Source organism: Cetorhinus maximus, chromosome 16, assembly GCF_964194155.1.
Source record: "Cetorhinus maximus chromosome 16, sCetMax3.hap1.1, whole genome shotgun sequence".
Taxonomy (NCBI): domain Eukaryota; kingdom Metazoa; phylum Chordata; class Chondrichthyes; order Lamniformes; family Cetorhinidae; genus Cetorhinus; species Cetorhinus maximus.
In genome coordinates this window covers 92,619,910-92,745,198 of record NC_135894.1, presented here as the reverse complement: position 1 = coordinate 92,745,198, position 125,289 = coordinate 92,619,910, and the positions used below count along the sequence as shown (strand labels likewise).

The following is a 125,289-nucleotide window of genomic DNA, read 5'->3' as shown; positions in this document are numbered from 1 at the left end:
GATTTCAATGTGGGCAAATGTGAGGTAATCTACTTTGGACCTAAAGAGGATAGAACAGAGTACTTACTAAATGGTGAAAAGCTAAAAATAGTGGAGATCCAAAGAAACTTAGGGAACCAGTTATATCTGGGAGAATTTATAATAGAGGACAAGGAAATGGCAGGGCATTTAAACAACTTTTTTTATTATTCATTCAAGGGATGTGGGCTTCGCTGGCTAGGCTAGCATTTACAGTCCATCCCTAATTGCCCTTGAGAAGGTGGTGGTGAGCTGCCTTCTTGAACTGCTGCAGTCCATGTGATGTATATACACCGACAGTGCTGTTAGGGAGGGGGTTCCAGGGCTTTGACCCAGTGACAATGAAAGAACAGCGATATATTTCCAAGTCAGGATGGTGAGTGACTTGGAGGGGAACTTCCAGGTGGTGGTGTTCCCATGTATCTGCTGCCCTTGTCCTTCTAGATGGCAGCAGTTGTGGGTTTGGAAAGTGTTGTCTAAGGAGCCTTGGGGAGTTTCTGCAGTGCATCTTGTAAATGGCATACACTGCTGCTACTGTGTGTCACTGGTGGAGAGAGTGAATATTTGTGGCTGGGGTGCCAACCAAGCAGGCTGCTTTGTCCTGGATGGTGTCAAGCTTTTTGAGTGTTGTTGGAGCTGCACTCATCCAGGCAAGTGGTAAGTATTCCATCACACTCCTGACTTATACCTTGTAGATTGTAGACAGGCTTTGAGAGTGAGGAGGTGAGTTACTCACCACAAGATTCCTAGCCTCTGACCTGCCCTTGTAGCTACAGTATTTGTATGGCTAGTCCGGTTCAGTTTCTGGTCAATGGTGACCCTCAGGGTGTTGATAGTGGGGGATTCAGTGATGGTAATGCCATTGTATGTCAAGGGGTGATGGTTCCATTCTCTCTTGTTGGAGATGATCATTGCCTAGCACTTGTGTGGTGAATGTTAGTGGCCACCTTTCAGCCCAAGCCTGGATGTTGTCTAGGTTTTGCTGCATTTGGGCATGGACTACTTCAGTATCTGAGGGGTCGTGAATGGTGCTGAACATTGTGCAATCATCAGTGAACATCCCCACTTCTGACTTTACTACTTTAGTTCTGTCTTCACAGAGGAAGATGCAAATAACTTCCCAGAAATGCTAGGGAACCATGGGTCTAGTGAGAAGGAGGAATTGAAGGAAATTAGTATTACTAAAAAAATAGTGCTAGAGAAATTAATGGGCCTGAGAGCCGATAAATCCCCAGGGCCTGATAATCTACATCCCAGGGTACTAAAGGAGTTGGCCATGGAAATAGTGGATGCGTTGGTTCTCAACTTTCAAAATTCTATGAATTCTGGAACAGTCCCAGCAGATAGGGGAGGGGGGGCAAATGGACCAGTTAGCCTAACATCAGTAGAAGGAAAAATGCTAGAATCTATTATAAAGGATGTAATAACAGGACACTTGGAAAATATCAACGGGATTAGTTAAAGTCAACATGGATTTATGAAAGAGAAATGGTGTTTGACAAACCTACTGGAGTTTTTTTGAGGATGTAACTAGTAGAATAGATAAGGAAAACCAGTGGACGTGGTGTATTTGGATTTTCAGAAAGCTTTTGATAAAGTCCCATACAAGAAGTTAGTGTGTAAAATTAAAGCACATGGAATTAGGTATAGTTTATTGGGATGGATTGAGAATTGGTTAACGGACAAGAAACAGTGAGTAGGAATAAATGGGTCTTTTTTGGAGTGGTAGGCGGTGACTAGTGGGGCACTGCAGGGATCAGTGCTTGGGCCCCAGCTATTCACAATATATATCAATGATTTGGTTGAGGGAACCAAATGTAATATTTCCAAGTTTGTTGAAGACACAAACCTAGGTGGGAATGTGAGTTGTGAGGAGGATGCACAGAGGCTTCAAGGTGATTTGGACAAGTTGATAAGTAGGCAAATACATGGCTGATGCAGTACAATGTGGATAAGTGTGAAGTTACCCACTTCAGTATGGAAAACATAATGGCAGAGTATTAATTAAATGGTGATAGACTGGGAAATGTAAGGGACCTGGGTGTCCTTGTACATCAGTAACTGAAAGCAAACATGCAGGTGCAGCAAGTAGTTAAGGCGGCAAATGGTATGTTGGCCTTCATTGCAAGAGGATCTGAGTACAGAAGCAATGATGTCTTACTGTAGCTGTACAGGATCTTGGTGAGACCACACCTGGAGTTTTGTGTGCAGTTTTTGACTCCTCACCTAAGAAAGGATATACTTGCCTTGGAGGAAGTGCAGTGAAGGTTCAGCAGACTGATTCATTGCATGGCAGGATTGTACGAGGAGAGTTTGGGTTGACAAGGTATGTATTCATTGGAGTTTAGAAGAATGAGAGGGGATCTCATTGAAATATATGAAATTCTGATAGGGCACGACAGAATGGATGCAAGCATGATGTTTCCTCTGGCTGGGGGTCTAGAACAAGGGGTCACAGTCTCAGAATACAGGGAAAGCCATTTAGGACTAGATAAGGAGAATTTTTTTCACTCAGAGGGAGGTGGAATTTTCTACCACAGAGGCTGTGAAGGCCAAGTCACTGAATTTATTTAAAAAGAAATAAATAGATTTCTAGACATTAAAGGTGTCAAGGGGTATGGGGAGAAAGCGGGAGTATAGCATGATCATATTGAATGGTGGAGCAGGCTTGAAGGGCCGAATGACCTAGTTCTGCTCCTATTTTCTTTGCTTCAATGTTTCTAATATATCATTGAAATGTCATGAACAGGTACAGAAGAGAATCAAAAAAAATAATGGAACAGAAGCTTTTTTTAATATGAAAATACAACGCTTAAAGGTCCTGTTTCAGCTGTACAAAGCCCTGAAGTTAATGGGAATCAGAGAGAACACTCTTCATTGGCTGGAGTCAAACCTAGCACAAGAAAAGATAGTTGTTGGAGGCTAATTATCTCAGCTCCTGGCTACCAATGCTCGAACATCAAAAACTGCTTCATCAATGACCTTCTCTCTGTCATAAAGTCAGACATGGGAATGTTTGCTGAAAGTTGTACAGTGTTCAGTTCCATTCGCAACTCCTCTGATAATGAAGCTGTCCATGCCTCCATGCAGCAAGATCTGGACAACATTCAGGCTTGGACTAATGAGTGGCAGATAACATTTCTGCCACATAAGTGCCAGGCAATGACCACCTCCAATGAGAGAAAGTCTAATCATCAGATTGAATGACATTACCAACACTCAATCCCTCACCATTAACATCCTGGAGATCACCAATGACCAGAAACTTAACTGGATTAACCATAAATACTATGGCTATAAGAGCAGGTCAGAGACTGAGAATGCTGGAGCGAGTATCTCATTTCCTGATTCCTCAGAGCCTGCCAATCATCTCCAGGTATGTTAGGAGTGTGATGGAATACTTTCCACTTTCTGAGTGAGTGCAGCTCCAATACTGTTAAAGAAGCTCAAGACTATCCAGAATAAAGCAGCCCACTTGACTGGCACCCCTTCACCATCTTAAACATTCACTATCCCCGGCATTGGCACATTAGTAGCAATGTGTCTCATCTGCACGATTCACTGCAGCAACATTCTAAGGCTCCTTGACAGCACCTTCCGAACTCACGAATTCTACAGCATGCAAGAACAAGCACAGCAGGCATATGGGGACACCATCACTTGCAAGTGCCACTCCAAGTCACACAGCATCCTTATTCAGAAATATATTTCATCATTGCCATTTCAAAACCTTGGCACTCCCTCGCTAACAACAGTATGGGTGTATCTATACCATATGGCAATGGTTCAGAAGGCAGCTCACCACTACCTTCTTAAGTGAAATTAAGGATGGGCAATAAATTCTGAGCTTGCTAGCGATGTCGATGTCGCATGAATTAATTTTAAAAATGAAATATTTTCAGATGTCCTCAAATGCTCTATAACTACAAGTTTTCTTTTTCCTTCAGTGGAAAGAAAGGAGAGATAGTGGAAAGAATGGTAACATCCAAGAATGGGTAGTTGTGGTTGGTTGTATAGTTAAATTCAGAGAAATATAAAGCGCAAACATACCCCAGCTCCAACGCTTCTGGGTTTGAATGAGGCACATTTGACTGCTTGCAAGTAACCTACTCACCGGAGTTGATGTAATTATTAGTGCAGGATGGTGGACAATTAAAAAAAACATTTAAGCTGATAGTTGTCTTGAGTACAGGTTTCCTAGGGGTCAGGAAACCTGGCAGCTGAAGGGAAGCCAGAATTGTTGGATTCAACAAGTAAATGCCTTTCCAACACTATTTGTGGACCGGGAGGAGTGGAAATGCTTCTCCCAGTTCCTCAAGCATACCTGTATTCCTTCCAGTGATTGTTTTCCCTCTACCCACAATCTTTCCTCCGACCTTCCATCCTCAACCTCCCCCCACATCCTGATCATCCATCCATGATCTCCCTTACAGCCTTCCATCCTTGAGCCTGACCCATGATCTCCTCCTTCCCCCTCACCGTTCTCTTGCTGTGGCCTCTTGCCTGATAACTAGCCAGCTTCTCTATCCAGCTTGGCTGACTGCCAGCCAGGAAACAAAGGAAACAATTGAAAATGATGCCCTGCTCTTAAATTTACCAGACCTTCCAGGTTGCTTGCATTTTTGTGTTTCCCTGCATCTCTGACGACCTACCATACAACACCCTGACGCCTGCTGCACCACCCCACCACTCCTGCACTCCTTGTCTCCCCATTATTTTGGAGTCAGAGCCTTTATAGATGCAATCAGTGAAATAACCAGGAGAGGGCGCTACTAGATTGAGTCAGTAACTGCAGAGGCATTTGCAGACATTTATTTGAAGTCTCTCTTTACAAAACAGAACATCTCTCTAAGTATTCAGCCCAAATTTTCAGGTTGACTTTGACCCTCCCTACCTTTGATACAATTAGCTTATTTTGCACAGACCAGGTAACTGAACCTTGCAACTTTCTAACCTGTCTCCTTTTGTATTGTGCTACACCGGATGATGCATTTATCCAAAGGCAAGAAAATTTCACACTGCCTGGTTTAAAAGAAAGTGAATAACAAAGCAAACTTAAATTTATAATCGGTCCTATCCCAATTCAGTTTCATACTTGAAAAGGACAGTAGTTCTACTTCATGTGGAAATAATACATTTTAAAAAGCAGAATATTTGAAGGGGACAGCATGGTGGCGCAATGGAAAGCACTGCTGCCTCACAGCTCCAGGGACCTGGGTTGAATCCTGACCTCGTGTCTGCATGGAGTTTGCACATTCTCCCTGTGTCTGCATGGGTTTCCGCCGGGTGCTCTGGTTTCCTCCCACCATCTAAAGACATGCTGGTTAGGTGGATTGGCTATGATAAATTGTCCCCCAGTGTCCATGAGTGTGTGCCCTGTGATGGACTGGCATCCTGTCCTGGGTGTACCCTGCCTAGCGCCCATTGCCTGTCAGGATAGGCTCCGACTCCCTGTGATCCTGAATGGGATGAACTGGTTCTGGAAAAGTGAGTGAGAATATTTGAAGGATTAATCAAAATAATTGGGTAAATTACAATGTTTCTTTCTTTCATTTTGGCCTATCCACTCAGAATGTGCTGACTTATTTTGGGATACAGTCCATGGACATCCAGGATCCCTCAATAATCTTTACAAAAGTCATTTTGTAAACCAAGTAACCAAGTCATTTTTTCCCCCAAGTCAAGTAACAAGTCATCTTCTTAAAGAGAAATCAGTAACATGTCCTCTTACTCTTTTTGCTTTACTTCACCATACTCTGCAAATCTGATAGGGATAAAAATGCAAACATGGAAGTTGAAGAAGCAATTGTTCCATTTGTTGACTGAGCAATAATAATTGTAGATTGTAGGTCTATTCCTGTTGTTAGATGAACTTCTAGCCTAATTTACGGACACAAATTTTCTGACATTAGTGACAGGATAATTGATTGTAAATATAATAGTAACCTAAACGTTACAACGAACTTCTTACAGTCATTCATGATGAAAGATTTTAATGACAATATTACAACTAATATAATATCTGAAATCATTCATAACTATAAGTTTGGAAAAGAGCAGCATTTCTTCAAATGTAGTTGGATGTGAAAATTACATTTAATTTCTGAAAAAAATACTTTTTCAGAATGGCTTTTCAGGATGGCCACTTATCTTACCGACAGTAGTTCCCTTTGTGATTGAACTTTCACAACTTTTAAAACCAAATGACACAACTCTTGGAGACGACATGATTCTTGTATAGCTTGTGAGAGCAGTACATGTGTTATGTGCAAAGCAATTACCAAAATGACCTCAGCATTTCAGCATTCAACGCAGTTAGCACGTGTAAAACATGTAACACTTTCGAGGTTTTGCTTGTGTGCGCTGATGATCTGCTCTCCTGTCCTTCTCCATTGTCCCTCTCTGCAGTTCCTTTCCACTGTCCCTCTCCCCTGTACTTCTCCCCTGTCCCTGTCCTCATCCCTCTCTCCCTTGTTCCTCTTTCCCTTGTCCCTCTCCCTTGTCCCGCTCCCCGTTCCTCTCCCTTGTCCCTCTCCCCGTCCTTCTTCTCTGTCCCTTTCTTGTCCCATTCCCCTGACCCTCTCTCTTGTCTCATTCTCCTGTCCCTCTCACCTTGTACCACTCCCTTGTCCATCTCCCCTTTACCTCTCCTCTGTCCCTCTCTCGTGTCCCATTCCATTGTACCACTCTCCTTTTCAGGCAGGTGGCCATGGAAATCTTGAGTCAGGGGCATGGAAGGGCTAGGGGTAACCATGGAATGGCCAGGGGTTGCCATGGAATAGCCGGGGATGACCTTGGAAAGATCGGGTGCTAGCATAGAAGAGTCAGTGGAGGAAATGGAAGGGCTAGGGGTGGCCATGGAAGAACTGGGGGTGGCCATGGAAGGGTTGGGGACGGGCATGGAAGGGTCAGGCTGGGGTTAGCCATGAGTCCCCCCTCCCTCTCCCCTGTCCATTCCCCTGTCCCTCTCCCCTGTCTTTCTCCCCGTCCCTCTCCCCTGTATGCACGTAGCATTTGAAACAAAACAGATGAACTGATAAGCGCAAATAGAAGTAAATAAGCATGACCTGATAGCTATTACGGAGACATGGCTGCAGGATGACATGGATTGGGACCTGAATGTTGAATTAGTATGTGACATTTAGGAAGGAAAGGAAGCTTGGAAAAGGTGGAGGGTGGCTCTGTTAATTAATGATAGTATTAGCACATTAGAGAGAGATGACCTAAGTTCAGGAAACCAGGATGTAGAAGCAGCTTGGGTTGAGATGAGAAATGATAAAGGCAAAAAGCCACTTATGGGAGTGGTGTACAAGCCCCCTAATTGTAACTACATGGTAGGACAGAGTATAAAGTAAAGGATAATGGGAACTTGTCAGAAAGGCACAGCAATAATCATGGGGGATTTTAATCTACAGATAGACTGGGAAAATCAGATGGGCAAAGGTATCCTAGATGAGGAATTCATAAAATGTTTTTGGGATAGTTTCTTGGAACAACACGTTCTGGAACCCACCAGAGAGCAGGCTATACTAGACCCGGTACTGTGCAACAAGATGGGATTAATTGATAACCTCATAGTGAAGGCACCCATAGGTAGCAGCAATCATAATATGATTGAATTTTATATTCAGTATTTTAGCATTTTAAACTTAAATAGGGGCAATTATGAGGGCATGGAAGCAGATCTAGCTAAAGTGAACTGGCAAATGAGGTTAAGGGATAGGTCCATAGAGATGCAGTGGCTGACTTTTAATGGGATATTTCAGAATACACGGAACAGTTACATTCCAATGGGAAAGAAAACTTCCAAGGGGAAGACCACTATCCGTGGTTAACTAAAAAAGTTAAAGACCGTATCAAACTTAAAGAAAAAGCATATAATTGTGCAAAGGTGGGTGGCAGGACAGAAGATTGGACAGAATATAAAGAACAGCAACGAATGATAAAAAAATTAATAAGACGGGAAAAATTAGAGCATGAGAGGAAGCTAGCTAGAAATATAAAGACAGATAGTAAGAGTTTTGATAGATATTTAAATAAGAATAGAGTTAACAAAGTGAGTGTTGATCCTATAGAAAGTGAGTCTGGGGAATTAATAATGGAAAGCAGGGAGATGGCAGATGAATTGAACAGGTATTTTGCATTGGCCTTCATTATAGAAGATACAGGTAACAGCCCAGAAATAGCTGTAAATCAGGAAATAGAAGGGAGGGAAGAATGCAGGCAAATTACAAATACCAGAGAAGTGGTACTGAGCAAATTGTTGGAGCTGCAGGCTGTGTGTGTGTAGTGTGTGTGTGTGTGTGTACACAAGCTGGGCACAGATTAATAGGAGACAGGTTATCGGGAGGTTGGATTTAACATTTGAATTTTTAGATAAGTGGAGAGTTTGTTTCAATATCAAAGGGAAGTCAGAGGTAACAAGAAACATGTTTGCATCTTGCAGGAGTTCCATAGGTAATATCAAGATATATCAAGAAACAGCTGAAGGCACTGGATAGTGCAAATGGAATGGGCCCTGACAATATTCCCGCAATAGCACTAAAGACTTATGCTCCAGAGCTTGCCGTGCCTCTAGTCAAGCTGTTCCTGTACAGCTACAACATTGGCATCAACCCGGCTATATGGAAAATTGCCCAGGTATGTCCTGTACACAAAAAAGAGGACAAATCCAACCCGACCAATTACCGCCCGTCAGTCAACTCTCAATCATCAGTAAAGTAATGGAAGGGGTCATCAGCAGTGCTATCAAGCAGCATTTGCTTAACAATAACCTGCTGACTGACACGCAGTTTGGGTTCTGCCAGGGCCGCTCAGCTCCTGACCTCATTACAGCCTTGTTTCAAGCATGGGCAAAAGAACTGAACTCCAGAGGTGAAGTGAGAATGACTGCCCTTGACATCAAGGCAGCATTTGACAGAGTGTGGCATCGAGGAGCTCTAGCAAAACTGGAGTCAATGGGAATCAGGGGGAAAACTCTCCAGTGGTTGGAGTCATACCAAGCACAAAGGAAGATGGTTGTGGTTGTTGGAGGTCAGTCATCTCAGCTCCAGGACATCACTGCAGGAGTTCCCCAGGGTAGTGTCCTAGGCCCAACCATCTTCAGCTGTTTCATTAATGACCTTTCTTCCATCATAAGGTCAGAAGTGAGGATATTCACTGGTGATTGCACAATGTTCAGCACCATTTGTGACTCCTCAGATACTAAAGCAGTTCATACCCAAATGGAGCAAGACCTGGACAATATCCAGGCTTGGGCTGACAAGTGGCCAGTAACATTTGCACCACACAAGTGTCAGGCAATGACCATCTAAAGGGACCATAACAAGAGAGAATCTAACCATCACCCCTTGATGTTCAATGGCATTGCTATCACTGAATCCCCCAATATCGACATCCTGGGGGTTACCATTGATCAGAAACTAAACTGGACTAGCCCTATAAATACTGTGGCTACAAGAGCAGGTCAGAGGCTAGGAATCTTGCAACAAGTAACTCACCTCCTGACTCCCCAAAGTCTGTCCACCATCTCCAAGGCACAAGTCAGGAGTGTGATGGAATACTCTCCACTTGCCTGGATGAATGCAGTTCCCACAACACACAAGAAGCTTGACACCGTCCAGGACAAAGCAGCCCACTTGATTGGCACCACATGCACAAACATTCATTCCCTCCACCACCAACGCACAGTAGTAGTAGTGTGTACCATCTTGAAGATGCACTGCAGGAATTTACCAAGGTTCCTTAGACAGCACCTTCCAAACCCATGACCACTACCATCTAAAGGACAAGGGCAACAGATAGATGGGAACACCACCACCTGAAAGTTCCCCTCCAAGTCACTCACTATCCTGACTTGGAAATATTTTGCTGTTTCTTCATTGTCGCTGGGTCTAAATCCTGGAACTCCCTTTCTAACAGCACTGTGGGTGCTCCTACACCACATGGACTACTGCGGTTGAAGAAGGAAGCTCACCACCAACTTCTCAAGAGCAACTAGGGATGGGCTATAAATGTTGGCCCAGCCAGCGAAGCTCACAACCCATGAATGAATAAAAAAAAATAGAAGTGGTGATATTATATTTTATTGACCTGAAAGCAAAGGCAAAATTGTTACGATCCCAGCTGAGATTACCCCTGGACAAACCTGATCCCAGGGCGGAACCCAGCTTGGTAGATCCTAACTTTTATTTGCTTATTTAGATACGTGGAGAGTATCTACTGAACAGAGTCACAGGAGTCCGCTGATGAACTATTAACAAAAGAATGAAACACATATTAAACAAGAAGAGATGAACTATATTACAATATTCCTTCACCCACAGACCTATACCTTTACAGATCTATACAGATTTGTAAGGATAACACAAGTTACAAAAGCTATTTTATACTATAATGTCCATAGTAAGTACATAGCCCATGTACCAATAGTAGGCACCCTGTGGTCAGACACACCACATTCTGAAACCAAGTGACAGATGCCACCTCAACCAGATGCTGTGGATCTCTCCTCAACTCTCCCTAGACAATTGTCACACCGCGAGCCAATCGATCTCACTGAACTCCATCTTTCACATGAGGGTCTTCAATCTCCACTCTCCAAAACCTCACCTTGGAATCATCTCCCAATCCAACTCTTTCTCTCAGAAGCCTTCCGCAAGGGTTCACCTCCAGGGTTTCAAACTCTCCTTCTGACGTTCTTCTTCCCTGGGTCACTACATGCATTTAAGCTGTCTTCCACGCACTCTCTCTCACCGCCTCAGACGACAACAGTACCACTGCATCACATGCCCACAGCAAAGAGCTACAGACCTTCAGTTGTCTCTTTGGGCCTTCTTGCCTCTTCTCAAGCCTTTATCTCTTCAACTTTGAAGCTTTAAACTTTAAACTTGGAGACTTTCTCTGAGCCTCACTCTTAACTTCACTTAACAGGACCTTTTCCAAGTTCCTGCCCTTCCTTTAATTGGGAGGTCTGTTTGGGACTTTCCCCTGTTCCACTCTTTTTGATTTGGGGTCTTTTCTTTAGCTTGGGACTGGCTATCTGTCTCCTTTGCTGCAGTCTCACCTGGCAGCTACTTGCAAAACCAACTTTAGCTTAGACCTGGCTATCTGTCCCTTCTGGGTTGCTTCTGTTTGGCAGCTGTCTTCAAAACCAGCTGAACTTCAACAACTTCCAAAACAAACTGACGTTTCTCTTCTTCTGTGTGTGTCTGGGGGAGGGATCTGCCTCTCTTGACACCTGTTGCTCAGCAACAGCACTGTTTTTCCTCTACTCTTGTTTGCTTAATTTAGCTTAAGTCATAAAACTCTAATTAGAAATGCAGGTACCTTTTTAAAGTGAAACTAAAACTCAATTTGACCTTCCTTAGCACACAGATACAGACATACAAATCAAGCTTAAACTTTAAAGCTAAAACTCATTCCTAACACATACAAGTACCAATATAATTTACTTAAACTATCACTATTTCCTAACAAGGATAGAGACATGAAAGATTTTATATTTGGAAGGATTTAAGTTTCAAAGAGGTGTGAGAACAATGGAATCTGAGATGAAAGGGGAGAAAAGTATTTTAGAATTACTGTATCTGGGAGCTATAGCTGTTTGAGCTGCGGTGGCTGGAGCTAAGCTGTTGAGCTAGAGCTGACTTGGGAGCTGTGGCTCTGGGCTTGGAGAAGATGCAGGTTTGAATCAACCATTCAGTCAAGCCAAAAAAGCCTTGGACTGCAACAAGCAATTTTATTCTGAAGATTGGATTCCACAGCAATGTGGGAGAGATTTACGAGGTCATGTGGTATTCCTCTATTAAAACTACTGCAGTTTGCATTGGGTAATATTACTGGATTTCTCATAGTTAAACATCTATAAGGTAATGTTGCCTGAAAGGTGCTTACTTGTGAGTCTGACCAAGTGGAGGGCTTTTTGGGGGGGAACGTTTTATAAGACTAAGTTTAACTGTGTAGCTATAATTTTGCGTGTTTAAGTTTTCTTTTATTCTTGTTAATAAAACTTTTACTTTTAATTTTTAAAATCCCAAAAATGTTACTGGATCTCTTACTGCTGAGATGGGTACATCTTCTTCTCGTTTTCAGAATACAACAAAAAGGGTATGGCCCGTAAGCCAGGTTTCCCTCTGGGATTTGGTTTGTGCAACAATTCGCAACGGCTGTGGTCATAACTCTCATGAAATAGTTGATGGGTTGGTTTTAATTTTCCAAAATTCCCTAGATTCAGGGAAGATTTCATTAGGTTGAAAAATAGCAAATGTAACTCCTTTAATAAAAAAGGGAGGGAGACAGAAAGCAGGAAACTACAGGCCAGTTAGCTTAACATCTGTCACGTTGGAAGCTATTTTTAAAGATGTTATAGCATGGCACTTAGAAAAATTCAGTGCAATCAGGCAGAGTTGACATGGTTTTGTGAAAGGGAAATCATGTTTAACCAATTTATTGGAACTCTTTGAAGGAGTCACATGTGCTGTCGGTAGAAGGGAACTGGTGTATGTACTGTACTTAGATCTCCAGAAGACATTTGATAAGGTGCCACATCAAAGGTTATTGCGGAAAATAAAAGCTCATGGTGAAGGGGGTAACATATTGGCATGGATAGAAGATTAGTTAGCTAACAGGAAACAGAGGTAAATGGGTCTTTTTCTGGTTGGCGGGATGCAAAGAATGATGTGCCACAGGGATCAGTTCTGGGGCCTCAACTTTTTACAATTTATATAAATTACTTGGATGAAGGGACAGATGGTCTGATTGCTAAATTTTCTGGCAACTCAAAGATAGGTAGGAAAGTAAATTGTGAAGAGGATGAAAAGAAGCTACAAAGGGACATAGATAAGGTAAGTGAGTGGGCAAAGATTTGGCAAATGGAATATAATGTGGGCAAATGTGAAATTGTCCATTTTGGCAGGAAGAATAAAAAAGAAGCATATTATCTAAATGGTGAGAGATTGCAGAGCTCTGAGATGAAGAGGGATCTGGGTGTCCCAGTGCATGAATCACAAAAGGCTAGTATGCAGCTACAGCAAGTGATTAGGAAAGCTATGTTATCATTTATTGTGAGGGGAATTGAATATAAAAATATGGAGGTTATGCTTCAGTTGTACAGGGCGCTGGTGAGACCACATCTGGAGTACTGTGTACAGTATTGGTCTCATTTAAGGAAAGATGTAAATGCATTAGAAGCAGTTCAGAGAAGGTTTACTAGACTAATACCAGGAATAGGCAGGTTGTCTTATGAGGAAAAGTTGGACAGGCTAAGCTTGTATCTGCTGGAGTTTAGAAGAGTAAGAGATGACTTGATTGCAACCTTTAAGATCCTGAGGGGTCTTGACAGAGTGGATGTTGAGAGAATGTTACCTCTTGTGGGACAATTTAGAATGAGGGGGTCACAGTTTAAAAATAAAGGGTTACTCATTTAAGACAGAGATGAGGTGAATTTTTTTTCTCTCAGAGGGTTGTGAGTCTCTGGAACTCTCTTCCTCAAATGGCAGTGGAAGCAGGGTCTTTTAATATTTTTAAGACAGAGCTAGATAGATTCTGGATTAACAAGGGAGTGAAAGGTTATCGGGGGTAGGCAGAAAGTTACAATCAGATCAGCCTTGGAGCAGGCTTGAGGGGCCTAATGGCCTACTCCTGCTCCATGTTCATATGTTTGTATCTCTCCTCTGTCCTTCTCCCCTGTCCCACTTCCTTCTCCCTCTCCCTCTCTCTTGTTCCACTCTCCTGTCCCTCTCTCCTGTCCCACTCCCCTGTCCCTCTTCCCTGCCCCTCTCTCCTGCCCTCTCTGCTATCCCTCTCCCCTGTCACTCTCTCCTTTTCACTCCTCTGTACCTCTCCCTTGTCCCTCTCTCCTATACTTCTCTTCTTTCCCACTCTCCTGTCCCATTTCCCTGTACCTCTGTCCGTTTCAGGCACTCAGCTATGGAAAGCTCAGGTCAGGAGCGGCTGTGGAAGAATATGATTTGGGGCAGCCATGGAAGGGTTGAAGTGGCCATGGAAGGGCCGGTGGTGACTATGGAAAGCTTTGTGTTTGGTCATCAGGTTGGGCTGTGTCAAAACCCTTTATTTAACTCATGAGTTGGAGTTGCGTTCTTCACCTCCAGATGATTCCACTGACACCAATAAACAGACCTCTACTCACATGAGGTCAGTGAGAATGGAAGGAATGGGGAGTCTAGCACTTAGACTGTCCCTAATTATCAAGTTGCTTGACCAATTGCTGCTGTGGGTCTGGCAGTCAGTCTCCAAAGCAGCCAATCAGCAGTGGTGATGGGTGGGATTAGGCAGGAGGCGAATACAACCTGTGTTGGATTTCATACATTATGATTCATGCTGAAACATTGATCAATTGTATTGTGTTGGGCTTTCACAAAAATACTGTTCTTTTTAAGCTGAGGAATGTCGGCATGTAAGTTTGGCCAAGTCAAGTTACAAATCATGTTTCTCCAAGTCAAGTCACAGGTCAAAAAAGGTTTGATTTGAGTCAGACTTGAATCCAAGTCACTGACCCGAGTCAACAAGTCTACAAAATAGTCATCCTTTATATCCAAGTGAATGTTGGAAGCCTATTTCACATGTAAGACATCACAGACAAGCACAATCCAGTTATCACAGAATTCCAAATGGTTATAGTCCAGGAGATCGATCAACCTGCTGTGCCTGTGCTGGCTCTCCATAAACTCATAGACGTTTACAGCACGAAGGAGGCCATTTGGCCCATTGTGTCTGTGCTGGTTAACAAAGATCTGACTACACTAATCCCATTTTCCAGCGCTTGGCCCATAGCCCTGGAGGCTATGGCAATGCAAGCGAATATTTAAATACTTCCTAAATGTTACGAGAGTTTCTGGCTCAACCACACTTTCAGGCAGTGAGTTCCAGATTTCCACCACCCTCTGGGTGAAAATATTTCTCCTCAACTCCCCTCTTAGCCTTCTACCTCTTACCTTAAATCTATGCCCCGTTTATTGACTCCTCTACTAATGGAAAAAGTGCCTTCCTACCCACCCTATCTATGCCCCTCATAATCTTATACACCTCTATCAGGTCCTCTCTCGACCTTTGCTGCTCCAAGGAAAACAACCCCAGCCTATCCAATCTTTCCTCATAGCTCAGGCCCTCCAGTCCAGGCAGCATCCTGGTAAATTTCCTCTGCACCCTCTCCAGTGCAATCACATCCTTCCTATAGTGTGGTGACCAGAATTGCACGTAATACTCCAGTTGTGGCCTAACCAGTGTTTTATACAGTTCCAATATAACCTCCCTGCCCTTGTATGCTACGCCTCAACTAATAAAGGCAAGTATCCCATATGCCTTCTTAACCACCTTATCTACCTGCCCTGCTACTTTCAGGGATCTGTGAATATGCACACCAAGGTCCCTCTGATCTTCAATACTTTCCAGGGTCCTACTATTCATAGTGTAAACCCTTGCCTTGATAGCCCTCCCCAAGCGTATTACCTCACACTTTTCCGGGTTGAATTCCATTTGCCACTGCACTGCCCACCTGACGAGTCCATTGATATCCTCATGCAGTTTACGGCTATCCTCCTCATTATTTACCACGCTACCAATTTTTATGTCATCTGCAAGCTTCTTGATCACATCCCCTACCCCTTAATGTCCCGAATATTCCAGGAAGTCATAGACAACCTGGGTATGACCCAGCTGAAGTCCTCAGCATATCCCCCGCAGTCACAGGGGGCAGTAAAACGGTATCACCAGACCCTAAAAACAATAAGTAGGGTGTATTGCCACGAGTACCCCCATGACTGGAATAAAGGACTAAGTTTTCTTCTGTAGGCTACTAGAGACTCAGCCAATGAGCCCACTGGTTTTACTCTGTTTGAATTGGTTTACAGACACCCAATGAGAGGACCTCTGAAACTAATCAAGGAAAGATTTTTAGAACAGAAGGAGGAGGTCTCCATGTTAGACGACGTAACTGTGTTCCGTGAGCAACTTATGAGAGAGCCTGTGATGTGTCTTGAGAACACTTAAAAATCTTCCAAATAGCGATGAAAAAACAGGTAGACAAACATGCCAGGGCCTGAACCATTCAGCCAGGAGACTATGTGCCAGTGCTCCTACCAATACCAGGTGAACCCTCAAAAGCCCGGTTCAGTGACCCGTACAGAGTAGCAAAGGAGCTTGGGGAAGTAAGTGATCTAACTGACACCACAGACCACAGGAAAAAGCCAAAGCTGTGTTAGGTCAACATGATAAAAACAATATCGCAGCTGAGAAGGGGAAAGGCAGGTAACTGTCCAATAACAGACCTAGAGGTTGAGAGAATCAGCAACAATTAATTGGAGGGAGACATGGACCCCACATTGAACCCCCTACTGTCCAGCTAGTAAACACTGAAATTCTAGTGAAATTAGACACCACATTCACCCACCTAAGTGCAGAACATCGAGGAGACCAGACAAGGCTGCTCACTGCATTTAAAAGCATCCATAGAGACAAAGCAGGCTGCGCCACGTTAGCACTACCTGATGCGGATGTGAGAGAAGCCCCTCCCATAAGGCAACATCCCTACCATCTAGGGCCAGGAAAGCTGGCCCAGGTTCCAGAGATTAACTACATGCTGGAGCACCAACTAATACAGCCTAGTAGCACCAGCTGGAGCTCCCCACTTGTGCTTGTGCCCAAGCCAGATGGCTTCACAACGCACTGCATTGACTACTGAAAGGTTAACGCAGTGACCAGATCTGACTCCTACCCGATACCCTGCCTGGAAGGCTGCATAGATAGGGTAGGTAACACAGCCTACATTACAAAGATAGATTTACTTTAGGGAAACTGGCAAGTTCCCTTGATCGCCTTCACAAAGGAAATCTCCACCTTCATGACTCTGGATAGGTTATACCAGTGTCAAGTCATACCATTTGGACTAAGTAATGCCCAAGCCACTTTTCAAGGGTGATGAACCAGGTGGTAGCAGGCTTATCCAATTGTGTAGGGTACCTAGATAACCTCCTAGTGTATAGTGACACCTGTGAAATTCATTTAGAGCAACGGAAGCTCTCTTCCGGAAATAATAGTCAGCTGACCTAGTGGTGAATCTTGCAAAGAACGAGTTCACTAAGGCTCAGGTGACCTATCCAGGACACATAGTGGGTCCAGGACAAGCACTGCCCAAATCTGCAAAGGTACAAGCACTAGTACAGTTTCTCATCCCCACAATGAAATGGGAAATCATGAGATTTTTAGGGATGTGTGGGTTCTACCGCAAGGTCATCTCAAACTTCAGCATTGTAGCTGCCCCACTGACAGGCAACAGCAAAAGTAGCATGGACCGAAAAATGCCGACAGCTTTCGAGAAGCTGAAAGCAATTTTAATGAACGAACCAGTGCTAGCAGCTTCAGACTTTAACCAAGCATTTAAACTAGCCATCGAAGCAAGTGACCTCGGGGTATGGCTGTCCTCCAGGTGGACGACTCAGGAATAGAGACCAATTGGGTACTTCACCAAAACACTGAACATCAGAAACGGTATTCCACAACAGAAAGTGAAATCCTATGTTCATTTCTGGCATCAAACACTTTGAAATATATGTCCGAAATGGATACAGGGAGACCACAGTTTATACCGACCTTTGTGGAGAAATTCAAAACTCAGAATGCAAGGTTATTCCACTAGAGTTTGTTTCTCCAACCATATCCCTAAAAATCTCACACATTGCAGGGAGATTGAATGTGATTGAACGCAGTCATCCTGTCCAGAGCTTAGAGACCCAGTTAGAACTGATGGGACAATCCAGACCATGGCTAGGGAATAAATGGAAGTGAATGTTGTTTTTGCTTTGTTTTTTTATACTTGCAATGAAATGAGAGTGAATCTCATTTTGCTTTTTTGTGAGGGGTAAGTGTTTGAGACTATGTCCCTCTATTTTTGAAAATATGATTTTTCGGCTTTCAACTGACTGGAAATGTTGAAATTTGAGCTGAGACAAACTGCTAAAAAATGTAAGGCCACATTTCAAGGTGAAGGTGAGAAATAAACAAATCACCCTCAGGGGAGTGTGAAAAGAGAACCATTTCCTATAATCCAGACATTCATCAAAACTCATAACTGTCAAAGTAAGAGACATTAAAAATGCAATGTACTGGATATTGAAACAATGGCTGCCACAGGTAGACATACCCAAAAGCTCTTGGAAATGCACAACAGGTGAAGTATTTCAAGGCCAGGATGCCCAACCACGAGAGATTACAAGTGGCACAGACGGTGTCAAAAAGTCTTCAGCAAACAAAACAGGCTGAAGGCTGCTCTCTCTTTTAGAATAAACATGTCACCCGGTTCAAAAAGCCAACTCTACCAGAAACTTACCATCGAACAAAGATCTCGTAGTAATTGCAAAATTTCTGCATCTGAATGTGTCCAAGAAACCAGCTAACCTAAATCGGCTGCAGTGTTTAAAATCTATGCTTCAAGGGCAATCAAAGGACACTTAACCGTATATTCTTGTACTTTTTAAAAATTGGACTCGAACTCCCCTTTCTTGTGTGCGCGTGGACCTGAATGACTGAATGAGAGCTGAATGCTTGACATCGCACTTTCATTATTTTCCTCTGGTTTAGTGGTTAATAAATTTGCTTTTTCCTTTGACCCAAGACAACCTTGTTTGATTGGCTCCTTATTGCTCACAGCTTAAAGATTTAAATACATTCTGATTTGGAAAAGGAAACTTAAACCTTTGTTGTGACCAACCGAGGAGGTTGAATAGAGGGGAGCCAGTTCACCCCTCCTCACCTGGTCATAACAATATTTATTGGCATGTTTCCCCCGGATTACTTCAATCCCTAGATTGCCGCTGTGAATTCACTTTGTTTTCGGTAGCATATTCACATTGACAACAGTGTTTACTCAGGGATGCCGTGGGTTAAGGGCATGCAGTTAGCAACTATTTCCAGTGCCAGAGTACTTTAAACAGTCAAAGGGGGATGCCAATCAGAAGACAAGACAAATAAAGAAACTCTTGGTGTTTTTAAAAGAAAGTTTTGAAAGAAGGGAGATGATGTAAAGTGGCTATCAGGGCAGATTTTCAAAGAACTGTGGTGAACGTTGTGACTGAAAGATCAGTCTTTGATAGGGAAATGGAACTCATACAAACAAATCACTTTGAAGTTCAGTTACAATTATAAAGGCAAACATGGCAGCCATTTTATATTAGCAACATTCCACAAGTAACAATGACCAGTTAATCTGCTTTTATTTGTGTGAAGAATGTTGGCCAAGACACTGGCAAATCTCCCTACTCCTTTTCAAATAGTGCAATGGGATCTTTATTCCAATAACCAAACTAATAAAGCCAGAAAGCCAAGTATTACCATTGATCTCATCAGATCAGAGTACTTTGCAATATTCTTTGCATCCCCATCAGACGTACATAGCAAACACAAGAAAGACACAAAGATTGAGAATTCAATCATTTTTATTATCTCCTAGTGACACATTATACTGTATAAATAGTCTATTGTTAAATGTTCTTTGTTCCTTTTAAAAAAAGCGATAACTTAATGATTATATTATACAAAGCTTTACAAAAATAAATAAGTTTATTTGAAATCTGTACAAAATGCTAAGTCCTTCACAGAAGGAGTTTAAATACTCTTACTTATAAAGTACACCTCGTTGGCCTTGGTGCTAGTTTAATATTTACATTCTTCATGTAACTGCGGATTTCAAATCTGTAGCTTTGTATTAATAGCAGCCTTTGTATAGCATAGTTTAAGCTGTTTTATTTTCTTTCTTCAACAAAATAAATCTTGCCCTTCATCACTGAGGTAGGTGGGGACTGAATTGGTCAGAAGCTGAAACAACGACCAGTGTCAGGACCTTCGGATGTTATTTGACAATATCTTGAAGCAAGGATATTATAATAAGAAATCCACCCCCCCTCCCCCTCTTCCCAAACCAAGTTCATCCCTCTTTCCAAAGACACCGGCTCCTGTGGGGGCACAGGGTTTTCCATCACTTTGTTGTGGCCATTCTTAATTTTCTGTCTAGGCTCACACATTTCAACAGGCATCTGACTGTGGGAACATCACACTGAGCCTAGTCCTGTCCTCACACTCATGCAATTTGCAGCACAAATCACTGGATAGCAATCACGAGTGGGAATTCTGGATGATTTCCCCTATACCCTGCCCCAGCGTAAGATGTAAGGGCAAATATAGAGCCCTAACAAATGTTCCAGTTGAGATCAGCTAACTCAATACTGAATGGGAATGAAACCAATATTTGCTTTTAATTTTCTGTAAAGCTCTCATTCCAAGGTTCTGGACCCACCTCTTGGTTTTTCAGTATTCTAGCTAATGCCAGTTATATAACCTCGTTACATGCAAAGGCTTAAGGCAGCAGCTGGCAATGTCATGGATAAATCAGAATATGCAAAATAAACTGAATTGGGCTTATGATAATCCTGCAAAACCAAGTGGGAGTCTTGCTCACAGACACAGCAGGTTGACAGGTTCGGGCCAGAGTTTCTCTAACCCATATTCCCTGGCAGCATGAGATTGCAGGCTCTTCAGATTGAAAAAAATGTGGGGCACAGGATGAAGGGCATAATCAATCAGCGCAAAAACGGAATCTTCAGCTTCCAATCTGTGGCACAGCAACTGACTGATGCTTTTTTTCCTCTTAGTACCAAAGTTAGATATTATTCTATAGCGGGAACAATAATTATGACACCCAGGGTGTAAGAATTCAACTCACAATATAATTTGTGAGCTAGCAGAATATTCTAGAAATAATCTAAAACAAAATGTTTCTTGCAATTTCCAGGGATTGCTTCCTCTCAGAGAATAACGGAGTGTCTCATTGCAGAGAGACAGTATTCTTTCACTTGTAACAAAATGTGGTTACATTTTAGCTTGCCAGCAGCACTCATGAATTAGGGTTTTACATGCTTATCGAGGAATGAGAAAAACCTCTGATTTCACTGTCAACAGTGAGAGTTCCTGGTTTTTAAAAATCCACTTTGAGCTACTAACACGACTATTGACTTGAGAGATAAACAATGCTAGCATTGAGTTCCCCAATTAACCCCACTCCTCCTGCCCAAACTTTATCCACCTACAGAGCTGTCATGACTAAATCAAACATTCATGGTCAAAGGGAAAAATGGGTCAGATGACTGTCATGTTTCACATGACAAATGAATTGGGAAACCCTTACTTTCAGTGCATTTAGGTTGAATAAAATATATCTGAATTGTCTTTCATGTATGTTGGTTCCTTAACTACAAGCCCGTATGGTGCAAAGGCCAATCAAATGTTTTGGCTTTTTTGACATGTTGCAGCTCTCCTGCGGCAGCACATGGCCATCACGCATGACACATTTCAAAGACCTTTTCCTAAAGCCCTTCCCGCATGTCTTGGAGCAGACTGACCATTCCCCCAGCAACCACCGTGGGCAGGGGGTGTCTGCACACAATCGGAGGTCATCAGGCTTCAGTTCTTTCACGCAATCAGTAGCTGGACTCCCATAGATGTCCGTACATTCGACTGCCCTGCGCTGCCACCCCAGGCCACATGACTTGGAGCACTCTCCCCATTCGCCAATAACCCACTCAGAGTTTACTGTTTCCCTGATGGCATTAAAAGACTCCTTTTTGGGATAGGGTTTAGCCAGCTGATGCTGCAGACTTTTCTTCACAAAGAATGTAAATTTGATTCTTGGGCGCAATGAATCTCCCACTGTGAGTACCTCAACAATCAGGGGTTCCTTGAGGGCACCAAAGCTACGAATTCTTTCTAGCGACACCGACGAGCCAGTGTATCTTAAGATTGTGCCTTGAAACGAAATGTCCTGTTCGAGGGTTGACAAAGTGTACTCTCCATTGAGTAGGTATGTGCCATCAACTTTCTTCAATGCCATATAGTTCCCATCATGTCTTGCTCCACGGAGACTGCGTTGTTTTATGTCAATGTTGGTTGCCCCAGCTGGAATGGTAACAACCTCTTGGTATCCAGGTCTATAGAAACAGATTGAAAGAAAAAAAATGATCAAATTACTCTGTTGGCTTTCAATTCCAATGTAATGTCAACCGAAGCATGAGCCCTTTTCAGAGAACATCTGTTTTGTGCCTGCCACCAACCGCCCAAATTTTCCACCCTTCCTTCCTTTCCAGAAAGCTACATTGTACAGAATATATTTTTCACAGGTTTTGGTGGTCCTCTAGTACTCTCATGTAATCATTTTTCACCTGTGGCAAGCTGTTCAATCACAGCAGCATCTCAAAGCTGAGTTCAGTCTTGACCTACGTGATACCCACACACACTTTTCAGCAGCTGTCACTGAATGGCAGTAAACTGCAAGAAGTCTGGTAATTTATTTCTCCTTTCCCTTGTCCAGTGATACCAGCGTCACTTTTTCAGTCAAAATGAGCCATGCTTTGAGAGGTTGGGGCAGGTTTGCATAATGATTCACTCACTAAATCACTATTTCCCCTGTCTCTTGCCACCATGAGGTTCTCAACATACATAAAGTATTGGGAACTAGCAACATTCCCCCTAGGTGGCAACTGAGGAAGTCTGAATATCAGACAAGGCCTAGATTTAAATCTGGCTATTTGAGTATGAGTTTAGTGATCCATCATCTGATATGATGGATATTCTTTAGGCAGTCCAACCATAGAACCAGCAGGTAATTTCAAAAGGTGCTCTCCAGCTAGAGTTACTGAACTGTCTGAGCAACAGTTTAATGCTCTACATCCCGAATTAGTGTGGTGTCTGGAATACATTTCTGAAATTATGAAGGATACCAATTTAGCTTGGTGTTTAAAGAGGCATTCAAATTGCTTACTAACATCAAGCATTAAGACTTAAGGTGATACCGTAAAATTAGCTGGGTGTTTTACATTTAACCAATATTGGCAGCATAAGCAAGGAGCTCCTACTTACTTGGAACGGTCAAGAGAACCAGCAATCTTCTTGCAAGTCGTGCCTTTGCCTCTGCACACACCACACTTATCAAACTTCTTGTTCGAACCAATGACTCTATCACAACCGGCCTTTACACACTGTCCTTGAACACAGATAGAAGTGGAGTCTGGGCTACATGGAGTGCCATCAGCAACCTGTGAAGAATAGGTTTATACTTATTACTAATCCAAGGAAGTATCCCAGTGGCAAAACAATCACTGCAGATGAATGGAGCATTAAACAGAAACTGGACTCGTAGCCTATATTAGAATAATTTTGATAAAATATTAATTATCTTGGGCATGGGTAATTTTTCCTTTCCCCTGTTTTTACCAATGCAGATTTCATGGCATTTTTGAGTGCGTCTGTAATGTATCAAATTACTGAAAGCTTTTAAAAAGGGATAATTGATTAGCAGCTTTGGCTGAATAAACTAGTCCATGAGTGAGTGTTCTGCCCCTGTGCTAGCTGGCAATTTTCTACCCATTAAAATGAATGAGCAGAATTTGCAGGCTGGCTGGTGCAAAAGTGGAAATGTCCTGCAAGATGTGGTTTGAAGTAGTCTTTAGATTTTCTGAACTCTTGCCTGTTGTAATAATGACTAGACTTGCTCCTATCCCCCACAAACATCAGAGCTCAAATCACGATCCCAAAGGCCTTTTTGCTTCCTTTCCTTCCCTCAAATCAACCCGGGAGAAGCCCATGGCATTGTTAAGCAATTGGCAAACAAACCTTGGGCTGGAGCACATAGTAGTAGCCTGTGCCTTTTGCTCGGCAAATAAGTTTGCATCGATCTTTAGGAGAGACACCAGCATATTTTGGAATCCATTCGACTGCAGGCATTCCTCCAAAGACAGTAGACTTCGAGAGATCATTGTACACCTCACACTGCTCTTCACGGAATGTTTTGCCTGTAATAGAAACCATCAAAAGATGATCAAATACATTGATGTACTACTTGAATTAGTTCAAAGTCAAACAAAGAATTTGAAAGAAATATTCAATTTGTCAAGTTGTAAGCACCTATAAAAATTGGAAAAGGGATGAATCCCTCTCAGCCAGAATTGCTGACTACAGTAAATTATCTCACCATTGTTAACTGGGCAATCCATGGTGTTGCATGATTTGTATTGCACCCGCTTTCCTTCACAGTACTTCCCACCATTCTGTGGAACTGGGTTGTCGCAGTGCCTGAATGAGTACTGTACTCCTCCACCACATGTCCTTGAACACTCACCCCAGGGTCCCCATGGTCCCCAGCTCCCGTGCACTGGAGTCTGTAAAAATTGGATAAATAATTTAGAGAAATAAAAAAATCAGTAACAACACAGTTAATTATACTATGGTTCTCTCCAAGCAGTCACTGTAATTATTTTTCTGCCATTATTTATTTCCCCTTCTTAATTTGTCCTCCCTCTTGTCCTAAGGGGCAAATCATCAGGCACTATCAGCTCTCTCACAACTTATCATATCAAGGATAACTTAATTTTACTTACAATGAGAATATTAGCGAGCACAAATGCTGAGTGAGTGACAGCGAGAAAGCTTGAGGGTGAACTTTCACATGTTAGCATCTGGACCATATTTAAACCTATGTCTTAAAGGTGAAAATGGATGCCTGCTAAGCCGCTGTGCCATCTAATTGCCCCTTCACTACAGGGTATTTTTAGGCACTAATTAATTGGAAGTGTAAATGAAGCAATCAAGATTAAATATGTAATTTAGGAGTAACCAAAACAAAATACGTTTATGCAATGCTTACATTATAATCCTTCATGCTTGTCTGGTTAACACACTTTCCTTCCATGCACCATTTTCCTTCCCCGCAGCTGGTACCATCGGCCCAAGGGAAGTGCTTAGTTTGGCAGATGAGCATCCCACCAGACATTCCAGTGCACCACAGTAATGAGCAGGTGTTGCCTGCATCAGGACAAAGCCTCGACTCTTCCCCAAAGGTGAACTGGCACTGGCGGTCTGCATTGTAGGTGCTCCCTGGCAGTTCACCAGGAAGCTGTAGTGGCTTCTGGGGCTTGTCCAGCAGACATTCTCCTGAAAACAGAGATGCAAACTGATTGTTAGCTTTTGATAACAATGGCACAATATAAAACAGTACAACCTAATATCTTACTTGTCCGTTTGCATACATTGAAAAAAAAAATTGGACATTCGCAATAAAATAAGAAAAACTCCCAAAGTTATACTTAAATTGATAAAAAATATTATCGTAGCTAATTATAGATACTATCAGATTCCCAGATCTAGAAATATAAAAAAAAATGAAAAAAATTGTTCTAATAATGGTTAAAGTGCAATACAATTTGTAGTCCATTATTAAAACTAGTGGCTGTCTTCTCATTCAAAATGCAATTTCTTATAGTGTATTTATTAATAAATACATTGTCCATAATAGTATGCATTTAATCAAATCTGTTGCCAAGCTTGTACATTAAAAAAAAATGCAGTTTACCAAAAACATAAACTTTATTTGGGGTAGGGGTGTGGTTCTTACCATGCCCATTATCCAGGAAGGAAGTGATCATGTAAGCACTGCAGGCAGACCAAGGCTGGTTCCTATCCAAGTTGGAGAGTGTCGACGCCATCATGTGGGAATTCCCAGTTAGACCAACGGTATGAAGACACTGCCGTGCGTCATCGTGGGGCATGTTAAACACGTGGCCTAGAAGGAAGAAAAGAAAATCACTCAAGTCTCAGATGATGCAAACACTTGAAGTCACCGGTGCTGGTGCTGGACTATTCCACATTCCACATGTGCCTCACTCTCTTGTACTAATGTCAGATGCACCCCAGACAATACTGGACTGTGCTCCCCATCCCTGTACCGTAGAATATATTATTTAGTCATAAATATGTTCACATTTCTCTCAGATTAATAAATCGAATCCATGCCATGCAGCTACTAAAAGTTAGAAACTTACGGCTACACAGATAATATTTAACACAAATGATAGATTACAAAGATGCTTGAATGCACTATCCCCAGGCAGTATCTGTAATGAGCTAAGCAGGAATTACAAAATGAACACGAACTGCAGCAGGAACTCCATCTGCAGCACGTGAATGTTGTTGTAAAGGAAGTTATAAAATGATTACAATGAACAATTATCAAGGGGGGTGGCGGGGGGAGGCACTTACCCAACTCATGAGCTGCAGTGAAGGAGGCTTGTAGACCATCATCCTCAATGACTGAGCAGCTCCGGCTAGGATCACAAATCGTCCCAACATCAGCCATCCCAAGAGTATCACAAGTCTGGGCTCCACACAGATCCTTAATAAGAATAAACAAGGGCAGCATTTAGCAAAATCATAGGGGGAGAAAAAAAGGTTAGCTATAAATGCTGGCATCCTTCTTCACCAAGAACATTTTTTAAAAAAAAAATCATGTGATTCTCAAAAGATGCTTTGTGAAAGAGCCCTCTGCATGCACATTAAACAGATTGGACATGCATACTAATAGACTAGTTTGGACAGGAGCCTTGGCTTACCATTTTGGTGAAGAGTATAGCAGTATCGTAGTGCTCTGCATTACGGTCACTGGCGGGGTTGTGCTGCCTCTGCCAAGTACAGAAGTTCCTTAAGGTCAGGGCGGCGTTCGAAGACACGTCAGGTCCCTTCTCCTTCTCGTAGACAACCAGGATCTTCACCACCACCAGGCTGATAGAGTTTTTGATGCTCGGGTGCTTATACAATTTGGCAGCCACCGACATCAAGGTCAGGAGATAGTGCTTGAGCCCGCTGCCGTGGAACTCTACCATAGATTGGTCTGCTACCAGCAAGGTCTCCACATAGCGAGGGGATGAGACGAATCTCTTGGCTCTTTGGTGCCCGGCGGGTTCTGATGGAGCGTCCTCCGGTGCAGATTGTTGGCTTTGAGTGCTCCCGGTTGTCTGGGGTGTATCTTGATCGTCCACCTAGACAGACATTAAAATTAAAAAAAGTGAATTAAAACCTTTATTTAAAAATCAGTTCGACTCTCAAAAGCTTCCATATCTAACATGGGCTGGCATCTCCTGTCGCGGGGCTGCCTACTATCAGAGCCCCTTGCAGCCAGACAGACTCCTGCACGCTGAGCTCAGCTAGCTGCTGGCTTTCAGTCTGTCTTGGCATCTGCAGTTTGACGGAATCCAGGACTCAAAAAAGAATATAACCTTTTTTTTTAAAAAAAAGCAGCTCCAGCACCTCTCACTGCTGCCAACATTTGCTTTATGTTCACGAATCAACCCTACAAAACATGTATTTTTTTTAAATTAAAAAAAAGAATGACACTGTGGCAAATGAACAAGGGAACAGGAACTGAAGACAACCCCGAACGAGAAGCACTGAAGCCCGAAAGGGGTGGGTGGGTGGGTGGGTGGTGGGTGCAGTACTTACCCCGCACTTGGTACCGCCAGGGCTGCCTGAGGATCTCAGTCTTGTCTTTCGGATCAAGTGAGGCGGGATGCCCCCTGGCCCCGTCAGGTTGCTCGGCTGGATATGGTACTCGGCTCCTCCGATCACGAAAGCGCCCTGGATTCCATGGCAGAGACTGACCGCCGCCAACGTGCCGGGCAGGGAGTTGACGGTGCCGGAGTAGAAGCAGTGGCGGAGGTCGGGGTCCTCCTCCTCTTTCTCCTTCTCCTCCTCCTTCTCCACGGCGTTGCCAGACTTGGGTTGCCCCAGGCGTTGCAAGGTGACAGCCGGGGCCAGGAAACTCTGATCGGGCTCAAGCTCCAAGACGAACCGCTGCCCGAAGGCTTGAAGCCGGTAGAAGACCTTCTTCATCTTCTCCCCTCCCATCTCCGCGGGGCTGCCCCCGGACCGGAGGAGACCCCCGGCTCCTCCTCCTCCTCCCGCCGCCGCCGGCGCCACCACCACCTCCTCCAACTTCTCGTCCAGCCGCACCGGGTAGACCAGACTCTCCTCGGGGCGAGCGCCCAGAGCCTGCCCGGCGGGGGACAGGGCGGTCAGAAGCGGCAGCAAAACCAGCCTGAGCACCGCGTTCATCTTCAGACAAATCCGGGGAGGGGGGTGGGAAAAAAAAAAGGTTTGATCGAGTGGGGAGTCCTCCAGCAGCCGCGAGTCGGTGGCCAAAAACACACACACACAAAAAAACTTCAAAAACTTCCTGACACTTGTTCAAACAAAAAAAAAAAATTTTAGTGTATTAAAATTTCTCCCCTTTTTTTTGGTCCCAGAGATTGAATACGAAATAAATAAGTTTTTTGTTAAAAAATAAAAGTCACAGTCAGAGAGCTCACAGTTCCAATCTCTGCTTTGCCACTTTTGCTGCAACAAGTTTTCCTTTTTAACCTCTCTTCACTTCCACCTGGAGTTGCTGCAGGATTTTGACTATTATTCTTTTATTCCCCTTTCCCAAAGTGCTGCTCTCTCTCTCTCTTATTTTTTTGGATCATCAAACTTTTTCTCCCCCCCTTTGCCTCACGCTTCTTTGGTTTGGGCTGTACTCGGCACTGCTAGCGCTCCTTTTATACAACCCGCCAGCGCTCCTCACACTGGCCTCTTCCTCTCCCCCCCTGATCAAAGGCTGCAGCCTATCCCAGTTCGATGCGTAACTGGGACTTGGATCAGCCAACTGGCCCGCGGCCCGCCGAGCCCATCAGTCCAGGAAAAAGTGCTCCTGATTTCCTCACCCCCCACCCCCCTTCCCCCTCCTCCCTCCCTCGCCCCGGGGCTTTTTTTTTTGAGAGGGGAGGGGGGAAAGGTTACTGAACAAACAATTCTCAATTTTCCTTTGCACCTTTAGGTAGCCCCCATGTAACTCTTATGTAACCTGTTCTGCGAAACACAAAAAGTATCACAGATACAATGTCACATTCGCAGTAGATGTTACAACTGCCTCATTCATTGAAACTTGTTTCAATCCGTGACTCCCCCCCCCCACCCACCCACCAAGTGAAATCCCGGGTAAACCGAACAAGAGGGGGGGAGAAAAATAACCCTTTGTCTCTTTATATCGATTAGGTAGATTACAGTTTCTTATCTGAATTCAATGGGACTCCCGGAGGGGGTGGGGGTGTGGTGGGTGGGGGGAGGGGGCGAATCGTTCATCTCAATTTTATCCAAATGATTCCTTTTCAAACTGCGTGACATTTCTTTATCTTCACCGTCCAGCCGAACGGGTATGAACCGTGTAAAATATTTCTTTTTTTCATATTGAATCAAGAAGAGAGCTCTCCAGAAACTTAAAAAAAATTTTTTTTTTAAAGGACAAGTTTAGTTCTGAGCCTTTGGGTGGATCCCAACTTTTTAAGGTGGACACGACCACTAATTAGGCAAAAGAAAAACCCCCAAATCATTGTCTAGGAAGCTGAAATAACACATTTTAGTTTCTCTTTCTAAAAATAAAACAAAAACTAAATGAAGACGACTTTTTTTTTGGGGGGGGGGTGCGGGGGAGAAAATTGTAAAAAAAAAATCAACTTTCCAGACCCCGTATTATGGAACAACTGCAAGGGGCTGCTTAAATAAACAGGAAACTGTTCTCTTCAGCAGATATTGCCCCCCTTTTTAAAAACATTTTCCTTAACCTTCCAGGGAATATCTCTCCAGGCACAGATGCCACGACTTGATTTGACACGGCTGGAGCGATATTCACTGTTAAAAGTAGTGTCTGCTCTCCCTCTCCACCTTAAGAAAAAAAGGGGGTTTGACAGCCGGCTTGAGTTTTGAAGCAGCCCGAATTAATGTACAGTTATGGCACTTGAGTTTGCAACAGGAGCAATTAAATATCCCAACTCAAACCATCGTGAAATTAGGCGAGTTTTGTGTTCTCGAAGCCCAATTCAATGGAACCCTCCTTTCCTAAAATACGTTTTGACAAAGTTTTATTTAGACAACGTTTTAACCCTTTGTAGTGAGGGGAAACCACTATTAAATTAAAAAAAAAGGGGGGGAACTTTGTTAAGAAATCAATTAATAAAGCCCACACAGTATGGGATGGACACGATAAAACCATGGTTATCTTGGCAAGGCTTCATCACGGTAACCACTTCCCAGTCTGAACTTCACTAGGGTACCGCGTTTGCTAAGAAGCGTGCGTTTCATGTGATTCTCGGAACTGATTTCACAACTTGCTGTATTTTCCTTCAGCATAGACCTGTCGCAGCAAAATGACCTGTTTGATGAACCGCCTGGGGGGCGAGCCCCGATCTCGCAAGTTGTCACCCGATTCTGCTCGGATTGCAACATCCCCGCCTGACCACACCTCAGCTCCCCCACCACCCCCACCCCAACCCTTTATTATTTTTCTCTCTCTCGCATCTGGAGCACGTTCAATAACAAGAGACAGGTTGAAATGAAACAAGTTACAGTTTTGTTCAGTTTCGGATTAGTGATCCCACCCCCAGTTAGTTAATATTTTCTTCCATTTTAAATGCTGGTTGCTGAAGGATTAACATTCGGGTAGTTAATCGAACAACTGCCGTAACGAGATAAGTGAAATACTGAAAAAAAAAGAGAAATCCAACTATAAACTTTTTCCCAGTTAACTTTTTCCCCCTCATTCAGTACGTATTTCTATATATGTCATGTTACGTGGAAGAAGGTAATTAAAGCACATTTTGTATTTTATTTTTTCCCCCCAGTACTCAAACTCACAATGGAACAAAACCAACTGCAGATGGCGACTCTTAACCACACATTTATCCCAACTTGTACCATATTCTTTAACTCACATCAACCTGTGTCATTTTTTGGTCAACCTGCGCTGTTTAAATGAACAGTTATAAATCGATAAACAGAAACCCAAACCATTTGATGTCTCCAGTATAAGCAAGCAGGTTAGATCTGGCAACTGCTTTCATCTGTCATTTGGCAGCCAGAGTTCTCACTTAGTGGCTATATTTACCTAATATAGGGATGTGAGCTGGAGGCTGAAATCTTGGAAGATGCTTATTTTACAGCCTTCAGAGCATTTCGGCATTTTTCTTCTCGCTACTTACAATAAATGATTGTATTTCGTTTATCTGTGCAGCATATCGTTTGTTGGAGATTACTTGGGATTTTCTGAATTCCAAATCTTACTCAAAGACAGCAGGACGAGCTAGTGTGAGAAAGGGAATAAAATGTAACAGGGTTGTAGTAGTTGGGAATCTTCTGTGTCTGGGTGTTAAGGCATATTTTTGGGGGCAGAGTAGAGGCAACTTCATTCTGCATCTACCCATTCTCTCCAGCCTACAAATAGACCTCCAGGTTGGAAAATGTGTCATTAATGCCCAGTACTGGCATCCATCACCTTGAAAACTTCAAAATTTAACTCAAATAAGTTTTACCTACACAACAATTCAGTGCACTTCAAAAGTAGACACTCCTGAGACCTGATTGCACACAACATTTTCAATAGAAAATTCCTTTGCAAATGTATTGAAATTCATTCAATGTACACAATTCACCACTAGATGGCGCCAATTGAGCATCTTTTTTACATGTATAAGTGGAGAAATTCTCTTTTCTACCGACCCCACCTCTGCAACTCCTCCACCAGATCCTATAAATGACCTGCTGCTAGTCCTCTGTCGAAACTTCTACTAGCGAATCACACCCAACATCATAACTCCAGGGCAAGGTTATGAGCAAGTTTGATCCCGCTGATTCTCAATTAGAGGACACAAGTTCTCATAATACAACATGTGGGGTCTAACAAACCCACTCAACATTTTAGTTAAGCATAAAAGCAAAAAAACTGTGGATGCTGGAAATCCAAAACAAAAACAAAAATACCTGGAAAAACTCAGCAGGCCTGACTGCATCTGCGGAGAGGAACACAGTTAACATTTCGAGTCCGTATGACTCTTCAACAGAACTAAGGAAAAATAGAAAAGAGGTGAAATATAAGCTGGTTGGGGGGGGTGGGGGGGGGGGTGGGGGGGGACAGGTAGAGCTGGATAAAGGGCCAGCGATTAAGTATTTGTGCATTTATTAAACCAATAAATCCGGGATTAGATACCTGCCTGTAACTCACTTGCGGGTATCTATTATTTTATACATGAATCATCTGAACGCTTTATTAGATTCCAGCTGTAACTCATTCCCAGGTATCCGTTAATCTATATATAAACCATCTGAACCCTTCAATTAGATTCCAGAATTGAACTCACTCCCGGGCATCCATTATTCTATATGTAAACCATCTGAAACCTTTGATTATATTCCAGCCTGTAACTAATCCTCAGGCATGCATTATTACATATGTAAACCGTTTGAACCCCTCGATTTCAAATTAGCTTGTAACTCATTCCTGGGTATGTATATTATTCAGCGTACCTGCAGTTGAAGAGGTTAAATAAAAGCCTATGTTTATATTTATTGTCCACCAGGTGGCAGTGGGTCACCAGATTCTAGCTCTGAATCACCAAAGCCGAATGACTGGCACCACTACCCCATGAGACTAATAACCAAGAATAGATTTTTCATTGTCTAAAAATTTGGGACTAGTTTTGGTGTTTTAATGATGAATTTACTGGATTATGTATTATTACAACAGGTGCAGGGTCACATTCAGGAATTTTGTCAACATTTTTTGACCAGTAGCAATCCAGAGAACTTGAGGGAACGCCCCACTTGAGAAGTTGAATTTTGGTAAAAATAAAATCTGAAATTAAGAAGCTGCCATCAGTAAAAGTGAGGATGAAGCTGTTGGATTGTCATAAACCCAACTGATGTCCTTTAGGGAAGGAAACCATAAGCCCTTGCTTCTTTTTTAGTTATTCACGGGATTTGTGGGCATCGCTGGCAAGATTGACTTGTATTGCCCATCCCTAATTGCCCTTGAGAGGGTGGTGGTGAGCTGCCTTCTTGAACCTCTGCAATCTTTCTGGTGTAGGTACACCCACAGTGCTGTTAGGGAGGGAGTTCCAGGATTGTGACCTAGCGACAACATCAATATATTTCCAAGTCCGGATGGTGAGTGTCTTGGAGGGGAACTTCCAGGTGGTGGTGCTCCCATGCATCTGCTGCCCTTGTCCTAATAGATGGTGGAGGATGTGGATTTGGAAGGTGCTGTTGAAATAGGTCTTGCTTGCATATGACTCCAGTCTGGAGCAACACGGTTGTCACTTAAGTGCCTGCTACAGTAGCCTAGCAAGGCAACTCAGTTATATCAAACTGCTCAGCAATACCCACGTGCCTAGTAAGAATTGTACAAATGCTAGCCTCAAGAACACATGTTGGGCCAGGAGAGATGGAGGGTGACTATACCAATAGAATGTCATCCCTATTAGTTGTTCCACAAAACACTGTCCTTCTCAGGACCTGTGGGGTAGGTCAATCCATTTCGGTTTAAGGAGGAGAGGACATACACGACTTCCCCTTGAGGCCTTGAGTCCGCCATCACCGAAAGAAAGGCTATTTAGGTGTGGTAACACAGGGCTGCTGGGGGCCTTGAAACTCCCCAGTGAGGTTTAGTGCAATTGGTGGGAAGTGGGGGATTGCTAGAGAAAAAAAATAAACAAGATGATGCATGTTAAAAGGCAGACAAGGGGCTGAGCTTTGAAAATAAAATGAATGGGATAATTGATGGTAAATGTGAGATGAGGGATAATTGATGGTAAATGTGAGATGAATATTGAGAAAAACAATGAAAGAACAACATTGTTAGTCACACAGACAAGCCTCTGCCAGTGAGAGAAGTAGTTATCGGAAAGGTACAGTGTTTTCTTTCTGTTTAATGTCCTGAGTGATTCGATTTTTTCAGCTTCCTGTGCCATTCTATTATGAAATATGTTTTAATTCTAACAATGTTTATGACTCTTCTCCTAATGTTGCTGTAAAGTGATTACGTAAGCCTGTGTTTTGTAACAAACTCCTGCTACCCACAGCCATCAAATTCTTGATAATTTACCACACACACAAGCACACAAACACACACACACGCGCAAGCAAATACACACACACACATACACACACACGCAAATACACACACACAGACACAATCATACACACACGCAAATACACACACACATATTCACACACACACACACAGACATACACAAATACACACAAACACACAGACATACACAAATACACACACACACACACACAGACATACACAAGCACACACACACACATGCGCACACACACACACAGGCATACACAAATACACACACACACAGACATACACAAGCACACACACACATGTGCACACACACAGACATACACAAATACACACACAAATATACACACACACACACACACACTTGCACACACATACACACACAGACATACACAAACACACACATAAAGACACACACACAAACAAACAAACACACACACAGTCATACACAAACACATAGGCATACACAAACACACACACAAGCACACACAAACACGCACACACACACAAACATACACACACAAGCTCAAACACAAGCATATACACACACAAACACACACACAAATACACAAACACACACAGAGACATACACAAACACACACACACACACACAAACACACATTCACACAGATGCACACAAACATACACAAATACACACACACACACACGCACACACAGAGACATACACAAATACACACACACAAAAACACACACACAGACATACACAAATACACACACCCAAATGCTGCCTGCCTTTACATAAGTAGTTTCTAAAATTTTTGAAGCCACTGTTAACTCAAGTTATCCACTAACTTTAAACTTCTGCCGACTCATCGATCACCAGTTTAATTCTCAGCATGTATGCACCACTGGTGACTGTGTCCTCCTACATTAAGCACCCAGAACTCTTGATTGACCAGATTTGATGAACCTTTTATCTGATGGCTAAAGGAATTTAGTAAATACATTGTGGGTTCATTTATTGAGACTAGGTACATGGGAACATTTATACATCAGTGTAAAGCTTGAAGACACCAGAGCTGTGTTTGTGTGCTCTGCTCAAAGCAAAAGTGAAACCAAGACTGGATCAAGTGACACACTTCCTTGCTAGTGATGTCATGCTGCAATCCTTTAAAGGCATATTACAATACCCTTGACACTACAAACCTTCTAAACAAGTTACCACTAATGGTGCCTGCATCTGCAAGTTGACTTTACATTGTAAGATGATGCCAGCTAACCTAGATGTTTAGGCGGCTTTCTCATTATATAATACATGATGTACAAGGTGAGTACCAAGGTTATAGGGGTGGGCAGAAAGATGGCCTGCAAAGTGTGGAGGTGAGGACCATTAATAAGTGATTCCGGACATGCATTTCAAATGGGTGCTGAGCCTTTGGAGTGCTGTTTGGGTGGATTATGAGGCTTTCAACTCATTTTAATTGGAGCGTTCATGAACTTTGTACAAGGTAACACTGGGCTTTGGCGTCTGATGCGCTGCAACAATTTCCATCACGTTATTTGCATCATGGTCTCCCAGCTTCTCAAGTCGCTTGGCTTGTGCTGCAGCTGATTGGTAACCTGTAACTCTGCACTCTAGCAGGGTGCACTGTTGCAGAGTAGAATCACTGTGAGTTTGGTGAGAAGGAAGTGAAAGTTTAAATTTTAAGGGTTAATCGTTTCTAAAATCTAACACAGCTTACTTGCAATTTAGCATTTTACTTAACTTTACTGTTTTAAGTCTCTTAGAGGCTTGGGGGCAGGGCTAATCAAGCAAATCAAGCCTTCTGCTGGAGAGCAGGTGAGATCGGCAAATTAAGGAACTGGCCTAATCTGGCTCTGTAGCTGCCAGATTGGAGAGTCATCTGAATTTCAGTAGTATAAATAAGAGAGGTTAAGTGCCCTGGCACAGAGTGCACAATTGCAGAATTGCAGAATGGAATCACTGTGAGTTTGGTGAGAAGGGAGTTCGGGGAGGAAGGTGCTCTTTTTCTTTCTCTGCCCTCTTCAGTCTCCCAAGAGACCAGGAGCCAGTGCGAGAGGAGCTTCAGCCTTGGTAAGTAGGACCTGGTGAATATTTCTACTGTCCAGTCTTTAAGTAAAAATTGGTCCTTGGTTTAGATTAAGTGGAGTTTAAAGTGTAAGAAGTAAAGTAAGATCCCTGGTATGTATTTAATATTCTCTACACTAGAGGAAGTTAAAGTAAAGGGAGTAATTTAAGGGTAAGCAGGGCAGCTCGGCTAAGTGGAATGCCCCTCTTGTGTGGTGGGAAGTCAGAGACACTTCCAGTGTCCAGGGCGACCACATGTGCAGGAAGTATTTCCAGCTGCAGCTACTTGAAAACTGCATTTTGGAGCTGGAGCTGGAGCTGGAGTCACTGTGGGGCATCAGCCAGGATGAGATCTTCATGGACAACACATGCAGTGAGGTTGTCACACCACAGGTAAAGAGTGCACAGGCGGTAAGAGAATGGATGACAACCAGACAGAGTAAAAGCACTAGGCAGGTAGTGCAGGAGTGCCCTGGGTCCATCTCCCTCTCTAACAGATTTTCCATTTTGGTTTCTTAGGGGAATGCAGCAAGAGCCAAGTCCGTGGCACCACAAACGGGTCAGCTGCACAGGGGAGGAGAAAAAAGAGTGGGAGAGCAATAGTGATAGGGGATCCTATCGTAAGGGGAACAGATCGATGTTTCTGTGGCTGCAGGCATGACACCAGGATAGTGTGTTGTCTGCATGGTGCCAGGATCAAGGATATTACTAAGTGGCTGCAGGACATTCTGAAGGGGGAGGGTGAACAGCCAGAAGTCATGGTCCATATCAGTACCAGTGACATAGGTAAAAAGAGGGATGAGGTCCTGAAAGCAGAATGTAGGGAGCTAGGAAATAAATTAAAAAGCAGAACCTCAAAGGTAGTAATCCCAGGATTACTCCCAGTGCCATGCATTAGTGAGATCAGGAATAGGAGAATAGACCAGATGACTGCATGGTTGGAGAGATGGTGTAGGAAGGAGGGATTTCAATTCCTGAGGCATTGGGACCGATTCTGGGGAAAATGGGACCCATACAAGTTGGACGGGTTGCACCCCAGCAGGACAAAGACCAATATCCTCACAGATAGAAAAGTAAAAAGCAAGAGTGGAAGGCAGAGGAAACAAAGGCTACCAGCAAATAGGGTCATAGTACAAAAAAACGATATGTAAAAATGTTAACAAGACAAATCTAAAGGCACCATATCTGAATGCACGGAGCATTTGCAATAAGGTCGATGAATTAACAACGCAAATAGATGTAAATGGTTACGCTATGAGTGTGACTATGAAGACATGGTTGAAGGGTGACCAAGGCTGGAACTGAAAATCCAAGGGTACTCGATATTTAGGAAGGACAGGCAAAAAGGAAATGGAGGTGGGATGGTGTTAAGGATGACATCGGTGCAATAGTGAGAAGGATATTGGCTCAGAAAATCAAGATATGGGATCAGTCTGGGTGGAGTTGAGGAGGCGGAAATCATTGGTGGGAGTTGTCTATAGGCCCCCAAACTTTAGTGGTAGGTGGGGGAATGACATTAAACAGGAAATTAGAGATTCATGTAACAAGGCACTACAGTAATCATGGACAGCTCCAATCTACATATAGGTGGGGCAAACCAAGTTAGCAGTAATACTGTGGTGGATGAATTCCTGGAGTGTGTACGAGATTTTTTTTTTAGACCAGTATGTCGAGGAACCAACTAGGGAACAGGCTTTCTGAGATTTTGTACTGTGCAATGAGAAGGGATTAATTAATAATTTTGTTATGCAGAGTCCTTTAGGGAAGAGTGACCATAACATAGAATCCTTCATTAGGATGGAAAGTGAAGTAGTCTAATCAGAAACTAGGGCCCTAAATCTAAACCAAGGAAACTACAAATCTGAGGGGTGAGTTGCCTACAATAGATTGGGGAAGTTTATTAAACGGCATGACAGTGGATAGGCAATGGATAATATTTAAGGAATGAATGTATGCATTGCAACAGTTATACATTCCTTTGTAGCACAAAAACACAACAGGAAAAGTGGCTCAACCATGAATAACAAAAGAAATTAAGGATAGTATTAGATCCAAAGAGGAGTCATATAAATTAAAGTTGTTAGAAAAAGTAGCAAGCCTGAGGATTGAGAGCAGTTTAGAATTCAACAAAGGAGGACTGAGAAATTGATCAAGAGGGGAAAAATAAACTCTGAGTAAAGTTGCAAGGGGAGGTGATGGCGTAGTGGAATCCAGAGACCCAGGGCAATTATCTGGGAACCCATGTTCGAATCCTGCCACGGCAGATGGTGGAATTTGAATTCAATAAAAATCGGAATTAAAAGTCCAGCGATGACCATGAAACCATTGCCAATTGTTGTAAAAACCCATCTGGTTCACTAATGCCCTTTAGGGGCGGAAATCTGCTGTGCTTACCTGGCCTGGCCTACACATGACTCCAGACCCACAGCAACATGGTTGGCTCTTCAAAATGCCCATTGAACAAGGGCAATTAGGGATGTGCAATAAATGCTGGCCTAACCAGTGATGCCCACATCCCATGAATAAATAAAGGGAAAAGATAACATAAAAGCAGACTGTGAAAGCTTCTGTAAGTATGTAAAAAGATTAGCGAAGATAAATGTATGTCCCTTACAGTTTGCAAGGGGAGACTTTATAATGGAGAACAAGGAAATGGCAGAGCAACTCAACAACTACTTTAGTTCTGCCTTCACGGAGGAAGCCAAATAACTTCCCAGAAATTCTAGGGGCGGGGTCTAGTGAGAAGGAGGCATTGAAGGAAATTGGTATTAGTAACAAAAAATAATCCTGGAGAAAGCTGATAAATCCCCGGGGCCTGATAATTCACATTCCAAGGCATTAAAGGAGGTGCACATGGAAATCGTGGATGCGTTGGTTGTCATCTTCCAAAAATCTGCTTATTCTGGAACAGTCCCAGCAGATTGGAGGATGGCAAATATAACCCCACTATTTAAAAAACGAAGGAGGGAGAAAACAGGGAATTACAGACCGGTCAGACTAACATCAGCAGTAGGGAAAATGCTGGAGTCTATTATAAAGGATGTGATAACAGGACACTTAGAAAATATCAAAGGGATTAGACAAAGTCAACTTGGATTTATGAAAGGGAAATCATGTTTGACAAACCTACTGGGGTTTTTTGGGGATGTAACTAGCAGGATAGATGAGGGAGAACCAGTGGATGTGGTGTATTTGATTTTCAGAAAGGATTTTGTTAATGTCCCACATTAGAGATTCGTGTGCTAAATTAAAACATATGGGATTGGGGGTAATATATTGGCATGGACTAGCAGACAGAAAACAGAGTGGGAATAATGGGATCTTTTTCAGATTGGCAGGCAGTGACTAGTGGGATGATGCATGGATCAATGCTTGGGGCCCCAGTTATTCACAATACATATCAATGATTTGGATGAGGGAACCAAATGTAATATTTCCAATTTTGCTGGTGACACTAGGCTAGGCAGGAATGTGGGTAGCGAGGAGGATGTAAAGGGGCATCAAGGCAATTTAGACAGGTTGAGTGAGTGGGCAAATACATGGCAGATGCAGTATCACATGGATAAGTGTGAAGTTATCCACTTTGGTCGGAAAAACAGAACGGCAGAGTATAATTTAAATGGTGATAGATTGGGAAATGTTGATGTACGAAGGGACCTGGGAGTCCTTGTACTCCACTCACTTAAAGCAAGCATGCAGGTGCAGCAAGCAGTTAGGAAGGCAAATGGTATGTTGGCCTTCATTGCAAGAGGATTTGAATACAGGAGCAAGGATGTCTTACTGCAGTTGTATAGGGCCTCAGTGAGACCACACCTGGAGCATTGTGTGCAGTTTTGGTCCCCTTACCTAAGAAAGGATATACTTGCGATAGAGTGCAGCGAAGGTTCACCAGACTGATTCCTGGGTTGGCAGGATTGTCATCTGAGGAGAGATTAGGTTGTCTTGGCTTGTATTCACTGGAGTTTAGAAGAATGAGGGAATCTCATTGAAACGTATAAAATTCTGACCGGGCTGGACAGACCGGATGCAGAGATGATGTTTCCTCTGGCTGGAGGGTTTAGAACAAGGGATCACAATCTCAGGTTACGGGGTCGGCCATTTAGGACTGAGATGAAGAGAAACCTCTTCACTCAGAGGGTGGTGAATCTGTGGAATACTCTACCACAGAGGGTTGTGGAAGCCAAGTCACTGAATATATTTAAGAAGGAAATAGATAGGTAGATAGATTTCTAGACAGTAAAGGTGTCAAGGGGTATGGAGAGCGTGCGGGAGTTTGGCTTTGAGATCGAGGATCAGCCATGATCATATTGAATGGCAGAGCAGGCTTGAACGGCTGAATGGCCTACTCAAGCGCCTATTTTCTATGTTTCTATGTTAACTCTTTACCTGTTAACACATGTTTCCCCAGTCCCATTCTATTCCCTTCTGGATTCCTCACCAGCCAAATTCTATTACTTTTTTGTTGGATACCACTCAATATTTATCAATTTTCTTCAAACTATAAACAGTCTCTTGTCCTCTTACAGAGCAATGGTTGAACTAATACAACAACTTGCATGTATATCAAACGCACAACCTCTTCTCGCCTATCACAAAAATGAGCAATGTGGTGTATGAATTTCAGTGTCGGTGTGTTGCCAGGCCATATGCCCCAATGATTGGCAGATTATATCAAACAGCACATCCCTTCAGCTGTTGCAACCGACAAAGTATTGACTGCACCCAACCAGCCTGTGCTTGTAAGACTTAAAACATAGCGTCCAACATTAGAGGTGATTCAGCAATTGGACAACACCTGCTAACCAATCCTGATTGTGCCAGGAATTACACTGAAAACCAAGTTAAGATTGTCAGTCGGGCTCACAGTGGGGCTCACCTACGTATGCTAGAAGCCACATACATTCATACATAGGGCCCTGTCCTTTGCAGACAAAAGGAACATACGCACACTTTTAACCTTTCTCATCTAAACAAAAGTTTAGGGTACAGTCATTCCCTGGATCATTCCCCCCAGGGCAATGTCTTGACCATTCAGAGTTGAGTTGCTCAGTTTGAATTTGAACAAAGCTATGCAGCTAACTGCACCGTGCTGCATTACCCCATGGCAACATCTCCACCAATCAAAGTCCACTTGCCAACAAATTGGCACTCTCTTCTCATGTGGTATGAATTGTTATTTCCCTGTTACATTTTGGTAATTTCTTGCAAGCTATCCTGATGAGTGCAAGGTGAAAAGCTTAGATAGTATGTCTGTTTTCTCAGCAATGCCCAAGATTTAAGGTAATTGGCAAAAGAAGCATTGTCGACATGAAGAAGAACTTTTTGACACAGTGAGGGGTTAGAACCTGGAGTGCACAGCCTAAGAGTGTGGTGAAAGCAGAGTCAATTGAGGCTTTCAAAAGGGAATTGATTCATTGGGCGGAATCGTCCCAGATTTGCACTAAGCTCGGTACCAGGTGAGTAAAATGATGTTTTACTCGCCGGCCACAATGGCGACTTCTCACGCCGCATCATCCCAATCCCGCTGCATTAATTATGCATTCCTGGGAAACACGCCATTTCGATGGCAGGCGGGCTCCGATTCGCCCGCCACGCCGTCATCTCACCGCTTCATCGCGCTGGGTGCCACATTTAAAGTACAGCCCAGGACTGGTGCACAGAAGACATGGCCCCGAAAGGGAAGGAGACTGCAGCCCTCATGTTTAGTGACACAGCCCTTGAGCCCCTTTTGACGCCATGGAGGCCCGCTGTGATGTCCTCTATCCCCGCTCTGGCTGCAGGAGGGGCAGCAACATTATCACTCCGGCTTAGTAGGCGATGGCAGTGGTGATCAGTGCCAATGCTGCACAGAAGAGGTTGGCCATCCAACGTAGATAGAGGATGAATAATCTCATCCATACAGCCAGGGTAAGGCAACCATCTCATCACTCTAAACTCATACACTCAAGCCCATCACACATTCACTGGCATCTCACTCACTGCCAGCTCAAGGGACATCACCAGCTATTCTCACACACATGTCTCCTCACACGTCCATCTGGCCTCATCTCCTCTGGACACTGCCTTTTCAGTGCTCACCATCTTGAGGCCACTTGCACAGATCACCATGTGCCCTCACACACATCCTGGGTTACCCTCCTCCCCCTCATCAGCCTCTTTCCTTGCCTGAGGCCACATCTCCCCCTTTCCCAAGTAAGCCCTAGCCCTGCAGCCATTGAAAAGCCACCCATGTATTATGGCTGGTCTGGTACATAGAGCTGCCTCTGAGGCCCCTAAAAGTGATGTGGTGCTATCCGTGAAGCCTGGCGCTGATGACCTCAAGTGCTGATTGAAGCAAGGTAGGCAAACAAACCTTGAAGTCCCGAGCGAAGTGCAGCCCGCCAAGTGCACATCTTATATAAACAACATAGATGACTATGTGGGGGTAGGATTAGTAAGTTTGTAGATGACACAAAGTTTGGCCGGGTAGTTAACAGTGAGGTTGAGTGTCTTGGGCTACAGGAAGACATAGATGGGATGGTCAAATGGGCAGATAAGTGTCAGATGGAATTTAACCCTGAAAAGTGTGAGGTGATACACTTTGGAAGGAGTAATTTGACAAGGAAGTATTCAATGAACGGCATGGCACTAGGAAGTTCTGAGGAACAAAGGGACCTTGGCATGTGTGTTCATAGATCTCTGAAGGCGGAGGGGCATGTTAATGGGGTGGTGCAAAAGGCATATGGGACACTTGTATAGTTGTATAGAACCTTGGTGAGGCCACAGCTGGAGTACTGTGTGCAGTTCTGGTCACCACATTATAGGAAGGATGTGATTGCACTGGAGGGGGTGCAGAGGAGATTCACCAGGATGTTGCCTGGGATGAAACATTTAAGTTATGAAGAGATGTTGGATAGACTTGGGTTGTTTTCGTTGGAGCAAAGAAGACTGAGGGGCGACCTGATCGAGGTGTACAAGATTATGAGGGGCATGGACAGGGTGGATAGGGAGCTGCTGTTCCCCTTAGTTGAAGGGTCAGTCACGAGGGGACACAAGTTCAAGGTGAGGGGCAGGAGGTTTAGGGGGGATGTGAGGAAAACTTTTTTTACCCAGAGGGTGGTGACGGTCTGGAATGCACTGCCTGGGAGGGTGGTGGAGGCAGGTTGCCTCACACCTTTTAAAAAGTACCTGGATGAGCACTTGGCACATCATAACATTCAAGGCTATGGGCCAAATGCTGGTAAATGGGATTAGGTAGGTAGGTCAGGTGTTTCTCACGTGTCGGTGCAGATTTGATGGGCCAAAGGGCCTCTTCTGCACTGTACGATTCTGTGATATATGCTGTTGGGAAATACATCGATGTGCAATCACGCTGATTTGCTCAGGTGATCCAGCGTGGGGGGGATGATTCTGGCGGACTGGGCTTGTAACGATATGCAGATGTATTACAATTTGTTCATGATGTCCAATGGTGGGACACGCAGCCTGCCATTGCCGGGCAGACCGGACGATTGTAAAGTGGTTTCACAACATCGTGAAACCGATTTTTGGCCTTCTCGCCATATTGTCCACTCACAATGCTGAACACGCCAGACACCAGCGGGAAACAGAAAATTCTGCTCATTATCTGAAAATATGTAGAAAAGGCAAAGGAGTGGCACTAAGTGAATTACCCCTTCAGAGGGCCAGCACAGAGATGACAGGCTGAATAGCCTCCTTCTGTGTCATAACCACTGTATGGTTCTATGATAACGCACTTCTCAGCCAGTTGTGTGCCAGATACATTCTATACCCTTGAACTTTAGGGAGCAAAGGTGGGGATCATATTGGGGAACAGCAGACTGAAGGTTTCTCTTGTGACCAGGGTGGGGATGCAACAGGAAATGAGGTTAGAAGAGGGTAGACTGATATGGATGGCAGGTGATATATTGTGGAAGCTGGGCATAGCTTTTTTTTGTAATTATTGGCACTGCCTTTCCCCTTAGCCACTCTTACCCCAGTCCAAGTCCATCCAAATGTTGAATGCTGCTCCCATATCAGGAGTGACTATCTGAGCAGCTCGCTTGTACTTCTAGAAGAGAGACAAGATAAACGTATTGCCTATTAGTGATCTTTCTCTTACCTCAAGTGTTCACTCTTTTTCCATTGAAACCTCTTGCCTATCTCAGTTTATCAACATTGCTAAATTCTGCACTCCTCTGAATTTCCCTCCCTCGCTCTCTCTAAGTTCCAAATATGTTATACTCTCTGCTTCATTTCAGCCGTGGCTTAGTTGGTAGCATTTCTGTTTCTGAGTCCAGAGGTTGTGGGTTCAAGTTCTACTCCTAAGCAACAGCCTAATACTCCAGAATAGCAGTGTGGGAATTTCTCTTTTGGTTGAGATATTAAATTGCAGCCCTCTCTGTCTTCTTCAGGTGGTTTTAAAAGATGGCATCTTGAACAAGAGTAGATGAGTCATCCCCAGTGTCCTGGCTGATATTTATCCCTCAACAAACACCTTAAAAACATTATCTGGTCATTATCATGTCGATGTTTGTGAGATCTTGCCTTGTGCAAATTGGCTGCTGTGTTTCTTACATTGCAACAGTAACCTCATTTCAAAAGTACTTCGTTGGCTGAAAGGGCTTTGGGATGCCCTGTGATCATGAAAGGTGCTATATAAAGGCAAGTCATTCTTTTTACTTTTTTTCCCCTTCAACAATAACAACAACTTGTAATTACAATATACCTTTAACATTGTAAAACATCCCAGGCAATGTCCCTTCTCAGCTAAGAGGCTGGGCAGCAACCTGAAAGCCCCTGGGCAGACTGCACACAAGTTCGTGCCTTTAAGCAACTTGGTGTGCATGACCGCGAAAAGAAAGGTTAAAGGGCAGTGTACTTAAAAATAATCACCCGCGTGACCCAAAATAAAAATAGAGGGCAGGGCAATCCCAAGGTTGTTCACCACAGTATTACCAGACACCTCATCACAGGAGATATTAGGATGGGTGAATAAAAATTTGGTATGACTTTAGGAGCATCTTAAACCAGGAGGGAGAAGTGGAACTGCTCAGCGAGGATCCTCTATATCCCAATTATACTGAAATCAAAACTTGACACATATTCTGTTAATTGATATACTTTCCCAGGAACTCAAATCTGTATATTCGGTGGGTTGTGGGCGGATTTAAAATGTCAAACCCATCCCCAACTTGCCTCCAGCCTTCCCATTTCCGTTTGAGCATGGAGCTAATTGCTCTCAAATGGCAAGTTGGTCAGTAACCACTTTTAGGGAGAAGGTCCATTTTAATGGGATTTTTATTTTTAACCCATGGAGGTTGGGCTTCCCAGGGCTCGGGAATACTGATTGGTAAGAAGTGAGGAGAGTGGGACTTATTTTTCATTCATTCATGGGATGTGGGCTTCGCTGGCTGGGCCAGCATTTGTTGCCCATCCCTAGTTGCCCCTGAGAAGGTGGTGGTGAGCTGCCTTCTTGAACCGCTGCTGTCCATATGATGTAGGTACATCTACCATGTTGTTAGGGAGGGAGCGCCAGGATTTTGACCCAGCGACAGTGAAGGAACAGCGATATATTTCCAAGTCAGGATGGTGAGTGGCTTGGAGGGGAACATCCAGGTGGTGGTGTTCCCATCTATCTGCTGCCCTTGTCCTTCTAAATAGTAGCAGTTGTGGGTTTGGAAGGTGCTGTCAGTGCCACACACTGTTGCTACTGTGCATCGGTGGTGGAGGGAGTGAATGTTTGTGGATGTGGTGCCAATTAAGCAGACTGCTTTGTCGTGGACGGTGTCTAGCTTCTTGAGTGTTGTGGGAGCTGCACTCACCCAGGCAAGTGGGGAGTATTCCATCACACTCCTGACTTGCGCCCTGTAGACAGTGGACAGGCTTTGGGGAGTCAGGAGGTGAGTTACTTGTCACACTATTCTTAGCCTCTGACCTGTTCATGGAGCCACAGTACTTATATGGCTCGTCCAGTTCAGTTTCTGGTCAATGGTAATCCCCAGGATGTTGATAGAGAGGTAATTGCATTTATAGCATTGCTCGTAGGCTAGGAGGAACTGGTGTGTTTCCCCTCAGCCAAACAAGCTTACCTCTTTACACCTTGCGATTGGCTGATCCACCATCACACCTCTGCGATCTCTCACTCTCCTTTCCCCCACAACCCGCCTATCACCCGCCCACCCCGGGATCTTCAACACTCCACTTCCTCATAATCTCCAATTTCCCCCCTCCTCCATGGTTGCCAGCTTCCCTGAGATGACAGGATTAGCCTTCTGATGCTGGTTGGCAAGGCTCACAACATCGAAAACTGACATCTTAGGTGAGTTACCAGGGCACGATCCACATTCAGGAAAGAACTAGCCTCTTCAGGAAAGGAGACCTGGAAGAGAGAAGCCGATGGCGAAAAGACTGACAGAAAGAAAACGGCATTATTTTTTCAATCCTGATGAAATGTAGGGAAAAGACACTAACCAATAACACCTCTGTACTGTTAGGGAATAGGCATGCACTTCCTCTGCAGGTTGAACCCCTTGACCAAGCATTCGCAATGTGAATTGGTGGGGGGGGACGGGTGGGGAGGGGAAAGTACGGAAAATGAATCCTGACCATGTGGCTGAATATTCTGCTTTCAGAGCCTGTTCACCCCTCCTTCTGCAGAAGTAGAAATGTGCTGTGTGCAAGAAGAACCCAAGAACCCATAGATGGCGCTTCGTGTTAACTGTTATCACACGTGTTTCACTGGTTGGTCTCAATTTTGGGAAAATCCTGAGAATTTGAGTGAAAAAGGAAGGCAACAATTAGTCTCGGCTCCTCTGTTTTAGGGAGAGAAAATAATCACCCGGCAATTCTCTTCCTGATTGCTATTCAGAGTGCCTTCCTGGGCCACAGGATTGAGTTTGGCTTTAATGGCCCTGGACACAAATACTGATACTCATCCATAAAGTGGGTACTTAGACGTGGATTAGAAAGGATTCCAGTGCTTGGTGAACTGTACCCCATTAAAGATTAGCATCCATAGAGAGGAGGAATCCATGTGAAAATATAGGATCACACTCCCGCTGATGAGAACACTATGAAAATTGGAGACTGCAGAACCAGATTAACTCAAATTGATACGGATAGAATGTGGCATTCTCATAACTTTATTAGCAATTCATTAATCGTGTGCTATTGTCCTGGTACCTGCATGGATAAAAGGGAAGGAAATTTTACTCTCTCATACTCTACCTTGATGAACCAAAGATTTTGGAACAGGAATCTGAAGTTGATAAATTAATAACAATCGCATTTGTTGCCACCACCGAAGACCACAGAATTATAGACTGCTCACAGTTTAGAAAGAGGCCATTGAGCCTGTTCCCGCTCTCTTGCTTGAGTATTTTCCCCTTCCGGTGCTTATCCAATTTTTGAAAGTCATGATTCAATCTGCCTCCACCACCCTTTCCAGTGTTGAAGATCCTAAACATTTACTGCATAAAGGACATTTCCCTCATGTTGCCTTTTATTCTTTTGCCAATCACTTAATCTCTGCCCTCTAGTTATTGCCCCTTCTATCAATGGGAACAATTGCTCCCTATCTAACCTGCCCAGTTCCCTCATGACTTCGAACACCTCTATCAAATCTCCTCTCAATCTTCTCTTTTCGAAGGAAGACAATCCCAGCTTCTCCAGTCCGTTCTTGTAGCCTAAGTCCCTCATCTCTGGAACCAATGTTGCAAATCTTTTCGGCACCCTCTCTATGGCCTTCCTAAAATTTGTGTCCAATTCTGGTTGCCACACTCCAGGTGAGGCTGAACCAGAGTTTTATAAAGGATCATCATAACCTCCTGGTTTTGTACTCTATGGCCTGAATTTGACGTCCCTTGGCCGGGCGCATGCCTGACCTGATCGGGCGTAAAATGTGCACAGTGACGTCAGGCGAGAGTTCTGACATCATCGCGCACTGGCAGCGCGCCCGCCGACAATTAAGAGGCCTAATAAGGCCACTAAAGCATTAACTAAGACAGACTTTTCACTTACGGTTGGCAGGCGAGCGAATCGGCCAGGCGGCCTTTGCATTCTTGAGGCCACCTCATCCACGGGCGGGATGAGGTTTCCGACATTAATTAAATAAAATGTTTTGATGTAATTTTTGTAATGTTTATGTTCATGTGTGAGTGAATCCTGCGTGAGGACATTTTTTTTCAGATTTTCAAAATCTTTATTTTTGATTTTAAGATTCTTCAGATCCCCGAGGCGGCTCTCTGCCTTCAGGGAGCTTTCATTGTGCGCTCCCCCCCGCTCCCGCGCCAGCGCAGACTTCAGCGCTCGCCCTCCTCCCACCTCTGCCCTATCAGTGCTTAGCCTTTTCAGTGCATGTCTCACGCTGGCTGGCCAGCAAGAAATTGCGGTCGGGGGACGATCGCGGGTGATGCCTGTCCGAAGGCCCGAAAATCCTGCCCTATGCCAATCCTGCCCTATGCCAATCCTGCCGTATGCCTCTATTTATAAAGCCCAGGATCTCATTGGACTTTTAAACCTCTTTCACAACTTGTTCTTCCACCTTCAATGACCTTCAACTGAGAGACCCCCAGGGCTGGAATTTTCCAGCCCCGCACGCCAACAGGATCTTCCGGTCCCGCCGATGTGAAGGGAGATTTCAATGGCTTGCCGGCCCCCCGGTGTGGGGGGGCTGGAAGATTCCGGCCCAGGTCTCTGTTCCTGCACCCTCTTCAGAATGGTATCCTTCACTTTATATTGTGGCTCTTTTGTTCTTCCTACTAAAATGTATCACTTCACACTTCTCTGATGTCACGAAAATATAAAAATTTTCATAATATTATTGTAATTTATTGTAAAAGTAGGTAAATAGTGGGGTTTGGATTAGTTTCTGTGTGTGTTTTAATTGAATCGCAGACAGCTAGTCTGGGTGCTTTGATGTGTCAGAAGGGAAACTAGGTTTGAAATGCTAAACACGTAAACGTGGCTGAAGTTTTAGAACGTGAGCTGTGAAGAACATTTTCATCTTTAGATAAACCCGAGTCGTGAATTTCAAAGAGATGGTAAGGTGTTACACCTAGCCAACAGAGGCTAAGCCAAAGAGCGTGCTTATTTTTCCCCAAAGTTTACTGATCATATGAGCACTATGAAAGATTTATATAATGGATAAAGTAAAGTTGCAAAGACATATTGGAACAATGGAATTTACATTATAAAGGGAGAAACATGTACAAAGGAGATGAGGTTATGTATAAGGAAGAAGGCATTCTAAGATCTCACAAGTGTGAAAAGCATCCAGCCTCTAAGTACCAAGCTGCTGTCTCCAGGAACTGAAATTAAGAGAATTAATTTTAAATATCCCTGTCCAGGGTATTGTGTGCTTTGCCTGGTCTGTTGAAATCTATGTTGTTTTGCTGTTGCCTTAATGGAGGTGTAACTGGGAGTTAGATTAATTAGGGGAGCTAGGAGTTAACATAGTGGTAATTTGTAGACCTATGTATGTGCTTAAAATCATTGCTTTTATTAATACATGTTTAATTTAGTTTTGTAAAAAACCTCTAAGACTCAGTGGACTTATTACTACTGAATTCAAGGCATGCATCTCAAAATAAAAATACAAATGGCAAAGAAAGTTGTGGCACTGTTTCAGGTTTCCCTCTGGGATTTGAGCAGCTCAGCATTTACCGTCTGCTGTGCCATAACACTGATTTTAATTTCATCTGCTACAGACATGCCCATTTCACCAGCCTATCTATATCTTCTTGAGGTTGATCATTATCCTCTTCATGTTTCGAAATTTTGTCATTCACAAATTTTCCACCTGTGCCCTGTATACCCAAGTATAAACAGTAAAATCCCGATCACTTGAATCCCAGGGGATCTGCCCACAAATTTGTGTTAAGCGGAGCTTTATGATAGCTGAGGAGGCCTCATTCCCACATGAATGCATCTCCATGTAACCTGATGTACCTACAAACACTGTCTGTCAAAATCAACAAATTCAAATGCCAAATGAAAACACAGTAAAGCAGTAAATGTGTGAAAAAGTCTTTACTCAATTTGTTGACACCTTCCAATGGCCTGACTTTGTAAAAGGCCAGAGCTTTCCATTGAAAAATGTTAGGAATTCACCTCCCTTGTTAGGCTGGAAATATACTGATCAAGAAAATTTTCTTGAACACACTTCAGAAACTCTCTCCCCTTTCAGCCCTTTATACTACTCCCAGTCTAAATTAATTGAAGCCTCCCATTATCATTATTCTGTACGTATTGTACCTCTCTAATTTCCCTGCAAACTTGCTCCTCCATATCTTTCCCACTTATTGGTGGCCGAAGGAATACACACAGTAGAAGTGGAACCTCCGTTGTTTCTTAACTCTTCACCCACCGACTTAAACATTCACTCCCTCCACCCTAGTGCACAATGGCAGCAGTGTAAGCCATCTATGAGGTGCACTGCGGCAACTTGACAAAGCTCCTTCAACAGAACCTTCCAAACCCACAGCCTCTACCACCTAGAAGGGCAAGGGCCCCATGGGAACACCACCACTGTAACTTCCCCTGTAAGTCACAACCATCCTGACTTGGAAATATATCGCTGTTCCTTCACTGTTGCTTGGTCAAAATCCTTGAACTCTCTCCCCAACAGCACTTGGGTGTACCTACATCACACGGACTGCAGAGGTTCAAGAAGACAGCTCACCACCATCTTCTCAAAGGAAGGGATGGGCAACAAATGCTGGCTTGTCAGTGATGCTGATATCCCAAGAATGAACAAAAAATGCTCCAACCAAATAGGTCCTGTCCTTGACCCCTCCAGGATATCCTCTCTCCCCAGCCCTGTGATATTCTCCTAAATCAAGACTGCCACACCCCCTCCGTTCTTTTCTTCCTTATCTTTCTTGAACACCTTATATCCAGGAATATTTATTAATCAGCCCTGTGTTCTTTTGAACTCTATCGGCATATTTTATTCTCATGTGGCTATGTGACCCTGCAGTACACCAACATTAATTACCACACTTCAAGTTTACCATACATGCACTGTAAATCTAATTTGGGCCTTATCGTATTCCTTCATAGTCTGACCCCACCTAACGCGGTTCCATTTCTTGCTCTAATGCTATCTGAGCTCCCCAATTCTCTATACACCTTTTTTCTTCTCTACATGTTAGATCTAGGTTCCCACCAAATTAGCACTAACAAACCGTTCCATGAGGACATTGGTCCCCGCTCTGTTAAAGTGCAACTTGTCTGATCTGTACAGGTCCCACCTGCCCCACAACCAGTTCCAAGGTCCCAGGAATCTAAAGCCCTCCATCCAGCACAATTTCTCCAGCCACACATTCATCTGCTCCAACCTCCTATTGCTATAGTCGTTAGCAGGTGAATCTGGGAGCAATACCTTTGATGTCCTGCTTATTAATCTCTTTCCTAGCTTCCTAAACACTGCTTGCAGGCACTCATCCCTCTTTCTACCTGTGTTGTTGTTACTGATATGGACCACAACTACTGACTTTTCAGCCTTCTCCCTCAGAATGTTCTGCAGCTACTCTGTGGCATCCTTAATCTTGACAACATCCTGGAATCATGTCTGTGGCTGCAGAAATAACATTCTGTTCCTCTAGTTATGGAAAGCCCTATCACTATTGCTTTCCCAATCTTATTCCTCCTCTGCTATACATCTGAGTTACCTGTGGTGCCATGGGCTTGACTCTGAGGGCACTCCCCAGAGGAACCATCGCCCTCACCAGTATTCAGAACTGAATACTGGTGAGAAAGCAAGATGCGGACAGGGGACTCCTGCACTACCTTTCTGGTCCTACTTGATAGACTGGCAGTCACCCATTCCCTCTGTTAAGCTCCAGAAATGTGTTATCCACGTAATTCTCAGCCTCATGGTTGCACCACTGTGATGCCAGCTGCTGCTCAAGCCTCAGAACCCGGACGTCAATCTCCTCCAGCTAACAGCACGTCCTGCACATGTGTTTCTCCAGAACGTGACATAGTTCCCATATGGAACAGGATGTGCATTCAACAGGACTGAGATTCCCTACCACTCCTCTACTTATGAGACTTAAACGTAACAGAAACAAACAAAAGATTTATTGGAAAAAAGCACTTACCAGCTGCTCACCAATAAGAATCTACCTTGGGCTGACATCACAACTTTATTTTTTGCCTTGCTCCTTGTTGCTCTCTGTCCCTCTGGACTCTGACTGCTCTGCTGCCCCTCCCCCAAATTCTTAAGGTCCATGCTCCTGACCTCTAGGCTCTTTGATTGTTGGCTAACTCCACGCCTCCGCCCCACTTCAGGCTGAAGATACAGCAAAGATGGGACAGACAGTAGCTATGGAGATAATGACTTTCTGGGAATATTGCCCTCTAATTTCCTGGAACAGAAAACTTAAAAGAAGAGGCATATTTTAAACAATTGGGATTAGGATAAGACGTGGGAGAAAAAACAGTTGAAACAGATATATTTTTATAGTGGGGAAGTAAGTAAGAAAAACAAAATGGCTCAGCTAGAATATGGGAAATTTTACTTCCTTTTGATGGTCATGTCAAAGATTCATGCTAGTAAACAGTGACAGAATGTGCCTATTTATATTGTGATGACTACTTTTGGAGGATAAAATCCTACAAAGCCTAAGAACCCATCCATGTCCATTCAAATGGGCAATACCTTTAACCATGTTACATGCAAACAAAGGCATTCTGACAGCTGCTTGCTGTAGTGAAGAAGTAGTTCTTCCTCCATGTCCATCTCTCCAGTTTGTTCAGGGCCTCATCTCGCCTGCATGTTTTTCTATTGCTATGATGCGAATCTGACAGGCACATTGGTTTCAGAACTTCAACAAAACTGTTTTTGCTTGAAAGCATGCAACCTGACCATGACGACCTCTTTGTAACTTTCCCTTCCTCCTGAAGGGTGATTTTACAGCCTACTCTGGTAGCCATTGTATGTTTGGACCACCTGTGACCCAGTGCCATAGTGAAACTCTTTCAAGTTATCAACAGTCACAGATTGCAACTCTTTCAAGTACAATCACAGTTCTTGGTTTCCAGGAGTGGGACATGAACCCACAACCCTCTGATTCAAAGGCAAGGGTGCTATGAACTGAGCCACAGCTGACACCTCCTTTCAACAGTCACAGATTGCAACTCTTTCAAGTACAGTCACAGTTCTTGGTTTCCGGGAGTGGGACATGAACCCACAACCCTCTGATTCAAAGGCGAGGGTGCTATGAACTGAGCCACAGCTGACACCTCCGACTCTTTCGAATTATCAACAGTCACAGATTGCAACTCTTTCGAGTACAAACACAGTTCTTGGTTTCCGGGAGTGGGACATGAACCCACAACCCTCTGATTCAAAGGCGAGGGTGCTATGAACTGAGCCACAGCTGACCCCTCTAAGTGCCATAGTGAACATGGACACATGCTTTGATATTGCTAATGTGGACATGGTTTCCCCCTCTTACAGAACAGGGAGCTTTATTCTTTGTGCATTGGAGCCTCCAGTCATCTGTGGAATATACTACAATGTGCTTGGATGCTCCTACAGTTTAACTTAAGGTGTTTTATATGTTGGGACCTCCTAGTCTAATCAGTGATTTGGAATTGCTAAATGCTACACTAAAGATACTTCATAATATCTGCTTGTGTGTGACAGGGGAAATGAGAGAATGGGTATCTATTACATTTTGCCTTGATTTCTGTGTTGGGGAAAAATATATTTCATGTCAATCCAACATATTTCTTCCTAGATCCTCAATAGCAGTTAAAGAAAAGTAGATCTCCCCGCCGGTCTGGTGAGAAAAGGCATTGTCCAGGAAATGTATATGCTGACAAGCAAGATTTCAGGTTTGCTTTCCTACTTTCTCTGAGTTAACTAATCTCAGCTGGGGCAGCTGTGGTGCTACATGATGCCCTAGGCTGGCAAATCTGAGTTTCTTCCCCTGATCATTATCCAGCAACCCATTGCTGGAAGTGCACATATGAAGAGTCTAGCGAGCACAAGGCTCAATTGTGATGACCCTCTTCTGCTTGAATAACCTTTAGGTCCTGTCAAGGGTCACACATGTAGAATGTCCACTTAGGCAAGAACCAAATGCTGAAAATCATACCGGTGCAGTTGGAGTTGAAGTTACAAGGTGTATGTTGTGACTGAATAAAGCTCCCACTACTCTGGATTAAATCCACATTATCTCGATGCTGAAACTAGGAGACAAAATGCCTCAGCAATGATATTCCCCATCTCCCCATATGTGACTGAAATGAGTGCACTGCCTCGGTTATTTGCTTCCTGATTATCTGCCGGACTTTCTGGTGAACAAAACCTTGTATGAAGTTAATTCTACAGCTTCTTTAATTTGTCGTGTCCTGCCCAATCGCGAACCTTGGTTCAGTGTTAGTGGTCTCACTTATTCAGAAGCGTGTGGGTTCAAAGCTTGAAAGACTTGAGCATATACTCATGGCTCACACTTCAGTGTAGTACTAAAGGAGTGCTCGACTTCTGCAGGTGTCTATCTTTGGGATGAAATGTTGAACTGAACTCCAGACTTCTCTCTCGGGTGGATATAAAAAATACCACTCTGTCACGATTTATCAGCCATGGTTCAGTAGTTGTAATTCATTTTTGTGTGGAGTTTTACTGATATTGTTGGTAAGGATATGCTGGGACAATATGCAGGCCTTACTCCGATGATGCCCGAGTTCCACCGGCTGACGCAATTTTCCCAAAGGTAGCCAATTAACAGGCAGCCTTTGGAATCTCATCCAATTAGGGACGGCAAGAAGATTCACAAGTGGGAGGGCCAATCGGAGTGCCAGAGGCTGTGGGAGTGGTCACCTCCCTCACTGGGAGAGTCAGATGCTGCTGACGTGGGTAGGAGACCACGAGGGTGCCTCAAGATGGGCTAGACTTCTGAACTTAGTAAAAGTAAGTGTGGCTCACTGCTGCCCTTGATTGTAGAAGGTGGGGAGGTGCTGGTGCCCACTAACTGGCAGGAAGATTCCACCGGCATTATCAATTTTCCCCAAGCGAGCACTTAATCGATCTTAATTAGGTACCCAGCGCTGTTGGGCATGTAGTGAGTGCTGGTCAGGCCATCTCCCCATCTGGGGAGATGACGACCCAACATGCAACTTGCAGCCCCTCAAGATTTCTGCCCCTTGAGACATAGATCATGAATTCAAATCAAACTCCACCAATTTAAGTACATAATCTAAGTTGACACTTCAGTGAGGGAGTACTGCACTGCTGGAGGGCCCATTTTTAAATTACATATTAAACTGAGGTTGCAGCTGCTCTGTCAAATGTACATAAAAGATCCTACTTGCTAAGAGCATGGAAGTTCTTCTGGTATCCTAACCAATATTTATCCCTCAACTAACATGGGTAAAACTTGGTAGCTGACCTCCCTTGCTGTTTTTGTGACTTTGCTGTGTGCAAATTGACTGCGGCTTTTCCCAACGTTATTACAGTGACTGCACTTCAAAAGTACTTAACTGGTTGTTGAGTGCTTTGAGATGGCCTGAGGTCGTGAAAGTAACCATGGGCAGAATTTTTCACTCGGCCTGCACCTGACACGCTCGAGCGTAAAATAGTGCGCGATGACTTCGGGTGAGCATCCCAATGTCATCGTGTAATATTTTGGTCGGCGGGACCGCGCTAAACTCCGGAAGTGCGCCTGCTAACAATTAAGAGGGCTATTAAGCCCATTAACGCGCAATTAACTGGGATTTTCCGCTGCCCGTCCAACACTATGGTTGGCGGGCGGGCGAATCGACCAGGCGACCTTTGCATTTTTCAGGAAACCTCATCCAAGGGCAGGACGAGGTTTCCATCATTAAATTAAAAAAAAATCTAAGCACAGAATTTTTACAATGTCTGTGCTCAGGTGACTGCTTGTTTGGTGTGGACGTTTTTTTTTACCAGATTTAAAAATCTTTATTTGATACTTTTGTAGTCCTTCAGCTCGCTGAAGCAGCTCTCTGCCTTCAGAGAGCTTTCTGTGAGTGCTCCCCCACGCATGCACTGACTTCAGCGCTCGCCTTCCTCCCGCCCCCCCAACCCAGGCTGCACTGATCATAGTGCATGCTTCACGCTGGCTGGGTGTTAATTGGCCAGCCAGCATGAAATCGCAGTCAGGAGTCCGTTTCCCGACTGCTCCCAGTCCCGCTGATCCTGCCTGCCAACCGAGCTGAAAATTAAGGCCTACGTAAATGTAAGTTCTTTCCTTGAAGAACAGGAAGTTCGCTGGTGGCCTAGCTAACATCTATCCCTCAACCAACATCATAAAAAATAGATTATAAATCATTTATCTAATTATTGTTTGTGGAACTTTGCAGTGTGCAAATTGGCTTCTGCCTTTTCCTACATTGCAACAGCGACTACACATCTAAATATAATCACTGCCTGTGAAGTGCTTTGGGGCTTCACGAGAGACATGAATAAATGCAACTTATTTCTTTGCCCACTTTTCTTGATAAATAAAATTACCTCTAGATTCTTTTTATTTTTGCGATGCGCTTTTCTAGATTTCTGTGCTTAAGCTATCACTACATTGTACGTGTTAAGAACAGCATTTTTGGAATCATAATTATCTACTAATTTTCCATCATCCACTGGGAGTGGGGGGGTGGAATCTATAATAGGAGGTAATGAAAGTACTACTCATACAGTCATACTCATATGCATACAAGCACACACACGTACATACACATGCACACAGAGGAAGTCAGGGCATTTTGGTTTCTTTTAACAAAATGTAATTACTACTTTGAAGGGTTTGTCATTACTACTTCCCTTCAATTCTATCAATTAAAATCGTTTCACTTAAAAGCAAAGACTTCAGATTTGTTTTTGAGACAGGCGAGAATGGGAAAGAATTAAATCTCAGAAAGAAAGCAACGTAATGAAATAGTCTTTTAAGTTCGACCATTAAATAAAACAACACCAGATATTAAATGGTGAGAATTAAATTGCATTTGGGAATATATAATTTACACACATTAAAAAAGGTGAATTTTAGCATTAGTTACACAGACAACATGATTATTGTTACAGTACATTACAGAATATTACCGATCTGCTTAAAATAATTGATAAAAAAACCTCCTAGAATCATAGACTGGTTACAGCAAAGAAGGAGGCCATTCAGCCCATTGAGTCTGCACCAGCTCTCTTCAAGAGTAATTCAGCTAGTCCCACTCCCCTGTCCTTTCCCTGTAACCCTGCAAATTTTTGCTTTTTTTTTGTTCTAGACATGATTAATATGCATTACACAATTGCTACATATTTTGAAACAAGTATTAGAATGCATTTGATATGTGGCCTCAGTCAATTGATAACTTTTCTTAAAAAAACAACAAGCGCAACTTCCCTCATGAGGAATGCAAACAGCATCTAAATAATTGCATGAGGAAAGAGCACATCGCAATAGTACACAAAGCAACCAGTGCTGTACATTACGTAAACACACATTTAAAAAATATACAGAATTTTCACAAGAAGAGTGAAGCATAAATTAAACAGTTGTATAATAAGACACAACAGCAAATTTTTGTCAAAAAACTTGCACGATTGGTGTTCTCCACATTAAATAAAAATAAATAAAACTGTTGCATCAAATTCACACCAGTTGTACAAACACAAATAAATTATTTCAGTGCTGTGCCTTACACTTTTTCACAATTTAAATTTACACTGGAATGTTTTCTCCCTCTTAATGGAGACCCAATTAAAATCTATACATTGTAGAAAAGGATTATCTCTTTGCGGCAGCTCTCTTTGATTCCCAAATTCAAAAGGGAGCCATTGAACTGAAGATGCAGAGTGCGTTCTGATCATTTTGATTCCATTGGCCCAGCTACGCAAATGAGTAAGGGTAGGACACATCATAGAGTTCAGAATGATGCCACCCAATTTTTTTACTGACTTGGAGAACCCAACCCACTGTCTCCTCCCAGGATTGTACAATGGGAAAGCAGAAAGCAACCCCTGGGGATCATTGAGCCTTTGTGGCTCAAGTCGTTTCAGGAAAGATTCCCCCTAGGATTGCGGGGGAGACCGATATTATGCTTCCCCTCACTTCCCGGCTTTCCCACCCCATTCCTCACTCCCCATGTACTGGGTTTTGAATTGGCAGTCTATACTATTCCCTGGGAATTGGAGGAGTCCTTTGTTCTGTCTGGGATCACATGATCTCTGCTAGGTTCAGAGCTGCCCTATATTAAAATGTGCCAAATGTGTGATCAGACAGTATCCACAGGAAAGTAAATGTTTAAATGTTAAACGGTAATGTAAAGTAGATTTTGACCTTCATGTAAATAAAAGCTTAGAGAATCATTTATCCTTGGCCTATTGTCAATTAAATAACCTTAAAAATCTTAAATGCTATTTGTTCAAATGCTAATTTATTTTCCCGTCCTTTTCTGCTAAACTTTTCCCTTCCCTTCTTTCCTTTCTTGAAAGCACTAGACACCCTCTGGATATTGTTGTTATTGTATCTTCAAACTCTTCCCTTGGAGAATAGTGTGAAGTAATGGAAGGATTTGAAGGTTGATTAACAGCCAGACAGACTGTGATATGATGCTCTTTTATGGCTGGAGCCATTTTTTTAACTAGCTGATTTTGTGGTTAGTCCTATACATGGGCACCTATATCCATCAGTGGTTAGTATCCAACTGATGTCAACCAGAATTTAGAGCTGTTACCTGCTAGGGCATTAGTGAAAGTTGCTCCTATTAACTCACAGACAGGAATACTACCACTAAGCCAAACTGATAATAAAAGCAAAATACTGCAGATACTAGAGATCTGAAATAAAAACAGAAGGTGCTGGAAAAAACTCAGCAGGTCAGGCAGTATCTTGGAGAGAGAAACAGTTAATGTTTCAAGTCCAACATGGCTCTTCTTCTGAACTGGTGGAAATGGCGGAGGATGATCCTTTGCATACGAAGGCTGGTGCGGTGGAAAGTGAGAATAAGGGGAACCCTGTTGTGGTTCTGTGAGGGAGGGGAAGGGGTGAGGATAGAAGTGTGGGAAATAGGTCGAACATAGTTGAGGACCCTGTCAACCACAGTTGGGGGTGGGGGGTGAAATCCTCGGTTCAGGAAAAAGGAAGACAAGTTGGAAGCACCGTGTTGGAAGGTATCATCATTAGAACATATGAATTGGAGATGGAGAAATTGGGAGAATGTGGAACCACAGGTACCTCAATTAAATGGCCACTCGTTATTTATGAATCTGAGCACTGAGCATTTGAACACTATTAAATTACAGGGCACTACAGCTTTCAGCAGGGTTTACTGGATAACGGTCAGGAGTGAGAACCCTGGTTGAATTTCCCATCTTTATCCCAGGAAGGCTGAGGGCGTTTCTCTTCCACCAAAGTGAGACCAGATAACTGCCATACAGACTGGGGATCTTTAACTAACTGAGCCATATTGTGGGAGATCTCCAATTCAAAAATAACCTTGCCATTGCTGAATAAGTTCTGACTCCTGTACACAAAGATCCTAAAAGTAATTAACTCTGTATATAAACAGCAAACATACAGCTTGCTCTATTTCATATGGTGCTTCGGATCCTTTGGGAGCAGGAATATGCCTCAGCACCTGAGCAATGTAGACTCCCGTCCTACGTCATACCACAAAGGCCAATGAAACTCCTGACTAGGTCTGTTTACATGGAAAAAACCTTGGTTAACAATTCGATCCAATTAAACAGGGGATAAAGTAAAAGACGTTTGCACATCATTTCTGAAGCATTGTTTCAAATTGGAGACTGATTCTGAGAAAACTGGCATCAGCGGTGTCTGGAGGTATTGGCTTTTCTTAGACTGCACCATACCAAAGTGTGATACAAACAAAATAATAATTTGCAGTAGTGGCATACACAAAAATCCACTAGCGATGTTGGAAGTATGCAAAGCCTTCACGCAATGTGGGAGAGGGAGGGAGGTGCTGAGGGGGCGATTGATTCATTCCAATCTTCCACGAAAAATAATCTTTGAGTATCCCATCACTTGAGGCTGGTTACTCAATCAGGCTCAATCCTATTATAAGTGTCAACATCTTTCCTCCTTAACCTGGATGAACTAAGACCCATGCTAATATCTTCACTGTTATAAGGAGGAAATTCCTCACTTGCAGGTATATACATGATTGGAAAGATTTGCTAGGAAGGTAACAGAGATAAGTATATTAGTAGAGTTCAAAATGCTGTTAGATGTTAGTCTTGGGGGAATTAGGACATTAGAGAGATGACCCTAATTGGACTGAATGGTCTTCCCTGATCCATGACTGTTTCTCTGTTTACAGCTGCTTCATCTAAGATCAACTGTTGGTTAAGCATAAGGAAGAGATGGCACCTTTTGGCTTGTATGTTTCAGTACTACTTTGTGCATTTAGTGTAGTGGTTACGCTAGTGTGCTAGTGATCTTAGAGGTTTTGGACTAATAATCCAACCAATAAGGTCTAATCTCCCCTTGATAGTCCGTGAATTTGAATTCAGTTTAAAAAAAAATCTAGAAATAAAAAGCTGGTATTGGTGTACATGACCATGAAGGTGTTGGATTGTCCTTTAAACTTAACTAGTTAATTAATGTACTTCAGGAAAGGAAACTGGCTGCATTTACCCAAGCTAGCCTGTGTATGACTCCAATTCCACACCAACTTGGTTGACTCTTAAGTGGCCTAGTGCACTACTCTGCTTTATCAAAACACCGCCACCACCATCTTCTTCGGATGGGTTAAAATGTGGCATTGGCAGTGAAGATCCATCCTGAGAATGAGCATTAACAGGGTCATCTGGAAGGGTGACAGTGAGGCAACTCTTAACTAGATCTGACCCATTTAGAACTGGCCTGGCAGCTAAGCTTCAATTCAGATGGGGAGGGATGAGACTAGGAAATGAACACATTAATTATGAAATTGCACATTCTCCCACCTGAAAATAATTTCTGGTTAGATAGCTTCTAGCACTGGTTTGTCAGTTCCCATGGAAATTACAAAAAGCTAATCAGAAACACACAGAATGACTCCATTGCTGAGCATGTGAGATCATGAGTAAGGTCAGCTGTTTTTAAAGCAAAGCACCACTTGTCCTTTACATTCCTGGAATTGGCAGGTGGAGCAGTCAGTAAATCCCATCATGTGAATGACCTGTTGACCTTTAGAAACTGATCTCTGTCAAGATCAGAGCTGCAAACCACAGATCCTTTGGGACCTTTTCCTTTTTGTTTCTTTTTGAAGTAGGATTGCCACTTGCCCAGTCTTGAAAATAGACACTGGTTTTTGAGGAGGCTGTAGGAACATGTAAACTGGATTGGAAAGGTCCGTTCATTTGAAAATAAGTCTTTTATTCCCACTTGCTGCTGTCTCTTGTGATGTGGCACCTTTCGTTAATGATGTTGTCAAGGTATTTGCTGAAGCTTCATCCTGGAAAAAAGCAATTATCAGAACCAAAGCCCTGAACCCATTCCCTTCCTTTGCCCCTTAATCCCGAGTGGCAACCTTAAAATGAGGTCCAGCTTTATCATTTCTAAGTACCACATTAACCATTAATCCCTTGCTCCTGCCAGCTCATGGCAGAGCTTTCTCACTGTTGAGAAAGTATGTGTACAAAACAAAACTTTTTTTCTTTCAGGCAAAAATAAAACACTAACTTGTTTTCTCCTCTGTGGTCCCATTTGCTTCACTGGAACAACTGATAAATAACATAACAATAGAGTGCATAGTGGGTCAGGGGTGTGCAATTTAACTTAGGGACAGGTATTTGATCAAGTCAAAAGTAGTACTTTGAGATGATAATTAATTTGGATGTTTGCAAAAGCCCTGGTTTCTGGGGAAGACACCTGAACTTTGGTGAAAAGTCCCATGCTAGAATTCCTTATTTTAGTGATTACAGGCAGATATTAGAAGCAGGCAGTGTAGTCCTTGATCCATTTAGAAGTATATAATGTTTGATTATCTGTACCTGCTTCCTCTTCACCACAGAATTCTAAACAGTGCAGCCATTCTGCTCTTTGCTCTTCTGTTGCATCAGATTTGTTATTAGCAAGTGGAGTTGTATTACGTTTCATTCAACTATTCATTGAAAGAGCCTGTTAGGAGTGGTTAGCTATCTCCCCTCGGTATTGCAGTGGGAGGTAATATAATTAAGCACTCCAGCAAGACGCTGCAATCACTGTGGCATAAGTTCCTCCTGGGGTCCACACAATGCTGTACGCTCATTGGCACAATTGTTTCCTCATTCCATTCTTGGATACTTAGGATTCCCTCTCCAGCCAGCTGGCTTCTTTTACTGTCCTGTGCAAGATAGTGAGTGAGCGAGAATGCAGCGTTTCCCTGCACCATCCCAATCGAATGCCCAAGAACCAGTCACCGGCTCCAATTGAGCAGCCACAAGAGAACAAAGTAAAACAAATGTTAAAACACACGGCATGTTTGGGTTGAAGCTGCTGACATCAGGTTCCTTGGGAGGGACGGATAGATTTGCGGAAGCAATGCACCATTTTTTTATCCATGGAAAGGATGGCTCCACAGATCTCATTTCCATGTAACTGAGGGATGCAGCTGAGGTAGGCAACATACAAGGTGGTGTGATCTTCTACTTTTTCCATTCTCACTTAGTCTATAATGCATCTGAAGCTCTCCCACTGCAGTGCAATACTGACGTGCACTTGTTTGTCCACAAGACATATTCTGCCCATGCTTCGATTGTTCTAAACTTCGCAACAGTGTCTGCTTTATTGTCAAGACACGCTGGCAATCTTCTTCCTCCTTTTCTCCAAGTTAGATTAAAAAGAAAACACCAAACAAAATGACAAAATGAACAAAAGACTATTACTGGCAGCTGTGCATTAACATTTTCTCAGAAAACATTGTTTAAATGCTGATGGTCTTTGGGAGAGAGGGCAACCTTTTGTCAGTTTTCCGTATCCATTTTTGCATTGAACGGTTCTGGTCTGCCAGCCAGTGTCACAGGTTCTGGAACATGACAACCAGGGTCCCATCACCCACTTGGGCAGGTTGGATTGTGCTGCCAGAGTCTTGATGGCATTCTCATTAGCCGAGGGCACTTGCTTCCTGGGCACAAAATAGCTATAGCGCACGTCAAGTGGTTTCCCAGGGTCAGTGGCAAGAATCTGGATTATCAGTGGCTCCTTCAGTGGGCCATGACCCATTGAATGCATCTGGTCATCCTTCTGGCTCCACCCGCTGTAGTTGAGCACAGTGCCATTTAGATCAATGATCGTCTCTGAAGTTGAGATCATGTACTTGCCATTGAAGAGATAGTCCCCATTCTTCCGTTTAACTGCCAAATAGGCAGTGAACCTTTGCTGACCCTTCGGCTTATACTGCCGCACTTTGATGTGTGTTGCTCCTGCAGGGATTCTTGTTACTTCTCTGTACCCCACACTGAAGGAATAAAAAAACAAAGATGAAGCTTGCAATGGAAAAGAGATTACTTTATTGCCAGCAGTTTATTATTTCTACGTAACATATAGTCTTCTATTCCCTTTTAAAGTTATGCAAACTTACATGTCCTGTAATCTAAAAAGGGTTTGTTATTCCCCTGTTAAATATACATGATCGATATACACCAAGCCTGTTACTCTGTAATATAATCTGAGTCTGCTATTCTCTTACAATTTATACAGCGTCTTCTGTCTTCCTAGAATAGGTACAAGGTCTGTCATTCTCCTATAATATATACAGGATCTGCTAGTCCTCTTGAAATATTATTGATGGAATTGGGGGGTGGGCTCTGCTGCTTTCTACAATATGTTCAAGTTCTGCTTTTACATTACAATATATAATAATATAAACTAATATTGCCTTAGTTCACATTGTTTTGATTGTAGGAACCTGTCAGTGGATACCATGTCCACAACACCAACTACTGTTGCCCATGATGATAGTGCTCGACTGAAGCTATAGGAATATAGGGCATATGAACCTAAAAATTCCAGCATCCGATAGGGCTGCACAAATGCTCACCGCATCATATGAAGCAGCTTTATTAGTTACTTTAAGGGGTACATTCACTCATTTAAAACAAGTAGATTAATGAGTCAGTTAAAATGCTGAACAAGCAATTTCAAACAGATATAGTAAGATCAATGTAATCTCCGTGCAATAGTCTGATTAGGTGCCTTTCACTACCGCTGCAAATGTTGGGATAGCTTCAGATCTGTCCCATTTTCTTGTGCTAGTGAACAAGTGAAGTGCCAGGAATTACTGTCACTTTCTATACACGTGTAAGATCCTAAGGTTAATAGTTACGACCTCAAGCGTGAGTGTCCCACTGAAGAGTGGGAGGGTTGGTTGACCTGATGCACTGCACATTGGTGCACTAAACTTGTTGAACTGCTGGTAGCTCTTGGGTTTTTGAGATTTTCAGTGGCCCAACTCGTGTCTGTCTACGAGGCAGCGTGAAACACTGTAGTCAGGCTGCACATCTGGATTGTGGACAGAATTTCCACAAGCATTAGGCAGACGTTCATTCAGACGCAGGAGATTATCATCTCTGTGGCTGTGTCTTGAAAGCCTCTCGTTTTTCAACCTTATGTATCTCAGCGTGACAAAGCTGGAATTGCACCAGAGCATGGTGTAGCCTTTGATGACCTTGTGGCCTCAATAATTGCTACACTTAAACTAGAGATCAGCCGATGCTTTGACTGGTTTGTCTGCCACAGTGCGGAGACCCGTCTGAAGCTGCTGCCATTTATTTTTCATAGCATTCCTCTGAACACTGGAATTTCCTTAAATTCAACCCAAAGGAGCTGTCTGTTCCATAAACCCTTGCATTGGCTGATGTGCACCACACAGACTTGCTCAGAATGTGACAGTGCTAAACTTTCCGTTAATCAGCCTTAATGTTGTAGAGAACAGCACGATAGACTTTAACCAATTAATCAGCCACTGCGGACCACTCCTCAGGAGAGTATAACGGCCTTTAACTCTTTCCCCACCCAGTGCAGTCACAGAACCCCTCATAACAGTACTACAGTTCCCAGCACTGGTCAGATGCACACAAAAACTCCTACTGACCCAGTGACTCTGTAGACGCAAATCATTAAGAATGCCTCACATAACTGCAGTCTCCGCAAGCAATCGTGATGACACTTCCAGGAATGTTGGCCATGACCCAGCGACCACTGTTTATGGGCCCACACAGTGAGTTATCAGGGTTATCAGGCTGCAAGAAGTATCACAGCTGATATCCTGTCTGCCTTTCCGGCAGCTGGGTCTCTCGATCATGATTAGGAATGGGAATTCTGCTTTTGAAGTCACTATACAGTTATCTGGGAATAAGACAGCTCCTTTGGGCTGAACTAAAGGAAATTCCAGCGTTTCGGGGAATGTTACGAAAAATTGAACGCCATCAGTTTCAGACTGGTCTCCACGCGGCAGGCAAATTGGTTGAAGCCCTCGAGCTGAGACTAAATGTAGCATCTCAGTTCTCTCCCTAGCTGAGGGTCAGCTAATTCAGCACAGCATACAAAGTGAACTTGCAGCCTCCTGAACTGTACAAGTTGGTGCCGCACAATTTTGGTCCACTTACCCCCTAAGCGCCTGAAGTGTCTATTATACAGAGAAATACAACTAGCAAAATGTAGGGTCAATAGCAAACCACAGGGGCGCAGGGCTGGAAATATTTGGAGATTGCTGTTGTAAACAGCATTTCCTCTCTTCCTGACAATTACTGCTCATTAACTTATCTTAAATACATCGAAGTAGTGAGCTTCCTGCACTTTGGAGTTGTCTGATCCTTGCTCTTGTCCTTATTTTATGAGAGTTTGGGGTCCATTGGGGAGTTAAGTTGACGGGCTGCCTTCAGAAGCCAGAAAGACAAGCCCTTCTGGTTACGCCTGGCTCGGACTAAACACTGAATGGCTGATCCACTGTGGCACTGAGCAGGTTTTCAAAGTCCCTTCCTGTTACTGGCCTTCCCCATACACCTTGTTTTTCCAAACTGACCCTGTGCCCTAGAATATTTTAAATAAAGTGCCGTTTTAAATTTCAAAGGTGTACGTTAGCCTAAAAGTTCCAGGGGAAGAGAAAAACAGGTCGTTGCTTAGTGTGCACAATTAGAATGCATGCATCTTTAGATGACAGGTAAGGACGGGATCTAACTTGATCATTTTGTACTTCGTTGTCAAATAACCCGCCGACTGTCATTGTCTAGGCTTATCTATGAAGAACGATAGCTTGCAAAAGGTATGAGAAATCTGCTGGTGCTGATGGAACTGTACCCAAATGACTGTCAGAACTGGGAGTAGAGCTGAGAAGAAAACTGGGAAAAAATGAATAGTCAATGTATTCCATTTCCCAGCATTAACATCCCTCATTAACATCTGTCCCCACAAAATATGAATTTAGAAAGATGTCAATGGTGTTAATGCGTCCAGAGGGGAATTTAACTTCAACACGTTAAAGGCTCATAAAATATCACTGACACTAATTTCCACCTTATAACGTGACATAATGTATTGGGTTCACATTACCTTCTCTTGGTAAAACTTCGAGATACTTTCACACAGGTGGAACTATCTCCCCCGCAGACTCCGCATTTGTCATACTGCAGCTTGGAGCCGATTATACCATCGCAGCCAGTCCTTATGCAGCGCCCTCGCACACAAACCGAATTGCTGTACGGTTGGCATTCCGTTCCGTCTGTTACCTGGAGATTAAAGCAAAATACAATTCAATAAAGGAGAAAGGAAGTGTTTAGCTTTCAGGTCATTTCTGAGTCGCTCTTGCTGATTCCAAATCTTCAAGGTAAACCCCTTACGTGTGGAGCAATTAAGTCAGGAAATTCGTCCGCAACATGACTGGAAATTGGGAGCAGGCGCAGGTGAACCAGGATCTTCCTGGGTAGATAAGAGAACTTCATAATGTAGCGCAAAGTGAAATATGAAGATTTAGTTTTTGAACCTGGCTCCAGGGCTCCCAGTTCATGTATTAACTCAGATGATATGCCACATCCTGACTGTTGGGCACACAATATTGTATAGGTCTACCGTCTGCTCTCCTGTAAAGCTCAATAAAAATAATTCAGTCAAACAAGAAAGCCTCTGTACTAGGGTAGCTCGTTGCCAGAATTATTTTCGGCTCCAGGAAGATGGCTGGGCAATCTGTAGAGACCTCCATAGCTGTGAATGCTTACAGATGCGTTTTAGTGGCTAATGCAAAGTTTAGGTAAAGGGCCAAGGTCTATTGTGTAGAATGGCACTATGACTGAAAAGAGTAGGGGTGAAAAGGAGCTAAGTCACAAACCAGTGGCTAGGTGATGCTAAACTTGGATTTTAAAAGCCTGCTCATTGTAGCAAACAGACTGAGGGAGGGAAGGAAGGAGTTTTGAGGCCTAGGGGAAATCATGTAGAAACATGCAGTAAGATTTGCTTTCAACGCAGCCAAGGGTCTATGAAATAGTTAACCCCAATTTTAACCTGGGGCAGGTTAGGCATAGGGTGGGGAGAGGCGGGCAGGAGTCCCACCCACCCAGGCAGCACTTCAAGCAGCCAGAATCCGGATGGAGGCAGCTTTCGCCTGACCATTATTATAGCCCACCCCCTCCATCTCCCTCAACCATAGCCAGCAATCAGTGATCTCACTCAGAAGGTTAGGATAAAATTGGGCTAAATTTGTATTTGTAGCTGAGAAGGCAGTAGCAAGTAAAGCTCAAAGAAGCAATGAAGTAGTACCAGTAAATTAGAGGAAAATTTGCAATGTAGAGAGTTTTATTGCGAGAGGGCTTGCCAATCAGACAAACTATTTCTTGACCCCCTTCCCTACAAGTAGTTAAAAAGGGTTGTTTTGCTGCAAAGCAGGTAACTGGCTTCTAGGACAGTAGCAGACAGTTCAGTAACTCTCCAGGACACTTTTCTTTCCTTACATTAAAGTTGGCTTCTTACTCTCTCCTTTTATGACATCCAGCTAAACCAGCCGTACATTTTTCCATCTAGCCCCATTTGTATGACACCAATGGCAGTCAAGGAAGACATAAGGGCAGGAATGCACTGGAATATGCACTGATTTTAGGTATCTCACCTGAATTGTGTTAACAGGTAAGTATTTCACATTGGATGGGGAGGGAATGTGTCAAAACCAAAGAGTTCAGAAACACTAAATATATGGCAATGATACTTTAGGTTTCCTAAAAGCCATCACCAAAGATGCCAAGCAATGCATGTTTTCTTCAGTTATAGGTGAAAAGAGTGAAAATGTTAATGCCATTTTGGTCTCTAAATTGCATATAACTTGTGCTGTAAAAATATGCTCACTGTCAATCTGTGGCCAACACATATTTAACATCACATCCTGGTTCAACTAAACTTTTCAGATAAGGAGCTCTGGAGAATACTTCAAGGCAATCTTATTTTAATCAGAGGTTTCATTTTATGTAAAAGAATGTTTTGGCTTATAAAGATGAGGAATGTCAATGCCAAAGAATGGAACTCTATCTGCTGTTGGGACCCAACATTAAGATCATGCCGGTCTCAGGTTAGCTGTAACACTGGTCAGATATAAATTCCTTCAACCACAGAAGTGCACTAAATGGTCTCTTCATAAAACAGATCTGGAATTAAATCTTCCAACATGTACTTTAACTACCAGTCACAGTACGATGGAAGTTGCACTTCCATTTCCAAATGAGAAGTTGAGAGGAGATTTGATAGAAGTATTTAAAACCACGCAAGGTTGAAAACAGAATAAGTAGGGAGAAATTGTTCTGGTTGGCGGAAGGATTGAGCGCTAGAGCTCACCGATTTAAGATGACTGGTGAAAGAAACAACGGCGACTCGAGGAAGAATTGTTTTACACTGCAAGTGGTTAGGAATGCAGTGTCTGAGAGTGTGGTGGAGGCAGATTCAATCATGGTTTTCAAAAGGGAATTGAATAAGCACCTGAAGAGAAAAAAAATTGCAGGGCTACGGGGAAGGGCAGAAGAATGGGACTGGCCTCTTTCTGCACTGTAAACATTCAATGGTTCTCCAATGAGTTTCCTCTGTGATGTGTCTGTTTCTAAGCAAGACTGTCACTTAGCATAAAACCATGGGCTGAGATTGGGGTGAGACTATTCCAAACTCACTTTAAGAACATTAGAAATAGGAGCAGGAGTAGGCCATTCTGCCCCTTGAGGCTGGCTCCATCATTCAATAAGATCATGGTTGATCTAATGTGGCCTTAAGTCCAATTTCCTGCCTGCCTCACATAAGCCTTGACTCCCTTGTAGTTCAAAGATCTGTCTAACTCATCCTTGAATATATTCAATGATCCAGCCTCCACTGCTTTCTGGAGTAGAGAATTCCAAAGATTAACAACCCTCTAACAGAAGAAATTTCTTCTCATCTCCTTCTTAAATGGGAGACCTCTTATTTTTAAACTGTGCCCCCTAATTCTAGATTCCTCCATGGGGAATTGCTTGGGATTCTGTCAGCTGTCAGAGGAGACTCAACTCATAATTTTGGGCTGAAGCTAGTTTGCATATCAATCCAATGAACCACATAATTCTAATAAAGGTGAGCCAGCACATGGACACATAGGTCTAGAAGTTGGTTCATGCTGGCCTACTTGATGTAGCACCCCTTGTGTTGGCATGGGTATCCTGAGACACACCTCATATTGGGCCTTGGGCCTCAGCTGCATGAGAGCGGTGAGCCAACAGATGCCTGCTGGGTGTCCCATAGGCAGCTCACAGGCAAAAAGGATTTCAATTTTGAGCAGCTGTGTTGTCACCAGTGGCCTTCGGTAGGTCCTGGAAGGAGGGGGAAAGTAATGGGGGTGTGGAGGGAGGAGGCCACTTGTGGTTTCAGGTGCCGAAGTGGAGCCTGCAGGAGCATTTCCACATTAGGTTAAGTATTTTTAAAGTTACCTTTGTGCTGCTAGCATTGAGACACATCTTTTTTTGAAGCTGCCTCCAGATATCACTTTCAGGCAAAGCTGTTCCCGCGCACAAACTCTGGGCTGTATTTAACTTAACAATAGAATGGATACAGTCTCTGTATCCAAACTCCACACCATTACCTTCTGAGAAAACACAACATAATATCCTGTTCCTTTAGCTCGACAAGTCAATTTACACACATCGGCAGGGATCACGCCAGCGTACTTTGGAACCCATTCCACAAACGTTTTGACTCCTTTGGCATCGGTCTGATACCCGTTCCGTGCCTCGCACTGTTCATGTCGAAAAGATTTGCCTATTTGAATTAAAGATTTAAAAAAAAATAATCTATGCATTAGCTTAATTGGTCATTCTACAGCACAGTAGTCCATCCTTAAATATAGGCACAATACACACTAATCAAGTGTTTTTAACACATTGCACCAGCAACCATCGTGGTGTGGGAGAAATGACCGGTGAAACAAATAGGCACCGGTTGAGTAAGAATCACCATGGAGATAATAAAGAAGATTCTTTTATTGGTCTCTCCATTTAGCCAAGCTGCCCCACCCAATGATTGGTTCCTCCTCTGTTTGCTTTTCCCTCCTGCCCAATACTAGGCTCACAACTTAATCTTAGCTCCATCCTTTCCAATGTAGCCTTCTCCTCCTAGCTGTATTCACTCCTCCAATGTTAGGTTCCCTCACTACTCATTCTTGTTCCCTCCTTTAACAACAGGTTTCTCACCTAACCTTATTCCAGTCTTCCAATACTGAACTTGCCTCCTAGCCTTATTCCCATTATCCTTTACAATATTGTTGTCTTCTGCTATCTTCGAGCAGCCCCTTGAAGACTGAAGCTCCCTTAACCTAACTGCCTTCTCTCTGATAACGGTGTCTCCACCTAAACTTTCATCCAATATTGGACTTTCCAACCTTATATTCCCCCCGCCTTTTCAATAATTGAGTCTTTTCTGTTACCTTTATGCCCTCCTGAGTATTAGGTTCCCCTCCTATCCTCATTCCCCCATTGCATAACATTGTCCTCTCCAAACCTTCTAACTATTGCCAGTAGTATTTCAGTTTCTTCCTAAATTTATTGAGCTCTCTTCCTGCCCTGATAAACTTCATTCCACACATAACTCGCTTATAGTGCCATGGATAAATTGGCCTCACAATGTCTCCTACACTCAGCGTGTGGTAGTCTTCCAGCTCACTGCTTTGTACATACAGCACGACTTTTGATATTTTCCACAGTTTTGGAAATGCAATCATTTTCTTTTGATTAAATGGCCAGAATATAAAGTATGGTCATGCAAACAGTAGGCTGGAAAAAATTCACTATTCTGGCATCTTACATTCAGACACTATGTTGTTAGATGCCAAGACCAACAGGATCTGACAGGAGACTCAAAATACGAGCCACCATTAATGCTTCAAAGAGCGCAAACAAGCTTTGGGTCTCTGAGATGAGCAACCCTATCACTCCTTTATCCTTTTTTCTGTGCAGATCCAAAAGGTACACTGCGACTTAACTTCTTTGCAAATGTAAATTTCTTCAGAATATCAGCTCTGATTGCCATTCACCTTTTAAGGCAGTTTTGAAAACATTGCTGTAGTTTTGTTTTGGTTCATATGGTCCAATGGTCAGATTCCTTTTGGTGAGGTGAGCATGCCAGGTCTGAAATCCATCATTTAAAACAAGCCAAACTCAGATTTATCCCTACTGCTTTATGCACTACTCACCTCAAACTATTTTCCATTACATTATATACTGCAAATGCAGCCGAATATTACAGGCATTATAAGGCTGAAAACTTCATTTCAATATATGATCATTATGATGTTATTTCCTGAGACCTTTAACCCTGTCGATATCTCCCTAGGTAATGAGCTGAGATCAACAACTGGCTATTCCATGGTATCCTGATTTCTGTCAGAAGACCTTGGGAACAATGGAGTGAGCACTCGGTGTTCCACTATTCACCTCGCTTGCTCTGTTGGAATGTCATTCACAACGTCTAATGAACAAGTGACAGTTAGAAATTCTCTCTCTACCTCGTTAGTATTATACATGCTACTGCAAGTGAGATGGTTAACTACATGTGGCGTTTTATTTGCAAATCCCATCTGAGGGACATTCCTCAAATATTGGCGTGATAGCTAGAATATGTTCCAAGCAGGCTGATACTAAAACTTAAAAGATAAATTGGTTGAAATTTCGAAGGTGTGTTTTCTTTCCTCTTCCCATGCAGACAAAGGCCATGAATTTGCTCAGAGCTCCTCCTGCTCTGTTGCCCTAAATTCCCATAACTGCTGTGAAAATCCCTCAGACACAAATGGGATTTTCGCAGTACTTCTAGCAAAGCGATGGTGGCGGAGTGGAGCAGTTCACAGGAAATTCCTGCCCAATCAGTATGGTTCCCTGGATTGTTACCGTTGGCCAAGGATACACATGTCATCTGTTAGCACACTATTCTTTGAATCTGGAGGTCATTGGTTCAAGATCCACTGCACGATTTGAACACATTCCAGTGCAGTATTGATGAAGTTCTGGGTTGCAGGAGGTGTTGTCTTTTAATGAGACATTCAACTGAGATCCTGTCGGTCCGTACTGAGAAATGTTAAAGATCTTAAGACCTCGTTCAAAGAAGGCAAGGAGTCCTGGGATTCTGGCCAAAATTTCTCCGTCAATATCACCATTGCAAAATTAACCAGTCTTTTGATTCTACTGTCTGTGCGATCTTGCAATGTGAAAAAATGGAATTGGCTTATTCAGGAATTCAGTGTATGTGAATCATTTGGGCTTTTTCAGCAAGTCATGAGAAGGGGCTAAACAAATACAGTACGTCTTTCATTCATTATGTGTTTTCTTCGGCTATTCAGCTAAGGGAGCAAGGCACAGAGCTGAGCCCAATCATCTTGTTATCTAATGTCCACATGCGCAGTTTCCAGGGGCAGTGCCTGGATGTTTATTCTCTTCCCAAATCCAGGTGATACTGAGTCCAATTCTACCAGCTCTGCTCTCGCCATGGTGGACAACAACTAACAGAGCACAGGCAGATCTTAGGGATCTGGTAGCTTGGTACCACCATATGTGGTGGGCTTGTCTACTTTAAAAAAAAATGATCACTCAAGGCTCAACAAGTTACATCGCCTAATGCTTTTTATATAATTTGTATCCCAAAGCATTAGAGAGAAGAGATAGGCACAAAAACAAAAAAACCCCACAAGAATTGAAGGAATTGGGGGACTATGTTTTTCCCTATAGATGTGCAATGGTGGGATGAGTGGCTATCCTCATGTGAATTTCCAATGCCATCTTACAAATTGGTTGGACAGGGGATCTGACAAAATGCAGAGGAAAAAAGAAAGGTCATTAAGAGTCTTTTGAAGGCAAAGAAAGGGATGAGTTAAAATGCTTTTTGGAAGAGAATGTGAGAGGCCGGAAGTATAGCAACCACTAGCCCATGCTTATCACAACAGTCACCTCCACAAACGCAAACTGTGGGCTGCAGCTTAGAAGATGCGTGCTGAATGACTATACGAACAAATGAATTAGGAGCATGAGTAGGCCATTCGGCCCCTCGAGCCTGCTCCGTCGTTTGATAAGATCATGGCTGATCTGATTGTGGCCTCAATTTTCAACTCTACTTTCCTGTCTGCCCCCTAAAACCGTTGACTCCCTTGTCAATCATGAATCTAACTTAGCCTTAGAAATATTCAATGACCCAGTGTCCACTTCTCTCTGGGGAAGAGAATTACACAGACTAACGCACCTCTAAGGGAAAAATTTCCCCTCAGCTCCATCTTAAATGGGAGGCCCCTAATGTTTAAACTGTGTCCCCTAGTTCTATCTCTCCCACAGAGGGATATACTCTCTCAGCATTTACCCTGTCAAGCCCCCTCAGATTTTATGTTTCAATAAGATCATCTCTCATTCTCATAAACTCCAATGAATACAGGCCCAACCTGCCCAACCTTTCCTCATAAGATAATGCCTTTATTCTAGGAATCAGTTGAGTGAACCGTCTCTGAGCTGCTTCTAATGCAATTATATCCTTTCCAAAGATCGGAGACCAAAACTACACAGTGCTCCAGATGTGGTCTCACCAAAGCCCTATACTACAGTAGCAAAATTTTGTTCCCCTTCCAATAAATGACAACATTCCATTTGCCTTCCTAATCACTTGCTGTACCAGCATACTAACTTTTTGTAATTCATGTATCAGGATGCCCAGATCCCTCTGTAGAGCATGAGTTCTGTAATCTCTCCCCATTTAAATAATATACTGCTTTCCTATTCTTCCTTCCAAAGTGGACAAGTTCATATGTTCTTACATTATACTCCATCTGCCAAATTTTTTCCCATTAACTTGACCTATCTATATCCTTTTGCAGACTCCTTATGTCCTCTTCATATTCCTACCTACCTTTGTGCCAGCAATAAGTTCAGCAACCATACATTCAGTCCCTTCATTCAATTCATTGATATACTTTACAAATAGTTGAGGCCCCAACACTGATCCCTATGGCACGCCACTGGTTACAGCTTGCCAACCTGAAAATCATTCCTACTCTCTGCTTCCTGTTAGCTATCCCATCCTCTATCCATGTTAATGTGTTACCCCCTACATCATGAGCTCTTATTTTGCGTAGTATCTTTTGATGTTACACAGATGTATCAAATGCCTTTTGGAAGTCCAAGTATAGCACATCCACATGTTCCCCTTTATTCACGCTGCTTGTTATTTCCTCAACTCTAAGAAATTAATCAAACATGATTTCCCTTTCACAAAATCATGTTGACATTAAAACCCTGCTACAACCTCCTTAATGATAGATTCTAGCATTTTACCCTGTGACAGATGTTAGGCTAACTGGCCTGTAACTTCCTGATTTCTGTCTCCCTCCTTTCTTGGATAGAGGAGTTACATTTGCCATTTTCCAATCTGATGGGACCTTTCCAGAATCTTGGCAATTTTGGAAAATTACAACCAACGCACCTGCTAACCCAGCAGCTGCTTTTTTTAAGACCCTAGGATGAAGTCTATGAGGTCCTGGGGACTTGTCAGCCTTTAGTTCTAATAATTTCCTCAGTACCCTTTCCTTGATGATTGTAATTGTTTCAAGTCCTCTCTCCCTTTCACCTCTTGATTTACAAGGATTTCTGGGATGTTATTTGTGTCTTTTACCAACAAAATATCTTTATTTCCTGTTATTAATTCCTCAGACTCAGTACAGGGTACAGGCAACACCTACTGTGGCACTAAGCCATGCAGACCAAAAAGTCCCAAATTCAATTCTGCCTTTTTGGTAATTTGTGTGATTTTATTTGGAGTAGCAGATAGGGCACCAAAATAGGCCTCAGTGCCTCTAGGCTGGAAAGTGTTGGGAGTAAAGGGGAAAGTTGAAAATCAGTCAGGGTTCCTGTGTTTGATCACCTTGCTGGAAAATGCACTTGCGTGGACACTGGGCGAAGAATGGATTCAGCTTCAGCCTTTGGTAGCCAGTTAGCCCCCAGGTATCGTGTATTAAGAAAGCCTATTTGAACAAGGTGCCAGAAAGTTGCCACCAGCTTTGTAACTGCATTCCACCATAGCTGAGATCCTCAGAGAAGGAAGGGGATGGAGAGACCAAAAACGTTGTGCCTTACTGGTGTACTTAAATCTGTAACATAAAGAGTGATTGTAGGATAGACGTACCAGTTTGTGGGCATGGTGTTACATTGCAGGATCGATGGATGGCACGTTTCCCCACACAGTATTTGCCATTGTTTCTGGGAGCAGGGTTGTTGCAATGCCTACGGGCAAACTGCACGCCCCCTCCACACGTCCGTGAACATTGTCCCCAGGATCCCCACGACCCCCAGTTTCCATTAGCCGAGGCCTGCAACACAAAGAACAACAAGCGTAAATCAAAAAAGCCATTTGAACTGGGGAGAGTTAACAATGTGCCAACAATGCTTCTGCCTCTATGGATTTTCAACATTGCTGTCACAAGACCAGGATGGTGTTACCAACAGCCAGAGTGATCACTTAATGAGAGATAAATTGCAATGTGGAGTTCTCCTCTATTAGGAGGCATGCTTTCTACCTTGTTGCCCACATTGATTAACTCTATTCTGCCTCTGTTTTGCTCTGTCAGGTGAACAACTTCATTGCCTGTTTGCTGTGTGTATAAACCTCCTGTTAGTTTGTCTTGTTCAATTTTGAATTCTCTTCTCCTAAAGCGCAGGTGCCAACATACCTCCCAATACCTCATCCATCTGGATATTTTCATGCATGTGTCAGTGCTGGCAGGCTCTTTTCTAAGGGAGGACATCTCAGTTGAGCCCATTTCATTTTCAACAGGATTAAGTCGATGGCATTCAGGAACAGGAAGCCTGGCTCAAGACTGCCCTCCCTTTTCCACTTTAATTTATCCGCTGAACCCAGGGAGGATCTAAATCTAAAATGTCAACACTTGCAAAATGCACTATCTTGAACTGTAGAAATCCATCCAATTGGTCTTGCAGGCCCTGAAATTATCCCATAGGGAATGAGCACTTGCTGCGTTTGTGTGAAACTCTGCTCCCTGCCATGAAATAGGAAGTGCTCCATCTATTTGCATATGCAAGTAAACCAGTGTATAATTTCAGGGCCACAAGAAACTGAGCCTGGTTAGATTGCAGTATCACGAGGACCAGGATCTGAGAATTTGCCACGCTTTCTTTTTATATAAACACATAGAAGGCATTTTTTAATCCTCGGGAACTGGAGGAAACCAACTACTGCTTGGCAGCCAACATCAAAAATGATCTGTGGGAAAATAGCTTTTGCGTCACGATATTGGAATGAAACAAGTCGTTGTTCTTTCGTTTGTGAGTTTTATTTCTATTGGAATGAGACATCAATGTCTTTGTCAGCTGGTTCTAGACTGGCACTGGAATGACACGGACTGTTTGGCCAATTGCTGCCTCAGATTTGTTGCCATTAATCCCTCAAATCCCAGGGCAGCCTACCACGTCACAACCGAAACATAAACAAATACGGCACAACAGTCACATTGAAGTTGACGTGACATTCCCTCCACCCCAATCCCTCTATGTTGCTTCTCATCTTGTCTTCTGCTGAAGGGGGAGACTTGTCTTTATGTATGTCCAACATCACAATCATTCATTTTTCATGTTTGAGCTAAGACAGCAAGTGGTCGCCATCTATTTAACCACAGAACACCTCATCTGATCATATCCTCACTACAATTACACACACACACACACTGATCGATGGTGTTATTTCTAGATCACCTACTCACCGAGTAATACCTCCGTTTGGTTTTGTCCACACATTTTCCATGGAGACAGATCCTCCCCTTTCCACATGGTGTCCCTTCCACAGCAGGCAACTTCTTGGTCATACAAACCATCTGCCCCTGACGGATGACAGCACACCACAGGCGGGAGCACACATCCATTCCTGGGCAGACTGTATACTCTGGCCCGAAAGCCAGCTTGCACTGACGGACGGCATCGTAGCTCTGCCCTGGCAGCTCCTCAGGTACACGCAGGGGCTTCTGTGGAGGATCAAGGAGACAATCGCCTAGAAAGGAGAACAATCAGCACTCTGTAAAATAAGATATTCATGTATCCATACATCTCCTGGAAAAAAACTATAAAGTTCCATGTAAACAAGCTTCCCCGATGGCTTAGTAAGAGTGACACTGAACCCTACGGACCAGTAAAGTTCCAGCGTCCATCTTGTTTTGCCATCTAATCTCAGACAAGGGGGTGCTCCAGTTAGCCTCAATGCAACTGAACTTAATGGAAAGGGAAAATATCAGCTAGGGTCCATTCTCCAACTGGTAACCAGTGACCCCTGCTTGTGTGTGTATGTGCATATGAACATATATGTGTGTGTCATACATAGATACATTGTAACAGGTAAAGCAAATGCCATCCAGTCGGTAACTTTGCAGTGTCTCACTAATCTTTAGATACGTGAAAAGGACCAGATCTATTCATTCCAATAAGTATATGCATTGACTCTAGTATAATCCAATATAGCAATGTCCTTGTAAGGTGATGAAGATCTATGTTTGAAAGCTATATTTTCCAATCTTGTCAACGTCAGCCACTTCCAAGGCAAGAGCATGGCTTAGGTGTAAAGTAAATCTTCTTCTACTCTGCATTGGGTAAACTATTTCAAACCTAGGTTATCCTCCATCCTTGCTGCCCATGTGGTATTGTAGCATTTCCATTTCCCACCTTAGCCATTCTTGTGGTGCTTACTGTTCACTTGGCACCAATTTGTGCTGAATTGCGAGTTGGAATTACACGTACTGGAGAACTGATTCAGGATGCCCAGGTTTACCGCCTATGTTCTAATGCACTGTGCCAACTAACCTCCGAGACTCAGACTAAGATCCGATCTGCCTTGTCCATGGATGGGTAAAAGTCTATTTGAAGAAGGTAGGGGGTTCTCCCAATGCCGTGCCCAATATTTCTCCTTCAAGAAACACCACCAAAAAACTTTATTTGACTGGTTAGTCTTCTCACTTTCTGCTTGTGGGATCTTGCTGTGTGGAATTAGCTGCCATGTTTAATCACATAATAACTGTGACTACATTTCAAAAGCTAAGTCACTGGTTGTGAAGCATTTTGTGGCATCCTGAGAGATATAATAAGCCTCCATATAAATGGAAGTCTGTTTGTTCATACTTTCTACTTGGATCTTTGCAACAAATAAACAAATGAGCTCTGAATGAGGCATTTCCTTCTAATTCTGTTTAGACCACAATTTGCATGGGGCTTCAGCTGAGATCAGCAACACAACACAGACCAGAGATCAAACCTGGGATATTCTGGTCTGGATAGCCCGGAAAAAGAAATAAAGACTTGCATTTATATGGTACCTTTCCATCCCAAAGTGATTTACAGCCATTGAGGTACTTCGATGCCAGGATTTTATGGCCCTGCCGTGGTGTGTCTCCCCCCCCGCCACACCAGGCAGATGGGGTGAGCCATTTAAATCTCCATTCAGTTCAGCGGGACCATAATACCCCACTGCGCAGGGGGGGGGGGGGGGGGGGCGTAAAATCCTGGCCTTAATTCTGTTTAGACCCAACTTGCACTAATGTTACTTTATGATTTTTTGGATACTCCTTCTAGTCTTTCTAACCTCTTCTAAGGGTACTAATGCATGTAATCACTGTTGTAACATGGAGAAAAAAACGCAGCCAATTTGCATACAGTAAGCTCCCAAAAACAGTAATGTGATATTACCAGATAACCAAGTTTGATGATGTTAGATTGGGGGATAAATGTTGACCAAGACGCTAAGGAGAACACCATCTGAGAGAGCAGACTGGGTCTTGACCTTAATGTCCAATCTGGGAGATGGCACCTCCCAACAGTGCAGTACTCGCTCGGCACTACACTATACTGTCAACTTAGATTTAATTCTCAAGTCTCAGTTCCAAAGTCTCTGGAGTAGGACGTGAGCCTACAATGTTCTGCTTCTGAGGCAAGAGTACTGCCAACTGAGCTACAATTGACAGTGCCATGACTTACCAACCGAGCAATTGTGGGACTGGTTATCTTAGGCACAAACAAATGGAACAAGAGTGAGATTGTGCTCTGTTGGCATGGACTATGATGGGTTTGACACATGGCTATTATTAAGACACAGGGGCTACTCAATAATATGGTATAAAAGGAGAGGCATAGACGATGGACCATTATTAGTATTTGCCAGGATACCTACCATGACCGTCATCAAAGAACTCTGTTACTGTAGCAGATGTGCACTTGGACCATGGTTTGGAGGAGTCGATGCTGGTCAGAATGGAAGACATTAACCGTTTATCTTCAGTTAAGCCATATGACTCCTCACAGAACTTGGAATCGTCATGGGACAGTCCCAGGAGATGTCCTTTGATCAACAAGAAGTAGTTATATTAAAACATAAGTATTCTTTGAATTAATGTCTTAAACATTATTTCACTGTTTTGATTGGCACATGCCTCCTTGATGAACAATCCCATTTCAAAGTCCAAACTAAACAGTGTTTCTTTATTTATCTCATCTATACCCATCATAGGTCTTAGTCCTTTTCCTTGGGCCTTCTGGCACCTATGCCAGTCTGAGAAGCTGGACAAGTATCATGCTCTGACCAGTAATATTTGCTGGAACCAGATCCAAATGTGCAGAAGTGGTCGTGGGTGACACTCGCTTTTGAAGATGAAGAGGGAGCAGAAGAGACTCATTAAGGTGATATTATGGAGGCTTTAGTTATGTTGAGGAATGAGAGAAACTTAAGGCCTTTTCATTATAACAAAGAAGGTTCAAAATTATGGCATATTTTGATGAAATAAATTGGAGAAATTTATTCCCATTGGTTAATATGTTAAGCATTGACCTAAGATCATCATCAATAAAAAGAGAAGGATTGCAAGGTATTTTTCTATGCGGAAGGTTGTTAGGATGTTGAATTGCCTACTCGATACAGTGGTGTACACATAACCCACCGCAGTTTTTAAAAAATGGGAGTAAACAAATATTGCAAAAAGAGAAAACCAAAAAGGGTTTGGTGAGAGGGCAGGGGAATGAGACTAAGTGGATCGCTCTTTCAGAGAGCTGGTAGATTCACAATGGGCCGAATGGTCTCCTTTTGTACTATGAAGTTCCCTGATTCTATGACTGTTCTTTTTCTTCCTATGGGAAAACATCAGGCTACTGCTTAACACTCCAAGCCAAAGCAACCATGGCTGGGCCCATGGGATATTGTAGCTCAAACGCTGCTCCAGTGAATCAGATGTCTACATATTGGGGCCAATTCTTCTCTCCATTTACCTCTTGAACTTGATATATGTGACAATAAATTGATAACCCCCAAGGTATCAGCTAAGTCAGACTCATTGCCCCTTTGAGCTTTTTGTAGAGTTCTTATACCTGGATTGCTTAATCTGGGAACATTTACAAATTACTTTTTGTACAAGTGTACATACCAATTTCGTGAGCGACTGTAAATGCAGCATGGAGGCCGTCATCTTCTACGATTGCACAGCTGCGCTCAGAGGAGCAGATGGTTCCCACGTCCGCCATTCCCAAAGTATCACATGAATGATGTCCACACAAATTCTGCAAGTAAAGAAATGAAAGATACTTTAAATTCAAACTAGAGATTTTTAAAACAAGCATTAATGTTAGAAGTTCAAATTATAAATCGAACATGCTAGAACGATACAATAGGTCAATCAGCATCTGACTGATGAGGCAAAGCTTTCATTATTAAGACATCCACAAATGGAAGCAGTGGACTATTAATGCAACATTATTCAGGCAACAAGTGCCACACTGCTGTTACAATTGTGAGGTTTGTAAGATGTTAATGTTTTAGGATTGTATGTTTCAATTTTGGGTAAATGTGACTTGTTCTGAGGAGTGCCTAATAGTAAGGCTGGATGGTTTGATTGTTAGAGATTAAAGGAAGGCGTGGGTTGTTTTGCTGGGAAGATGGTGCAAGGTGCACGCTTGGAGACAATGGTAGCTGTCTTTGTGTTTACAATGAGTAGACTCTGAGTCTTCCAAAGTCCCAGAAAGGTGTTGTTGGTATCAGGTTGTAAACAGTTATGCTGTAAACTGTCCATTTACCGTTAAGATGATAGGGAACTGGGATCAAGGATAGCTAATCAGCATTTCTAACTGGATGCACGGTTAATGTGTTTCACGTTGCCATGGGGAAGAGGGCAGGAGAAACCATTTTTGAGATCAGCTTTCAGGGCTTCCCTACAAATCAATGAGTATCACAGAGTGACAGCAGAGTTTCTGTGTGGCCAGCAGAGAGAAAAGGCTGTCACCCGCCCACAGTCAGATGTGGGCGGGTGACAATCTCTAGCTGGAGAGATGCATCTCGCAGCCCTCTAAGGATTTTGGGGGAATCATCCTGGCATGGCAGGGGGAGGAAGAATCATCAGGGCAGGCTTTAGCGCTGGTGGTGAATTTAAGGGAGTCTCTGAAAACTGAGGAAAGTACCTGAAGGCGGTCACTCGAAGCTACTACTCAGTGAAACAAGGATACAGGAAACCCATTGGGAACCGGGAGCAACTGTGGACTCTTTGCTATAAGGACTGTCATTCCATGGAGAAAAATGTGATGTCTGATAAGTATAAAAAGGGAATGTCCTTCTCTAAACTTTAAAGTGTAAGTTTTCTACAAAAAAACAGTATTTAGTCAATAGTGATTTTAGTCATTTATTGCAGTAAAAGTTTTAATATGTGATATCTTGCCATGACATTCTTTCAGCTGGTAGCTGGGGGTTTGAATCTCTTTTTAAAAGTTATCAATCTCTACAGAGACCTTAACAAGGCACACTGACCAGATGAAAAGATTCACACTCAATGTGAACATCTGGGCTTTGTTTTAAGAACACAGAGTAGTGGATTTTAAATTAAGGTAATGAAATGTTGGAAATACAAAGCAGGCGGGTCAGTATTTGAAAGAAAAAAGACTTTCATCTAAATCGTGCCTTTCAGGATCTCAGGAGAACCCAAAGCACTTTACAGCCAATGAGGTGCTTCTGAACTATAGTCACCGCTGTAATGTAGGAAATGCGACAGTTAATTGTGCACAGGAAGCTCCTGTAAACTTTAATATAGAAATGGCCAGACAATCTATTTTTAGTTACCTTGATTGAGGGATAAATATTGCCCAGGAATTGGGGATAACTTCTCTACTCTTAATCAAAATAGTGTAATGGGTTTTTTTTTACATCCACTGAAGAATATAGGCAGAGTCTTAGTTTAATATTTCACGTAGAAAAAGGAACCTCTGACAGTGCAAAAATCCCTCAATGCCGCACTGAATTGTCTGCTTAGATTTTTGTGCTCAAGTCTCTGGAGTGGGACTTGAACTCAAAGTGCTACTAGTTGAGTCATGGCTGAAAGAACAAAGGCATGCTAGGACCTTAGGTGAATCCTTCCACCAGGAATGGATGATATATGAAATGCTAACCAGTCTTTTCTCTTTGTGGGGTTCTTACATAGGTGTTGCCTTATCTGGGTGTATATACAGATTTGATTTTTTTTTTGTACAACTGTACATTCCAATTTTGTGGCTGACTGTAAATGCAACGTGGAGGCTGGCAATTTCTCCCCTCTTTCAGGTACTCGCTGTTGTGCAATCCCAGGATACTGATCTCTTTGTTCTGATTTAAAGCTAAAGGCAGTTCCTCCCTCCTAGCACATTGTACAAACTTATTATGTTGCAAAGTTTGGATGATTTCTATAATATTAGCAGATCTCATATTCCATTGCTCAAGGATGGTCTAGAGCAATTGTGATGTGCAGTGTTAAACCTGGCTGGTTTGTCAGTCTGCTGCTCTGGTACTCCCTAGGGCTTTGGTCTAAATAGACAAATCCAGGTAATTGTGGCTCTTATAAATTTCACCTTTAAGATTGTAAAAATCATGACTAGAATTGTTATTTTAAAAATCTCTCACGACGCATATTTTCAAGTTTTAGTAAAATTATCATTACCAGGCAATTAATTGATTAGTTTCAATTAACATTTGTTTACATTTGCATTAATTTTAAACCATCATCCTTTCTTTGATTTTGGTTGGTCCACGAGAGGTCACCTGATCATCCTGCTATGATTGTGTATGTGCACTGAGTGAGGATAGGATCAGTTTCAGCTGTGATGCTCATACAGTCTGAATTGAACAACCTGATAGATTATATAATGAAGAATGACCACTTGATGAAATCTTTCAGAGCTGCTGATGATCACTGAACTTGACCCAGCAAGACTCAGCACCCTCAGTGTGTGTGAAAACTAAATCAATGAATTAAAGATTGTAATGCTAACTAAATATGTTCTGACTGGTGATGGTGTCATAATGCCCTCCTATCCACAAGGAAGCACAGGACACTTTGGTCTATGTTTAACATCTTACTTCTGCGGATCCCCAGTACACTTCAAGGCTGCTACACATCTTTACCTTCAGGTAGCACAGAAGCGTGAAACTTGAGCCATCAGGAGCGCTAAATAAACCACAAAACATTGGCTCAAAATTAAAATGAAGGACACTGCGATTCAGTATTCCTAGTGGGGATCAGCATTTCCCGGGAGCACGTCTTGGCAAGTCACAAGTACACAGCACATGATAATCCAATCAGGGTCCAAAAAAGGCTGAGCGTTTGTGTTTTCCCAACGTGTGTTCTCTGCATGTACCATACCAGGGAATTGCCTACTAACTTCTCTGAACATTAGTGTCTGAAAGGCTAATGCCTCTTATGAAATTTCTTTGGTTGCTATTTTAATGTAGGTGTTAATTTGTTTAAAATAAATATTTTGCTCCCATGTATGTTATTTTGTAACAACTGTGTGCTGTGTATAAATTAATTCCACAGGTTAGACACAAGAGTATGTTCTATATGCATTTCAATAACCACAAATATATAATATTTACTAATTGGTTTGCTTTAAGTTAGTATGTAAAGGAAAAGAGGTTAAGGCAATAGTGCAGGTCGCCAACAGTGTAAAACTAAGAAGCAATGATTAGATGAATGGCTCTGAACTGCCAAGGCTCTGGTTGCTGATAAATAAACTGTTTCAGCCTGAGAGAGAATGTCTGCTCTGCGGATTTAATGAGTTGGGGTTTCTCTCCGTCTGTGGGCAGTGCAGAATGCTGGCTGGCAGCCAGGAGGGGCAGTGCCCGCAGTCTGTGCAAACTGGCCATTAGTGGCTCTCGGAAAAGGGAGAGGGAGAGAGAAAAACAACACTGCAGAGGGACAAAAAAATAATAATTATAAAAAAAACATGTTAGAGGAAGGAGGCAATGAGTGATGTTTTCACACAGGTCCCTGGCATGAGTTCAAAGTTCCCAGAATCAGGTGTCTCTGCTGGTCAGCGCTCTGTTTGTATTGCTGCCTCCACTTAAAGGCACAGGGCAACACAGCTGGGAGTGATTTTTTTTTGTTGGCCGACACAAAATCTTTTGGAAAAGAAACAAGTGTCGCTGAAAGTTCATAGCAACAAACACATATCCAAGGGCAAAGAAACAGACAGCCTTACTGTTTATTATTTACCCAATAGTAGAACCCAAAAACCCATGTACAGTATTAGTCATAATTTTGTTCCGGTGTGGGATTTGATGCATACCTTGTCAGCAACGAGTTTTCCCTAAATAAGTTCATCTATTCATAGTACAGTTATTGACAAACACAAGGCTCTGACCACTCTCCATCTGCACTCCCTGCCCCCACTCCACATTGATTGGTTTTACTTGCTTCTGCCTCACTTCTGGCTCAGTCTTTTCACCCCCACCCCCTTCACCAAAAGAGAATTACTATGAAACTCAGGAATTTAAAATTAATTTTCTTAAACGTTCCAAAAATAAAATAACACATGGTGTGAAGACAGCTGTGTAATTAAGGACTCTTTTTCCTTGTAATATAAAAAAATGACATGGACAGGCTGCTTCAATGAAAGGGGCATTAAGTTCTGATGAAAGGCCACACGAGATACTTTGTTGAGCTTGTAAACAGAGGAATGCGCCTGAGTAATTGTGCCTGATATAAGTTTAAAAAAATGATGTAAAAGTAATAGAATGTGGGTGACTGTATTGCCAACAGTCAGGGCCATGGCACAACCTGGAAATCTGGCAGTCTTTCAACCAAGATCTGGGAGCAAGTTCGACCTAAGATCAATTTGCTAAAAACAGACTTTATAAAAGAAAGACTTGCATTTATATAGCACTTTTCAAGACCACTGGATGTCTCAAAGCACTTTACAGCCAATGAAGTACTTCTTTTTTTGAAATGTAGTCCCTGTTGCCGTGTAGGAAACACAGCAGCTAATTTGGCACACACAGCAAGCTCTCAGAATCAGTAATGTGGTAATGACCAGATAATCAGTTTTAGTGATGCGATTGAATGATAAATCTCGACCAGAACACTAAGGATAACTCCCCCGTTCTTCTTTGGAATATATGCCATAGGGATCTTTTACATCCACCTAACTAGGCAGCTGGGGCTTGGGTTTAATGTTTCATCCAAAGGCAGCACTTCCGATATTGCAGCACTTCCTCAGTACTACATTGGAGTGCCAGCCTTGATTTTTGTGCTCAAGCCCTGGGGTGGAACTTGAACCTGGAACCCTGGGACTCAGTGGCAAGAGTGCCGCTGACTGACTTGCGCTGGAGTACAATTCCTTTGTGCTCACAATCCCCCAGGCTACTTTGTATAAGATTGGACTGCAGTTGCTAGGCTATTTGTGGAGGGCATCACATCCTGTTTTGGGTCTACCCCAATAACCACCCCTGCCCGCTTTCTGGCAGGGGTCACAGGACAGCAATCAGGAGCAGGAGCACTGGTGGATATCTTTCCTCCCCCTGGCAAAGGGACACAAGCCCTTACTAACTTCCCTGGGATCACCCAGCTAAGTACTGATCAAGGCTGAAACTTGAGATCTTCTTGCTCTGTAGGGATTAATGCACCAAGCATTCAGGGAGCATTTTCTCCATGTATAGATCACGCCATCCAGTTCATGTCACTAGAACTATGTTCCCATTCAGAGAAGTAACCGTTTCTCTAACGTGCATGCACTTTCATCATTTGGCAAGATTGGATCATTTGGGAGGGGCATCTAAGTGACAGATTTTGCTTCAGCTTTTAGACAATTTCTGTGCTTGATTCTTCATGTCTCTCTTTACAAACTATTGTGGCTTTGAAAGAAATTATCTTTATGGAGCAGTTACTGATAGTGGAAGCATGCCTTCCTGATCTGTGCAATTATAGACAGCAAATTTAGCAAAACCAAATTTATTTTATGCTGTCAAATTGAATTAGATGCGGTAGTAATCAATGTTTGAAATTACAGTCATTGTGTTTAGCTAGAGTTTTAAGAAGATGAATTGGAATTTCAAGATCTCCATCTGATCAATACCAGTCCTTTTTTTTAAGACGGAGGAGCTCAAGTCTATTGTGCAGGCCAGTGCCAAGGTGGACATGAAAAGAGACAAGGTAAGTTTGTCAAAAAGCCTGTTGACATTCCCTGTCTTGGCTCACACATGAAGAACTGCAATGTGAGCAAGTTACTGGGGCATGCCTATACAGCCATCCTTCAACATGCATAGTGCATCAGCGTGAGGATGCAAAGAGAGTTAGCGTTTCAATTGTTCACCACTTGGGCCAAATTTTTTCTCCTTGACGCTCTCATATAGAATAAAGACAATTGGTTTGAAATACATGGCACCTGGGTCTGTTGCGGACGAGACTAGTGAGTCCTGAAAAGTCTGGTGGCCATTCTTTGAAAGCACAATCCAATGACCTTTCAATCATCATATAAGAGGCCACTACTTTATGCAGTCCATGGAAAATCAGAAGCACGCTACCATAACTCAGTATATTTGGTGCTATTTGGCACTGACAGCATCTGCAGGGCTGGCAGCTGGTTTTAAAAGATTAACAGTCCCCTGTTAATTTGGACAACAGGTGCCAGAGGTGTGAAATACTACTCTTTTAGTTATTGTGTGGTATCTTTATGATCAAAAGTCACTGACTTGCCAAATTTGAAACAAGTCTTGTACATCAGAAATGCTTGAGCTCTACTCAATGTGTCATTCACTGTGATATTTTGAAAGGATTAAGATAGTGCAGTTGCATGAATCTGCCTTGCATATTTCCGCCCATTCCCCAACATGACTTGCCTTGTTATGCTGACTCCTTCAAAAGCCAATTTGTTTTTTATCGGTTTTATCCCCTCACCCCCTAGATCAGGTTGGAATGGGATTACACCTCTAGTAGCTCACCCCAAATGGCCCTCATACATTTGTCAATCTTGACAAATGCTATTCATCTGTGGAGGCCAATAACAGGCAAACTCAATGTTGTCTTCCACTGACCTCCACACGGGCAGACTTCTAACTGGTGGGGGTGGGAAGTTCATGGGTGGGGATCATTAGATAGGGATTGGGGGCAAGAACTCCAGCTTCTTAAATTTCCTAGTTCAGAGGCACTGAGGACAAATGCAGTGCTGCTACTGCTGTCCAGCTGAGATCAGTTAATTTCAAAATGATCAGGAGAATAAAACCTGGAAGAATCCACATCTTTGTGGCTCAGTATAACCCCAGTTAAGAACAGCGTCAATAATTTCCAGGTCCTGGCAAAAGTGAGTTGGGATACATGGTGAATCTGAATTTCAATTCTGTGTTGTTGCAGGGAGGGAAAGAGCACATAGGGTTACCTATGCTGTAGTTCAAAGAGGCAATGAAATTCATAGAAGCAAACAGCATGCAAAAACAAGTCAATCATCACTGAGGGCAAAGTTGGACCCTAAAAGTGGTAGCATGATCGCCTAGCAGCTGACAAGCTATTTCATGTACCCTGACCAGGCCTGTAAAAGAAGCATTGGAAAAGATTCCCAATACACCTATTCAAATCTTGATAGATTTGGTCTTTTTTTAAGAGCTCATCTCTTTCTCTCTTCATAGTTTTCTTCATCATTTGCCCAGATGAGGAATTAACATATAAAAATGCTCTGGCTCTACTGCTGTCAAATATTGCAATTTCTCTCCAGTTCTGGTAGTTACAAACTGAGAATAATACCCCGATCTAACAGGGAAGCAATCGAGTCCACTAGGCTGGAATAAGCACCTGTGCACTGGCTCCACTTACCTGTTGAACCACACAAACCACAGAGGCCCCAAACTTGATTGCTGGTCTGTGCTGTTTTTATCAAGGTTAGTGATTGGCCTCAATGCCCCAAGCTTGTAACAGAAAACCAAGCGATGCCCCTTTCCTCTGATTGGAATCCAGTGACTTATGCTGAAAAGTGGGCATTTACCGGGACAGTGTGAGGTCAGGTGTCTGCAGTGACTGCAACATGCACTGCACAAGCTCATGCATTGTACAAGCTCACAGCTGAATAACTGCTGCTTGGAAAATGGCGCAAATGGTAGCATTTCCCAACAACTAGTTAATGGCTTGAGGGAATGAGATGAGGGAAATTGGCAAGATGAAGAAAACATTAGCCTAAGAAATTTCAAGTCAGGTTTTTTCCAGAACTGGACAGGTGCAACTGGACATATGTTGGTTCAGCTCATTCTGAAATCTAGTTATGTCCTTAAGAATGCAAAGTTACAAACTTGGAACGCTGCTGACTTCCCATGGTCTTACAAACTCAGTCGCTAAAGCACAAACAATGAGAATCAAGCAATGAAAAAAAAATACTAAAAATATATGATTATCTTAAATATAATGCCACATGCAGTGAGAACTCCAATTCCACCTTACACTTAAAAAGGCAACTATACCAGTTAAAAACTGTCTGGCAAGCTATTGTTAGCAGATGACTCAATGATGTAACTGGCATCAAAAAAGCTTCACTGTTTTGTGTCTGCCTGATGTCAGTGTAATTAGTGACAATGCCATTTATAAAAAGTGTTGGGGGGGAGGGGAGGGGTGGCGCGGTATTCAGACAATTACAGGATTTGGAGCAAGAAGCTGAAGAAGGGGCAAAACCCATGCCAAGAGAGTTGGAGGTTGAAATATCTTCCTCCATCTTGCCCAATGGCTATGCTTTAACTGGTGAAAATTGCTCTTTAATCTAAAACTAAATTCCGTAAGCTTTTAACGGTTATAATACAGCTAGACAAGGAGTTGGGATAAAGAGGGAGGTTTATGTTCATAAGAATTCCTCCAGACACTGAACTTACAAACTCCAGCTGCTGAAGTTCCCAGGAAAAAAAAAACCTCAGAACTGCTGATTGGACCCTAAGGCTGGTCCAAAGGGCCTTGAATTAGCATAAGGATAACTTAAAGGGGCACTGCCTTTTTAGGAGAAATAAATGTAGGGCAAAGCTATTTCTTTTCCAATTTGCAGAGGATGAAAAGTCATGTTACTTTGTGGGAACATAATTCACTCAACCGGTGTCACATGCCTGCGATCAAATGAAAAACAGAATTTGCCAGACAATTTTTCATTTAGGAGGTGCCTGTTTAATGTAACAAGCACATGCTCCTAGCTTGCAAGCCATAGAGTTGTATGTTTATAAACATTTTACTGGATGAGAGGGTGTTACTGCTGAAGACTGACTTCATCTTCATTCCTTCGACAACAAGGAATGCACACACCACACACAACCATCCAGGTCTGAGCATTCAGGGAGCTCCTAATACAGCTTAAGATCATACTGCCAAGGACCAGCATGCCCTCTGAAGCAATGGCAAGGTGACATTTAAAAAAAAAACCTTACACTTAAAATACACTTAATACATTTTAGCTGCACTTTACAAGTCGGTAACAAGAATTCAAGTCATTTTATTCCTCCGGGGGATTAACACTGCCTTGAGATTTTTTGAAATATCTAAACACGCGCACACAGGACATGGAGGCTGATGCTGCTCTTCGAACCAAGGTCAATGCTACTCCTGCTGACCATCCTATCTAATGATGACCCTTGCCAGTGACAGTCGCCAGCAGCCCAGGCTGCTTCAAGGCACAGACTCGCTGCTTGGTGGGGTAGGGAGGGGGTGGGGGGGAAGAGAAATTCAAGTGCAAATCCAATTTTGTGCGCGGCAGTAAATTTGACACTTGCCCTGCCCGAAGATGCGCGCTGGAGTTCACCGGCGGCTCCATAACCAGGTTCACGGTGACTGAACAGGACGAGCTCTGATTCTACAGGAGATGGGATTCCAGGATCCTTTCAAGCAAGTTTTGGACCGACCTCACTGCATTTTTACTTCCCATCAAAACCGTGTTTGTAGCGAATAACCTGACACACAGTTCAAGGTGCATATACCCACACACAGTTCAAGGTGCATATACCCACACACAGTTCAAGGTGCATATACCCACACACAGTTCAAGGTGCATATGCCCACACACAGTTCAAGATGCATATGCCCACACACAGTTCAAGGTGCATATGCCCACACACAGTTCAAGGTGCATGCCCACACACAGTTCAAGGTGCATATGCCCACACACAGTTCAAGGTGCATATGCCCACACACAGTTCAAGGTGCATATGCCCACACACAGTTCAAGGTGCATATGCCCACACACAGTTCAAGGTGCATATGCCCACACACAGTTCAAGGTGCATGCCCACACTTGTAGAGCCCTGACATGTCTGTATGGATAGTGTGTGTGTCTGTGTGTGTAAACGGACTTACCTCCCGGGTGAAGAGGATGGCAGCATCGTGGTGCTCAGCGTGGCCATCGCCCAGCTGGTTCAGCTGGTGCTGCCACCTGCAGAAGTTCTTGAGGGTAGCCGCCGCGTTCTTGCTGACCTCGGGCCCCTTGGCCACCTCGGTGACGACCACGATGTTGACCACGGCCAGGCGGACCGGGTTCTCGATGCTGGCGTGGCCGAACAGCTTGGAGGCGATGGAGGCCAGGGTCAGCAGGTAGTGTCGGATGTTGCGCCCGTACTTCTGGGACATGGACTGGTCCGCCACCAGCAGCAGCTCGACGTGCCGGGCTCGGGAGACGGAGCGCCTGGAGCGTCCGGCCGCTTGCCCGGGGACAGCCTGGGGGTGCTTGGCGTGCCCGGCACCCACCCCATCCCCATCCCCATCGCCTCCTTGGCTCTCCTTCAGCCCCAGGGCAGGGGTCTCGCAGCGGCTGGGCTGAGACAAGGTCTGGAAGCTGAAGCGGTCCCTGGTGAAGACGTGCAGGACTTTGGCAGCGGTGTCCCCGAACAGCGGCTGCACCCCGGCTCCGGCCACGGCTCCGGCCACGGCCAGGGGGCTGACGGTGTAACGGGAGCGGCCCACGGCGAAGAAGCCACGCAGACCCCCGCACAGGTCGAAGACGGCCAGGGACTCGGGCCTGGAGTCCACCGTCCCCCGGTGGTAACAGGGGCTGCCCGGCGCCCGGGCGCTGGACCCGGAGGGGTTGGCCGCCTCGTCCCTCTCCAGATCGAGCAGGAACCTCCGGCCGTCCGCGTACAGGATGTAACCGACCTTGCCGTCCCCGGAGTAAATGCGATCCACGTTGTGCACCAGCCCGCTCCTCCTGCGCCCTGCCCGCCGCGGGGGGAAGAGCTGCCGGTGCTCAGGTTGCCGGTTCAGGGAGCCCTGCACCGGCTCAGGTAAGGGAGGCTGTTCGGCTGCAAGGCACAGCAGCAGCGTCTGGTACAGAGTCCAGACAGCCAGCAAAACAAACAGCACCATGTTGACAATAACTATATCTATATATAATATATTAAACAAAAAACCCACAGGTTCTAAAATAATGATTTCAAAAACAACATGCAGAGAGAAAAACAAAAATTAACCAAACGCAGTTGAATGCAGCTGATGTAAAAACCCTCCCAAACTTTTCTAATGCATTATCCCGCAACAGCCAATGCCTCCAAATATTTTATTTTTCAGAGCAAAGTTCTTTTTGCACAAGTGTCACTGTTACCAGAAGAGATCTAAGATGCGAGGCGGTGGTAACAATGAATTTATAGCGAATTCTCAGATTGGGACCGGCTACAACAGATCGTCACCACTGCGTCTTGTACGGATTTGCGACCGCCCCCTTCCACCCACCCCCGGCAATATCCTGGTGGAAACACTGTCCGGATACCGTCACTAATGTATTTCGTCAAAATATTGTTGTGAAACAAATACTTAACTGCGCCCGTGGTCCATCCCTGCTCAAACTTGGCCGCACAAAAGGATTCGACCTCACATTGATCATCATGAGTTGATCGCGAAACCCAGGTTCCCGGGATCTTTTCCAAGACAGGACTCATTATTTATCTGCCTCGCAGCGTCTAAAGGGGACAAGCCCGTGGGGAATAAGATGCTCGGGGTCACGGTTTTCACATCAGCTTGCTCACGCCGCTTCTCCGCCATCGTTACGCAAGCGTTTAGCCACTAAAGTGGAGCAGGTCAAAAGGCTAAAGGAACTCCATTAGCTGACTGCAAAACTGTACTCAGTGTAATTTCAGCGCTCAATGTATCCAGGGGCACAGTCATGGTGTGGGACTGACATCCAAGCTAGCCAGCTCTCTGCCTTGCCTCTCCACCCTCTCTCCCCGCCCCCCCCACCCCACTTTCCCTTCTGTGCTTGAGTTAGTTGGGTCTCCAACTGGCTTTGGACTGAGGCAACATAGGGTGACCCCCCCGCATTCCGAGTGATCCCGGGTGGAAAGATATTGAATGGGGGCAGCCAGGATCGGGCTGGGCTGCGATGCATCCCCCCCACATGGCTGATAATCCTGCCGACCTTCTTAAACATGAAGGTTGACCATTTGGAACCCAAGCCCTGAGAGTGCTTGTGGAGTCATTCTCCAGCATAAGTGAGGTACTTCAGGAGAGGAGGGGAGATCCTGGAATGCCAACCATTGGAGAGGTTTCAGCAGATGCCTTAGATTGCTCTTGGTCTGTTTTCCCTACCATCTCCTTTCCCTCTCATTGCCTCTTCTGCTCACTCCTCGCCGCCTCGGGAAAGCATCTGCGACCAGTGATCTGTGACCACATCTTTAATTTACAGTCTCTAAAACTATATGATTTCTGGATGAGAGTTTAGGAGATGTGCAAACACTACTTCACCTTTAAAAAAAGAAATGTAAACAATGTTCACGTTACTAGTTATTTCTTGGTCATGGAAAACACTTGCTGCATCTTACCTTGTGTGGTGCGGCAGGGCTTTATATATGTAAATATGAAGCAAGTGCAGGCTCCATGTTAACTGGCATTTACATGGTTACAGTATCTAAATAGCGGACAAAGTTTTAAAGTGGCCGTCACTTCTATAACAAGCTCTGCATTTATACAGGGAGGGTTTCATATATCTATTAAAAGTGATATTTGTTTTGTAAACGCCGAATCAATACCTGCGCAAAGTTGCAATGTGCAAATTTCAGCCTTACAATAATCCCGTGCAGTTGAACATATCGTATGAAATTATTCGCGTCAATTCCACCTCCCCATGCTCCCAGTAGGGTGCAGTGTCACAGACTGTATGTGAGGTTAAATGTCTATGGGCTAATATCGCACAGTGTAATCTCTTAGGCTCACGAGGCAGAGATCAAACAAGTGAACATGTTTACTGTTCTCAGTTATCAATGCTATCAACCTCTATCTATCTATTCACGTATCTATGCCTCCCTGTCCCTTTATGCATCTCTCCATCTATCTATCCATATCTATCGATACATCCACCTATCCTAATCTGTCTACCTATGTGTGTATGCATTCGTGTGCATGGAAATAAGCACACACCACTTACAAACATTTCTATGTACCGATTACGAAACACAATAGTTGGATTTTGAGAAAAGACCCGAATACAGTTCGCGGATCAGAATTTGAACTAAACTCCTCAGAGGCAGAAAGTAGCTAAGCATATTCTGAAGTAAAGTGAAATCATTGGATAGGGGAGTGGGGGTGGGGGGTCTTCCTTGAACATTTTTTTCTCTCCTCCAGGTGGGAGTATCTCTTTAAGAGTGCGCGTATAACTCTGACTTTAAAATGTTCAGTGAAACGAAATGAAGTGTAGTAACGCCTTTGGCTGGTGCTGTGTTTTTTTGTGCGGTAATGTGCCTGGGGTCTGGCAGTGGATGCTCGCGGGAGTTTGAAAGATTCGTGCTGTCAGTATCTCTGCGCTAGATTAATAATAAACATGGAGCAAACCTACCCCAGCGATCGGAGTGTATTTAAGAGCGCCAGTAACTCCCACCTGGAACAGTAGCGAGAGGGAAGCCCAGCAATAAAGATGTTGCTGCCCCGAAAACATGAAACACAAGCTTCCCCTCTCATCCGGCCAATTCCACTCAAAGCTGAAGACATAAACTAAGGCAGTGGCTTTAATTCAAAATCTCCCCTTTGTAGCTTTCCTTTTAAGTGATCTACCAATAAAACGGAGGTCTTGTGGCGCACCCTCAATCTCGGGAGAAGGTCCGGGTTCCTTTTATTCTTTAATGGGATGTGGGCATCGCAGGTAAGGCCAGCATTTTTTTGCCCATCCCGAATTGTCCTTGAGCTGACCTTGCTAGACCATTTCAGAGGGCAGATGAGAGCCAACCACATTGCTGTGGGTCTGGAGTCATACGTTGGCCAGCAGATTTCCTTCCCGAAAGTGCATTAGCAAACAAGATGGGTTTTTATGACGATCGATAATAGTTTTCAAGGTCATCATTACTGAGGCTCGCTTTCAATTCCAGATTTATTATTTGAATTCGAATTCCACCAGCTGCCGTGGTGGGGTTTGAGCCCGTGACCCAGGGCAGTCCCCTGGGCTGCTGGATTACGAGTCCACTTCAGGGCTTGTTGGCCATGGAAGGTGCGTTCATATTGCAGCCAAACAGATTGATTGTCAACCTTCCAATATGCGCCATGGCAGGCGGTAAGAGCGGGAGAGTTTCCTGGTCAGCCATATACTGCAGAAGGCAATGGCAAACCACTGTAGTACTTTGCCCAGCATAATCATGGACGAACCCAATGGAAGTCCATGGTTGCCAATGCCCTCTTAGGGCATGGTACCCGGAGGAGGATTAGTAAAACAATGCCCTTATCTTCCATTCAGATCATTGTATGTTTCCGGGGAGGTGGTGGCGTAGTGGTATTGTCACTGGGCTAGTACACCAGATACCCAGGGTAATTCTCTGGGGACCTGGGATTGAATCCCACCATGGCAGATGGTGAAATTTGAATTCGATTAAAAAAAAAATCTGGAATTAAAAATCTAATGATGGCCACTGTTGATTGATGTAAAAGCCCATCTGGTTCACTGATGTCCTTTAGGGAAGGAAACCTGCTGTCCTTACCTGGTCTGGCCTACATGTGACTCCAGACCCACAGCATTGTGGTTGACTCTTAGTTGCTTTCTGAAATGGCCTAGCAAGCCACTCAGTTCTCAAGGGCAATTAGGGATGGGCAATAAATGCTGGCCCAGCCAGTGACACCTACATCCCATAAGTGAATAAAAAAAACTGACATTACTGGAAACTTGCTTTTTCTTTCATAAGAAACTTTACTATAATGAAAGGAAAGAAAAACTTGCATTTATGTAGCACCTTTACAACCTCAGGAAGTTCCAAAAAACTTTACTGTCAGTGAAGTACTTTTGAAAGGTAGCTTGTTTTAACATAGAAAACATCACAACCAATCTGTGCACAGCAAGCTCCCACAAGCCCAATGTGATAATGACTGATTTTCTAATTGCTTGTTGAGGGATAAATTAGCCTGGACAGGGATTGGAGGGTGGGGGTGGAAGACATCCCCTGCTCTTCTTCAAAATAGTGTCTTGGGATCTTTTACATCCACTTGAAATGACAGCAGGGCCTTAGTTTAATGTCTCAACTGAAAGATGATACTTCCAACAATACCACTTACCCCCTCAGTACTGCACTGAAATGTCAACCGGAATTACATGTCCAAGCCTCTGGAGTGATTGATTTATAAATAGAATATCTGAAGCAGGTGCCATGGTTTGGAAAGTGGCAAATGTGACACCCTTATTCACGAACGGGTGTAGAGACAGTTCTAGCAACTACAGGCCTGTCATTTTAACATTAGTGATGGATAAGGTTGTAAAAACAATAATCAGGGAAAAAAATTCAACAGCCACTTGGACAGGTTTGATTTAATTAAGGATAGCCAGCATAGATTTGTAAACGACAGATTTTGCTTGACTACTCTAATTGATTTTTTTGATCAAGTAACAGAGGAAGTACATGGTGAGAATACAATGGATGTTGTCTATTGTGGATTTTAAGAAAGCATTTGACAAATTCCACATAAAAGGCTGGTTAACAAAATTGATGCTCATTGAATCAGAGGATCAATGTCAGCTTGGATAAAAAAAATGGCTAAAGGGTAGAAAGCAGAGTCATGGTAAATACCCATTTTTCAGACTGGAGGATGGTCGACCCAAGGGTGGGTGTTAGGGCTGCTGCTTTTTTGACAAATATAAATGACTCGGATATTGGCACACAGAGTAAAATTTCAACATTTGCTGATGATGGAGAAATTAGGAGAAGTGGAAAACAATGAAAGTGATACCAATTGACTGCAACAGGACTCAGACAGGCCAGCAGAATGGGCAGATAATGGCAGTTAGAACTTCATACAGAGAAGTGTGAGGTGGTGTATTTTGGCAGAAGGGATAGAGAGATGCAGTATGGACTTTATTGCACAGTTCCAAAGAGTGTGCAGGGACATAGGGACCTGGGGGTTTATGTGTATCAATCATTGTCGGTGGCTGAAGAGAGAGAGAGTAGTTAACAAAGCCCATGGGATCTTGAGCTTCATTACAGAGGTATTAAGTACAAAAGCAGTGAATTTATGCTGAACCTTTATAAAGCTCTGGTTAGACCACAACTAGAGTATTGTGTCCAGTTCTGGTGTTAGCCTGGAGCTGTCAGCTCATTTATTCATGCTATATACCTAAAGGCAGTCTGGTAACTTTCTAAACATTACATCATCCACCCAGTTGGAGTTATACTTCAGTTGGCATGAGATGACAAGTTGATAGCTGACCTCCCACCCCAGACCCAAAACTTGAACTGAAGCAAGTTTGCCACCAGTTGTATTTCAGATATTTCATGTTGTGCAAAACTGTTTCACCGTGGCTTCTGGAAACAGAAGAGCTGGAAATGGACAGCAGGTCAGTCAGAATCAGTAAAATGACAGGTTATAATGTTATGGGGTGCACTCTTTACCAGGCTAAAAGAAAGGAGGAAAAGCTTGCATTTCTCTCACGCCTTTCACAACCACAGGATGTCCCAAAGCAATTTATAACCACTTTCCAAGTGTAATGTTGGAAATGAGACAGCCAATTTGCACACAGCAAGCTTCCACAAACAGCAATATGACAATGACCAGGTAATCTGTCTTAGTGATGTTGGTGGAGGGCTAAATGTTGGCCAGGATACTGTTCTTCCAAAAAATTGTACCATAGAATCTTTTATGTCCAGCTGAGAGGGAAAATGGGATATTGATTTAATGCCTCATCTGAAAGATGATACCTCCAATAAATAGGATAAATAGAGAAAATGGGGAAAGAGGAGAGAACCCATCTGGAAGGAGTTAATGTGTTGGATCACTTGCACAGTAAAGCTGTAGATGGGTATGAAAGCAAAGCAAAATCTATAAGCAAAACACAGTGGGCCAATCAATCATGAGGAGAGGAAAGCAAAAAGTCCACAGCCTGGGCTCAGACCCTCAGCAGCATTTCACACTGGCCCCAGAGTCTCTGAATAAGGGGTTGCTCATTTAAGACAGAGAGAAGGAGAATTTTTTTCTGCCAGGGGGTTGTGAGTCCTTGGAACTCTCTTCTTCAAACGGCAGTGGAATTGGGGTCTTTAAATATTTTTAAATCAGCGCTAGGTAGATTTTTGATGAACAAGGGGGTGAAAGGTTATTGGGGGTTGACGGGAGGCTACAATCAGATCAGCCATGATCTTATTGAATGGTGGAGTGGGCTTGAAGGGCTGAGTGGCCTACTCCTGCTCCTAATTCCTATGTTCCTATGTTCGTATGCTGACTATACCCTTTTTCCTTCAGAGCCCCCCTCACATCATGTGCATCCATTGTTCATGGAAGAAAGTGGATGATGTAGCAAAGGTCTGAAAAGACTGAAGTCCTGATGGCTGAAGAAAGAATGAAACCTATTAAACTTTATTGAAAGGGGTTAGAATCATAAAATCATAGAGCATAGAAGGAAGTGATTCAGCCCATCATGATTGGGATGCTTTAAATTAAGTTAATTTGTTAACTATTTAAATTAAGTTGTTAGATCAGAACAATTTGCTGCGTAAGACAAATTCAATTCATCTCCCCTCTGGTTCTTTTGCTGATTTTCTTAAATTTGACTCCTCTGGTCACCAACTCTCCTGATAGTGGAAATGGTTTCTCCTTATTTGCTCTTATCAAAATCTATCATAGTTTTGAACACCATCATCAAATGTCTTCTTTATCTTCTCTGTTCTAAGGATAACAACCACAGTTCTGCGACTTGGTCACCTATCTATGTTTGGTCTTCCTGATATAGAGAAGGCTGTGAGCAGTTCTCCTTCTTTCTTCTCCCGTGTGGCTTTAGGGGTAGAAGCTGTTGTCAAAGCTTTAATGTCAAGTTGTCTAACTAGCCCAATGCCCTGCTGGAGAGCAATTGTAACTCCAGGATATTGCCCTCAAACTTGAGTCGGGGCCAAAATGTCATTATGTGCCCCGAGGTTTAGTCAGAGTTTCCGTGGTCACAGCTGGGTGAGGTTTTGAGATGATGCTTGCACATCAGGTTGCACATCACATTGGCCATGTCCTATTTTCTATTCTATTGAGGGTTGTCCACATGCTCCTGGGGAGGTTGAAGCCTGTTGTTGAGATGTTGGATCAGACACAATGTGTTTATTTGGAATGGTGTTTTCTGCCCAAGCTTTTCTCCAGGTTTCATCAGTGTTATGGAGTTGGAGCCATTAGATTCTTGTCCAGAGGATGTTTCGTAGAGCTATGTGGAGAGTTGGGGGGGTCTCTGTGGATGGGAAGTTGCTTCTGACACCAGTTATTTCTCTGTATCCTATCAAATGGAGGGAGGGGTGATGTGAGTGAATTCAGTATACTAGGTTAGAGGAGGAAACTGGAGTCACTGTCTCACATGGAAACAATTTTTGAGGCTTTCGATTTTGATATAAGAGGAGGCAAATGGGCAGATATTGCATTACCTTTAGTTGCATGGAGAAGGAACACAAAATATGTGCCATAAGTGCTGTGTAATACCTTACTTACTCACATAAAGTGCACCTCTGTATTATGTAGTACCTCAATTCTTTAGACTCTTCAGGGAAATAAATAATTTTTAATGTATTGTGTATATTGCCTGTATAAATAGGAAGTGGTAGTATAGTGGTTATGTTCCTGAACGAGTAACCCAGAGGGTTGGACTAATGTTCCAGAGACATGAGTTCAAAAATGAACATAAGAACAAGGAACAGGAGTAGGCCATTCGGCCCTTTGTGCCTGCTCTGCCATTTAATAAAATCATGGCTGATCTGATAGTAACCTCAAATCTTCATCCTGCCTACCCCCGATAATCTATCACCCCCTTGCTTACCAAGAACCTATCCACCCCTGACCTAAAAAAATTCAAAGACTCTGCTTCCACCGTCTTTTCAGGAGGAGAGTTCCAAAGACTCATGACTCTCATCTCCATTTTAAATGGGCAACCCCTTATTTTTAAACAGTGACCCCTAGTCCTAGATCATCCCACAAGAAGAAACATGCTGTCCACATCCACCCTGGCCAATACCCTCAGGATCTTATATGTTTCAATCAAGTCATCTCTCACTCTTCTAAACCCCACCAGAAAAAAAAGCCTAGCCTGTCCAACTTTTCCTCATAAGACAACCTGCCCATTCCTGTTATTAGTCTAGTAAACCTTCTCTGAACTGCTTCCAATACATTTACATCCTTCCTTAAATAAGGTGACTGATACTTTACACAGTGCCCCAGTTGTGGTCTCATTAGTGCTGTGTATAACTGAATCATAACCTCCCTACTTTTGTATTCATAATCATTTGTATTCATCCCCTCATAATAAACGATAACACCCTATTAGATTTCCTAATTGCTTGCTGTACTTGCACTCTAGCCTTTTGTAGTTCATGTACTAAGACACCCAGATCCATCCCAGAGCTCTGCAATCTCTCACCATTTAGATATTATGCCTCTCTTTTATTCTTCCTGCCAAAATGGACAATTTCATATTTTTTCACATTATACTCCATTTGCCAGACCTTTGCCCACTCACTACATCTTTTTGTAGCCTCCTTATGTCCTCTTCACAAATTACTTTCCTACCTATCTTTGTGTCATCAGCAAATTTGGAAACCATCCCAACCATCCCTTCATCCAAGTCAAATCTCACCATCATGGCAGCTGGGGAATTTAAATTCAGTAACTAAATAAATCTGGAATAAAAAGATAGTATCATTAATGGTGACCATGTAACTACCACACTGTTGTAAAAACCCATCTTGTTCACCAATGTCCTTTAGGGAATGAAATGTGCAGTTGTTACCTGGTCTGGGATAGGTGTAAGCAGCGTAATTGACTCTTAATTGCTCCCTGAAATGGTCTAAAAAGCCACTCAGTTGTCAAGAAGATGGCTCACAATGACCTCCTTAAGGGCAATTAGAGATGGGAATAAATGCTGGCCTTACCAGTGATGCCCACATCTTGTGAATAAATAAAAAAGTCACAATGTAAAATATTTCTCTTCATATTAAAAATAAATGGTCTATACTTTTGTAAATATGGTAGGCATTTTGATATTTTAAATGTCAGTAACTTGAATAAATCTTTTCCTTTAAAAGTTGTTTTGAAAGATATTGTTCCATAATGTTACAGAACATAAATTGTGTTGAATAATTTCTGTAAAATTGGGGTACTTAGCAGTTGGAAAGGTAAACAAAAAAGATATTTGCTTTTTATTATTGGGCTCATGAAACATTTTATAGCTTTTAATTTTAATTATATTAAAAAACGCATTACAAGATAACTTCATTTCTGGCACTGGGGCAAAAACAATACGGTGCAGTAAGTAAAATAAAAATAAGCAGAGTCATGTGTGACCAAATGATAACTGTCTGAACAATTATTACAATCATACACATCCAAAGGCAAATAAACACGCAAGTACAGTGAGTGGACAAAAATATTCACAGCTTCCCTAATGGCTTCGTAAGTAAGTGTATTGTAGTTCTGGATTATATCGACCTAAAACTTCCAGTCAAAAGCTCCAATTTAGTGGTATAAAAGTAATAATGTGAAAAACCTCTAATGGTGGGGGGGGGCAGGGTGGGGAGTGATGGAGAAGGAATGCACCCAACACAAAATTAACATTTCCATAGCTTGGGCAAAGTAATTCTCCATCGAATCCTCATTTGAACTCCATGTTAAAGATTGACTTGAATTTTATGCCAAAACTGGATTTGAATTTCAGACCTGATTTGAGTTTTGTTCCGCAAGCCTATCTGCATTTCTCACCCAAACTTGACTTGACTTTCTTATTGTTTGAGTTTCCTGATTTAGGTTTCACGCTCGACCAAGCAGCTGTCAAAGTGATCAAAATAATTTGTTGGATCTCGGCAAAGAATGGTTAGTACGATTTAAATTAACTGTCTGAACATCGATCCACATAAAATGCAAGGCTTCCTAAAGTGCTAGACCGAAATAGGGCAAGGCCCATCTGGTTTGCCTTCTATGTTCTGGTACTTGCATGATACAGTGATAATGGAGTTGCAATCAATCTCTATCAATTGCTATACAACGGGTCCAGGACTAAGGTGAGGAAGACCTAACTGGTGGAGACCTTCAGGCACTATAGGTCCTAAATGACCTGTTCCTCCCAAACATGCTGCACTTACCAACAACAATGACTTGCATTTATATAGCATCTTTCATGTAGTAAAATGTCCGAAAGTGCCACGCAGGAGTGATGTCAAAGAAACTTCGGCACTGGGCCCCATAAGGAAATATTAGGTCAGGGTGATCAAAAACTTGGTCAAAATGGTCAGGCTGGATTTTACAGCTGACAACCAACTTTTCAGCTCGAGTTGGGGTAGGTGGGGGTGGGTGGGGGTGTTGGTTGGGGAATACAGCACCCGTAAAATCCAGCCCGCAGACCTTAAGTATTGTCTTAGAAAATGAGAGGGAGGTAGAGATGCAGAGAGGGAACTCTAGAGCTTAGGGCAGCAGCAGCTGAAGGTACAGCCACGAATGGTGGAGCAATGAAAGTTGGGGATGCACAAGAGGCCAGGATGAGAAGAGCTCAGGCTTCACAGGATTATAGCACGTCGTGTCTCAAATTACTCAGCTACTGGATCCTAAAATATTATTTTGTGAAAGAAATCTATCCAATTTTGCATTTGAATGAATCAATGTGCGATTTGATATCCTGCTTCTCTTTTCAAGACTTTGCAAGGTTTTAGAGCTAGAAGATGAGTTTAGGAATTGCAAACCCTGGTTTGTGAAAGGGATGGCTTGACTTGAATCACGGGAGCCAAGAGAACAGTTATCAGATATCGGAGGATTGCCTGTTCTTCCACAAAAGAATACCACCTTCACTAAATTTCCCTCTTCATCCTTACTTAAGCCATACACCTGCCAAAGCTTTCATCCATATCTTTGTTACTTCCTGGTTTGACTGCTTCAATGCTTTGCTGGGCATCCTTCCAGTGTCCAAGCAAGGGAACATTCAGCTCTTCCAAATCTTAATTGCACCTATTCTATCCGACACCAACTCTATTGGGTCCCTTTAATGTCCATATTCTAATTTTCAAAATCCCCTCATGGGCTTGTTCCCCCTTACCTATGCAGTCTCATCTGGCTCGATGTTCAACTTGGTACACTTGGAGAGGTTTATTCCTCCTGGCTTCAAACCCTCTGAGAACAATCTGCCTCATAACCATAACTACAACAAAAAACTCACTTTCCAAATTTTGGGGGGATAGTCTCTTTGTTAAGTGTTTGTGACATCATAAACATGATATAAATTTTCTCAGCTGATTATTGTCAAGCGGCCGTGAACTCATGAATGCATTCAAAAATTATACGCTTTTGGTTTCAAAAATAATGGCAAAAATAACATTCCTGCCGAGTTTATGATGTTGCTAACACATAGTGAACAGGGAAAGTTTTCTGTGTGCCAGCTATGGTGGATATAGTTTTAACACTTGGCTTGCTTTTTCCTGAATGTATTCCAATATGCCCATTCACATTTTTATTTCCATTTTCTCTTCCTTTATGCTTAAAATGCAGAATCCAAAGTATTAATTTATTGTCTCAATAATGTTACCATTGTTAAAATACCAATTGTAACCGCAGTGCAAGTGTTTATTGCATCTTGCGCTGTAAGTTGCATATCATTATTTATTCTGATTCTTGTCACCATTTTGCATTTGATATTTTGAATACATGATACCATATGTTAAAGGGTCAATCTTAGTGCATCTAAATGTATTCATTTGTAATATTGTGAAATGTTAACAGATTATTTACTCATCTGGACTTGTGGTTTGTTCGTTACTGAACCGTGATGTGGTTTTCAAAATGGGTTTGAACGTAGAGTTCAATGTTCTCACATATACTTGCTCCACCTCAGTTCAGCTCCCCGTAATGTTGTGTGCAGGTAGGGGCCGAAATTCCCATGTTTGATTCCTGCTCTGGATTGAGTTCGTGAATCTCAGATGGGGCAACATTTATGGGCACCGCAAATAAAACAGAAAAAAAAACACGTTGAAAATACCTACAGTGTGGATTAGTTAGCATCAGGGATAAAGGCAACAAACAGAGAATTATACCATCTGTTCAGCACAACGACAGGATCTTTGGCCCAAATGATCCATGGTAATGTTTATGCTCCACACAAGCCTCCTCCCACCCCTCTTCATCTAACTATATCAGCAGAACCTTCTATTTCTTTCTCCCTCATGTGTTTATCTAGCTTCCCATTAAAAGCATCTATGTTATTTGTCTTAACTACACCTTGTGATAGGACATAGGAACATCGGAGCAGGAGTAGGCTATTCAGCCCGTCAAGCCTGCTCGGCCATTCAGTATGATCATGGCTGATCATCCACTTCAATGCCTTTTTCCCCACACTATCCACAGATTCCTTTATGTCATTGGTATTTAGAAATCTGTCAATCTCTGCTTTAAACATACTCAATGACTAAGCTTCCTAGTCCTAAGTGGCTTCCCCATTACTGTATTTTGAAATAGTGTCCCCTGGTTCTAGACTCCCCAACCAGAGGAAACATCTCACCTGCATCTATCCCATCTATCCCTTTAAGTATTATGTAAGCTTCAATGGGATCACCTCTCATTCTTTGAAACTCCAGGGAATACAGGCCCAGTTTCCTCAATCTCTCTTCATAGGACAGTCCTGCCATCCCGGCAACAAGTCTGGTGAACCTTCACTGCACTTCCTCTATGGCAATAATATCCTTTCTGAGGTAAGGGAACCAAAACTGCACACAGTACTCCAGATGCGGTTGAACCAAGCTTCTATATAATTGAAGCAAGATTTTGCTACACCTGTACTCAAATCCTCTTGCGATAAAGGCTAACATTCCATTAGCCTTCCCAATTGCCTGCTGCACCTGCATGTTAGCTTTCAGTGACTTATTGTTGAGGACACCCAGTTCCCTTTGTACATCTCCACTTTCTAATCTCTTACTATTTAAGAAATACTCTGCACATCTGTTCCTCCTAAAGTGGATAACCTCACATTTTTCCATGTTATATGCCATCTGCCATGTTCTTGCCCACTCACTAATCGGTCCAAATCCTCTTGAGGCGAGAGTGCCTGCCCTTGACATCAAGGTCGCATTTGACTGAGTGTGGCATCAAGGAGCCCTAGCAAAACTGGAGTCAATGGGAATCAGGGGGAAAACTTTTCGCTGGTTGGAGTCATACTTAGTACAAGGGAAGATGGTTGTGGTTGTTGGAGGTCAGTCATCTCAGCTCCAGGACATCATTGCAGGAGTTCCTCAGGGTAGTATCCTAGGGCCTATCTTCAGCTGCTTCACCCATGACCTCCCTTGCATCATAAGGTCAGAAGTAGGGATGTTTGCTGATGATTGTACAATGTTCAGCACCATTCGCGACTCCTCAGATACTGAAGCAATCCATGTCCAAATGCAGCAAGACTTGGACAATATCCAGGCTTGGGCTGACAAGTGGCAAGTAACATTTGCGTCACACAAGTGTCAGGCAATGACCACCTCCAACAAGAGAGAATCCAACTATCACCCCTTGAGGTTCAATGGCATCACCATCATTGAATCCCCCACTATCAACATTCTGGGGGTTACCATTGACCAGAAACTGAACTGGACTCGCCATATAAATACTGTGGCTACAACAGCAGGTCAGAAACTAAGAATAGTGCGAAAAGTAACCCACCTCCTGACTCCCCAGAGCCTGTCCACCACCTGCAAGGCACAAGTCAGGAGTGTGATGGAATATTCCCCACTTGCCTGGATGAGTGCAGATCCCACAACATTCAAGAAGCTTGACACCATCCAGGACAAAGCAGCCTGCCTTGATTGGCACCACATCCACAAACATTCATTCCCCCACAACCGCCGCAGAGTAGCAGCAGTGTGTACCATCTAGAAGATGCACTGCAGGAATTCACCAAGGCTCCTTCAACAGCACCTTCCAAACCCATGACCACTATCATCTAGAAGGACAAAGGCAGCAGATAGATGGGAACACCACCACGTGGAAGTTCCCCTCCAAACTACTCATCATCCTGACTTGGTAATATATCCCCGTTCCTTCACTGTCGCTGGGCCAATATCCTGGAACTCCCTTCCTAACAGCACTGTGGGTGTACCTACACCACATGGACTGCAGCGGTTCAAGAAGGCAGCTCACCATCACCTTCTCAAGGGCAATGAGGGATGGGCCCAGCCAGCAAAGCCCACATCCCATGAATGAGTAAAAAAAAAAAACACTTTGCAACTTCCTCACAACACACATTCCCACTTAGCTTTGTGTCATCTGCGAACTTGGAAATAATACATTTGGTCCCCACATCCAAATCATTGATATATATTGTGAACAGGTTGGGCCCAAATACTGATCCTTGTGGTACCCCATTAGTCACAACCTGCCAACGCGAGAATGACCCATTTATTCCTACTCTCTGTTTTCTGCCAATTAACTAAACTTTAATCCATGCCAGAATATTACCTCCTATCCCACGTGCTTTAATTTTGTTAACCGACCTCCTTTATCAAAAGGCTTCTGAAAATCCAAGTATACTACATCCCTTTGTCAATTCTGTTAGTAACATCCTCAAAAAACCCCAACGGGTTCATCAAACATGATTTGCCATTCATAAATCCAGGTTGACTATTCCCAATCAGATCATTATTATCCAAGTGCCTATTTATCACATCCTTTATAACAGATTCTAGGTAGTGAGTTCCACATTCTAATCACTCTCTGAGTAAAGAAGTTTCTCCTGAATTCCCGATTGGATTTATTTGTGACTATCTTATATTTACAGCCTTTGGTTCTGAGCTCCCACAAAGTGGAAACATCTCCTGAAAAAAGACCCTTCATAAGTTTAAAGACCTTTAACAGGTTACCCCTGATCTTTCCCTTTTCTTAGAAACGAGTCACAGGCTGTCATCTTTGAGGTTTTGAGTGCAACCCATCATCAGAATGGAAAATCAAAAAAGAAGCAAGAACCTCAGTAAAGTTAGAGAAACAAAAGAATGGCATGAGGGTGGGGTGGGGCAGACCCTTTAACAGTGCACAGTGCTGGTGGGAGGGAGAAGGTCTGTCCCCCTGGTGTTGACTTGTGTTTTTACTGACTTACTGGGCGCACAGATGGGCACATGGGACTGAACAATACGCTCTGAAAATGGGACAGCTCTGCAACCACGGCGACGTCATATCCGGTGCGGTGACATTGGATCGTGTTCCTGACATCATCATGTTGCAAAGCAATACTATGGTTGGTGGGCGGCTGCAGGAATTGGGATTCCGCCCACTGCATTCAAACAGTGATTAATGGGAACTTGAGCTCATCCGCAGTCCAATTGACTGCAATAATATGTACTGAATGCAATAATATGCATGTCAGGACAGGTTTAAAAGTCGCAGTTGCGTTCAGTGTTTGACTTCAGCAGTCCAGTCGGCTGTGAATTGTGTGTGTAGTTATTCTTGGAAGGTGTGTGTTTAGTGTCATCTATTGGTTTTTCAATCCTGAAAGTTGAGTGCAGACTTGTGTTCCTGGTTCCTCATTTGCCCTGCTGCCTTTGTTCTGTGATCAACATGGGGATAGTGGTCTGCTGCTCATCCTCCGCCATGGTTGTGCTCCCCTGCCCCCTGAGAGGGACCAGGAGCTGGTGAGTGTCCAGACTCCCAGTCCCCCTGCCACCCTGACTCTGGGCCCTTGAGCTCAGAGCCAGGGCGATGGAGTGCAGGTCAGTGTGCATACCCACAATGCTTCTGCACTCTGCTGGGTTTGCCCCTCCAATGCAGTTGCCAGTCTGTCCATGAATGAAGCTTGGCACTCTGAAGAGTGGATGACAGCAGTGCACATGGCCTGGATGCACAATTCTAGAGTCCTTGCCAGAACACGCAACCCCTCTGGTCTTTTCATCAAATCTCCATGCACCTCGTGTTTGGCATACAGTACCTGGCGCCTTATGGACAACACCAGCGGCTCATTATCTGACTTGGACTCAGTCTCTGGATCACCTCAAACGCTCCCCTGACTCCACCACACTCTCCAGCAGCTGCACATGCGATTGTCAAGTGCCCTCACCAGATTGTGCCTCCCTTTGTTCCGACTCTTGAAACCCTGCCGAGGTGCCAGTATCTGCGCTGGTGCTTGGTGTACAGAGAGGATGTGATGCTGCAGCCTCCGAGGCTGCCTCTTCCTCCTCGGAGGCTTGTGTCGGTCCCTCAGGGCTTGCGGTAGCAGCAGTCGATGGTTCACCTGCGCAGGAGACAGAAATAAAAGGGAGGGTTTCGGCCATTCTCTATCTTTGTGGTGTTCAACTACGGTGGTACTAAATGCAGAATGAGACATCACTATTTGTTAAAACTTAACTTCTACAATGCTGACACTGTTTCCTCCCAATCCATGGGAGCCTTTGAATGCAGAAACTATCAATGGGCCATTCATAACAGCATACCAGGCATCATGCGCTCTCCCCATAGCTCTCTTAACATCACTCTGTATTCACTGTAGATAATGCCCCTTCCAATCTCACCACCCCAAGGCCTTCCTCCAATCTTGCCTCTGCCAATTGGGCAGCTCCAGCCATTCGCTGTGAGTTCCTGGACCTCCTCCTCCAGTGGTGTGAGGGTGGCCAGGCTGGCAACAGTTCTGCTCCTCTCCCTGGCATAGTGAGCCTTCTCCTGCAACAAAGTATGGCAAGGTGATGAATTAAATTCTCAGGTGCACTCATTCCTTCACACTTTTATGCACATGGCTGCACAATGATTAAGAGTCAATGCCCTGTGTTCCTTTCATACCTCATCCCCACACACCCCATCCACAGCCTCCAACAACACCCCTACTTAGGACTTGGGGCCATGTTCAGTGTCATTTGGGCATCATGTTGCCTCCGACTTTTGAACAGTACAAAAGGCATTACCCAGACAGTGCCTTCTCATGACCTTCCATGTACCTTCATGTCCCCAGTGGAGACTTACTCAGCCTTGCAGATCTTAAAATATCATTGAGCCTCTTTCAACAGTGAGTCCAGGTTCAGCAGACGACCCCAACGCTACTGACCTCTGCTGCCACCTTCATCCAGGCTGCTCTGGTCATGCTGGGAGGGCTTCGCTTTCCATCGACAGGCATCAGTGCCTCCCATCCGTTACTTGCAGCCTGGAGGAGGGCTTGCAGGGAGTCGTCTCTGAACCTTGGGGCTGTCCTGGTCCTTCTTCCCTCCCCATCACCTGGCCCCCTTCACTCAGCCATCTATGGAGAGGGGAAAGATAGTTATCAGTCAGCTGCTCCATATTCCGCTATTTTCATCATGGTTATGCTCAGAATGCATGTCACGGCTGTATCTTCCCTGCCAAAGGTCCTCAATTCTGACCCTCTGAAAATTGTCAAAATGAATTAAAAATTCAAACTCACCTGTGTCAATGCTTGCAAATGCTTATACACTGCCCCCAAACCTTCTTCTTTCTGGAATACTCCTACCCCTGCTGCACCTCACAGAAGTCCCATGCCAGGTGTCCTTCTAAATTACTGGCCGTGTCCTCTTTCTGGGTCAGTGTCTGTCAGAATGTAATAATTGAGAGGCCTCAATTTAATAGAAGAAAAGAAAGGCCAGGCAAAAACGTGGATTCGTTTATCAACGATTTCTGTAGGTTGGCAGGGAACTGCAATTATGGACTTTTAAAAGATGAGCTGATTGGCGGCAGGATCATTGTTTGGGTGTTAGACAAAGCATTATGAGATCTCTTACAGACAAGGGAGGATTTAATGTGCAAGGCAGACACAACTTAGAAAACGGAATTGGGTGTTTGTTTGTTGGGAAGGAGAGGTCCTGTGGAGAAGATTGAGTGAGACCATTCAATTCGTGGGCCATAAAATGGAAAACACGCCAAAGCCTAAGTCCGCCGAAAGAGGGAAAAGTGTGCCAACCGCCATTTTAAAATGTCTCCAATGTGGTGGGAACAAGCCGTACAAACGAGAAGATTATCCAGTGGGTGAGGGGGGGAGGGGTGGTGGTGGTGGGAGGGTGAAAGTTCCGCAACTGTGGAAAAATAGGCCACTTTAAAATGGTTTATCACTCGAAAATGCAAAAAATGGACGTACATCCTGCAGAGTTTAAATTAGACACAGGAGCAGGGGTTTCTATTTTATCAAATGAAGTAAAATGGCTCAAACAAATTCCATTGCTACCCTCATCTACTAAATTACAATGTCCTGGGGGGGGGGGGAGGGGAGGTGGTGGGGGGTGCTACACTAAAAGCGAAAGGCCAGCTCATGGCGAAGCTGAAATATAAAGATCGGGAAATCCTCGAACATCTCTATGTCATTCAAAAATCCAGAGGGCTCTCTCCTAAGCAGAAAAGCATGACTAAAACTGAAATTAATCTGTAAGGCGGATGAAGTTGCTGATGAGAATTAGAACACTACATTCCAAAACAAATTCCCAAAATTATTTACAGGGCTGGGGAAATGAAAGGCCGAGTACAACATTGCCCTATGAGCTGACGCTAAACTAATTTGCCTCTTAACACCAAGGAAAGTCTCTCGCTCACTCATGGACAAAGTTAAGTTCCAAGTAGAAAAGATGCAGCAGCAAAGGGTTATCTCACTGGTTACCAAGCCAACAAAATGGTGTTCGGGGTATGGGTACGGCCCCAAAGCCAAATAGCTCCATAAGAATCTGCATGGATTTAACGCAACAAAACAAAGCAGTGGAACATGCGATCCACCCAATGGCCTCATTGGATAAGAGCCTAGCAAAACTAGCCAAGATTGCTTCATTTACCAAATTGGATGAGAACTGTAGATTTTGGCAGTTGCCTCTGGACAAAGAATCCAGTTTGCTGACCACATTTATGATGCCCTTCGGTCATTAATATTTCAATAGATTGCCCTTTGGGATTGCATCTCTGGAAATTTTCCAGAGAACGATGTCCAACACTTTAGCAGGCATGGAAAGAGTAATATGCCATATGGATGATATATTCATAGACAGATCCACAAGATAGGAACATAATTGCAGGGTCAAAACAGTCCTGAGAGCTTTATTGGAAGCAGGCCTAACACTGAATGAGAAATGGGAGTTTTCCAAACACATGATTGACTTTCTAAGTCACATAGCACAAGCCACTGGAATTACAGTCGAGCCAGAAAAAAATGAAAGTTGTAAGAGAATTTACGCAACCCAGGAACATAACCGAGCTTTGAAGATTCCTAGGGATGGTGAACCAAGTGGTCAAGTTCCTATTGAATTTAGCAGAGGTCAACAAGCCCTTGAGACAGCTTTTGAGACAGGCTCAATTGTGACGCTGGAATATGGACCAGCAAAATGCTTTTGAAAAAATTAAACAACTCTTCATCTCTTCTGAAATCTTGGCACATCATGACCCAGACTTGCTAATCAGAGTAGCAGTGGATGTATCATCTACTGGTCTGGGAGCAGTACTATTTCAAGTGCAAAAGGTCAGCAACTACCACTCTACACCACTCCACTGTGCCACTAGTGGCTCAGATTAAAATTGATGAGATACGACTCCATCACAGAGTATGCAAGGAAAATGTCAAACAGCAATGAACCTAAAAACACCATAACAGGAACTGAACAAGAGGATTTAGACTTGATCGAGGAGGTTGAAGCACTTATGTCCTTAATCACTCAGCACTTACCAGCTACTGCAGGAACATTATAGGAAATAAAGAAAGCCCAGAAATGGGATGAAAAATGTCTTCAAATCCGAGAATATTGCCTGGAAGGATGGCCAGACTATATCCCCAGTAGTCCAATGCTATGCCAATTTTTTTAACAGCACAAACACCTCACTGTCATTGATTACTTACTAATCTTCAACGAGATATTAGCCATACTGAGAGGCCTTCAGCTTGATATTCTCCAAAAGACTTCACCACGGGCATTTAGGAATTACAAAGTGCTGAGCGAGGGCACAACAATTAGTCTGGTGGTCACGTATTACTCATTCTATAGAAGAAATGATTTTTAATTGTATTACTTGTGCCATAAACAGCCAGGAACAAAAATAACCACTATTACCTCCTTTTCTATCAAAAACTGTCATTGAATCCCTCAGGAATTTATTCAAAGCATGGCATTCCGAACATTGTAGTGCCTGACAATGGGCCGCTACTCGCTAATGAGCAATTCCAAAATTTTGCAAACGAACATGCTTATTCATGTAACTAGTTCACCTCACTATCCTCAAGCAAATGGAAAGGCCGAGAGAGGGGTACTTTTAAGGAGTTCTTAAAGAAAAATGAGGACCTTAATCTAGATCTTCCGAGTTATCGAACCTCATCGCTACAGAAAGGTTTCTCACCTTCAGAGTTACTAATGGGTAGGAGATTGAGAACACAGCTTCCATCTCTGATACAAAAATTCAAACCCAATGTCACCATTGGATAACCACAAGAGGGTAAAGCAGTGTGAGGAAGAGCAGAAAAACAACTAGGTTCAGAACTTTAATCACCGGCATAGAGCACGTGAGCTACCAGTGCTGAAGGGTGAGGGTGTGGGTCTGAGACCAACAGGGGGAATGTACAATCATTGATAAAACTCCACAACCAAGATTGTACAGGGTTGAGACAGGCAAGGGTATCATAAGGAGAAACCACAGCGCCTTAATATTCTCTGAAATAAAGTGAATAGAAATTTGGGTTGACTACCCAGATCCTGAAGAAGAGGAAAGACCTACTACAAGCTCCACAGTCACCCAGGATAAGAAGATTCAAACCGACAGAAAGGAAAGTACTGAATATTGTTAATACCATATCTTCCAGGAGAATATTTCTTTTAAAATATGGAAGGACATTGTATTATTTGGACACTTGGATTTTTAAAAAAATGTCATAAGTTCACCTTTGGACTGGAGGCAAGCATGTCTTTTCCAAGATACCACCTGACCAGCATGGCACTTGAGGGGGGAGAGCTGTTTGCTTATTGAACAGCAATCACTGTAATTGATGGAAAAAAACACCTGGTTTAAAGGCAAAGGCTTAGTGATTTACTGGAAATAACCCGACGGAGGAGCTTTATGTCTTGAGCTTGTTTTTTTGAACTCAGTTGGGAATGAACTGAGAAGGGGAAAGCTGCCCAGCTCACACTCTCTTTGTCTTGCTCGAAATAGAGTGGTTATCAGTATCCAGCTGGGAATCATCATCTCAGTGGAACTTGTCTGTCTTTGGAAACCCAAGAGACTGATATGGGAAAGATTGATCCGGTTCTATTTTTCTCAATGCTGAAGCTCCATTGCTGAGAACCTACAGGCATCTACTGGGATTAGCAATCTGTCTTCACATGAGGGAGCTCCAGATCGACAGTGTCGAAACCATGCAAACGTTATCCTTTGTTTTACAAAGTCTTTTCTTCAATCACGCATCTCCGCAGAGACTCTATCTGTTTGTCCTTTGTTTGTTTGTGTGTGTGTATGCTGGGCAATTTTAAGAAGGATGGATAGTTACAATTTTGTGTTAACCAATTCTTGCAACTTGTTTTAAAAAATTAACTTTTGTTTTATAATAAATCAATCATTCTGAGTTTATTGAAAGAAGCTTGGTTAAAGTCTCTTTTATCCTGGGTCTGACAGTAAACATAGAAACATAGAAACTAGGAGCAGGAGTAGGCCAATCGGCCCTTCGAGCCTGCTCCGCCATTCATTATGATCATGGCTGATCATCCAACTCAATAGCCTGCTCCTGCTTTCTCCCCATACCCTTTGATACCTTTCACCCCAGGAGCTATATCTAACTCCTTCTTGAAAACATACAATGTTTTGGTCTCAACTACTTTCTGTGATAATGAATTCCACAGGCTCACCACTCTCTGGGTGAAGAAATTTCTCCTCATCTCAGTCTTAAATGGTCTACCCCTTATCCTCAGACTGTGACCCCTGGTTCTGGACTCCCCCACCACCGGGAACACCCTTTCTGCATCTACCCTGTCTGGTCCTGTTAGAATTTTATAGGTTTCTATGACATCCCCCCCTCATTCTTCTGAACTCCAGCAAATATAATCCTAATCGACTCAATCTCTCCTCATATGTCTGTCCCGCCATCCCAGGAATCAGTCAGGTAAACCTTCGCTGCACTCCCTCTATAGCAAGTGCATCCTTCCTCAGATAAGGAGACCAAAACTGCACACAATATTCTAGGTATGGTCTCACCAAGGCCCCGTACAATTGCAGCAAGACATCCCTGCTCCTGTACTCGAATCCTCTCGCTATGAAGGCCAACATACCATTTGCCTTCTTTACCGCCTGCTGCACCTGCATGCTTACCTTCAGCGACTGGTGTACAAGGACACCCAGGTCTCGTTGCACATTCCCCTCTCTCAATTTATGGCCATTCAGATAATAATCCTGTTTTTGCTACCAAAATGGATAACCTCATATTTATCCACATTATACTGCATCTGCCATGCATTTGCCCACTCACTCAGCTTGTCCAAATCACACTGAAGCATCTCTGCATCCTCCTCACAGCTCACCCTACCACCCAGCTTTGTGTTATCTGCAAATTTAGAGATATTACATTTAATTCCCTCATCTAAATCATTAATATATATTGTGAATAACTGAGGTCCCAGCACCGATCCCTGCGGTGCCCCACTAGTCACTGCCTGCCATTTGGAAAAAGACTACTCTTTGTTTCCTGTCTGCCAACAAGTTTTCTATCCATCTCAATACACTACCCCCAATCCCATGCGCTTTAATTTTACACACTAATCTCTTATGTGGGGCTTTGTTGAAAGCCTTCTGAAAGTCCAAATAAACCACATCCACTGGCTCCCCCTCATCAACTCTACTAGTTACATCCACGAAAAATTCCAGTAGATTTGTCAAGCATGATTTCCCTTTCTTAAATCCATGCTGACTCTATCCGATTCTGCCACTGTTTTCCATGTGCTCAGCTATTAAATCTTTTATAATGGACTCTACAATTTTCCCCACTACTGATGTCAAGCTGACTGGTCTATAATCCTGTTTTCTCTCTGCCTCCCTTTTTAAATAGTGGGGTTACATTAGCTACCCTCCAATCTGTAGGAACTGTTCCAGAGTCTGTAGAACCTTGGAAGATGACCACCAATGCATCGACTATTTCTAGGGCCACTTCCTTAAGTACTCTGGGGTATGGATTATCAGGCCCCGGGGATTTGTCGGCCTTCAATCCCCAACACCATTTCCCTACCAATACTGATTTCTTTCAGTTCCTCCCTCTCACTAAACCCTGTGTTCCCCAACATTTCTGGTATGTTATTAGTGTCCTCCTTTGTGAAGACAAAACCAAAGTATGTATTTAGTTGGTCAGCCATTTCTTTGTTCCCCATTATAAATTCCTCTGTTTTTGACTGTAAGGGACCTACATTTGTCTTCACCAATCTTTTTCTCTTCACATACCTATAGAAACTTTTACAGTCCATTTTTATGTTCACTGCAAGCTTACTCTCGTACTTTATTTTCCCCTTCTTAATCAATCCCTTGGTCCTCATTTGCTGAATTCTAAAGTGCTCCCAATCCTCAGGTCTGTTTTTTTTTCTGGCCAATTTGTATTCCTCTTCCTTGCATCTAATACTATCTCTAATTTCTGTTGTAAGCCATGGTTTGGCCACCTTTCCTGTTTTACTTTTGCACCAGACAGGAATAAACAATTGTTGCAGTTCACCCATGCGCTCTTTGAATGTTTGCCATTGCCTATCCACTGTCATCCCTTTAAGTAACTTTTCCCAATCCATCATAGCCAACTCGCGCCTCATACCATTGTAGTTTCCTTTATTAAGATTTAGGACCCAAGTCTCAGAATCAACTACGTCACTCTCCATCTTGATGAAGAATTCTATCATATTGTGGTGGCTTATCCCCAAGAGGCCTCGCATAACTAGATTGCCAATTATTCCTTTCTCATTACACAATTAGTGAAGGTAAATAATTGGCCATTTTTGTGAGTGAATTAAACTTTTAAACTAATGGTGCAACCTGTGGAGTAGTGGGGCTAAATCAACTGATTACTCCTCCCATCCCTTGACCTCAAAAGGAGATCAGAACAAGGTTAGGGAGATTGGTCAAGACACCACAGAGACTAACCCTGTGAAGTCTGAGACTTTTTTGGGAGACGTTGGAGGATGTATATAATGGGGATAAAGACTTGGGGGAGATGTAAAGTAAAGCGTTAACATCAGAAGCATACAAAATGATGATGTCAGATCACATGGCTGAGTAGTAAAAGAGATCTTGAAGGGAGCAGAAATGCTTGCCTCGTGTAGAGGTCCAAATGTGTAAATACTTGCTGTAAATAAATAGTTCTCGTTAAAAGAATATGGGCTTGAGCAGCATACTTATGGGAGACCAGACAATCTCCAAACACCCTCTAAACCCCGACCACACAACAAAACACAAAATCCTTCCCTTTTCTCTCAATTTGACTAAGATGCTTACATATCTTTCAATCTCAGTTCTTACAAAAAGCCCAAATTGTTACCCTGTCTTTTTCTTGTACAGATGCCAACTACCCTGCTGTGTATTTCCAGCATCTTTTGTTGTTAGGCACTAAAATTTGCCTTTGTAGGGAGGGGAAGAAAATCAGTTGACATCCGTATTCCTTATCACTATCCTATGGCCTCTGCTGGAAAGTGTACACTTGTAGACTTTGGGTGAGTGACTACCCCACAGTCAACTCAATTTCTAACACTTACTGAGTAAGCTCACACAATAGGATGAGGGATTGGAATGCAACCACAACTCATGGAATAGTAGCCTGGTGCCTTTAGAAGAAAACAAGAACGTTGAGAGATACTTTCTTTTTGTTATCCAGTAGGAAATCAAGTAAGAACTTACATTAATACAGTGCTTTTAACGCAGAGAAATGCCCCAAGGTGCTTCATGGGAACATTATTAAATAAACTAACATTTTGTATTGAAATGGAATTCTCATATATCATGTTCTGTACATGTCTAGCGTGTAGAAAGGTAACACAAAATGGATATACTAATATAGCTTTAACAGCTTGATGCCTCTCCCTTGTAAGTCACAGCAGGAATAGAAGGAACCACATCTGAAACTAATTACCCTCCAATGGCACACTCTGAATTCAAGCTGCATTACTTTATGTAGGGCTGTCCTTTCATTTTCAGCACAGCGACTTTGAAAAGCACGCTGGAAAAAATAATAATTGCTTGGATTTTCTCTTTACCAAGCTCCTTAAATCAGAATGATATCTGATACATTTTCAAAGGTGTTTCTATTTGTTGACCTTGACTGCTCTCCCTCCCTTTTTACCCCAGTCCAAGATTAACTGAGCTAAAAAATTCTCTGCATTCCTTATTGAGCTTGTGATGATGTTTTTGCACGATATTTGCTGATGGCTCCACATGCAGCATGATTGCTAATTGCATTTCAATTATGCTGTGGTCAACCTTGTTGAAGCTCGTAAAGCTGAATGGAATTCACAGGAAATGACAAGCAAACACCTTGTGAAAGATCCAACTTAGGATGCTTACAGCATGCTCAATGCCTGATTCATAAATACAATGGAGGTATCATAGTGAGTGTGGTGGAGGCAGGATCATTTGAGGCTTTCAAAAGAGAATCGTATCATTATCTGAAAAGAATGAATGTGCAGGGTTATGGGCAAAAGGCAGGTGAGTGGTACTAGGTGAATTGTTCCATCAGAAGGCTAGCACAGACACAACTTGTGGAATGGCCTCGTTCTGTGCTGTAACCAAGGAATTCACCAAGGCTCCTTACACAGCACCTTCCAAACCCACGACCACTACCACCTAGAAGGTCAAGGGCAGCAGATAAATGGGAGCATCACCACCTGGAAGTTCGCCTCCAAGTCACTCACCATCCTGACTTGGAAATATATCGCTGTTCCTTCACTGTTGCTGGGTCAAAATCCTGGAACTCTCTTCCTAACAGCACTGTGGGTGTACCTACACCACATGGACTGCAGCGGTTCAAAAAGGCAGCTCACCACCAACTTCTCAAGGGCAACTAGGGATGGGCAATAAATGCTGGCCTAGCCAGTGGCGCCTACATCCTATGAACGAATAAAAAAAAAACATTTTACAATTCTGTGATTCTCTTCTTTATCCCTTTATTTGAAATGGATTAGCATGTCAAGATTATGCAAACTAGTTCAAAACATCACAAAATAACCTGGTCACAGCCCTGTGCCCAACATTATTAACAGCAGATCAGGGCAATACTTAGATAGCTTCACTTCCCACAGCCCTAATCTCATTACCTTTTAATCACTTTTTGTATTCGCTGTGTAGTTGTGCCAAAGTCCCTTGTATACAAGAACTTCCTGAAAGATACATGATGAAGAAAAATGTTAAATATGTGCTTAGTGAAGTAAAACTTTAATTAAATGGTAAGAGATGTGCCGATAGGCTTCAATTTAGGCTGAATGATTTTTTTTTTCTGGAATATTGTGCTCATCAAAGTAAGGAATGTGAATACTGGGGAATGGAGCCCTTTCCCATTTCAGCTCCATGAGGGCCTCTTATTCAAGTATGACTCAGGAATGATTCTCTCAACTATACATCAATAATGTACCCAGCCCCCAGCTCCAGAACATTTGGTACTGCACCATCTTTCCATTTCATACCCCAGCTGCCACTGGCCTCTCTGAATGGGTTAGTCCCACTAGTGCCATTTTTGCCATTTCCAAACTGAGTGAGATCAAGTTGATCACCTTGGCTCAGAGTATCAAATCCACGTGGGAATGGAGAATGGAGGGTGCCTCAGTTATATCAAGCAGCCTAGGTAAAGCTTTGCATTCTGCATGCAACATGTATTGGGAATGGCAAACCACCATGAATGATAAACTGCATCAGGGTGAACAAGGAATGGATGGTAAGCATCAATGAGTCCAAAACGTTGCCAGGTATCTCGATATGTTCAACTTGAGTTGCTACTACTCCGACCTGGGCCAGCCTTATCCTAATACTAACCGCTGTGCAGCAATAAGCTCCAAGTATGCAGAGCTAGAATTACCCCTGATCCTTTGCCTCTGCCAATGTCTGAAGTACACCTACCTATGACTTAAAGTACCAGATATGGAATTTTAAAATAGAATGCAATAAGGTTGCATTCATGCCATATAATAGGTATTCTTGTATCTGTCCTGATGAGTGCAAGATAAAAAGCTTTGACAGCATGTCTCATTTTCCAGTAATACTCAATTTCCATACTACCAAACGAACATACAAATTAAGAGCAGGAGCAGGCCATTTGGCCCCTCAAGCCTGCTGTGCCATTCAATAAGATCATGGCTGATCTGATGGTAACCTCAACTCCACGTTCCCACCTACCCCCGATAACCTTTCACCCCCTTGTTAATCAAGAATCTACCTACCTATGCCTTAAAAATATTCAAAGACTTTGTTTCTACCGCCTTTTGAGGAAGAGAGTTCCAAAGACTCTCAACCTTCTGAGAGAAAATATTTCTTCTCATCTTAAATGGGTCACCCTTTATTTTTAAACAGTGGCCCCTAGTTCTAGATTCTCCCACAAGGGGAAACATCCTCCCCACACCCACCCTGTCCAAGCAACTATAAATAAAAATTCCTAACTATTTGCTGATAGCAATTTATAAATAGCATTTATAAAAAGTGTTTTTAACAGAAATGAAGCAAAATGCACAGCTTCCTTTAGTTATATAATGAGTTTCAGTTACTACAAATACTTCTGTATTATATGGTGCCTTTGCTTTGATTAAGTTTTTTAATACATATAAAGCTGAATAAAAATAGTTATTAAGCGATGATACACATGTGCAGTGATCTAAGTTTCTGGCTGGTCACTTCCTGCTCCCAGCTTCCCCATTTAAAAAAAAATTTTGTTCATGGGATGTGGGCATTGCCAGGCCAGCATTTATTACCCATCCCTAATTGCTCTTGTCCTTGTTGTTCAGAGGACATTTAAGAGTCAACCACGTTACTGTGGGTCTGAAGTCACATGTAGGCCCAACCAGGTAAGGACAGAAGATTGGAGAGAGGTGCTGTCCACACTGCTGAGTTTTTCCAGCATTTTCTGTTTTTGCTTCAGATTTCCAGCATCCGCAGTATTTTGCTTTTATCTCAGGACAGAAGATTTCCTTCTCAAAAGGAAATTTGTGAACCAGGTGGGTTTTTACAACAATCAGCAATGAGTTTTGTGGCCATCAGCAGATTTTTGATTCCAGATTTTTATTGAATTTAAATTTCACCATGTGCTGTGGTGGGATTCAGACCCAGGGTCTCTGGGATACTAGCCCTAGTGACAACACCACTATGCCACTGTCTCCCCTATCCTAGCATCATGGCTAACTTTAGTGTTAGCGTGTAGTTGTGAGATATCATAGTTCCGAAGGAAAATGCTGCTACCCTGACATTCAGTATGTTGGTGCATCCAAGCAGTAATCCACTGTGCCATCTAATCTCAGCCTATTCATTACCAGCAATTTAAAGAAAAATTCATTTTATATCATTTTATATTCACTTAATAACATGCAATTTAATAGTACAACTCCTTGTAATAATACTCTAATGATTAACATAAAATTCTTAATGTCACACTGTTTAATTCCCTTAATATGAAATGGTTTATTATTTTTAATGTCACGCTGCTTAATTCCTTTAGTATCTCAATCTCTATACAGAAAAGGACTGGAATTGATGAGTTGGTTCATTGAGCCTGTCCTATCCTGGAATGGTAGCACTTCTGCATATTCTCCTATTCCCACCTCTTGCACACAGCCATGATCTATTAGGGGAGACAATAAAGATAGGTCCCCACCAAAACCTTAATCCAATTTGGGAAAAGGTAGAAATTCCTCTCTGTGCTTGAAAGAGAGCAAACAAACTCCAGAAGCCTATGGTGACTGGTTGATTGAGCCAATCCTCAAGAAACCACATTCTATAAGTAGATACATGTTCCATTTTTTAAATTCATTCACGTGATGTGGGCATCGCTGACTAGGCCAACATTTATTGCCCATTCCTAATTGCCTTTGAGAAGATGAGCCACCTTCTTGAACTACTGCAGACCATGTAGTATAGGTACAGCCACAGTGCTGTTAGGTAGTGAGTTCAAGGGTTGTGACCCCGTGACAGCGAAGGAACAGCAATATGCTCCAAGTTAGGATGGCAGGTGGCTTGGAGGGGAACTTGCAGGTGGTGGTGTTACCATGTGCCTGTTGCCCTGTTCTTCTAGATAGTAGAGTTTGGAAGGTGCTGTCGAAGGAGCCTTGGTGAGTTGCTGCAATGTACCTTGTAGATGTTATATACAGCTGCCACTTTGGCTCGGTGGTGGAAGGTGTGAGTGCTAAAGGTGACAGATGGGGTGGAGATCAAGGGCTGTTTTGTCTTGAATGGACTCGAGCTTCTTGATTGTTGTTGGAGCTGCGTTCATATTGACAAGTGTAGAATATTTCTATTGCGCTCCTCACTTGTGTCTTATAGATGATAGAAAGGAGTCACGAGGAAAATTACTCACCACAGAACATCAAGCTTCTAACCCGCTCTTGTAGCCACTGTATTTATGTCGTTGGTCCAGTTATGTTGCTGGTTAAACCAGAATTTTACATAATTGCACACTTTAGTCCATTTTATGTCACAATGATCAATACCTTTAATAGCACTATGATTAGGAACATAGGAACAGGAGAAGGCCATTCAGCCCATTCAGCCTGCTCCACCATGCAATGCGGTCACCACTGATCGAACACTTCAATGCCTTTTACCCACACTATCCCCATAACCCTTTACATTATTGTTAATCAGAAATCTATCAATCTCTACCTTAAACATATTCAATGACTGAGCTTATGACTGATTTATTCCTTGAATATCACAATATTGAATTCCTTTAATACCATGGTGTTCAATCCTTTTAATGTGGCACTATTGATCTTGTCAATATCATACCTTTAATATTACATTGATCAGTGGCTTGATTGTACTGTTTAACCTCTTTAATATTACAATAATTAATTCCTTTAGCACGCTGTTCAACCCTCTTAAAGCCAGTCCATTTAATTTCTTTACTATGACCCTGTTTAATCCGCAAAGCATCACGTTTCTAATGCCTTTAATATCATACTGTTTAATCCCCTTAAAGTCATAACTGTATAAATATATAATTTCCTTAATATTACCGTTTACAAATGCAATCTGTATAATATGCTGTTTACTAAGGTAATTTCTTTAAAGATGCACAGTTTAATATCATAATTCCATTACTATCAAGAGAGGCGGCAGAAAATCAATAAACTATTTAACTAAGTAAAGTTCTTTATTTGTGGCTTTGTGGATGATTGATATGAAAACACCTTCTAATTCATTTTTATAATTAGTCAGGAACTTCTTTTGCTTTATGATTAATTATTTCAAAGCTTTATGAAAACAAAAATGCCGTTGGAAATTTAATATATCAAAGCAGGGTGACACAACTAGTTAGAAGAAGCCCTTTCACCCCAGGAGTCAATGGTTCAAGCTACCCAAGTTGAAAGTCTCCTCTCATTACTTGGTTACAAAGGGTCTCTGTGTGAAATGAGTTGGGCTCTTCGTCCTTCATGAGTGTGAGGCCCACAGCACAAAATTGTTTCTAATTTGATGCTCCCATTACGAATTTATCAACCTCACTCGAGGAGATCCCAGGACCACTGTTGTGGGAAAAAAGAAAATGCCACGTTGAAGCAGTTTGGGGGTCATTGTTCTGAAGTAGGACCTGAGGCTCATTGTTGGAGAAGATTAACGACAGCCTTGTTGTAACTCATGCCATTCTGGCTCTGGGAATTTTTGATGCAGACAGTGGGTGCACTCCACAGTATTGACATGCTGGTGAGTGCAAAACTCACCACAAAATTAATATCGCATACATCTGCAACACTAACTGCATGAAACAATGCAAAATTACTGAAGCTCTGAATATATCTAAAAAATGGCAGAGCAATGATCTTCAATGGATGTACCTTTATTCTTTCATGGGATGTGGGCATCACTGGCAAGGGCAGCATTTGTTGCCCATCCCTAATCGACCTTGAACTGAGTGGCTTTCTAGGCCATTTCAGAGGGCAGTTAAAACTCAACAACATTACTCTGATTCTAGAGGCACATGTAGGCCAGACCAAATAAAGATGGCAGATTTCCTTTCCTAAAGGACATTAACAAGCCAGATGGGTTTTTAATGATAATCAATGATTGTTCCATGGTCACTATCACTGAGAGTGGCTTCTAATTCCAGATTTATTAATTAAATTTAAGCTCAGGCGGCTGCTATGGTGGGATTTTTTGCAGTTTTATTTCTTATCTGCTGCTTTATCCTGTTTGAGTATTATGAAGCTAGAAGTCTGGAACTCTTCTTTTAATCATTGTTACCTCATTGTTGGATAAATCCTAAATTAGAATACCAAGGTCTATTGCTATCAGCAATATTAGTTATTTGCAAATTAATGGGAACAATAACTGTTAAGCGTTGTTGAGCCAAAAAATTTGAAGGGAGGAGGAGGATCTGGTGTAAATGCTGAGATGTGGCTTTGTGGGACCTATATGACTGAGCTGCACCACACTTCAGTGGGCTCATCAGAGGTTTTGCATGGCAATGGCATCAGATGGGCATATAGGGGGCTGGTGACTTGAGGAGAACGTCTGGTGAAAGAATGGTCATTTGGGCAGTAGCTGGTTTCAACCCACACCCCTACCTCCCAGAAACATCTCTAAGATGCTTCTAGTCACTCATTTTGTAATTGGGAGGTCTATAAATATTTTTAAAAATCCAATTTCTGCTTGCGAATCAAGGTCACTATTTTGGCCTTTACCACACCCCACCACCACGCCCCCCTTCCCGGATGGCTCCTACCTCCATCAGTTGGTATCACACTATGCTCAGGGGGGACCCCACCCCATACCAGAAGTGGACAGGTACCCCTAAAAAAGCGTATTATTCTTCTGGATTCTGATGGTATTGGAGCGTGCCGATAATACGAGTACTTGAGAAGAATCCCAGTTTCCCCTGTAGTTGGTCTGTCCCTGCAGCAGACCCCTCCTGGGAATGGGAATGCAGGGACTGATGATACACAGGACTGAATTTTCCAAGCCTCACTTGGGTGAGCTTGGAGGTGGTTATGGAAGGTTGGGGGGGTGGGGTGTGGGGGGAGCATGGGGATTTTTGAGCAGGAAAATAGGATGACCCACATCAGGAACTTGCTCAAAGGTGGCCTGGGGGGGTGCATCGGCTGTCTGCTCCACAGAGGTGGGCAGCCAATTCACAAAATTGAGGCGCTAATTTGGTGTGATATTTTGACGTTGCTGCCATTTTTCTGAGCTGTGGAGCAGCAGCACCCCTCTTCCCTTGCCAGCTCAGTCTGGGGGAACCAGCAGAGATGGATGCCTCATGCCCCAATGAAGTTACTGCAGGCAGGAAAGGTCACACACGCGCCCCACACAATACCACCAGAGGGCTTCCCCCTCCCATCTGAGGGGCCTACCAGCTTTGCTCTCTGAATTCTGAACTTAATTCTATGCCTCTGAGGATGCCTCTATGTTTAGCCGCTCTCATGTTTCCTGACCTGCCTCAGCAGCGCCCACCTATCCTGGTGGGGGTGCAGAAGTTCCAGAGCTGCTGGTCCTTACTAGAACAGTGAGTGCAGAGTCAGCCATTCAGTGGGGGGGCACCTGTGGGAAGATTGCTTCACAAGTCTGGCTGTTAGCAAGTGTGGGCTAGGGACCCCAGTTTAGTTCCAATGTTGGGGTCTCAAAGCCCACTGGAAAATTCTGCACAATGTGACCCTGGCATTCACCTTGTCTCCACCATCCCTTATGCCAACGTCCTTGTTTGGGATGGGCAGAAGCTCGACCTCTAACAGGTTGTCCTGCTCGAGGCTGGCTATTGTTGGTGTACTGGGGGCCCTGGCCTAATGATTGAACCTTCCAGCTCACTTCTGCTTAAGCAATGTAGAATTGAGCTGGGAGGAGCAAGAAGATTTAGCTTATTTGTGACACAGTGGCGTCTGTCTAACCAAGCCATGAAAACAAATGCTTCGACACCTTGATTTAACATACCTCTATAAGGATAAAATGAATGTTCTGGAATGTTTTTGTGCTGTGGCCAAGCTCTCGGTTCATCCTCTCCTTTCAATAAAAACCATTGGAGCAGTCACCATTACTGTCACAGTGTCATTGGCAAACATGCTATAGTGTAAAACAACACCATCAAGGCCGTAAGAACAAAAGAACAACAAGAACAATTTGTACTTGAATGCTCAACAGCAAAAAGGAATACATTTTGACTGGGATGTAGACCAAAGACCGAGAAGGATCATTAGGAGGCCTTTGAAGGAGGCCTGGGAGATAGAAAGAGATATAAGTTGGATCAAAAGAGAGACTTGCATTT

The 125,289-nt window shown here is 43.2% G+C and overlaps 2 protein-coding genes across 2 annotated transcripts; both read right to left on the bottom strand.

The window, feature by feature from the left end:
- Window positions 1–19,448: 19,448 nt before the first annotated feature.
- adamts1 (ADAM metallopeptidase with thrombospondin type 1 motif, 1) lies at window positions 19,449–27,974 on the bottom strand. The gene is made up of 9 exons (XM_078560348.1): window positions 27,349–27,974; window positions 26,463–26,888; window positions 26,113–26,245; window positions 25,469–25,636; window positions 24,722–25,008; window positions 24,050–24,236; window positions 23,692–23,870; window positions 22,939–23,114; window positions 19,449–22,010 (listed from the first exon to the last, which is right to left on the bottom strand). The coding sequence occupies exons 1-9, from the start codon at window positions 27,958–27,960 to the stop codon at window positions 21,272–21,274; spliced, it is 2,907 nt and encodes a 968-aa protein (XP_078416474.1). The 5' UTR covers window positions 27,961–27,974; the 3' UTR covers window positions 19,449–21,271.
- Window positions 27,975–56,785: 28,811 nt separating this feature from the next.
- On the bottom strand, window positions 56,786–91,903 carry adamts5 (ADAM metallopeptidase with thrombospondin type 1 motif, 5 (aggrecanase-2)). Its single transcript, XM_078560351.1, has 8 exons — window positions 90,882–91,903; window positions 80,709–80,841; window positions 79,466–79,633; window positions 77,019–77,302; window positions 75,428–75,611; window positions 69,864–70,039; window positions 66,341–66,516; window positions 56,786–63,248 (listed from the first exon to the last, which is right to left on the bottom strand). The coding sequence occupies exons 1-8, from the start codon at window positions 91,881–91,883 to the stop codon at window positions 62,690–62,692; spliced, it is 2,682 nt and encodes an 893-aa protein (XP_078416477.1). The 5' UTR covers window positions 91,884–91,903; the 3' UTR covers window positions 56,786–62,689.
- Between the last annotated feature and the right edge of the window lie 33,386 nt (window positions 91,904–125,289).

Bases quoted from the DNA above. Each gene is read 5' to 3' on its own strand.
- adamts1 (XM_078560348.1), bottom strand. From the start codon at position 27,960: ATGAACGCGGTGCTCAGGCTGGTTTTGCTGCCGCTTCTGACCGCCCTG. The intron at 25,009-25,468 runs GTAAGAACCACA...CTCTGTTTTCAG, and splicing joins CTTCCTGGATAATGGGCATG to GAGAATGTCTGCTGGACAAG. The intron at 22,011-22,938 runs GTAAGTAGGAGC...CTGTTTCTATAG, and splicing joins GGTTCTCTTGACCGTTCCAA to ACCTGGATACCAAGAGGTTG.
- adamts5 (XM_078560351.1), bottom strand. From the start codon at position 91,883: ATGGTGCTGTTTGTTTTGCTGGCTGTCTGGACTCTGTACCAGACGCTG. The intron at 80,842-90,881 runs GTAAGTCCGTTT...CTTTACTTGCAG, and splicing joins CCATCCTCTTCACCCGGGAG to AATTTGTGTGGACATCATTC. The intron at 63,249-66,340 runs GTAATGTGAACC...TTATTCCTTCAG, and splicing joins CGAAGTTTTACCAAGAGAAG to TGTGGGGTACAGAGAAGTAA.